The following is a 144,179-nucleotide window of genomic DNA, read 5'->3' on the forward strand; positions in this document are numbered from 1 at the left end:
AAGAGATGGGAGTCAACCCAGAGATTAACATCATCAGGAAGTCACTACCATCCCTAGAACTCGAGAGACACAGAGAGGAAGTAGTGTTCCCATCTGAGAAGAACCATCTGGATGGATCTAGGTCCACGGAGGGGACAGGGTGCCGCTTCAAGTGGGGGGGCAGGAACAGCAATTACTGCTGAAGATGCTGCTTGAAGCAGAGAGAAAAGGCAGGAATACCCTGGCTTCTACTTTCTTCCTGCCCTCCATTTTTGTTAGTGTCTCCTACAGCCAAGCCTACCTGGAAATCAGAAAAAAAATAGGGGGGGTGGCTGGAAAATGTAGAATGTTGGGAAATGGATATGAGAGCAAACAGATAAACATCCAGTACATTCTAGCATAAATATGTATTTAATTATTTCACTGTATCTTTTACTACTGCAGTGAGGACTAGAGATACCAGAAGAGACTTTTCAATATTAACTAAGAGAATTTACTTGGCTATAGGAGGGGAATGGAAACGTTTCCATTCCCAAAGCCCTTTGAAGAAGAGAGAGACAGAAAAAATAGGGAGAGAATATTGGTCTTGGAGTAACCTATCTTTGAATATTTTAGCTTCTAGAATGGTGGCTGAATTAGAAGATCTGGGCCAAATAAGGTGGAGAGTACAATACTAGGTATCATTTCTGCCTCTATTACTGCTGTCTCCTTCTCTCTCTAGGGGAGCACTTTCTCCATCTCTGTCTGTCTATCTGTCTGTCTCTCCATCACATCTTTTAGACATTTGGGGTTGGGAAAGAGAGTTCCCTGTTTGTGGGGTGGACTGATGGATTCAACCACAGCACTTATATAGAGAAGTTGCCGTGAATAGAGACTATGAACCCCCCAGATTTCCGTTTGGAGAGACTCCCACTGTTCCCCCTGGAGTAGGTTGGAGGCTAAGGTGGAGCCACTGATTTCAATAAACAAAGTATAGTTAGGAAGTTATGGGACAGTTACTTAATCTTTAACTTTCCTGGTAGTAACCATTAAAATGAGAAACCTCCCTTCTAGGCCACATTTCCAACCTTGCTTGAAATCCAAGGTCAAATTTTACTTTTGATGTACTGATGGTATTGTCTCAAATCCAATTTACATCTGTTTCTGATTTTAGTGATTGCTTTATTCTTTTCAAAATCATCTCATCCCATCACAGGGTGAAGGAAAGAACATTTAGAAACCAGATGTTGTATTAACCATAACCATTATCCTTTATTGGATCCCAAAGAGGTTTAATCTCTATCCATAAACAGGTGAGGAAGATACAAGCTTTCGGCCCAGCTTTACACTTTAAATGCCTCACTGGGAAGAGGGCAAAGGCTCTGCCATCCATCTGGCATTATTACTCAGGCAGGATCATAATTGTTGTGTTCATCCCTATCAGACCCAAAGCTCCCCTTTTCATAGCAAACATGTTATGATATACCCTTTAATATCCCAAAGTGAAATTCATAGATAATACACAATTTCAACAAAAATCAAAATGATGCCTGAACTGTAATATAAAGTATAATGAAAACAGTTCATAGTAAAATAACATGCATTACAAGATAGAAATGCTAAGGCCCAACTCTATTGGAAAGCATAGGGAAGTGGTCAGCTAATTTACCCCTATGTGGAGAATTATGAATGTGACAGCTACTGATACAGGTGGCAAGTAGAGAGATTCAAATAGTACAATTAGCATTGCTATAAGTGATGTTTTTTCTAGAACAGTGGACAATGCTTGGTAAAGTTCCAAACGAAATAAAGTACCACCTTTATACTGTGGTATATATACCGACTACAGTGGTAGTCAGTACTACCACTGACTGACAGTGGTAGCATTCCTGGAAAATTCAGCTTATATAAAAATCATGCAAAAATACTTTGAGTTTATAAACAAAATTGGAGTTATATTCTAGGCTTAGGTAATTATAAGTAGGTTTATCATCTACATGAAGTGTCTGGAGCTCTAACCTCTGCCCAATAAATACCTTATAACACCCCCCCCCCTCAGTCATTGTGATTGACAACTGCAAATGTCCCTGCATGTTTCCGAAATGCCATCTAGGGTTAGAACTGTACCCATTGGGAATCCCTAGAGTGGGATAACTAAGGGCTTTTTGAGGGACAGGGATATAGGAACATGGACTCTGTGAGTCCACATTTTTGTCCGTGGAAGCCTTGCTTCAACCACATTCCTTGAGACCACAGTGACTTTGACAAACTGTCAGGAGAACAATAGGTGTAGTGTTGCCAGAGCTCTTGGCAAGATTCTTTATGATCAACTTCTAGTTTTACTTATGCATAAATGGTTTATTTCTGGACTGTATAAGGGCTTAAGACATACCCTTTCTCACTGAGATTGACTTACCATTGGGTATTACATATGTGATACGAAGGACTATCACGAAATGACATTGCGATGTGAACAGTAGAGGAATGGCAGTAGGTAAGGTTAAAAGCCCAGTTAGATATATTGATTATTGAGCAGAAATTCTAATTTATCTTAATAATACCATATTCAAAAATATTTTATCACTCAAAGTTAGCTATATTTCTGCTTCTAGCATGTATAACCAAATTTGAACAAGAAGGTGACTGTCGGTACCTGGAATTGTCCTTGTGTCTGGATTGAGGCATGAATGGTGAAGTAGTGAAAACACAGGTTTGATGTCTTCAAACCCAGATTGAAGCCTACCCTGCCTGGCTGTGACCTTCAGTACGTTAAATAATGTCTTTGAGCCTCCATTTCTTCATCTGTAAAATAGGGTTCATAGCAGTGCCTGACACATAGGGTTTTCATAAGGACTAATGAGATAACATAGGTGAACCATTTGATATAGTGACTGACCCATGGTAAGTTCTCAGCAAATATTAACCATTGTTGGGTTGGTGGTAATTACCACTCACACAGATCTTACAGGAAGGTAAAATAGCATTTTCAAAAAGAGGCTGTAATGTGGCCTAGATGATCTTAAAGGAAGACAGAATTCCTTAGGGACAGAATTGCTCTTCTGTTTAGGGAAAAACAACTTTTGGCCATATACAATGATAAAAGGTGAGCGGGCCTGCCCCCATCCCCACTACGGGCAAAGCTGTGATGGAGGAAGTAGCAGAATTTTCTTGCCAGTTCTTTCTAAGAGAGAGGATGAAGGGTTGGATAGGAAGTAATTCCTGGGAAAGTATGCAGAAGAGAGGAAGGGAATCTTACTAAGATGAAAGTGATGATTGAGATCTTTCTGCCCTCTTACTTCAACGTCCACAAAACCTTTAGTGAAAAGGCTGTCCCCAGGCTAGCCATGGGCATGCGCAGGCGTGCACGCCCTGCTGTTAGAAGCTTTTGGCCCCGGGAGGTCCGATGCAGAGCACAAACAGAACGAGGAGATTAGTCCTCTTGTTGGGCCTAGGGAGAACCATGGATACTTTGAGTGAGTGAAGTTGGGCGTGATGGTGAGCCCCACGTGGGAAAATGATGCAGGAAACTTTAGTAATATTATTAGTTCCTTAAAATCAAGTACAAAATCTCATGAGCCTTTTTTACATTTAGGTAGCTTTCCAAATAACTCATGGACGGTTTAAGAAAAGGGAAATAGAATGAGATGCTTTCAAATAACAAGAGGGAAATCACTAATCTTTCCACTTTGTGCTTCCACAAATGCTACTGTGAGTTTGATATTCACAGTATCTATTCAGTAAAGGATTAGAAAGATTTATTGAAACAGAAATTCAGTGTTGAGAGATCACATTCTTATAACATTTCTCGATATTGGGAGTGTATTAAATGCTACTTGTATATTATGTACCCTACGTGATAGAAAACCTTTTCCCAAATGCTTTGTCATGGATTATAACTCACTGTTGGGTTATGGTAAGTGGGGATGGGTTACTTAAACCTGCTTTATTGTTAATGCATCTACTGTACAATTCATACATCTCTTACAGAGTTTGTCCAAGTTCTTTGAAACATTTATTTTTAAATATAATCTGTAAATTCTATAAGATATCTCCATTCTGGTGTATGATTAGTTTTATTTTCTGGGTAAGTTTTCATGTTTATTTGTTGCAATGACCTTAATTAATAAAAATGCTACATGACAATAGAATTCTTAAGGAATGACACATTACACCAACATTGTCCAAAAGAACTAATTAATCAAACATGATTAATTTTAATGTAATTACTAAAGAAAGATATATCATTTTATTATGACGCTCTAGCCATACATTTTCAAAATATGCTTATTAAACAGTAAATGTCAGATAATGATTCAGTTAGTTACATTTTTAGAAGTCGTTAGGATTGATATTCCTCTGCCATAAATGAATTGAATAATAATTTCAAATACAATCAGAGTTAATTTAATAAAAAATATGCTTTTGAACTAAGACAGATAAAATCAATGACCAATGATTATTTTCTGGTTTCAAAGTAGCAGGGAAGATTAATTCAGTGTCTGTAAGTTTATTTATCACACTTGGCCTAAATGTGATAAAAACAAATGAAGCAAAACACATGATGTAATCCCAGTTTTCACACTTCATTAGCTCTCTCAGCAAAAAAGAGATCTGACATAGTATTTGGGGCCTTTGTATAAACTGAATACAAGCTACATGATGTTTGAAAGTTTTTGATATTTGAATAGACATTTTAATAATACACAGACACAGATAAGAGATGTGAGTAGGTGGCTTGAGGTTTCAGAGTCCCTCCTGCAGTGTGTTTAGCAGCAGGTACAAGATAAATATCCAAACAAAATCAGATTAAGGGATTAACAGTAGTGACCTTGCTATGGGTAGGTGAGTGGGGCCAATGGGTGGTTTGGAAGGGATTTTCGAGTTCTTTTTTCATTTTTCCTACTTTTACATCAGTGCATTTTGGGCAAAAGAAAATGAGTAATGTTTAATTTTTAGATACAGTAGGGCTGGACAATTAAAAAAAGGAATATTCTAAGGATTGTGAAGGTCATTTGGAAGGTGACAGGTGATTCAGCAGGGGTTAAATGGGAGAAACTATCTCTATCTTAACTTACATTTCAATTGGGCAGTAACATTTGAACTTTTGTGTTCTCTTTTTAAGTTGTTTTTTCTTGAAAGGCCTTATCAATGACAGCTGAAGAATGGGGAGAAACGGTGACCGTCTTTAAGATCAATGTGGCATCATAAATTAAGAAGGAACATGTGAAATGTATGCTTTAAAAGAGCCCCCTTTAATTCTAGGGTTTCAGCTTGGTCAGCCCTCTACAAAATTTTGAGGCAGATACTAAATGAACAAGGACTAAGAGGAAAAAAGACAGTTTCAAAAACTCCCTGGGCCTCTGTCTCATCTGTGAGAGGTTTCCTACAAAAAGTATTGTTCCAGATAGGATTTGGTTATTTAAATTTGTATCTTTATCCTGTACCATACGCACTTAAAGCTCAGACAGTCTTCTCATCTCCTTTTTTTTTTTAAATAGAAATCACACAAAAAAGATATCTATGTATCAGTTTCTAATACCTAACAGGAAAGTCTTTTAGAATATTAACATAGCAATAAGCAAATATGTACTATAGGATTAAACACTAGCATTGAAAACAAACAAACAAACCAAAAACAAAGAATCAACAAAATTTTCCTCTTGTTTTAGCCCCTTCAGATTCTGGACTTTATGAGCATTGCAGGAGAGGGGCATAAAGAATCGCGCTTAGTTTATTTTAAAATTTCAAAATAAATGATGCCATAATGATGCATAAATCAGATTTATCTTTTGAAAACATTGATGGGAAAGCCCAGGTGATTTGAGTGGGAATGCTCTTTCTTATGAAGAGAACCACATAGGATCTGTCTCTAATAAATTAGTACAATCTTTTAAGATTAAAAATAGCAAAAACGTTTTAAATAGTCTGATTATAGCTTCAACAAGTCAAACATACATTTCTATCTAGCCTATAGTTTTAAAGAGTCTATGTGGGTTTAACTTATCATCCCTCATTCCAATATAAAAAAAGAAGAAAAAGAACAAGTCATTTTTGAACATTAAGATATTCATAAAGACTGTATAAAGTAAAAAACAAAACAAAACAAAAACAAAAAAATCTTCACAGATTGTTAGCCATCTCTTTCAACGGTTTCTCATAAATTCTTCTCTTTCCTTATCAGTAGATAACCCCCATCTCAGAAGGAAATACTTGCCAACACTTCCCAATGAGATCAGTGATTGCTTTTTATGAGAGCTACTGCTCTTTGAGATGTTTAGGTGAAGGGAGAATATCTTCTATAAACCAGTAAACTCCAAAGAATTACTCAAGGGGGATGTGGCAGAAGCTATTTTTAGAAGATGAATCTATGCATTTTTCTTTTTGTTTTTATTTTCTCCACTTGCTGAATACCTGTTTTAGAGCAGAGAGCGCGCGCACACACATGCACACACACGCGCACACATGCGCACACACACAATCAATGAGTAACTTAATCATCTTTTCAGTTCTGCCATTTGCCTATAAGGTCTTTTTTTTTTTCTTTCCCATTTATACTCCATGCTCTTGAATCAAGGTGTTCATATTGGATAATATATTGCTAATTTTATTGAGTTTGAGAGCCAACAAAATAATGGAGCCTTCTAACTTAAAAAAATTTCCTTCTTCTGCCCTTGCACCCCCAAACTCACAATTTGGTGAACAGTACACTACTTGTGAGTGATATAAAGTTGAAAGGTGGTGGTGACTAGACCTAATGCTATTTTCTTAAGCCATCTATCTAAAGAATTGTTTTTTTCATACTTTAAAAAAATATGTCTATGCTTTCTTTTTTTTTCTTTTTTCTTTTTTTTTTTTTTAGTCAAGTACTTTCTTAAAGAAACAATAGCACCACATTGGCATAGCTGGCCAAACAATAAATGGGAAAGCAAAATGTGCTACATCTTCCATTTTAAGCATTCTCCCAAGTGCATAAACTAATAACAGAAACCCTGAAGTCATAGTGCATGAGATGGTTTCATCTACACAAACACTGACATTCCAAGGAGGGGAAGGATTCTCAAGGGAGGCCAGGCTTTTTTTTTTTTTTTTTTTTTTTTAAGATTTTTCAAGGAAGTGATTTCTTCTCAGTATTCCATTGGACTCTTAGGATGAGTGTGTGTGTGCACGTGTCTGTGTGTGTGTGTGTGTGTGTGTGTGTGTGTGTGTGTAGGGTGGGTATTGGGAGAGTTTTTCTTTATCTCTAGAAGAGTGGATTCTGATGGAAAGATGCTTTAACTTTTTCAGTGGAGCTTCCTCATCTTAAAATGTTCGAATAATACAATTATACTATTTGGGGAAGTGGGAATGGAAATTTGACCTAGGTATTCAGTGTTGTCAATTAAACTGGAAATCAACCCATAAATTAAAAGCTCATTCTTACCAGTATTTATAGCTCTTTCATAAACGTCTTGATATTGCCTCATCTCAAAATTCTAAAGCAAAGCTTATAGAGTTTTGAGTTGTAAGATTTTATGTGCTTCCTTCTGTCAGTACCAGGTCGTTCTGCTGTAGAATATAGTGATCAGCTGACTTCTGGAGTTGACAGCAATTTGTCTTCTAGTTTTAAATCATTTGAAAATAAGATAGTGGGTTAGTATAATTAGTTAATTTTTAATTAGCTAATTTATGATACAGTTAGAAAGGACTATGTACTAGAAAAAGTTAAGAAGGGTAATATGACTTCACATATGTAAGCTTTCCTATGTAAGGTATTTTTTGCTGTGAACGGAATTATTAAGTGAATGAAATAAGTCATAGACACTCTTAGAATTACCGTATTCAACTATGTCTGGAAACTTACAGGTCTGCAGAAGGTTGCATGTAAAGCGTTGTTTATAGTAATTTTAAAAGGTACACACTAGGAATAAGAAATAAAAATCAGAGTGCCATTTTGGGAAAATGGGTCTAGCATCTCATTCCATAGAACCCATATGTCTAGAAGACAGATGAAGGGCAAAATTACCTATGGTTTCTTTTACATCTGTCCACAGTGATCAGAACATAGCTCTGCATGCCAGGGGTGCTAAATTCAAATAACACTGTGGACTAAGGTTAAAATACTAGTTGGCTGACCAGAGGTGTCCATTAAATAGGCTTTCTTTTTGCATATGTTCGGAGATCCAGGAAATCTTGTTTTTTTCTGGCCTCTGAACCTTGAGGTGAACCAGTGGGATGAAGACTAAAGATGTTATTTTTGTTTTGCATGTACACTCTCCAAGAATAAAAGGGATATAGTTTGCATGGAATAATCAAGCCTGGTTGCTTTTCACCAAAAAGTTCTAAGGCAGATAAAAAGATCTGAATGATGGATGATTCATTGTTTTAATAAGAAAATCTTGATATGTAGACAGGAAATATTTTCTAGGTCAGCATGGACCTGTCCTCATCATTGGATTTTCTTGATACCAGTTTTCAGTTGAATGGATAAGACACATCCACAGAGGACTAGAGGCCACTCTTCTAAGCAGACATGAGGGAAAATTTCTAGCTGTGAAGGAGATGTTTGTCTTTCAACTAGCAATTCTAGTCAAGCATACTTTAACCAAAAATATATGTATATATCAGTATCTCCAAGGATAAGAACAAAATTCATTAAAGAAAGTAAATTTGTGACATTTTATTAGTTATTATTTCAATATTTGAAATCTTGGGACTTTTTTTAGATTACTTGAAAAGCGGAAAGAACTGTTTTTCAAAATGAATAGAGTATCATTTATAATATTAAAAGAAGTATTATTAGGTTATTAGTAACTTCCCGGCAGAGTCAGTAAGTGCTAGCAAATGGAATAATCATCCTTTCGCTGATAGAAATCTTTGTTTTTCTCCTTTTTTCTTTTCCTCTCTTTTCACTTTGTATTCATAAATCCAAATGCAGAATTCAAAATCAAATTGCAGATCAAATGTTTCTAGGTTATTTTGAAAAGTGTTTTAAAAGAGATTGAGCTGTTAGCTTTTAACAACTAGTTAGTTGGATAGTTAGTTGGATAGCTTCACTGACAAGAACTGGCATGTCAGGAGCATTCAGCTTATCAATTTTCTAGCTATGCTGTGAATGAGTTGTTCATAGAATTCCTTGCATCCCAGCAACTCAAGGGCTCTGATCTTGACGCCCTCATAGCAACTCAGGATAAAAATCTGGAGCTTTATCTTTTTAATCCTCATACCACCCCTGTGAGGTAGGTAGATGACATATTGCCCCCATTTTGCAGATGAGGAAACTGAGGCACAGAGAGGTGAAGTGACTTGCCCAAGGTCACAGAGTGGTGAGTCCGTGACAGAGTCGGCAGATGTTTGTTTCTTCAGCGAGAATAAGAAGCCAGGACTGTTAAAATTCCTAGCCTTCTGCTTCTTCTACTCCTCTCTGGACTCGCCAATCAAATTTGCATCAGTGGACTTTGTGTCTTATTTCTTCTGGAAGGCGTAATTGGGGAACTTTTCTTTCCCAAATGGTTAAATTTTGAGTACCCTTCCCCTCTGTGTCACCTTTGGCTCCAGGCTTCCTCTTTGAATTTGCTTTCACCTTTTACCGTTTTGGCCAGACTCTTTCATATAACAAACTACAAAATAGCACCATTGTACTAAAAAAACAGAGTTTTACATACTGTTTGATACATCCTGTATTATTGACATGCTAAATTTACATAGTGCTTTATATGGAAAAAATAAAAAGAGAGAAGTACTGATTAGGTCGCACACTCACTCATCATTTGAAGGAACCATTCAGAGTTTGAGACTTTCTATGCTTAAAACATATGCCTAAAATGATTGGCCTCAAAGTTGCAACTACTTGCAATTTTTTTTAGCAAGATGTGGAAATAATAAAGCTTTGTGTCTAAAATAAATGCATCCAACTTATGTTTGGTACAAATGCCACAGATGGAATCTTGTGGGTTAAAAATTGGTGTTCTATCTGACTGCTTGCTGCTGCTATTGAGGAGGCCAAATTTGGCAAATTAAAAGGTGATGAAGGGGGGAGGGGGACAGACGAACAAGATTACCAGACACTGTAAAACAAACAGCCTGTGTTGCGTAGAAAGAAGTGCAAATAAAAAAATTAATAAACCACTTAGATAAGGCTGCTGAATGAATGTCTCTAGCAGCCAAGATTCAGAGACAAATGTAGTGCAACTGGATCTATATAACACCCATGCATTTGTGGCTCTTGAGAGGCAGGGACTAAGATCTCTATATATATTTTCTCTATAGAACATTATTGATAAAGGATCAACAGCAATCTACCAACTCCAGGACCATTTTGCAAGGTGCAAAGCTTTTAACAATCACTCCTAAAGACATTGTTGGAATGTTTACTTGCGTATTTCATTGGGGGGAATGCCCATCTTTTGAAATGTTATCAAACTTATTTTTTTGGTAGGTCTTCTGGTGTTTAACAGGTAACTCGTGCAGAGCAAAGGATCCTGCCAGTGGCATGTCATTCTTCACTCTTCAGGAAGGTCTTCCTACATTCTGTAGTTCTTGCTTCCTGCACTCCCTCTACTTGTGTTCTTCAAATGTACTTCCTAAAAATAAGGGAGAAAAAGTGATTACTTTGATGAAGTTTTTTGTATGCTACCTATCTATTTCTAACATTGGCTCTCAACCTTTCATATCTATGCCTCACCACTCAATTTAACAGACAGCTTGGGCCAAGTTTTCCTGAGAAAGACATATAGGTAGATGGGCCTGTAGTTTTTAGTTTAGCCAAACCTCACTCAGGCTTCTCTTTATCCTTGATGGCATGGGAACCACAGATTGCTTTATAATTACACAAAAATGTGTTTTTATTCATCAGCTACTATCACAGATTCCTTGACAGGAAGGAGATCCTTTAAAATTCTGTCTTCTGGACTGGAACATCTTTTCCTAGTGAGGAAAAAAAATCACATTTTGGGACCATCCTCTGTTGTTTTATTGCATTTTGTTCTGTTTTAGTTTTTGTAAAAAGGAGCTATTTCTTTTTCATTTTTTCTTTATCTCCTTTGGAGAGAGGCAGAGCTTTAGAAGATTGGGAATTTTTGTAGTTGATTTAGAATCTATAAAGTCACAGACATTCTAAGCTGTGCTCAAATCTAGCTCTTCCATTTTCTAGCTATGTGAACTTGTGCAAGTGACAATCTCTTGTGTCTCAATTTCATCCATAAACTAGGATAATAATAGTTTCTACATTGTAGGATTAAGGATTAAAGAATTAGAACATAAAAGCACTTATAATAGGCCTGGCACATGGTAAGCACTATGTAAGTATTACCAATTGTTATTTACTCTTCTTATTATTATTTCATCTTTATTGGAAAGTAACCATTCTTGGATTAAAAATTCTGGATTCCTTGCTTTGGTGCTACCATTCACCTATCAACAAGCAATTCTGTTATCCAAGGAATATTGAGTTTTGCTTAGAAGCCCTATGATAGTAGGGAGTTGTCTCTGTTCACTGTTACAGCCCCATGTCTAGAGCAGTGCCCAGAACATTTCAGGTGCTCCATAAATAGCTGCAGAATGAATTGAATGAATGAATGAATATAATGGGCCTCTGATAATGTGAAGAATCAAGTCATTATACTTTTTCTGTAATTATTATTTTATCCTTGAATATACTTAAATAGCAACATTAATTTAGACAAATAAGATGTAACATAAAATCTGGGAGGAAATAACATTTGCATGCATAAACATCAGGTGCTGCTTGTCTTGGTTTCACTTCTAGTCAGGAGGCCCTTAGAGAAGGATGTAGTAGATAATTATTGGTACAGAGTGAGGTTCAAGGATTCAGTGTCCTTTTTCCTGGGAACATTTTCCATCCAGACCAAAACCAAGAATTCTCACCATGGTGACTGGAATCGCCAAATTCTTCCTTCTGGCTAAGGAAATGATCAATCACCCAATCGTTGTTAGAAGTTTAGAGATCAGTGTAAGGGACCTTGGAGATCACTTAAGCCCTGAGAACTGGAGAGGGTGAGAAGGTGGGGCAGTATCAACTACCAGTCCCTGGAAGTTGTACCTGTTGACGAAGACCCATAGGGATTTGATAATTTTTCTTACACATGTTTTTCGGCTCTACCTGGAACATTAGAGTTATCACCAAGACCTTTATAAAAGCAAGTTAGCACTTTGTGAGTTGACGGTCAAAATATCTTGTACCTACTGAATAGAAGGAAGATCATTGTGTAAAGATGTTTAGTAAAATATCTAGCTCAGTGGCCACTGAAAAAAACTTTGTGGGGAGAAATTGGGCACTTGTATAGGATAGCTTGAAATGCTGTCATTTAACATCCTGCCACTTTCCCCCCAAATATCGTACAACTTCTACGCATTTGTTGCTCCGCTGTTAAGCTAACAGTAAAGTATCTGCTGTTAAGCTAACAGTAAAGTTTGTATTCCTTCCTAATCTTACCTTTTTATCTGCTTCCTTAAAGGAGTTCTCCAGAAAATGGAAGAAAGACATATGGGGCTACAGAGTAGAGACACTGTTGTCCCAAACTCCTTGAAACATTCCTGTTCAGTTCTCAGTAGACCCTGCTGATTTTATATGGCTCATCAAAACCCCACAATCGCTATTATTAAGGACACTATCAGTCTATCAAACTAGTAACCAAATTTACCAACAAGTCTAAAAATACCCTAATTTGGGTTTTACCTCTTTTTCTGTTTAAGAGGCATGCCAGCTTAGAAAAAGAAGATTTTTAAGAATCTGGATAAAGCCCCAACTAGGAAAATGCTCCAGAATGAGATGGTAACAAGTAAAAAGAAAGCACATGAGGTATTTAATCTCCAGTCTTCCTCTCAAGCCAAAGTAATCTCAGATTTCCAGAAGAAAAAATTCAGGTATCTTCTGTGCTTCCCTCTTCAAATTCGTGAGGGCTGTAGCAAAAAGGATTGGGGTTAGCTTGGCCAACCATATAGATCTTATTCTTCTCCCCAACAGAGAGATTCTTTTTCCCTGAAAGCAGAAGTGTAAAGTGCAAAGTCTGAGTGGAGGGATCTTCTGGCCTATCTCTTCTGGATCTGTTTCGGCATCGCGGCAAAGTCATGGGCAGAAACTCACTCACTTGTTAAAGCTGACACTGCTCCAGGCAGCATGGTTCCCATGCACACAGGCGTACGGTGGAGGCCATTCAAAACCAGCTGGGATGTCGTCTGGTTTGCATTGGCTCTCTTCCCGGGCTCTCACATGTGACTTCTTTGTTGCAGACAATGACAGTGACAAAACAAAGGCACTCAGGGATTTAGTCTAAGTTGCATCTGTTGCTTTGCTCATTGTCTTAATTTAATGACGCGGGCCACCTGACAATGGGTGGCAAGTGGAGGCATGTCAGAAGCAGCCGTCGGGGCTGGCGCCCACCTTCAACGCACTTCTTGAAGGGGTTAGGAAACTGTCCCACATTCAGCCAAGCAAAAACGTTTCACTTCAACAGCTTGTCCAAGACAAACAAACCAGCTGAAACTGTTTCTAGTATGTAACTAGACAGATTTTTGAAAGGAAAACAGTAGTGAGTAAATACTGTTTCCTATTGACACCAGGGAAGGTAAGATTATTTACAAAAAAAATGCTGGTCCTTTAGCTCACTGGGGTTGGTTGAGGAAATATACCCTCTGAAGGAAGGGTTAACCAACTCACGAGGAAATAGGTTTGATAGGGGTTAATTTGTGATATACTTTATTACACAGTGTGTACCGTACACAGGTATTTAGGAAGCTGGAAAATGCCCTGAAGGGGTCATTCATATTCCTCCTTATCTCTTAGCACATCCTAGCTCTTGGTTTTTTCCAAAGGAAAGCTATCCACAAACTTTTGGATTAAGATTGCTGAGAGCTAATGACAATGGCAATACTAGTAATCTTGACTAAAATTTGCACACGCTTTACAGTTTACACAGTAGTCAGTGAACCCTCCCAACAACCTTGTGAGATGATGTTGTTTGCATCTGTCTCATTCACAATCTGAGGTTCCCTAAGATTTAATGACTTGCTTGAGGTCCCATAGGAACAAATCAATAGACCTAGATCTAATAGTAAAATAATTTATTATTTTAATAAAAGGATAACAATTCTATCACTTGAACATTTGTATGTTCTGGACACTGTGTTATAAGGTGCTAATTGTATACATTCTCTTATTTAATTCTCATAGTTCTCTTGGAGATGGGTACTAGTGCCTTGCCCATTTTACCTTTATGGAATATGAAGCTTATAAAAGCTAAACAACTTTCCTAGTTTCTTACAGTGAAGATGTGACCACGGTTGGAATTTGTATCAGTCCCTTCTGATTCTGGAGCTCACCAGTTAGCCACTCTGCCATACTGCCTCTCTAAGAGGTAAGACAATATCTAGTGCCTCAAAATCCAATTCTCTTTCCAGTAACGATAACTGATAATGTCATGAGCTGCCCATGATCCCAAATGGTAGTAGATGCTGGTTTGGAGGGTAAGGCAAGACTCTAGGGAAGTGGATGCCCTCCCTTATCACATGTGAGCTGACTCCTGTTTTTATGGTTAGTGATAGAGGTCTAGTAGCACAGCATTCATTTAACAAAAGCTAACCCTGCAGATGTTATAAGCCCTTATTTTCTCCCTGCCTATCTTTATGAGATTTTGCCCAAGAGACAGAATCTAAAAGAAGGATGATAATAGGCCCTTTACATTTTAGGGAGGGAGCAGTGATGTTTTCAGTAGACTCTGTTTCCATCTCCACCCACTGCAAACAAGTTAGGTATTGTATGACATAAAGTCTAAGAAAAGACTGGCACCGTATAAAAAAGGCTAGGCAAATACCATCCATCATGGAATGTTAGCAGCCTACTGCACAGCATAAAGTTCTAACTGAGCATTGACCTTCTCCTTAACAGGGCAAAATGGAAAAAAGAAAGAGCAGTGTATGATTGAAGAGATGGCCCAGATGTCAGCTCTTTACCTGTTGAAAAGGATGTGCTCTAGCTTTTTCTGGCTTGGTCTGGAGACACGTGAAATTGTAGAGGATGATTTAGATGTCTCAACATCAACTTTGATGTCTTGTTATTTTGGGGGATTACAAGTTCAAATTCCAGGAGAGTGAGGTCAGTCTTTCATCTCTGGGAGCCAAGCAGAGTGAGTGTCATGCAATCAACTCAGTGCTTTGGGATGTGACTTTTAAAACCAAAGGACAAAGTGCACTTTTCAAGAGATGTATGCTCCTGGTGGAGTAACTGCCTCTTTAACAAAGTGAGAGATGTATAGTCTGGGCACAGTGTTGGTCTGCTCAGCCTCTTATTTACTTATTTTTTCTGGAAAGACCTCATCCTATCTTTTATGCGGTTATAGTGGGAATGCACATTTTTTCCAATATGATTGTCTCCTCTGGCCATAGTGGATGGGCCTGGCATGCCCCTCCCATAGCTCAAGAAGAGTATGGTGGGGAAACCAAGGCAGACCCAATTTCTGGGAAACACAAGATTCTTTTATTGGCCAGCTTTGGCTCCAGGGCTCCTCAGTGGCTTTGCTGAATTTTGCTTAGACTGTTCAGCAGTCTAGGATGCTTCCACCCAACTGTCTCTCTTCCTCTGCTTCATTGGGGTCAGACTTGCATTGCATTCTGATGGCTTGTTCAGGCTTCCCTGATCCTCTCCTATTGCTTTTCACACGGGCATTTCCCCTAATGAAATCCTTGCTCCTTTAACCTAGTCTCATTTATGTTTCTCGGAGGTCCTGGACTTACATACCTAAGCTCCCAGCTCCCAGCACAGAATTGTGTGACCTTTGACAATCACTACATTCTTCTCTCCTTCTGTTTCCTGTTTTGTAAAATGAAAGGGTGGGGTAAGAGCACCCACCTCATAATGTTATGATTGCATGTGATCACCCTTACACATTTACCTGGCAGAGTTGTATGCAAGAGAGCCTACTGTTTCAAGGGCCCTTGGTTTAGATCTATTTTGTGAACTTGATGGCAACACCAGTCTGTTCTGGCTTCTGTGCTGTCAGAATACACTCTGGGTCTACCTTTGTTAGAGCATTGATGTGCTGTGGCATAAATTATGTAAGTGTTCACTTCCCCACTAACAAGTAAGCTCCTTGAGGGCAGGTAGCATTGTTCCTGCACCTCTGTCTCCTCCCTGGATGCATGTTGCTTTGAGCAAAGTGACAAACCAGGAAATGCTTGTTAAATTGATTTAAATCTCCTGCAGGAGTGGTGGGATAGAGTTCAGGTCATAGCAAGCCTTGCATGGCTTCCTACTTCCTGCTGTGCACAGAGCCCACTCCGGTCTCAGAACTTACAACTGGCGGGTTGCAGTACAGTAATATATCAGTGAAGAAATGCAGAAGAGAGAGCACAATGCATGATTAAAACGCTAGAGTCTGTCTTGAGTTTGGATTCTGGTCTGACCACTTGTTAGGGCAAGATCTTGGCAAGACATTTAGCTGCCCTTAGCCCAAGTTTTCTAATCTGTGCCATGCGGGTAATTATAGCATTTACCTCACAGGCTAACACTGAAGATTGAATGAGGTGATTCGTGATAGTGCTTACCACAGAGCATATGCCTAATAAATAACAGCTATTATTATTGCCTTTTAAAAAATAGTTACTGTTGTCAAAGCACGCCCCATGCTTGGGTGCTGCCCTTTCTCTGGCTGGTGAAAGAGTAGTTATTTACTGGGTGCCCAGGGCTCCCTTGAGTGCTGGGATAGCAGATGTATAGCTTTTTTCTAGTGACTGGTACATCCCTAGGAATCCCCAGGTTTAGGGAGTGTATTTATCCCATAATTATTCACAGATTATCCTGTCTTGGCAACTTTCTTATTTTTCAAGGGACACCACCTGACTCTGTTTCAAGTATTTCTATCTGTGATGTAAGAAATCACTACCAGCAGAAACTAACACACCATTGTAAAGCAATTATACTCCAATAAAGATGTTTAAAAAATAATAATAATAAATGCAATTCCAAGCGTATAACTTACTCAAAAAAAAAAAAAAGAAAGAAATAGCTACCAAAATGGTTTAAAAGCCTGAAAAAGAAAAAAAAAAAAAAGAAGAAACGAAAGGGAGGGACTTCCCTGGTGGCGCAGTGGTTAAGAATCTGCCTGCCAATGCAGGGGACGTGGGTTTGAGCCCTGGTCCGGGAAGATCCCACATGCCACAGAGAAACTAAGCCCGTGTGCCACAACTACTGAGCCTGCACTCTAGAGCCCACGAACCACAACTACTGAGCCCGTGTGCCACAACTACGGAAGCCCACACACCTAGTGCCCATGCTCCGCAACAAGAGAAGCCACCGCAGTGAGACGCCCACGCACTGCAACCAAGAGTAGCTCCTGCTCATCAGAACTAGAGAAAGCCCGCCCGCAGCAACAAAGACCCAATGCAGCCAAAAAAAAAAGGAAAGGGAAAAAAAAGCTGAAGGGTATTTTCCCTTGCTGGCAATAGTTATTTATGTTGCCTTTAATAGTCTTGAAGGATGTTGTAAAATACTTCAGGGCTGCTTAGACTGTTGATTATATGGGCAGCCTGTTTAGTTAGCTGTTTGTGTTTGTTTTACATTTTTAAATTAAGAAAAAAAACTTTAAGCACAGTATCTTTCCCAGGGGGAGTTGATTTTGGAATTGCTGAAAGGTTCAAATGTTGTGGTATTTAAAAAAGTGGAACACCAGATTCTAGCAATTTCACTGATATGTACTAAAGATTCAGCACATTTTTACCTAAAAACTGGATTTGATTATTCTTTTTCTCTTAAGCCTCCAAAATGGCATTGTTTCATCTGACATACAACATATGCTGGAGTACTTAAACTCATGTATGTGGTAATTTATATTATAATATTCTGGGGAGATGCAAGGCTCAGGGTTGTTACCTTTTAGTGTCATTTCAACGCAATAGTGATGAGTTCAGAGGATTAGTAGGAAAGGGTGTTGCCCTCTTCCACTCATTCTTTGTGTGTGTGACAAATCTGGGCAGAACATTCAAATACTGTGTTCTGAATTTTCCTCCTCACTGAATTGAGAGAAATTTTGCAAGTTTGGAAGGCTCTTCTGAACTTTTAGGATGAACAAAATAACACAATGACAAGTTAAAGTGATTTGCATCTGTTTGAGGTTGATGGGAGCCTTCAGCATATAAGAGTAAACATGCATGGTGCCAGCCAGTGCTTTTCCAAGACAGAAAATGGTGCAAGAATAATTCATGCGTGTATACAGTTTTAAAAAAATCAGAATCATTGCATTGTGCCAAAAGTACTTTTACTTCCATACAAGCGTTTTTTGAAGAAGGAAACAAATATCATTATTGACAGAGACAAACCGGAGCCATCCAATCGTGGCCTTGGTCAACCAATACTGACAAAATAATGCTATATATTTATTGATTCCTTTATACTTTTCATTTTTTCTAGTCCTCCAATGCCTCATGAATGATTCAAGCTTGCCACACTCATACCATGACATAAATATCACATGTTCCCAAGTCTACAATCGTCAACTGATTAGGAATCTTTACCGAACCCTCAACCTGCCATGGTCTTACTTGTAATCATTTAGAATTTTTGTCTTTCCATAATTGTTACCTACAGCTGTGAAAATAGTGCATCATATTTTCATGGATGGCGGAGCTGGTTGGTCTTTGATTACATGACCTCTTGGAGCTGTCCAGACAGAAAGCTCCACGTGAATGTTTATATATTTTACACAGAATTTTGTAAGAATTTTGGCATGTGAATCCCAGCGTGCACGCACGCACACACACACACACACACACACACACACGCACAGAGAAAAAGCAAAAAAGAGAAAATAATCTCCTTCCCTTCAAAAGTATTTGCTGTAGTTAACTACAGATTGTAAATTACCACAAGGGTATTTAGAATTAAAATTAGTTGGATGGACTTTTAGCATTCTTATTTCTATCAAACCTCTACTTTTTCAAAAGAGTTAGTTTTCTGACCAATGGGTCTTAAAACTGTAACCACATTAGTGAATAAAATATAGATGGAAATTTTGGAAAATGTTTTCTAGCTCTTGTTACTTATCTAGCAATGGCCCATTGAGCTATGATTGAGTTCCTAGTGCGGTGAGAAGTTTCTTCTCTCTAGAAGTACCAGACATGGACTCATAGACCCGTTGTCCCACATCTCTCATAATTTCCATGCTGTTCTCAATTTCCATTTCTCTCTACTTGAGTTTAAATGTGAGTATATATTTCTAAACCATCTCTTTTGGTTGCTAGATAAAAATGAGGTAGCACTAAGGCTGTTAAAGGAGTCCCATTAAAGAAGGAGTCCCAAATAGATGGGTATCAGGGAAAGGTACTCAGATTTCAGTTAGGCCTCTGAGGATGGAGAAGCTGATTTTGACCTTGCAGGTCTGGAAGTTTAGTGGCCACTGAAGAACCTTTGCTAACCTTGCCTGTTCCTTCTTTAAAAGTGAACTTATCTTGCCTAGGTCAATACATATTGTCACTGATTTTCCAAGGATTCAGTAGCTGGGCTTTTAATCACTGAGGAATTCTATAGTGGATATTTCAAACCTCATAAACGGCATTCTGCTTCCTCTAAAATGATTTACCTTTTCCTTGCTACCAAAGGCTTCCACTTTAACTCCAGACTATCAACTTTGCCCTTGGATTAAAAGTCAGCTCGTTGTTTTCTAGTAAATATTGCCAAAAGCCCTATTCCCTTCACATAGGCAAGCAAAGACAATAGACCTCATCCTCCCCCATGGATGCAAGTGGACTTGAGAAATTGCAAAGTTTACTTAAGAAAACATTGTTTCCTGTTGGTGATCTTGGGAGGGAGACAGGAGATGGAGGAGAGAGTAGGGGAGGGGCTCTTCGGGAGCTCATTTCTTTTCCACCCTTACATCCTAAGAGCACGCACATTACAAGCTATATGAGGTTTTGTTTGTTTTCAAGAGATGTTTGAAAGAAGATCAAATGTTTGTGAGAGGCACCGGATCGGCAGCCCTAGAAACTGAAATGTCCCGGAAGCTGTGTGAGCCCGGAAATATCCCACATTTTTATTTATTTTGGCAATTTTACTTTAAACTAGTAAGAGCTGGAGTTCATGCTACAATTAAATTTTCCTCAGGCACCATGAAATGAAAACACATATTACATTTGATTTTAGCTGGTTGAGAAAAATAGTGGTTTTCTGAAAGTTCATTCTATGACCTCAAAATAAAAGTTAACGGTTCTTCACGTGGGACAGCCGAGCTTCCACCGAAGCTGGAATAATTCACAGAACTGGGGTTCTCTGGGTTGGAAGGATTCTTAGGTCATCGAGTTCTCTTTTCCTATCATATGCTCGAAACACACTACCATGTCACTAGAAAGGGTTGGTAAGCTTGAGCTTGAAGTTTTTGTTAATAGGAGCCTCGCTCCTACTTGAGGAGACCTATTTCTTTTTCAGATGGCTCTAATTTTAAGAACTAAGTAACATAATATCAACTAAAAATTTAATAGTGCTTACTATGTGCCAGGCACCATTTTAAACACTATAATATATATTTGTATGCACACACACACAATCTCAATAAATCCTCACAACTCTATGAGGTAGATTCAATGATTACTCCCATCTGGCAGATGAGGAAAGTGAGGCACAGGTAAATTACATGATTCTCCCAAGGCCATCCAGCTATTAAGTGAAATAGCCAGAATTTGAACCCAGGCAGTCTGGTTCTGTACTCTTGACCACTATGTTTTATTGTCTCTGTACCACTAGATTCTGTACTCTTGACCACTATGTTTTATTGTCTCTCCAATCTTTATAATTCTCCTTCCTGCCTTGTACAGAGGTTTGCACATCATAGGTACTAAATAAAAATATTTTCAATAATTTAAGGATCATGATTCCTTACATATTCCTGATAGTTTTACACACAATCATCAATTTGCCCTAAAAGAAACATTTGAAACAGTGGGCTTTTAAATGGTGATTAATACTCTGCTCACTTCAAGAAAGCATTGAGGGGATGAATAGGAACGTAACATTCACTATAAAGTACTCAACCAGTTGCCACCTTTAGCAGTAGGTTCTTGAATGATTTCAATTTTGGCTAGAGTAGGAAATTCCAAATATGCAAGACTTGTGCAAGCACAATTCCTCTGCCTTCCCTTTTTTACGCTGCACTTGCCTCACTGTCTTATGCAAGGACAAAAAGAATTATTTCATCTCAGCAGTGCTACTTACTTTTATGGTCTATGTCTCTAAGACTATTCCCCTCCCTATATCACTCACATGTCCATCCATCCTTTCATCCATCTTTATATGCCATGTATCACTAGGTGCTTAGTACTGATTCTAGAAGGGGTAAGATGGAAAGACAACAATAGATTCTTCCTGTTTACTTAATTCATATTATTGAGAAATCACATGTAGGCATTCAATATGACTGCCTTAGAGTTGATAAAACCCATTGCAAAAAGAAGTGGGTTTTAACTAATAGTCTGGTAGTTAAGCATTCTTTAACTAGAAAGTTCTATTCCTTTTTTTTCTTTTAAAGTCTTTGCCTTACATTTTCTTGAATGAAGTTCATCATTGGGTATAACTATAGTTTATCCAAAGCCCTGTGTTATAACTGACATTGATTCAGTCGTCAAGGAAAAAGGGAAGGGATAATCTTCTAAGAAATCTTTCCATAGGACATGAACTGTTAATTCTTCTACCAAACTGTGGTCCCTTGAAAAGCCATCGCTGTTTGTGGGGTTGCTCTCAGGTGGTAGAAACAGTAGGTATTGGCTTATGCCTGAGGCTGGTTCCAAAGCATGTATGTATCAGAAGGAGAACTGGGCATCTCCTGAATAAGGTGGCTGGCCAGATGGGCTCAGGCAGCAGCCTGGCTTTTGTCTGTTCTAATAAGCCAGGACCTACTTTGCAACCATAACAGCAGTGTCTTGGCTCCCATGTGGCGCTTTGACATGCTTGTGATCAGACCTTTTCCTCCTTCCTGGCTTGAGCCTTGGGCATCTCCATATATTATATATCCTGGGTTTTCAGTGACCCATGGAGGAAGGATGATCCTGAAGTAGAAAGCATGGCTGGGGCATGAAGGACAGGTAGAATGAATGTTCCTTTATACCATGACATCTTCAAAGTAGGCTACTTCGATGAAATGCTTCACTTCTTGGTTGTCATCCTCTTACTCCAAGTGTCATCGTTTGCTTGGCTGAGCACTTCTCTCTTGTACCCTCTCTCACCTCTTATAATTCACAATTTGCATGATCTTGAGGCTTTTTGCTTTATTATCTATGAAGACCCTAACCCTACTGTTTAAATCAAGGAAGCTGAAGGAGAAAATCTCTAAGACTCAAATTCTGTGATTCTACTTGACTTTTCTTTACCCTCAGGAAAATCTACTGCTCTTACTCTCTTTCATCCCCTTCCTTCTGATGGAAAATATTAAATTAGTAGCGGACTTCATGTGGCCATTTCCACCCTATCTTTTCCTTTTGGAATTCTTTCTTAGTCCCTGTTGATTGTATGCTGTTCTCTGTTGGCCAGAGGAGGGTGGCTTAGAACCCAAGCCTGTCTTTACCCATTTCTGGATCTCAGTATCCTTATCTTCAAAATGAAGGGATTGAAGCAAATGATTTTTGCAGCTCTAACATAACATGGCCCTAGTATTTCCATGGAGCAGAAACTCATAGGACTTCAAGTCTAAAAATCTAGATTTGTGTGTGTGTGTGTGTGTGTGTGTGTGTGTGTGCATGCATGAGAGAGAGGGTGGGGGGAGGGAGAGAATTTTATAGGTGATGGAATCACAAGGCAGTAGTCAAACATCAGAAGTCTTTGGTTTGGGGCTGAATTGTGTCCCCCACCAAATTCATATGTTGAAGTCCTAACCCCCAGTACCTCAGAATGTGATTGTATTTGGAGATAGGGTCTTTACACAGATATTTAAGTGAAAATAAGGTCATTATGATGGGTCCTACTCCAATATAACTGGTGTCCTTATGAGAAGAGGAAATCTGGGTACAGAGATTTGTATAGAGGGAAGATGATGTGCAAACACAGAGAAAAGAAGGCCAATTCCAAACCAAGGAAAGACACTTGAAACAGATCCTTCCCTCCCAGGTCCCTGGAGGAACTGACCCTGACAACACCTTGATCTTGGACTTCCAGCCTCCAGAAATGTGTGAAAAGGTCTGTGGCACTTTATTATGGCAGCCCTATCATACTAATACATCTTTTATGTCTGATTCCAAAGTGCACACAGAAAAGTTCAGTGACCTCCTCTCATAGGTAAGCTCTCAGGCCTCATGGGCCTTTAGGCAAATACTGGGTGCCCTTTGGCCCGAGCTTGACTAAGAAATGCAGCCTCCAATGACACTGTAGGAAAGGAAATCTGGGAACTTTTATGACACAATTCACTCTTGCTGAGAATTTGGGGCTAATATTTAACTCTGGATATATATTGACATGGAAATTCTTGTAAAATTCACACAAAATTTTAAAATGCATATAAAAGCCTTGATTTTTATTTTAATTATTTTACTTGTTTTTTTGGTGGGGAGGGGAATTGTTTTATTTGCCTCTTTCATAATTTTTGTTTTTTCATTCTTGCCACTGTCTTTCTTTGCACTTTCTTGGGCATGACATTTTCCTTTTCCATTTCTCCACGTTTATTAGTTTCTCCACATTTCTCCGTTTCTCCTCCTTCTGTCACATGAGCTCTCTAGCTCCAGCGGGCCTACTTTTCTTCATTTCCTCTATAGCATCTCCCACTTGCTTCTCGCTGTCTGCTTTTCTCTCATCCTCCTTGCCTCTGTCTTAGTCCTTCTCTCCTCCGTTTTCCTTTCTTGCCTGTGTTCAGTTTCTAGCTCCAGTCTCCCTCCTCTGCTCTTTCTTCTTTCCTTTCATCTGCTTGCTGACTTGCTTCCGTCCCCTCCTTCTGTTCCCCTCCTGGATGTTTCTTTGGCCCACCTTTCCTTCTCCTCTGAGACTTCTTTTTCTTGTTGGTGGATGGGGGCTGATACTGTAAACATCACAAAAATAATTGCATTGAGAACAGGTGGTCCCCTTGGTGTCCCGGGAGACAGAGCCTTTGAGTCAGCCCAGAATGCCTGGGCTCCATAGATGCAGAAGACATCATTGGTGCTGGAGAGGTGTCTGGACCTCAGTCACTAGACCTGATATTCCAGAACTTTGAGACTCATCTCTGACACCACCCACCCCCTCCCCAACTAGAAACTGAGAGGCACTGTGTCACCTGGAAAGAGAAAGAATTAACCTGCCTTCATCCCCTCAAGCACACCTTCCAGCCACATTCACCTAAACGTTATTTCTGTGGCACTTGTTCCTGACTCATCCTCTGGCTACTGTGTTCTCTGTGAACCAGGTTGTGCCTAGTCCCTTTACATCACTCAAGGTGGCTCCCTGGGACCGCATCTCTGCTAAGCCCCCTGTTCCAGCCTCAGCTGCAAATTAGGACCAGGAAGCAGCAAAGGTGTTATTATGTACTTCCAGGTCTCTCATCTTGTGCCTTCTGTCTGATACCAAAGTTTTGACTCCAAAGATTAAAACCTCAAGTTGTTTTCTTTTTTTGTCAACAGAGTCCCCAAGGAGACCTGAGAGCTTTTTACTTTCCTTATTCATCCTTCCTCATTTTCTTCACCTTCTCTTTAGTTCTCATTCTTTCTACTTAAATCACTAAAATGTAGTCACGTATATTCATTTGTTCACTTGTTCATTCACTCATTCAACAAAAATGTATTAAGTTATCAATGTGCATCAGATGATTTATGTACTTTTGATGGCATAGATAGTACCTCTAAGGCTTGTTTAAAGTCTAGCTCTTAGTAAGAGACACCTGCAGATTTTGATCATTAGAAATTTTTTGGTGTTCTTAGAGCCAAACAGAAGTTTCTATTTGTTTTTATGTTCTTTCTATTTTGTTTTTATTTTCTTTTATGTTTGCCACTGGATGTGAATTTCTATTAGTTCCCATTTTAGAGTGTTTTTTTTTTTTCTTTGCACCTTTGCAGAATACCAGGACTTGAAAGGTCACATACTTTATTCATGCAGTTATGACAGAAGTTAACACTTGTCCAACAGTTACTTTGTGCAGGCATGTGAAAAGCATTGCATGCACATTAACGACCTGATGAGGTAGATAGTACCGTTATCCCAACTTTACTGATGAAACTAGGGCTTGAGAGGTTTCATTATTTCGCCAAGGGCTCTCCACTGGTGATTGGCGAACCTAGGATGTCAGTTTTGTCTGATACCAAAGCCCAAGTTTAATCACTCTTCTCCACCGTCTTCTGATGATCAGATGGTCCAGAGCAGTGGAAGGGAGAGTTTACAATGTGGAATAATGTAAGGGATGGACCTCTCAGTTGAGAATGGAGCTTTTTTGACCTGTGAGCCAGGAGACTACGGGACCTAGTTACTGTTTGGCTCACCCACATGGATAGGATACAGATCTTGCAGGGGTGGCCATCCCCCCCCAGGTTGGCTTACCTTCTGAGCCTTGGGCATGTCGGTGTGGCGCTGGGCACGGACAGAGCGGGCTGACTTGGCAGGCTTGAGAGGCGCGCAGTACATCTCCAGCCTCCTCAGATCACAGCTCCGGAAGCAGCATTCATCCACGATTCCTGTCTGAGGCGCCCTCCGACTGCTCGAGCCATACCCCGTGGGCTTGTCTGTTCCAATCAAACGCAGAGAGGCCTGGCTTTAGAGTGGGATAATATGCTATCTCCACAGTTCCACCCAGCCCCTGAAGACTCTCCTCTCCCCACACCTCATCAACCCACACTTTTGTGAGTCAACCTCTTCTTGAAGCTCCTCCAACAATTCCTGACCCCCTAGATCTTTCTGGACTCCAGTATGTCTCCTGGAGTTGGTGCCACACTCGTTGGCAATACCTCACTCATCGTGCATTTATTTGTGTTAATTCTCCTCAAGTTCTTAGCCACCTGTAGTCAAGGATCTTGTCTATACCCAATCCTCACCTTTCCTTATATGTTGACTTAATTGGGAGACTGCTAGGAATATTAATTAAAAGAGCATGTTTTATGTTTTCTTAATCTTGTTAGCAAATCTGCATGGTTTTTGTTTGCAGGATGGCTCAGATGTTTGCTCTTTGGCTTAACTGCTTCTGTTATAACATCAGACTGAGAATTAAAGGGGTTTTAAGTCTGGAAAGTTCTCCTCACTTAACTGATGCAGAAACCGAGACTTGGAAACCGAAACTCAGAGTTGGGAATGACTCACTCAGGGTCATTCATGCAGTGGTGGAGCCAGGATTCAAACTCGGGTCTACTCCTGGCAAAGCCCAAGTGCCTCATAGAGCCTGGGAGACCTGTTGTGTGACTCTGGACAAGTCATTTAAGTCATTCCTGGGCCTCAGTTTACCCATTTGTAAAGTGGGGTTAATAAGATTTTCCTTGTACTGATTGCTTGAGGATTATATGACATACTGTATGAAAAGTACTTAGCATATCACCTGACACCTAGCAGGTCCTAAATAAATGTTGGTTTGTTTCCTCAGAACATCGCTTTCCAGGATCATATAGGGTCTGTGAAGAGACAGGCTCTCTATTGACTGCATCCAGAAGCTTTGGAACTTGGAACTGATGACAATACCAATGTGATAGGGCCCTTCTCCTATCACCCTAGAGAGGCCAGAACCATCATTTCTGTTTTCTTATAGAATAACCACTAGACTGAGACAGAATGAACTAAATGTCCATTTTTCATTCTGATTGCCCAGAGGGAACACAAGGAATCAAATTTCTTTTGATATTTGCAAATCAATTAGGCCTCTTTACTTGGCAAGTAGGTTTTAGTTTGATTCTATTTTGTTTTGTTTTGATTTGGACACACTTTTCTTGGCTCTAGAAGTAAAAAGGAGGCAAAACAAGTTTACATGGAACTTAAAACGTACTTGAATTCTTTGTAAACTTTTTGTCATAGTAGAACTTTCGTTACACCAAATCTTGCTTATATACCCATATATAAAACAGACAAAAGTGAAACTGCTTGTGGCTTGGGCAAGGGCAGGGGACTGGATCTTGGCTTTCTCTGTCTCCCTTACCTCCCTTGGGAGGTGGAGGGCCTGAGTCTTCTCCACTGATGTCCAAGCTTCATGGAAGAAAATTTGTGAACTATTGAGCCAGAAGGATCCAATTAATCAATGTGACATATGTTCAATTTAAATTCCTGACACAGAAGACAGCATTATATGTTAAATAAAAAGTCTTACGTTCACATAATAATGATACTGTACTTTAGGATGGAGTTTTGAAAGTCAAAATCTCCATGTATATTTTGAACTCTCTAGTTGGGGGAGATCAGACCCATGGTCATGGCCTGCTACCAAACTAGTTTGGCTGCCTTGCGGCTCGAGGGGCCAGCTGTTCATGGCATCCTCTAAGAATCCAAATGTTTTCCTGATGCTTGGCACAGGAACCTAGGGATGCTTCCTCCCTGTAAGGCAGGTTTATTGTCCTTCTTCGGGCAGCTAGGGGTAGAAACTTAGCAAGGGTTCAATTGTGGTCTCTTTGGGTGGGGTGTGCTGCTTTCGTTCAGGGCGAACCCTGTGGGTTCCTCATGGTTGAGGGATTTGGAAGGGACCGGGCAGCTGGTCTCAGTTGGAGCCTCAACGGTGCTTTCACTTGCCATTGGAGGATCAACCAGTGCAGAAGACTCTCTGCTTCTGCTCGCCAGCTGGGCCCTGGCAAGCCAGGACTTATCTGGTCCCTTGGGCAATGTAAACAATATTTTTTGTTTTTTTTTGTTTTTATAATCTTTTCCTGGAACTATAAATTAGAATAAAGACACAAATAGGCTTACATGGCTCTTTGTAATCCACAAAGGACTTCTGCATACTTTTTGCTAAGTGGCTATTTCAAGAGGCTGAAGGGGTCAGCCAGTGGAGAGTGGCTGATACACTTTGGTTTTCTCTTGGGGTGGGGAGAGAGAGGAAGGTGACTCAGCCTACTTTGAGGTAAGTGTCCCTGTCATCCACCGCAGGTAATGATTGCTCTTTGCCAAAACGATGCATTTCTTGATGGGACATGATTGCGATTCATTTGTTGAATTTGGAATAGTAATTTGATGTTTGGAGGTAATGTGGCAGGAGTAGTTCCAGAAACCTTCACACTCGGCTAACTTAGAAACAACTAATTTCATCCTTATGGGTTGAAGATGGAGAGGGATAGGCTCTGTGATTCCGGGACCTATTTAGCACCTCTGTTTCAAGCATCTCTAAAGTTATCTTCCTTCTGAGACTCCATAGGTTCTGGAGCTTCTTGCTTGCCACTGGAGAAGGACACTAACCTTCATCTCAGAACAGCATCAAACATTGTATGTATACATATTCCCTTCTTGGTGACTGTCAACAGCCATGAAACTCACCACAGGACTATTTCCTCTTGAGAGATAGAAAGTAATCATCAGCACAGCAAACAATAATAGCACACACCAGGCATCTGCTTTGTCACCTCTTAGATGAGCTCAGAGTTTGCCATGGTTCAGTCTATAAAATAGCTGTGCTTTTTTTAGTCCATAGATCAATGACTTTAGGAACAGAGAAATTTAGGACTCTTCCATAATGCTCTAAAAAGAAAGTTTACCTTATGTCTATATCTGTTTTTTTTAATGTTGTCAAAATATTACAGACTTGGATTTTGTCAAAAATGTAACTACCGGTTATTTCTAACCACCACAATCCTAGAAAGATGTTCTTTGTCTATTCATGATGTCTACAATGGACTAATTGTACTTCATTGAAAATATATGAATATAACAAGTATTTACCTTGCCTTTTAAAGTTTAATTGACCCTTTGAAGTGTATTATAGACTTGACTTCTGGTTCTACATAAAGATATTTAACAACAAAAAAATCATTTCTCAACAATTGAGAGGCCAGAGTTGAAGGTCAAAGTTTTTCCCTTTATCTTCAAATGCCTCATATTTCTTATTTTTCAAGAACCAAAATAAAGATATTTCTTGCTATGGGCTAAAACTAGGAGCATGATGCAATGTGGTTTACCAGGAAAACAGTAAAATAATTTGCTACAGTATCAATTTTGAGAAAAATAGGAATTTTTAATGACCTCAGAATTGCAGCTATTGTCATTATGAGTAATTTTTAAATGAGATGGAGTGAACTGTTCCATCCTTGCCTTTAAAAACTCCTCATTAAGCACTAGGTAATTATGCTCCAGTGGGCAGAATCGGAGTTGGTAGGTGAAAAAGAAACAAATGTTGGACTAATATAAGCAAAAATTTCTAACAATTTGAACTTAAGAGTGTTAAAGATGGGACTGACTTCTTTTAAATGTAATGAACTTCCCATTGCTAGAAGCAGTTAAGTAAAGGCTATATGAACACCTGTCAGAGATCCTAAGAGCATATTCCTGTATTGAACACAGTGTCTGACTGCTATGGTCCTTTCTATTCCAAATAATCTGCAATAAGTAAAGAAATGAAGAAGAAAACTCACCTAGGCCAACCAAATATTCACTATGGTTGGAAACCACTTTTACACTGTCTTCAAGAAAGAAAACCAAATATTTTCTAACTTAGAAGGTTAAAATTTGTTTTCTGTTTATCACTTGAGTTCCCCAAGACGCTCAAAATATTTTTCTGTACTCAATTCTATGACAAAAGACAGGTGACTGGGATAGTCCTTTCTACAACTAGGTATAGTCCCAGAGTTCTGTCATACCAATTATGAAGTATCCATATACTCACTCAACTGTTAGGGTGAACTGTTAGGCATGGGTATAATTTCACAGAATTTTCCTTGCTGACAAAGTCTTGACATTGGAAATTTATATATTTGTGTATTTATTTTTCAGTAGGTTTGCTCCAGAGCATGCAAACCAAAGATTGCTTAGCAGACAAGTTGGCTACCACCTAACCTAGGCCTTGAGTCCTCTATGAGCAGACATAAAGTGTCATCACGGTATCTTGAAAGTTGTACGGCTGTATCTTGAAAGTTGGCCAACAGACAGAATTCCAATGATTAAACAGCTGGCTTCTATAATAATAGCACTTCCCTTTAAATAATGCATGGTCAGTGGAGTAATTCAATAATCTTCAGGGCAAACTTGCTAGTTATAAGGGTTTGGGGCAGACTTTTGGCATCATTAAAACCATGCCAATTAGCTGAGTCTCACATTTTGTCATGGATGCAAGCAACTTGCTTCCCTCCATCTCTGAAGGAAAAGGCATAATAATGAGATTTAACTGGGGTCATCACTTCTAGAGCAAAGAGCTCTGGTCATTCATCATTGGTAAATATGTACTACCTTTATTGGTGCCACATAAGCTTGTGTTTCTTTATAGATTTCTGGGGATACAGTGGGGACATTGTACTCAACTTTAATCTCCTTTGAAACTTCCCCTCTTGCTTATTGAGAAAGCTTCCCTTTAATTATTTTAACTCTATTGTTGGAAACAGGAGACATTGATTTGAAGAATCAGTATTTAAATAATAAAAAATGCAAAACATTTTCCAAATAGGGAAATATCCAGTTCTGAAGATATACACTTGTTACTCTTTGTGTTCCAAGGGCTAAAAGTTCTCTAGAAATTGCTAACGGGGGAGGTTCTAAAGTTGATCGTGTTTTGAAAGCAGGGAAAAAGAAGTAAGACAGTTCTAGTTGTATTTCCAGGGCTATTTCTAGAAAATACACAATTATGTGTCTGGTAGAAAACGCAAATGGATTATTAACTAATAAAAAACGAAGTTGCATTTAACTTTGATTAACTTAAGATTGATCACACAATCAAATACCATAGTTAATATCTGTAGAAGCCAGTTAGGTTTCCTACACCAGCTATCTGTCCATAACTTCCAGACCTGTTGACAATTTAGAATAACTCAGAATGGTTAGTTTCTTAGGCAGCAGTGCTCCATGGACCACCTTATCTAATAAAAATGCATTCAGTTGACATAATTTTGCATGGGATACTAGTAGGAAAGTTGAGTAGAATGTGAGTAATCTTAAATTTGTGTCCATTTTAGTGAGAATCACTTCTCACTTTCCCTATTTATGGCTTTATGTGGAAAACTGGACTCCTATCATGAATTCCTAATATAAGGAAAATTGTGATAGGACCATTACCTAGACCCCAAATGTAATACATTGAATGGTTGATATTTCCTGAATTCATAGGATTTGCATTAACTTAAAGCCTTTTGATGAATCGATATTTTACCTTTAAAAATTTCTATGGAAATCAACTTGCATTAAAACAAATATTGAGATATATGTGTTCATGTGCTTAGTAAAGATATGGAAAGATGCCTTCACTACTGTAAGACCATCCACATCACTATGCATTTAGAATAACGAGAGTATGTACACACACATACTCGAACACATATCGGGGAATGAAGTGCTTGACTGTCAGTATCAAAACTATTGTCAAAACATTTTAAAAATAGGATTGTTTGTGAAGAACTTTTTCGAAAATATATACCTATTGCCTGCCTTATATGTTGCTAGTGGACTCTGCACATTTCTGCTTTTCTGCAGAAGATCTTTCCAAGTAGGACTGGCCTTTGGCATTTATAAAAGTGAACACAGAAAATGTCCTCTCTTCTATGAACGGCATGTCATAAACTTTTCTTGAAAACCTATCAAATTCAGTCATCAGTTTCACTTCAGCCTGTGTTAATTTTTAATTTCCAGTGTCTGCTGGTCCCACTACTTCTCAGTTGAACGAGGTCATCTTTTCTAGGAATCGCGGCTCTGTTTGACCTGCCGCCACCCCCATCACTCGGCAACTCTTTCTCAGCTTCTAAATCCCCATCACCCAAAGACCAAAGTCTTCCTGTTACCCAATCAAGTCAATGTTTGTGTATCTCTGGGCCTAAAAGGAATGAAGCAGTGCTCTGTGGGGCTGCCCCTTTCTTCAAATATGCCATTTTTTTTTTGGAAGCCCCAACTCAAGGGCAGGTGTGAAACTAGTGCTATTCGGTCTGCCTCTGTCCCAAAGGCCAGGGAGCTAAAGCGCAAGGCTTATGAGCAAGAAAACTAGAGATTCAGAGGAGAAACATTACCGTTTTAGGGCTCTTTGGAGAAATGGGCCGACAGAGTGGGAAGCAACGTGATGTATTACTTTAGCCTGATACAATGCCCTGGAGGGCGAGCGTCTTGCCAGGTCAGCACAATTTACTAGTTTAGGTTTGATTCCAGGCCTTGGAGGAGATAGATGTAGCCAACAAAATTATACTTTGGCAAGAGAAATGCTTTGCTGGACAGAAATGTTGTCCTGAGGGAATGGTTTGGTTTATCAACGTCTAAGGTAAAAGATAATCAAATGCCAGGAGGTCATTTTTATGTTTGAATTATTTCAGTTGAGCCTGCTATATAAGTTAGCTACCATTTTCCAGTTATATAGTTTCGATTAGTTAGAACATACTGCAGGGTTTGAGTATGATCTGCCTGTGACATCTGTCATACCAGTGAAGGAGGCAATGTGTGGAGTGGCTAAAAGCACATGTTTTGGAGTGCTTAAATTTGTGTCCATTTTAGTGAGAATCACTTCTCACTTTCCCTATTTATGGGAAATAAATCCCAGAATCCAGGTCTGGATTCTGCCACTTATTCACTATTCACCTTGGGCAAGGCACCAACTCTTCTAAGACTCAGATCCTGTTATGTAAAATGGACATAAGAGTATCTCCCAAGACTGTTGTGAAGGTTAAGTGAGAATGCATATAAAGTGTTTTGCACAATGTCTGGTATGCAATAAACTCTAAATAAATGTTAGCTCTTATAATTGTTATGGAGTTAGCTGGCCAGCAAGGCTAGCTGGGCAGGTCTCCTCCTTTTCTTCTCTTCCTCTTAAAAATGCATCCTTTCCAAAGTTTGGTTGAAAAGATGGCCTTTCTAGATAAAGGAGGACTGTTCTCTATGAAAATAATGAATATGTGTTCCTTTGAAAGAATATCCAAACTTTATGTTGTATAGACTGTCCTAAATATTTTTAATCTGGAATAGGAACTCTATGAGAACAGATCCTCCAATTAAGTCACACAAGTGATATGGGCTTATCTTGAACTCTTGTTACCTTTGATTTCTCCCAAATAATCCACTGGCTAAAATAATTGGCTTTTCAGCATTAGTATCTATTCACTTATTTCAAAACAATGCTGCAAGGCATGGGAGGGATGTGGGCAAAATACATGGTCAGGGTGGTTCCCCAATCACTTTCCACCAGCATACGTATTTCTCTCCTCTTTCTTTTCTCTTCTTCCTCTATATCTGCTTGTCTCCTGTTATTGACAGCCATTGACATTCTTTTTGTTCACTGATGCACTTTAGGGCACAAGCTCATATTATGCAGAGTTCATGGTAGGCTAAGAATTAGAGTTTAGTTCCTTCTCTGGAATGACTGAAATCTAAGGCTCCCTTTCCTGCCAACCATGCTTTGGAAATAAACAGCCACCAAGTATACAATGTCACCAGGCCCACTAATCACTACTCCATCTTGGACCCACGCCTGAATGAGATGAAGACAGACAAAACAAGAGAGAATAAGAAGGGATGTTGAGGAATCGCACATATGGACCTGAGTTATCTCATTTTTTTGAGAAAGGCTGTGACGGAAATTGTAAGATGAGTCCGGCTCCAATGTGGAGATTGTAGCCATGCCACCAGCATTATCTCCTATACTTACACTGTTACTGTCAGTTTACTCTTTCAGATGTGGGAAGAGAGGTCTTGTAGGCAAAACATAAGGCATTCATGAATAGGGGGTAACGCCCCTCTTTCTGGTGCCACAGAAAGATGAATCAGCCAAAGGGGTATTAAAACACATTCTCTTTATTTTTAGTTTCACTCTAAAGTCTATCATTTCTCTTTTCTTTGCAACTTGGCACCTGCCCTGTGTTCTCAGGGGCCCTGCTCCCCGTCAGTCTCCTCACTCAGGCCTCTGTGTTTTGCTCAGGGTGCATCTGGAGATTTTCCCAGGGGTGGGTGTGACACGGTCAGGATCCAGGTGAAGGGGTGACAGCTGCCAGGGCCGTCTGGCGTGTCTGAAGGGAGAGTGTCGGGAGGTGTAGGCCCCATAAGGAGAGGCATCCGGGCCTGCATCAGGGAGTGAGGCGTTGGAGGGCAGCCTCCACAGCAGCAGAGACAGCCCTTGGCATTAGTGCAGAGAAGCAACAGCCAGAGTCAGCCACAGGTTGAACACAGGAGAGGAGGGAGGGAGGGAGAAGGGGGTTAGAGCGCTACATGGTATAAATAACTGCAGAGTGTGCACGTCAGTGCCAGTTGGGTTGTGTGTGAGGTACCTTTCATGCTGGTGTGTCAACAGCGTTGTTCCTGAATTGAAAGGTCCTGGGGAGTGTTTCTATAGCACCTAGCACAGTGCCATATGCAGAGAGGAAGTAAAAAAGAAGGCAATATGGTATACTGAAAACAACATTGGATTCCAGCCCAGATCCTTTGTGCAAACTCACAAGTCACCCAAACTCTCTGAGATTCAGTTTTCTCACATAGACAAAGTACTGGATAACATCAAGCACTCCTTCTAACAACGCGACTCTAAGCATTATCTAAATGGCTAGGGGACCCACTTTCTAATCAACAATGCATATAGGGCACATCAGTGTTTTTCCCCAATAATAGGGAAAAATACAGTGAAGAGAAGTTTGATGAGAGAGCCAGGTCTTTCCTCTTTGTCAGATTTAATTTTATATGAAAACAAGATTGATACATCAGATTGAATTTAAGAAAAGCAGGGATCAGCATTGGGTTTGATGGAGGAAAATAGGGAAAATGACCAGTATGGAGGTGGGTTTGAGTACAGGCAGGGGACAAGACCATTCGTTAGGACTGCAGAAGCCAGATCAAGGCAGGATACAGGTGTGAATTAGGAGGATAAGAAAGATAAGAGAGTCATTTGCTGGAGCTGTTGAAATACTAGAAAGAATCCAACTTCATTTTGCAAACGGATCCTAAAGGCTTTGAGGAATGAGGAAGTGGCCTCATTTGTGTGGGCACCCGGAAGTGAGAATGAGGATGAGAAGGGTCTTTCTAGAAACTCCTGGGCATGGTCTTTTTTTTTTTTTTTTTTAACGTTTTTATTGGATGCCCCATACATCTCTGAAGCTCTGTTCATTTCTTCTCCATCCTTCTTTGTGTTATTTGGATTGCATAATCACTATCAATTTATCTTTAAGTTTGCCGATTCCCTCTTCTTCCAGTTCAAATTTACTATTGAGCCCCTCTGGTGACTTTTTTTTTTTTAACATCTTTATTGGAGTATAATTACTTTACAATGATGTGTTAGTTTCTGCTTTAAAACAAAGTGAATCGGCTATACATATACATATATTCCCATATCTCCTCCTTCTTGCATCTCCCTCCCACCTTCCCTATCCCACCCCTCTAGGTGGTCACAAAGCACCGAGCTGGTCTCCCTGTGCTATGCAGCTGCTTCCCACTAGCTATCTGTTTTACATTTGGTAGTATATATAAGTCCATGCCACTCTCTCACTTCATCCCAGCTTACCCTTCGCCCTCCCCATGTCCTCAAGTCCATTCTCTACGTCTGCGTCTTTATTCCTGTCCTGCCCCTAGATTCATCAGAACCTTTTTTTTTTCTTAGATTCCATATATATGTGTTAGCATATGGTATTTGTTTTTCTATTTCCGACTTACTTCACTCTGTATGACAGACTCTAGGTCCATCCACCTCGCTAAAAATAACTCAGTTTCGTTTCTTTTTATGGCTGAGTAATACTCCATTGTATATATGTGCCACATCTTTATCCATTCATCTTTCGATGGACACTTAGGTTGCTTCCATGTCCTGGCTATTGTAAATAGAGCTGCAATGAACATTGTGGTACATGACTCTTTTTGAATTATGGTTTTCTCAGGGTGTATGCCCAGTAGTGGGATTGCTGGGTCATGTGGTAGTTCTATTTTTAGTTTTGTAAGGAACCTCCATACTGTTCTCCATAGTGGCTGTATCAATTTACATGCCCACCAACAGTGTATGAGGGTTCCCTTTTCTCCACACCCTCTCCAGCATTTATTGTTTGTAAATTTTTTGATGATGGCCATTCTGGGGGCATGGTCTTTTAACATTACTCTTTGCAAAGCCACATCTTCAAAAGATAAGTGACCAGTCCCAGGAGGGTTGTTAACATTGTTGACCAGAATGCTGAATTTCCTAGTATTCAATGTGGGCAACATTTTATTTCACTAGCTTCCTAAGTGTCGGTCAATGGTATCTGAATCCTCTGTGTGATAGTCAGCTTCTTCCTGGGGGACTGGTACATAGTTTCCCCAGAAAATTCCATCTACAATTACATGTTACCCATCTCTGATAATGTGAATGGGCTTCCAGACAGGTCATCATCTCTACCATTGGGAACCAACATCTGCCCAGAGGACAAAATTAGAAGACCATTATATACATGTTTTTTTCAAATGCTACACCTTTTTTTGGTAAGATAAACTAATGTTAAGGTTATGAAAATTTTTAAATCTGTACAAGGAGTTCTCAAGCAAGTGGTAGTATGGTTCCTCAAAATATTAAGCCGACTGAGGCTAAATGGTTCATTTAGACAGAGATTATATTGTCTCAGGAACTTTCAGCTAAAATCTGGACTTGTCTAACCATCCTTTATCTCTTTTTTCTCTATAGAATTTTGCTACATAATTTTCTCCCTTTCCCCTTAATATTTAATTGCTTAAACATGACCAAGAGACTTTAGGGCTTTCCTCAAATTATTAAATTTTAGAATTTCATAAAGCTTTGGACCTGAGAGCAAATTCAAGGTCAGCTAAGAAGTCTCTTAGTAATCTGGAAAAATCACCGAGCCTGTTAGTTTTAGCCACCCCCAAATATTATTTTTCTGAATTGAGCAAGTGAAGTATGAATAAGGAGAGAGAGGTGTGGCTGGGTTGCAGCTTGTCTCCAAGCTAAATCCTGTTCTCATCTTTATTTCATCTGGGACTGATATCATGTCTACATCTCCAAACCTCATTAAATGCTTTTAGCAAATATTATTATCAATCAAGAAAAATCTCTGATTCCTTTATTTATTTTACTAAAGGAAAATATTTTCAGCTTGTGATGTTGGCTGGAGAAATCAAACTCTTCTTTATTTTTATTTTTTGTCACATACTCAAACACACTGTGAATGACCACATTGCTCTGCTCTGGGACCCCACTCTGAGGCAATGGTTTCTTGGCCTTTTAGCCAATCACTCACTTCTATGAATTTTCTTTCTGAGAACTGGAGACAGTTGCCCCAGAAGTCGTTTTCCAATTTATCACGAAACCTGTCCGTGGTTGCAGAATTAGTTGACCTCATTAGAAGCAAGCAACGTGAGGCCTGATGTGTCCTATAGCTGCGGAGGCTCCTTCGTGCAGGGACACTGGGCCAGGATAACTGCTTGTGGGATATTTTATTTCCCTCAACACTTACCTTCTGTTTGCTCTCTTTGGCTCAGATCTGGGTTTGGGAAGCCTGCATGACGGCACTGCTGATGTTAATACTTAGGCATAATTAGCTCTGTCCTAACTCTAGTAGGAAGTCAGGGCCCAGGTTCAGGGGCTAAATGCTCTCTTCTGATGCAGTTGTTGAACAGGGAAGCCTCCATTCTCTCTTTCCAGCCTTCCAGCAAGTACCTGCTTCCTTGTAACCCCACACCTAGCCTGTCACACCTGCGAGAAAGGAGAATATAAAATCCATTGATCTCTTAATGGGTATGGTCTCCATAATCCCCACTATGTCAATTAGATGCATATTTATATGAAAACTGCATGTATAAACCTTTAGGTTGATGAGAGGAAATGACTGTCAAGGTCTTGCAGCAGCTTCTGTATAATAGGGATAGGAGGAGAAGTGAAGCTTTTTAACCCGTAGTAAGGGTTCTGATAAGAGAATGTGGAGAGAGCTACAAACATTCTCATTTCTGAGCTGTCAGTTCAAGTCACTGACAATGACTTTTACAAAGAAGAGTGACAGGGAGAAGGGGGCTGTTGGTTTAGAAATATTTTTATCTACGTCTAACGACTTGCTAATTTATTTATTTTTCTCCTCAAGCAACTTCTTGTCCTCTTCCTCCTCCTTTGCTTCCGGTTCAGGACGGTACTCTGGTAAAGGTACTCGCGACATCGTAGTCTTTCCGTATCTTCTCATCGAACCAGTGCTCCCACGGTCCACCGAGATCTGCCCTCAGCAGGCATTTCCTGCAGTCAGACTATGACCCGTCATAAATTCCTTGCATTCTTCAGAACATCTGGGCCTTCTTTGGCCACATCTTTTTTCCTGGTACTCAACAGGCCACAAATCACCCTGGACTTCCCCTTCCAGGCTGTTGATGTCTTAACACTCTCCTTTCAAACCAGATTCTTCTCTCATCCTTGGCTGTGGCTCTTGGCTTTCCAACCTTCTCATCTCCCCCGTCCGGGTTAGTCATCTGTGGCATCACCAACTGGGGCTCTTTCTCCGAGCCTTCTATCTGGCCTGAAATGATGCATTTCTTCAAGTGTCAGAGTTACTATGCAGACTGTACTACCTGGTTTGATGCTTAGTTAAGCTCCCTTACGTTGCTTTAAACACAGTAGTGCAGACGACACCTTCATGCCTCAAGAACGTTTGAGAAGACTCAAACCTAGAGGATATTGATTAGCTAGTGAGAAAGAAGGAACTATAATAAGACCTAAAGGTGTAATCAAATGAGGTTTGAAGCTTTTCCATTAAACGCAAGTTTCTCTGGAGATTGAAAAGGGGCATTTCATTCTCCAGTTCATTTTATGTTTAAACTAATTTCTTTGACATTTAGAACAAATGCGTGCCTTTGCAGTAATATATTACCAATAGCTTCCCTTTGTTGAGTGCTTTCTATTAAGCTAGTATGGTAAATGTTACTTTTCATGTCATCTCATTTACAGCAACTGCATGGAGTAGGCATTATTACTATACCCATTTTACATATGAGGAAACTGAAGTTTAGCAAGGTTAAGTAACTTGACCCAAATCATATACCTAGTAGGTTGCCAAGAGAGTTCACTTCAACTGGGGACACCTTGAAAGTGGGAGAATTCTCAGGTGAGGAAAAATTCTGAAGTTGATACCACTACTGGGATTCTTAAAGTCACATAATGCTAAAATCCATGAAGGCTATGGGGGAGGTTATCTAAGTCAGCCAAACAACCCCAGGTTTTGAGCACGTGCAGTAGACACAGTTGTAGCCTAGAGACTGCCAGAAGGAATGTCATGCATGGCTTTTGCCCTCGAGAGAAAAGTCTGGGCAGTCCTGCAGCTTAAGGCATGGCTGGTGTTGGATGTTCACATCTCACCCAGTACACTGTGATTCTTTCCACTTTCAAAAGGGGCAGTCAGCTCTGTAGTGCAGCCAGACCATCTCGTTTCCAATCCCTTTGAATTGCACAAAATTATGACAACTTCAGCAGAAATTGAAAAATGAAATTTTACCCATAATCTCGCTACCCCAACACATTATAATATCATCATTTTTCTATATTTTTTTCTAGTTCTCACCCAGATGCATCATCATTTTGACACAGGTACAGTCACAGCCTGAATTTCAGGTAGTATTTTTGTGTTTTTTCACTTAACATTATATTGGGAGCATTTTCCATATTGCTCCATAATCTTTATAATTATAATTTTAAAGCTGAAGAATCTTTTATTGAGTAGATTTGCCACCATTTATTTTTTAAACTATTTTCCTGTTATTAGACGCTTAGTCTAGTTCCAGCTTTATCATTATTTTAACTAATGCACCAATAAGTGTCTTTGTGCACATAACTTTCTACTTCTAGATCATTTGTAAGAATAAATTCCCAGGAATGGAATTACTGAGTCAAATAATATTATCAGACAATCCTATTTTGGTGAAAGTCTACAATTTTTCCTAAGGACCAAAGCAGAAAATTATATCTAGATTTTCTCCCAGGATTAGAAAAGCGAGAGCCAAGGTAGAGCACAAACAGGAATCTTACCTGCGTCCCATGAATTAGAGAAAAGAACCAATTTCTGTTTTCAATTACTAGTGCAGTTTCCTCTGAAGGAAACATGGGATGTAACCAAGAATTGGGCTTGGTGTCCAAAAGTTTACTAAGTAGAAGAAAAACCAGGAAAAATGAAATTGATGACAAGAGACCCTAGTTCTCAATTTTCAAAATCACCAAGTACCTACAAGTTTTCTTCTCCAGGGTGGGGAGAGGGGATCCCCAGGAGCATAGCTGCCAACAGCATCACACCTCCTGTAGGGAGATGGGGAGTTTGTGTTCTAAATAGCAAAGGCTCTGCTTTTGTGCTCCTTCTGGACTCAGGACCTCCCTGGAATACCTGACTCTTGCCCAGCCTGGGGTCTCTCAGCCTTCTTTCGGGGAGTAATATCCCTGACAACCTACCTCCCCATCTAACCCCAAATTTGGCCACATCTGCCCCTCTTTGACCACGTTATTCCTTCCCTGCTTATAATCATTCAATCACAAATGTTCATTGAGCACCTACTATATTCTAGATACTGCTCTCAGTACTGAGGACGAGGTGTGAACAAAACAGACAAAAATGGGATAACAGGTCACCATGCCCTCCATGCCCCTGGTTCCTATGACAACCTTATAGGAAACCGTAGTGTGGCGATGCTGAAATCAACGTTTCAATGACTATTGCCCAGAGCGATTGGAGTCTGAGTCCAGCAAGGGAGTTTCTTCCTTCAGGCTCCTGTGAGAATTCTTGTCTGAGGATTTCATTCCCACTAACCTCTCTGAAGGTGCAAAATGATTATTTTGTGCATCACAAACTAACACTTAATCTATATATTAGGCTTTTGTTTTCTGTTTTATGAGGACCAATCCATTTCCCCAACTTGATTTGAAGCATTTTAAGGGTGGAAATGGTGTCTCATATTTCTGTGTCTAGAAGCACAGCACTGGGCACTTATCAGGCAGTTTATAAATGATCACTGATTAGTGGATTGATGTCAAGTGCACCAACAGTACACAGAGAGGCACAGTATGAAGAAAGTTTTACATTGGAAAGAAGAAACCCCAAATCAGGGTCCATGTCTGTGTCTCTGTTTCCTTTCTTGTTAAAGCTGAACGATGCTAGCAGTGGTTACCTAACAGTTCCCTCTGTGGGGTTGTGGTGAGTTAAGGCACATAGAGAGATTGGGACAGTGAGTGACATAGAACAAGCATTCATGAAATGTCACCTCATATCACCGTCCTCAGCATCACCATTAATGAATTAATTGTGAGGCTGTACAGCGAACTAGTGAAAACAAAGGCTCCGGAGCCAATTTGCCTGAGTTCAGACGCTGGCTCCATTTCTAATTTTGTGCCTGTGGGTAAGTTGCTTAACCTCTCGGGTCTCATCCAAAAGTGGGGGTGTGAATAGTATCCACCTCACAGGGTACTTGTGACAACAGCACGAGTGAATACTTAGTTCCAAGATTTCAGCAAAGAGTCAGTGAATGGCCACTATGTACTTGGACTCGGGGTTCAGAATACAGATGAGGACAGAAGACATGCAGTCCCTTCCCCAGCCAGGAGACTGCAGTTCACAATGCATGTTGGTGTTATTGATCCATAGAGCTAACTCCAGAGCTCACTGCAGACAGCACCTGGCCATTTCCACATCACTTTCACACACATTCTGTCCTTCAGCCATTTCGACAACCCTGCGAGACAGATGGAATTACCCTAATTTTATAGGTGAGAAAACTGAGAGCTTAAGTGACTCACAAATCTGGAAGTTCCTTTGATTTCAAATGGTAAAACTTCTCCACCCACATACCTGCCTCCTAACCCCCATGGAAAGACAAACTTCAGGTTCACAAACCTGTGGGAGCTCCTGAGGCAGCCGGGGCCCAAGGTGACTCACACGTCATGCAGTGGGTGGTTACACAATGATAAGCATCAGTGCTTCTCAAACCTGAGCCTGTATCAGTGCCACCCAGAGGGCTGGTTAAAACATCATTGGGTCCCGCCCTCAGTTTCTGTATTAGTAAGTCTGAGATGGTGCCTGATAATTTGCAATTCCAAGTTCTCAGATGATGCCCATGTCTCTGGCCTCTGTGTGATATAGACATCCAACATTTGGATATAATATATGGCTAAGTGGTGGAGTACTGGCCAGGAGGAAAGGGCCAGTGAGGACAGGCATCCTGGGAAGGACCCCTTACACTTGAAAAACTCCAGAAAGACTTCCTATCTCTTTTGATAATTGCCTAATAAAGGTAACTGTATTTCAGTCTAGTAGCAGAACCAGTTTTATTGCAAAAAGGAAAAAAAAATCATAACCCTCCAAAGTAAGAAACTACACTGAAACGAAAAACACATGTTGACCTTTTTTCCTTCCCTGCCTTTTTTATTTGCACAGTCTGTGTCGTTCTGACTTGCAGCTAGCACCTGAATACAAGAAGCCAGGTCACAGGGAGGGAAATTAGAGCCTTAATAAATTCCCCGGCCAAATGGAAAACTAGAAACACAGGGATGTCCTCTGATATTGAAAGCTGCCTTTTCTAAGTACCAGGTTCAATTTATTTTTAGGCTTTCAAAATTGTCAGGTGGGTATTCAAGCCAATCTGCTCAGTTGTAAAACTTAGTTCTAGAAGACCGACTTCCCAAGGACCCAAATCTATCTTTTCTATGCCCTCACCCTTTATAACCTCCCAGGCTAATGCAGAGAAGCCAAACAGGTGGGGTGGGTTTTGGGCACACCCTCAGGACCACATCATCAAAACACCTTTTCACAGAGCATTCAAAACTCATGGCAAAGGAGAGTGAAAGGGAAATATGCCACTGAGGATCGCTTATAGAACCAGGTGGTTATATAAACTAGAGGACATTCAATTTTGCAAACAGGAAAATCATAATTTGTTATTTGTCAGTCAGGCTACACATAAGCATCAAAGTTTCTTGAGCAAGTGTCGGGATCAATCCTGCTGAGGAAACAGGGTTAATTAATCCAACTGCTCCCATGCAGAAGTGGCAGGAAGAGGGCAAACGCTGTTCTATTTCTTTGCCGAGCCCTTCTCATGAGAATGTCTGTGAGGCTCCCATAGCTTTAAATCAAATGGTGCCCCGCAGGCAGGAAATCCATATTGGGAGCAGGGGGAGGAAAGCAGGGGCCACTGCTGGCTTGGCAATTATAACCGTCCTCCAGGTCCCCGTTTCCATTTCCCTTTAAAGAAGAAGTTGGATTTTTAATGATTCCCTTTCTAGTCACTTCCTTCCCGTTGCCTCACTAGGTCATTTCAGTGCACGCCTTCTTCACAGATCTATTTCTGGAAAACATCAGAGGGAAAATGACCTCATTCACTAATTGGGAAGCCAATTGGGTATCCCCAGGGTTGGCTGGTACTTCTGTGTTGAGGGGTCTCCCCACCCTCCCTGGCTGTTACTTATTAGCATCCTTTGTGTACTGAGCACTTCACCGAGGCTGAAGGAGCTTGAGAAGATGTAAAACACTTGGTCTGGTCCCAAGAAACCCATAAGTTAATAAAAAACACGGACCAAGAGATCAACATAACCTGAGGGCAGAAACTTAGTAGAACTTTAGCACTGAACAGGTCCTTAGAAATCCTGTAGCCCATAGATGAGTTTTGATAAGAAGCCTGTGAATCCTCTGTGTGGTGTGTAATTATGTGTGTTTGTGGATCAGACACTCAAAAGATTCCCAAAATGTTCCACGATCTGAGGAAAGCAGAGAAGTCCAGGCCCAGGCTTGCAGAGAAGCCAGTTTTGTTCCTATCTTACATTTCACAAACATCCAGCTGGCCTGTACATCATATCCCAAATGCCACATCCAATGTCAAAAGACACCAAAGGATCCAAGATACCTCCTCAGCCCAGTGTTCACCAAAGAGTGTTTCTCAAGAGGTTCCATGCAAAAAACTTAGGAAACAGCTGTACATGTTATCCCATTTTAGAGAGTCTGAAATTTCACCAGCCTATTCAAGTTTGTAAGAAGTTCTGTAGTGAAGAAATCTATCTGATGGTACTGAAGTCCAGTCTCCCCAGATTTAATGGGCCACTGGACTCCTGTTACCCAGGAATGTCTATTAACTTCCTAAGGAACTAAGGCAACCGTATCCCGAAATTCCTTCCGTTTATCACTTCTTTTGATTAAAGTACATGAAAGAGTCCTTTGGAAATGTCCATAATTTACTAAGGAACAGTGCATTGTCAGCCATCAACATCCCAGTAAAAGTGAAGTCTAGGTCTGGGAGAATAGACTATAAAGAAGGTTGGTTTGCTAAAGGGCATTTGTTCAGAATAGCAATAGACCCCTGCTAAGAATAGAATAGACCCCTGCTAAGCTGTAAGGTCTTCAGAGACCCCTCGTTGGGGAAGCTTTCTCCACATCTAAGATAGCCACTGCCCTGATATCTATCATTCCATTGTTTCTTTGAAAACATTTATCAAGATAGACTCGGTTCCGCTTATTTATTGGTTGACTTGTACCTTGTCTCCCTCCTCCCCACCCCATTGGAACGTGAGATCCATGAGATCCTGTTCACTGCTCTAGCCCCAACACCAACCGCAGGTCTGCAAAGAGTAAGAGCTTAATGAATACCTCTTGTGGTCTACATCGTATGGACATGCTACTTAATGGATAGAGAAATTGTGATTTGTTCACTGTTGTATCCCCAGTGCCTGTCATTAGTGCTCAGAAAGATGCTTGTTGAGTAAATGAATGGAGAGGGGTGGTCTGCATTGTTTTTCATGCTCAAACCATGCTTGTGGGTATTGGGAGAAATGAGTGGTATTCAGACTCTTATAGGATTGATATAAATTGAGATTCCTTTCTCAGGGACTGAGGTAATAGACTAGAATGTTTTTCAGATTGCACTAAGGCAGGAAAAGATCTTCAAGCATTAGGAGGTAGGATTAGAATTGAAAGTGACCTTTAACAGTTTAGAAGGGGGTGGTCATTAAAAACAGGAAGATGTTTAAAATGGACAGAAATGGGCTCCAACTGGCAGAGACAAGTATTATAGCAAGATAGCTGTGGGCCCTAAGTGAGTGAGAAAGGGCTACAACAAAATTGTAATATGATGCGGCCGTATGTCGAGAATTATGAAATGAAAGCCTGGAGAGTAATCTTTCCACAAAACTTGGCATTGCTGAGGTTTTAATTAGACTGGGAACTCAGATTTCATCCTCCTATTTTAAGACTCATTTGGAGAAGCTGGAATGGATCCAGATAGGACTAAAAAAATGATGAACTGGGTGGAAAATAGAGTGAAGATTTAGCCCAGAAAAGAAAAGACGAAGAGGCGACTTAATCTTCGCCGCCAGGTATAATAAGTGTTATCATTACACAGAGTATTCATTCTCATCTCCACTGAGGACTACACGAGGGTAAACAGACTTGTGCTACATTGAAAGTGTTTCCACTTAAGCATCAGGAAGAATTTCTTGATTGTAAGGGGGAAACATGCTGACCCAGGGCACTGTGGGAAGCTGCCCTGGAGATCTTTAAATGTAGGATGACAACCATGTGCCTTGGAAGGCTTAGATAGAGGCAGGGGACTGGACCTAAGGACCTCTTGGCTTTCCTTCCATCTTTGATGCTGTGTTCAGAATCCCGGCTGCTAAGCACCCCATTCTCCACTAATCCTCCGTTCCCGTCACAAGACAGACCCCACACTGTCAAAATCCGAAAGGCTTCCCCTGGGAGGAGCTCGATTGTTCTCTCCTGAATAGGAAGGAAGCTGATAGTGTTGCTTCAGCTGCTTCCCTTCTCCAGCCCCCACAGAGAGAGGCCAGCTCTTGTCCTGATGGACCTCCCCAAATACTGGGATGGGCCTGCTCTCCATCTTGTGTGGGATTGGAAGACGTGCATCCAGTTGGAGACAGTCGATACCTCCAAGAATCAAGGAACCTCAGAGCTGCAAGGCATTTCAGAGCTAATCCAGATCAATCCCTTGCTGCTTAAATGAGGAAACTGAGACCCTGAGAGATTCAATGACTGTCTTCAGGGCGTGCAGCCAGTTCTTTCTGCTTGGGACTAAAATCTACGCCTTCTGGCTCCTCATTCCGCAGTGTCTCCTCGCTACCTGTGTCTGTACTTTAGTTAGAAGGAACGTCTCAAATGCAGATAGAATGTCCAAGACCATAGCTTCAGGAGCTAAACTGTAGGTGAAAAGATGTGCAAGGAAGAGCAGAAATTCCTCTGGCAGGTTCTGGGTACCTGGGAGCATCATGCAACTTAAGTATGTACAGGTCACCTGTACTCTCTAGTAGGTCAGTTTCCCCTGTGTCAGTGAGGCATTTGGACCAGGAACATTTTAAGGCTTATTACAACCGCAGTGTGTTATGATTCTGTGATTTTAAATTTTTGTTACAAAAATAATAGTGAATAGAAACTCAGTTGCTGGGCTAAAGGAATGAGATTATTTGGGGTGTAATTGGTTGCTATGCAGTTTATTTGAGACTCCAAAATGGCAATTTTCTTTCCTTTCTTTTTGTTTTAAAATATAACTTAAAGTTTTAATGTCAGAGCTTGGGAGGGTGTTGTACTTCAGCGGTCATCTGTACGAAGAGACTTCCAAACCTATTGCTCTGGACTGCCCTCTCCCAGAGCTTTGGACCACCACCATTCATGAGCCATGGGGGTTATCTTCTGAATCCTCCATTATTATTCAGTATCTCTAAAACCACAGTCAGTTAACTAAAGTCATTAGTTAATTAACCAATGCTATTAACTAAAGTCAACTAAAGTCAAATACTCTTCTGGTCTTGCCCATGTCTGCGCCATCATCTTCTTGCTTATCTAGACTCGAAATCTTACAATCGTCTTTGACTCCTTTCTCCTTCTCTTTCCCTTTATCCAGGCAGGCAGCGTTTTGTATCAAGTCTTCCTTTATCATAGCTGCCAGGTCTCCCTATTCCTGCCTGTTCCTGCTGCTCCTGCAAAATTCCAGGCACTCATGACTATTCTGCTTCCAGCATTTTCCTACCCTTATTTATCTCTCAGGTGAGCTAGAGCCAAGGAGGCAGGTGACAGAGGAGAGCAGTTTCAGGAGTCAAGAGTGACAAGTGGGTGTGGGAAATAGTTGGAAAACAGACTATGGAGTGAACTAACTTGGGAGAAGCATGGCACCCCAAATCTTCAGAGCTTTTGGAAAGTACATGGATTTCCCATGGAATGTGGAAAGGGGGTCACAAGACATTTTATATAGATATTGGATAAAACTGTGACCCAAGTGGATTGGAAGACTTGGGGACATCTGGTTTACATATACACTTTATCATTTAATTCTTAAGACAATTCAATGAGATGGACACTATTATCCCCGTCTTACCATTAAAATATTGAGCATTAGAAAGCTTAATTAATTTGTCTCAAGATCACTCACCTATTAAGTGGGCAAGCCAGGATTCAGACTCAGGTCTTCCCAAGCACTAAATCATTCTACCACAGTAATTCTCAACTTGAGTAGAAACTCCCTGCCTAGACAGAAGCCAATGGGAAGAGCTGAGTGCATCTTAGAGCATCTTCAAAGAGGAAGTGAGTATGAAACAATAGAAAATAAAGCCCAGTATACCTCTTAATCGATTTACTTGATAGGGCATGGTAGACAGTGCCAAAAGAGATCTAGTTTTCTTTACCCTTTTCCAGAGTGACTTCTCACACTACTTTGCTTGGCCTGATAAATAAAGCGATGTGAAAATGAATGATCTTTGCATTCTGAAAAATTTACTCGCCCCTCCATTATTTTGGGCTTCCTTTTTTTTTGCGGTACGCAGGCCTCTCACTGTTGTGGCCTCTCCCGTTGCGGAGCACAGGCTCCGGATGCGCAGGCTCAGTGGCCATGGCTCACGGGCCCAGCCGCTCCGAGGCATGTGGGATCCTCCCGGACCGGGGCACGAACCCGTGTCCCCTGCATCGGCAGGTGGACTCTCAACCACTGCACCACCAGGGAAGCCCTGGGCTTCCTTTTCAAGTTCTGCTGATTCTAATTGTCATCTCTTAAGCTGCTGAGAAGTTTGTTAATTGCTTTTGTCTTTGTTTGACATCATCCAACAAAGACAGAAAGGAAAGGGCAACTGAGGATAAAGACATTCTTTTGGGCAGCCATTCATTTGCTCTAATGCAACTGGTTAGTGGAATAGCATATGAAATTGCTCAAGAAACATGGCTACTGGGAATTTCGTTAATGTTTTTATGCCCAAGTTTGTCTACAATCAGGAGCAGAGCCAGCCTCATATGTAGGCAGAATGATAAAAATAATAATAAATGTTAGCTGAGCATCTACTATGTGCCAGGCACTATGTTAGGCACTGCTGGTCATCTCACATCATCTTATAGGAACCAAAGAGGGAGGCACTATACCTGTTTTTGATAGCATCACACAGCTCATCAAGTAATGCTGCCAGGATTGGCATCTGGATGTGGCTGACACTAGACCAACCTTTGATTTTATAGTGCATAGGTGAGCACCTAAGTGATATGACTTACATTCTGGGATGGTCCTTCTGGCAGGGATTCCTACTCATTGTTCAATATCCATTTTCCCTCTTTCCGTAATAACAGAAACACTGATTTTCAGCTGACCATATTTCTCAGCCTCCCTTACGACTACGTGTGACCCTTTGCTGAAATTCTAGACAATGGAATACAAGCGCAAGCGTAACATGACAGCTTCTAGGATCCTTCCTTAAAAGACAACCCGCATACTTCCTTTACTTTTTAAAAATCTTCTTGCTGACTGGAATGTTGTTCCTCGATGCTCCAGCAGCTATCTTGGGCCATACAGATGAGGGCCAAAATATAAGGATGATGAGGTAGAAAGCTAGAAGAAGCCTGGATCCCTGAGGACTCTGTGGAACAGAACTGATGTTCAGCAGCCCTGATCTATGTATCTTGGGATGTCTACATGAGAGAGAAATAAACTTCTATGTTGTTTAAGCCAATGTAAACCTAGAACTCTGTTACTTGGAGACTCTCTTAATGACAACCACTTCTTGAATGAACAAAGTTCACTGAAGTTCAGTGAATGGTTACTGGGGCCTTGAATGTCCCCATTATAGCTTTGTTCCATTGGATTAGGGTATACTTATACAGAGCTTCTGGGAAGGAAGTAACATAACACCCAGGGTGCATGAATGGAGCAGGACGAGGCATAAAGCAGGGAAGCTTAAGGGGCCTATTATTTTGTGCAAGGCCTTGGTAGGTGCTACTGTGGGAGTTGAGGGGCTGCGATGGAAGGGGCAGAGCAGAGTTAGCGCCTTCCTCGCTCTTGACAATATGGAAGAGGCCCAATTTGTGTTTTGTCTACTTAACAGTTTAGTTCAGGGGCTGTTCTCTTCTAGGAAATTCACCCAGAGCCATGATTACACAGAGCAAAAGTTCAGGTTACATCAATATTGGATAAGCAGTGATGATGACACCATTGTATCAGCAATACTAGACTGAAACAGGAGAGTTATGTTCAGACAGTAAAACATTCTCCCAATACGGCCTCAACCTCACAGGGAAAAAGGGAGAGCACCCTCTGCAAGCAGTTGTTCATTGATGGATTCACTCATAAATTCATGCAACGAACATATTTACTGGCTACTGTGTGGCAGGCATACTTTCTATAGATCAAATATAAGGAAATTTAAATCTGTGGTGACAAAATAATTTCTAATCTGAGTAGTCTTCTGCAGAGCAAAGCTGAAATTCAGTTTAAAAACAAATCACGTTAAAAAGCAAACAAAACTATTGATTACCTGCCATATTTAAGGCACTGTCCTAAGTGTTGTGGAGTATGTGAAAATGGTTGGGTAAGGCAAAGCTCTGGCCTTCAAGGAGTTTATGACCCAGCAGGGAGATGAGATAACCCATAAATAACCATAATATAAAGCAGAGTGAGGTCAAGTGCCTTAGCAGGTACAGATACAATGAAAGTTCAGGGAAGGAACCCTGCTGAGTTACCAAGGGGTGACCTCCACTCATGAAAGAGATGACTATCTCATGGGCTCGTATAATACCCCATTGCTATGGTCTTCTGCTTGCAGAATAGGGGAGGCAGTGGAGTTGTTCTACCACTGATGTCCTTATCGTTTAGGGGGATTTCAGCAGAGGCCTTCTGTCAGGACATTGAAGAAGGGATTGCCTTCTCAGCAGAGAGATTTTAGGAGTTTGAAGGTCTTTTCCAACCCTGTAAGTCCATGGTTCTTCTGCCTCCATTCTTAACAGAAACTCTCCCCTCTGGACTACCTAGGGTTTCTAAGACTTGTCATATTATATGTACTTGGCAGAGCAAAGCACAAACATGGGTAGGCACAGAGACCTCCAAGGGAACCTACCTCATGGATTCTCCTTTTCATCTCTTCCAGCTGAGTAGCTAGAGAGGTGTCCAAAAGAAAATGTTCAACCACGTTGAATGTGAGGTCATGAGATGAAGACTTAAAAAGCATTTTGGTAAAATGATGGACTCTTCAGAACTGAGAAGATCCATCCAGAGTATAACTGTTTTACAGGCATGGATTTTCACATAGTAGATTCTTTAAAGAGGAAGCATTATTTTCCAGGAAGCACTATTCTCCTATCACTCTTTCTTTCCCTCACTAAATTTCATGCTTTCCTTGCCCAGTTCTCTCATTTGCTGCTCAAAGCTAAAGATCTCCTTGTTTTTACACAACTCTCATAGAAATTGCTCCATTACAAAGAGTAAGAGAGGAGTACAAAGAGCTAAGTGAACCATTTTGGCTGTGACAGGAACCTTATTTGCCTTTTGGCCCTGCTTTCTGACTTTCTTTGTGAAGTTTCCCTTGCTCTGATGGCCCCAGCAGCTTTCTGCCATGAACGGAAACACAGCCACCAGGCAATGCTCCATTTGGAGACAAATGGACTCCTGATAGCTCTAGGACTAAATTAGACCTGATAAAATACTGAGGTTTTTGGACTTCTCAATTTATTTTCACCCTTCATTTGAAGGCCAAGGGTATGCACCATCTAATTTGGAGACTATGGCTATTACTCTGTGTTGGCAAATACAGATAAAGGACACATTTGCTTTCTTTTAAACTCATTTGGTGCCCTTAAATTCTCTTGCTATTTTAAATTTCATTTTCTCAAGATCTACATGCTGTTTGTCAATACTACATTCTTCTATCTGTGGATCTAATTTTGATTCATTCTTTCCAATGCGAATAAGACTCCAATAATAAATTGGGTAGATTTTCAGGAGAAGGGTCTTGGGTCATTTCTCCTAAACCCCTGTTAATTGCAGGATTTGGGATCTAGGGATACAAAATCACAGCGGTTTAGCCATAAGAGAGGCTTCAGATGATCTCGTTATAGAAAGTTAATCTGCTAACGTCAGAGGAAAGCAAGGAAAAGGATTTTGGAAAATCAGAGATGTTACTGACAAGAAAATAAGCTAATGTCAAAATATATATTCTAATGCCATATCAAGTCACAGTTTCATATCTGGAGTTTGATCAATGGTTCCCCACACATAGTCTAGCTTGTATATTCCCAGAACACTTCCAGGTAGACCAGTTGGCTCCTAGATAGTGTATTGAGTTCATCAACGAAGTTGTGACTTCCTTATGGATTTGATCTTCAAGGATCAGAGGAACCATTGCTTTCCCTTCTACAGAGCACTTGTGTATTTCTCAAGCAAGTAATTGGAGAACTGCCTTTTTTTTTTTTTTTTTTTACCATTTTCTATTTTGTTTGTTTACAGAGTGAGTAATAAATTTCTAGGAAGCACCAGCTTCCTAGGCCCATAGATATTTTATGGTGTCTTTTTTTTTAACACCTCAGGAATTGTGGGCCTTCCCAGGACAAGAGACTCCAGTGTACCTGGAATTTCTCAGTATGTGTAGGAAAACAGAGAGTACCAATGAGTCTGACTCCAGATGGAGACCAACAAGTCACACAGTTCAAGTTGCCTCCCTTGGTTGGCTGGGTTAAGAGGAAAGATTAAGAGCTCACACTGAACCTAATAGTGAGACTTCCTCACCAGAAGGAATCTAAAACCAGTGACTATAACAGTGGCTATGCAACAATGCATGCTGTAGAGAGAAATAAGAAGAAGAAAAGGGGGAAGGAAGATGGGAGATTGCTTAGAAAGATATTCCCACAGTTGGGAAGGAAAGAAAACTTGGAGAATGTACTGTATAGTCTCTTCCCAGACAAGTCCAGGGCACAAGGGTCTCACCAAGCCTCGTTCTCTCTTAGCACTAGCTGTCTGTAGCTTTCTGGCAAAACGTAAGCACGTAAGGCAGAAGCCCTGTCACTTTGGTTCAACACTGTATTCCCAGAACCTGCTACAGAGCCTGGTGTGTAATAGGTACTCAGGAAATATATACGCACAGACTGATCACATTTTATTTTAGCACTCGAATTTGCAGAAATATAACGCTCAATCTGTGTAACGGTCTTGCCAATTAGAAAATTGTAGACCATTCCACATGCTTGTTTGACATCTTTCCAGAAGGCAGAGTGCTGTGCTTACTGTTGTTATTGACTATCTGAGTTTCAAGGTAACTAAAGACAAACATTAAAAATATACTTAAAAAAAAAAAAGAGGTAAGAATTCTCTTCCTATTGGCTAATCTTGCCTATGGGAGAAAGAAATCTTGCAGGCCAGAAAAGAGCTGGGTGAAGGAGGAAGAGCTTGGGCTGGAATCTACCAGAGCAATTTGGCCCTCAGAGATATCTAAGCAGCAAAACAGTTTAAGGACATGGGCCCTAGAAAGAAAACAGCACCTGCCTTGCTGAACAGTCTAGTCTGGGAATTGCTGGGTTAGCAACACGTTGCACCCTGTGAAAACTTGACTTCAATGTGAAAAGAAAAAGAGGTTTTAATTAAATTGGGTGTTTTTGAGTCTCCTGCAGGGAGTTGGGATTGGGAGGTCGAGAAGCTCAGAACTTTATTAGGATAGAAGGAGCCTTCTCAGAAATCCTGGAACCCCCAGCCCTTGGTGAGAGACTTCATCCACATGTGGCTGCGTTTTTGCCTTTAGAAGCCCTGTTACCATTAGCCTTTTCTTTTGCAGCCAAGCAGGACTGAACCTGGAATGGTGTTCTTGGCCTGTGGCCTGAGATTGTCCATGTTGTGCTTTTCCAAATGGTTTTTTAATGGGTTGTAGGTTTTCAGGAGTGGGAGAGTTCCCTGTGTGTTCTAAGATTTCTTTGGTTTTTTGTTGTTGTTGTTGTTTTGTTTTCGTTTGTTTTGAATTTGGAAAGATGGTCTTAAAGAGGTGTGGTGGGATGATTAGGGGACATTCTGTGCCTCAACCAGTGGACTCTGGTATTTAGTTCAATTCAGGCAATGTGAATTGAGCACTTGATACATGCAAAGCACTGTCCCAGGTTCTGAGGATATAAAAGGGAATACGATGTTAATTCTGGCCTGAAGAAGTTTGCAAATGAACACATACTGAACTCTAACATAGGTAAGTTTGGAAAAGTTACTGTAGGTAAAATAGAGGAGCCAGGAATAGGGAAAGATAAATTCTTGCTGACAAAGCTAGAAGAGGTCTCACTAAGGAAGGAACATATGAACTTGTCCTCAGAGGTTAGACAGTACTTCCACAGCTAGGGAAGAGGGAATGAGAAAAAAAAAAGCAAAGAATAAAGGCATGCTGTGGGCAGGAGGCTGTCAGGACAGCCAGGGACCATGGGCACTGGAAATGGCTGCCTGGGTGAGAACCTTGGTTTTGTCCTACTCAAAAGCTATGTGCCCTTAGGCACGTTATGTACTTCTCTGTGCCTCAGTGGCCTCACTTGTAAAGTGAGGATAATGACAGAACTCACTTCACAGGTTTGTTGTGAGGATTAAAATAGTTAAAACATATTGGCGCTCGGAACAGGACCGTGCATGTAATTAGAACTCAGAAAGTGCTAGCTCTTATCACTCTTCAATATAAATGTTGCTCTAACCTATCTTTTTGGGCTTATCTTGCATGACTCTCCACTAGCCTGTGACACCCAACAACTGGCTGGATGGTGTCTGCTCCTGCAAACATACTCTACATTCTGCTCTCTATGTACTTTTCCACTGAGTTGGTTTCTCTTCCTAGAATTTCTCCATCTATCAAAATCCCATCTATTCAAGGTCTATGTTAAACACTAGATATGACTTCCAGACAAATGAGAGTAGCCTCATTACACTTTACAGGCATTGTGGCCAATTTTTGGAAGCTCCCTTTCTGAAACTTGCCATTAACCAAGGCTACTACTGACCTTCTGGAGTGATTCATGGGGTCTAGGGAATGTCAGGGTTTTCCCTCCCTTCTGCCTAGAGAAAATGCACGCACCAGGGGGAAGGACGGTTCATTCTTCTACTATTCCTAGGTTTCCCTGAAAGGTGACAGCCTCACAGAAGGAACAAGATAAAGCTGGCCACCTGCATGTGCAAGGGTTTCACTTAACCCAATCTGAAGGCCATTGCCACCTTTGTGAATAAGCCAGGACTCAGAGCTCTTCATGAGGCGCCCAAGAACATTCTGGGCCAGCCTATTTTAGAATAGAAAAGAGTCTCACCTCCTCAACTTTGAAAATTGTTCCATAGGTTGAATCCAAGAAATAATCCAACTGGTGAAAAGAGTCCCCAGCAAGGGGTCAACGGAGTCAGAGGTCAACATTAGCTATAGAATTGGGCTGTTGGACAGAACCCCAAATATTTGATTGGGAATGCAAGGATACATGGGAAGAAGCCCCTTCTGTTTTCTGTTTACCTATCAGTCTGGGAACAAATTGATGTTCAGGCTCATGTTTCCACATCCCACTGTGTCAGAGTCCAGTACGATGCAGTGCTCAGCAGAGAGGTTCAGGACTGAGAGCTTCTCTCCTATTTAGTTCTCTCGAGCCTGAAGAATCTTGGCTGAGGGGGTGGGGGAAGAGAACGAGAGGAAGGGAGAACATGGCCCCAGCCACCCACCGTGCCATTCCTGAGTTTTGATTAAAGAAGAAATGATTGGCTCTGACATTCTTGATTCGCAGATCCAAATGTATTTTGACTTTTTAGAAGAACCGAGGGCTCAGGTTTCACGGGAATGATCTTACTCAGAACTTCTGACTTAAAACCTAAAGCCGCTTGGCTTCTCAGTAGTGAACGCACAGCAAGCGCCGTGAGCAAAGTCACATTGCGATGGCTGGGAGTTGCACAACAGCATGATGTCAGCCTTCTGATGGGAGCTGGGCTGTTGAGCAACGCCACTTGGAAGAGGGCGGTCACACGCAGAAACCTGTCCAACGGTTCTAAGAATTGTATATCTTTAAAAATATTCAATATATTTCTTTACGTGTTGGGAACCAAACTTTCAAAATCCCTGATTAGTGTTTTTCCAGAAATCTCTGCCTGAATCTCGGGTCAGGCAGTGAATTTCCAGTTGACAAGCTAAGTTCATTTTAAAATATCCCACAATGAAACCAGAATTGGGCATTTAACGTAGGGGAGGAATTTCTCAGACCGGTCCCTACTGATTGCATCTGCCCTTTCCTCCCAATTACCTCTACCTACAGCCTCTTCCTTAATGCTGAGTCTGGGGTGGCTGGAATCAAGACCTTGCATGAAGCAAGGTGGGTGGACTCAGGTGAGATTTTCCATCACCTCATCCTAGCAGGCGTGAGACACGCATTCTATTGCATTCCATCGCGCCTGGTACAGAACTGAGGCACCCTGCTGCTCCATCCACAAACCCTCGTCCCAGGATGAACCTAGCAGACAGCTTGGATGGGAAGCTGCCATTTCTCTCCCTGGCCCTGGGAAGAGATGAGTCATGAACACGAGTAGAGGACAAGGAGTTGGCTAACCAGGCCTACAGAGCTGGGATCCCCCGGATAATGTTCCCTCCAGAATGAAAGGGAAAAGGCTGCATATCTTACCACGTGCTCAGTAACCGCAGCCTGTGGGATGTGGCCCTTCATTTACTGACCTTTTACTTTATCCCTTTGGTCATTACGTTCACTGCTAATATGTTAATTGCTAAGGATCTACATGTACATAGTAATTTGGTAAAGAATCACCTTCATGAAAAGGAGAACTTTTGTAATAGGTCATGGTGACCATCTTGGGAGCATCTGAGGGGAAAGTTTTCCCCTTTTTGAATTCCTAACACCGATATTCAATTTTTCCATTTTAAAAAGGTGTGTGTGTGTGTGTGTGTTCTAATCTGGAGGGTAAGGAGAGATCTTGAGGAGCTGGTAAGTATGAGCAAATGTACTTCAAAGACTAACAACTAAATGCTAAACTCAAATGAGAAGAGAGTCTTCATTTAGGGAAAATCAGAGAAAATACCACAGGGAGGAAGAGATATCAGATTTAACTGTTAGCATGTCATAATATTTTGTCAGGAGTTTTTCCCTCGTTTCTGTTCAACTACTGGCTTTCAGGTAGCATTAATCTTCTAATCAAAAGGGAACAAATCTATTTATAATTGACATAAATGATAGTCCTATTTATAGTTCTCTTTCGTGTTCCATGTTTCTCTGTGGGAGATTTTCCCTGAAACAAAAGCCTACTTTTTGAAGCAACTGTGTTCCAGGGACAGCCTTGATCATTTCTGTTGCCCAAGAGATGTATTTAATTAACCTCTTATCCTTACTCACGGGACGGTGGATTATGGGAAGCACTGACCAATAATACAGCTACTTCTGCCTTCGCCCTTGTAATTCCAGTCCACAGAAAGCATACACGACCCAGAAAGGAATGGCTGTGGAGGAAGATCTCAAGGAAGACGCAGGAATTGAGTACCATCTTGGCTAACCCCCTTGCAAGTTCAGAATGTACCCCGCCCTAGCACTCCCTCAATTCAAACAATGCCTCATTCAAATTATCTCTAGAAGTCTGTAGCTGGCCTTGATTCCCTGAGAATTTTGTGATGACTCCCTGGGTATTATCTCACCTGATACTTACAAAAAATCCTTTTGGGAAGCAGGGCAGGGCTGATTGTACCCATTTTACAAGCGAGAGAACTGCCCAAAGGTACCCAGCTTATAATCAACAAAGCCAAGTCTCCTCAGGGTGTTAAGTCTCCTCACCTCATATTCAGAGCTCCTTCAGATACCTAACAACTCTTTGGTAACAAAATAAATATTTTTCAAATATACCCAGGCACTCATAGTTGGATTTCCATTTAATTCAGAAAAATCTCTGTTTTGAGGATTTCTTGTGCTGAAAGAAAAGAAAACAATGATGCCCATGTTCTTTGCATCAGATCCTGTCTGGACTGGGAGATACAGAGGATCAGGTGGGAGGGGAACCATGTAACTCCAGGTAGGATTTACATTGAACTTGAACTGGAATTGTCATTGGATTGTCAATGAACTTCAGTTGGAAAGATTGGCCTGGCAACTTCACAAAAGGAAGGATTCTTTCATGAGCTTTCCATCAACTCAAAGTCAAAGTACCTTGTTTATACAGTATTTCTGGCCTCTCTCTGGCAACAGAACCCATCCATACCTCTACCTAGTCAAGGACCCAGGCAGACAGAAGGTACATGAAGGTGACAAATTCCACCTTACTTCTAAACATCAGTGGAAAACCTCACAAGATAATAGATAGGGAGAGGAAAATGAAAATCCCTGGTCTTCATTTGTAGACATGTATTGAGATCTGCCATGTCCCAGAGGAATAGAAAAAAAGAATGCCATATTTATATATTATTATCTATTTGATTGCTGTCAGATTGCTTTGATGACAATTCCTACACATGGGTAAGGGTTGCATTCTTAACCAGGTTGAAGGCAACCTTAAGACAGGTTTGATGTCACACTTTGAGAATGTGGTAGGTGCCCATTAATATTAGCTGTCTCCACTGGCTTTCTTATTTCAGTTTTCTCTTGATTTCTAGCACTATTTCTAGCTCTTGATTTCTAGCACTATCCGGGTGCACAGTTGTCCATAAGACATTGCTGAATTAAAGTACATTTAAGAAGAGTGGCTTTCTCCTTTTTAGTCCATAGTTTACAACTGGTTATTTCGATCAAAATCTAATAAGTTGGATCCATTTCTGAAGTCACTGAGTCTTGGTTCCATAACCTTGTAACTTGTTGACAGCTCTTCCGCCAGGGCAAGCAGGAATGAGAACTCCTTTCTGGGCATGCGGTAACTTTAGAAATAGACATTTCTGAAAGCAGTGTGCAGAGCTCCTTCTGTTTCATTTTTTTCTGGGGTACTTGTGCTCTACCTGGTGCTGGCTCAATTCAATATTTCAGCTGGGCCCCCCAGGAATGGATTGACTCCTGTAATTCTGACTAAAGGGTTTGCTGATGCTTCTTGTGAGATGTGCGATAATGATTTAATCTGAAGATCACAGCCAGCTTCCAACCAAAAGGATCGTGTTCTGTTTACCTAAATTCCCTCAGTAGTTTCCTTTAGATCCAGCATTTCTCACTCCCTACTTGAAAATGCCTGAAAGTCCACGGGAGCCTTCTGACTCAGCCATGTCTGCATTTCAGATGAGTTACTGCCTTCTTATGGGTACACACAACTAATCTAGGCCTGAAGGCCAAAGGAAAATGGATAACTTAATTAATTTCATACAAACAGACTGTACCGTCTGTGTGCAAGGGAGTGTGTGGGACCTTACAGCCCTCACCTTTAAGGAGCTTCTAGTCAGCCAGATGGTATAAAGCAAGAACGCTGAATAAAAGAACACAATATAGGTTAGATGGTAAGTGTGGTTAGAGGAATATTATTGCTACTCAGAGGAGAGACAGTTAACATCTGGTAGAAGATTTTACAGAGGAGGTGACATTTGAGAGAAGAACAGAAGGAAAGGCCCTGGAAAATAAAGCATGTAGTAGTAAGACATCTAGGTCAGATATTAGAATATGTAGGGGGCATATGAAAACTCGGATGCCTATCGGAGCCAAGCAAGTCATATAAAGGAGTAAAGTGGGCCAGAGTAAGGTAATAGGGAGTGGTGAGGATTTCGGGAAAGCATGTGCCAATCTAGTGAGCACTGCTGTAGGGAAACGTTAGTTAGACGTTAGAAACAAAACATTACAAACAAAAATACAATTGGAAAGTTAGATAGAGGCCTTGTATAAAATGCTTTACTGTCAAATTGGGGAGTTTGGATTCAATTTACTTAGCCACGGATGGTCACTGGAAATTGTTTAGAAGAGGGATAAAGTGATTAGGACTGTGCTTTAGGAAGATTAATCTCATGGGTGGGATGGCTGGTGTCAAGCAATATTGGACACAGGGCCATCATTGAGGAAGCTGTTGCAATAGTTTTGGTGAGTGATGAGGACCTAAATAATGATGGGAATGGAAGGAGGGACACATGTGTAATCTTCCAGCGAATTGGTAACAGCTGTTCTGGATCTTGGTGCAAAACAAACTACAATGCTACAACTCGCTTTGTCTGAAGAGTTGGGTTTGATGGTCTCCACTGTCCTAAACACTCAGAGTGATTGCATAACTTGTCCATTGCTCTGGCTGGGAACCTGGCCTTTCCTGCTTTACAAGGTCACTGACCAAAAACTTCACTTGCTCTTGAAGAAATATCTCTTTGATAATCTCTAAATTATTGAATTCAGTTCAGTTTTTTAGATTTGGGCTTTTCCTTTACCAGGAGGACTTGGTTGCCTTTTAAATTCTACCTGAACTGTACTCTTGCTATGTTTGAGGAGAGCCGTGGAGTTCCTTAAAGATAAGATTTGTGTCTTTCTCGTGTGCATTGGCAGTGGCTGGCCTAGTGCCTGGGTGATATAGTACAAAGGCAATAAATGAGTGTTGAACTGAATAAGAGAGGAGGGTGTATGATTAATATCCAAAGAGATCTTGCATATCTGGGACATGAGTGGCATAGATAAATGTATGCTGAGGCCATATGGGTACATAAATGAATAAAGAAAGCCTGTAAGTCACTGTGGTGAGCTGGAGGGGCACATAAAAGGCTTTAGCCAATAGCTGCTATTCAGGAATGCCAGCCAGCAATGTTAGATCACCCAATTTTTCAAGAGAAGCTGTTAATCTTTGTCTTGATTTAAAAACCTCTTGATTTTTAAAACTTCAAAATTAAAAAAACTCTTTGAGTGGGTCAAACAAAACATGTTTGCTGGCTAGCTTCAGGTGGGGTGGGGGTAGGGCCTGGCACCATTTTGTGACATCTGCTCTAGAGTATTAACTCCATGAGGGTAGGGGCTGTGCTTTACTCATTCCTTTCATCATTAGTGCCCTGCTCACCAGAAGGCACTCAATGCATGGTGTGGACTGGAATAAAATGGAGGAGAATTATTCCTGTCTGAGTCAAGCTTGGGGTTGTCTGATTGATATTTAATGGGTCCTTAATTGCTATTATGAAACCTCTTCAAAGGCGTGGCTACATCCTCCCTTGGGTATTGCTTAGCACAGAGCACATGACTAGCCGATGATGTTACAATTAAATTGGTTAGTTGGTGCTATAATTTTACTTCCGTATATTTTACTAAAGCACTGAACAAAAGTAATGAAAGAAAAATGCTAATAAAGAAAAGAAACATACATTAAGCTCCACATCCAGTTAGATTTCTTAAAGGATTTTAGAGATTTCCATGGAACAACAATAAATGTTAGTTCTGGAAAGGTCTTAGAAATTATCTTGTCAACATTCTGTCAATGGGTAGAGTGCCAAAGAGTGAGGGGTATTGTATTAAAATGCAGTGGATTAAGTCTAAACAAATTCAATATATATTGTGAGCTAAGTCCAATACTACCTTATCTTTGAGTTGAATACAATTAAGAGGCGGCAAGTACTTAAAGTTTAAGAAAAATGTATGTGAAAAAAATATGAAAACTCTATCTATGGCTTATTCCCCTCCCCCGCCCCTGGAAAATTGTGAAAACAGACCCCAATAATCCCATTTTGGAAGTGGAACATCTTAGTTCATCTTAATGTCATTGTTCCAATGGAAACAGGTTTGGAGACCCATGAGACTAATCACCCAGTTTACCAAGTTATTTAGTAGAAGAGCTCTGAGTAAATCTGAGATTCCCTAACTCCCCAGTTCAAATCCCCCCTTTTTTTCTAGTGTCATTCAAAGAAGAGAAGTTACAAACTGGCCTTCTCTCACTTCTACCTACCCTGCTATAGGATAATGTCTTTCTGAGGAAGCCATGTCTTTCAAATGACCAGACCTTCTTTAATGGGTTCAGCCTGGGGAAATCACCCAGTTCTAGAATGGGCTCTAGTGAAGGCTATCAACTGGGGAACCAGATGTCTCTGAAAAGCAGATTTAAAGTTTACCCTTTACGTTCCAGTAGGTGACAGAAACCCACTTTTTCTTAGTTTAAAACCATTTCTCTTAAATCCCAATAGGAGTCCTAATGGAACTAATCAACTCAGAGTTATAAGAAATAATACTAGAACCTGGCTGAGGATGACAAAGGAAGCAATTTGATATGAGTAAAATGCGCATTTCTCCACTCAATGCAATTAGAAATAATTTTTTTAAGGACTCTTGCTTGACTCTTGAAAAATGTAACTATTGAAAAAGAAACTGGCAAGATCTTAAGGCCTGGATCTCAGTTCCTGGCCCCAGTGATGGGTTTGGAAACTGCAGCCACAGCAATTAGGAGTTCCAATTTCCAGTTCACAGAAGGTCAGGCCATGGGGTTATGCTTGGAGCAGTTCTATACTTCCTCTGAGGAAAAACTCCACCAACTTGAGAGAATCAGGATTTGATACTGTCGAATCAGCATATATATTGTTAATGAACACAAGCAGGTTTGGCCCCAACACCATTTTTCAAATCTTTAGTGAAAGTTCAGCTCTGACTGTTTTGCGTTCTCTCTGTTAACAGATGAGAGACACCGATCAGCAGGTACCTGCTATCTCCTGCGATTCCCTAGACCAGGGCTCCTCAAACCCTCATGTGCATGCAAATCTCCTGGGTATCTGTTAAAATGCAGGTTTTGTTTTAATTAGTTGAGAGTAGGGCCCCTGATTCTGCATTTCTAACAAGCTCTCAGCTGGCTTTGAGTAGCAGGGCTCTAGATCCATCTACACTAACCTGGATTTTTACTATGTGACATTGATGGGTGTCCCTTGTAACGTTTGTTAATCAAATCCAATTTTCCCATTATTAATAAGAGATTATTTCTTGCCACAAAACACTTTCCTGGCCTTCAGTAAAATCTGGCTTCTTCTAAGAGATAGACTTCTCTGTTCTTTTTTTTTTTTTTGTGGTACGCGGGCCTCTCACTGTTGTGGCCTCTCCCGTTGTGGAGCACAGGCTCCAGACGCGCAGGCTCAGCGGCCATGGCTCACAGGCCCAGCCGCTCCGCGGCATGTGGGATCTTCCCGGACCGGGGCACAAACCCGCATCCCCTGCATCGGCAGGTGGACTCTCAACCACTGCGCCACCAGGGAAGCCCCTCTCTGTTCTTTATTATTGCTAATTTTTTTATGGGGGAGCATTGAAATCATTTTTATTGATTGAAACCAATTACCCACTGAATGACCTTGAAGCTAAATGATCAGTGTCTACTTCAGAACCAGCCAGAAGTAAGTCCTTCAGTGTCTATAACTTACATATGATGGTGTTTTTGTGCAATGTTACTGAATCTTCGTCTGATTTCTCTGGTAAGGGAGCTCTCCATAATTGCATGCAAAGCACTTAGTAATCTCCAGAAATGCCAGCCAGATTTGTGGCATTAATACCTTTTACAAGTCTTACGATTCTTATGTCTCAGGGCCCACAGGCTGTCTATCTTAAAGTAAACCTGAAACAGTGCCTACCGTAGGTGTATGTCATTGATCTTCTCAGAATCTATCCCCGAATATCTGTTCCATAGTGAGAGGCAAGGATCAGAGAAGAGGGAATCTTTGGAGAGCCAAAAACATCTCCTCTATACCAAATTGAGTGGAATTATAAGGTGAATGCAATTAGCTGGCAGTGGCGTCTATGCCGAAAACATAATCATCCCTTTAATAAGGAACATTTGCTGTGCTTGACAAACTCAGAGTGAAATGGTTGGATCCATAGGAAGGAACATGCTGAAAATGGTTTCAATATGATCCTGCTTTTTCACTCAATAGCCATTGATTGAGGGTGTCCAGCCAAAAACAATGAGAAAATGAGCCAACAATAGTCTTACCCTTTGACCAAATTTGATATAGTTGCAGCTGAAATTTGTTACATGTTTCAGGAATAACAAAGCATCCATATGGAACAAATATTTGGCAGTATGGCAGCTGATGAAACCAGGAAAAATTAGACAAATTATCAATCGCTCGCTCCCAAATTACCCCAAAAAGAAATTAGATCCATTTTCAGTAGCTTTGCTTTCAAATTTCCTCATTCCATGAGTCACCACTACCTTCTGCCAAACTAAATATGTCTATGAACGGCTGGAAACTTTAATGGAAAGAAACATAAAACTCAAAATACGTAGGAAAATTTAAGCTTCTTCATGGAAGGCCTTCATGGAAGACTAGTCAGTCAGGAATGTTTAGAGACAGAAATAATGCATCGACAATATCTTTTGTTTTGGGTAGCTTCTTGAGTTAACAAGCAATACAAAACGCATCAAGCGGTCAACCAGCTGACATGACTTTAAATTAAAATGGCCTCTAAAAGGAATTAGTCCTTTCCTTCTTTGTTTTAAATCTCCAAACCATCAAACTACTAGAGTCTATGAAGATCTACAGTCCTGCCGTCAGGTTGGTCAGATTTGGGATAAAGAGACTTGATGAAATTATCGAATGGGTGATAAAAATTGGAATGGAAAAAAAGTTCTTATGAACGGTTAAGGGCTTAAATTTTCAAAGACTGTTCCGATGCATGACACCAGAAGAATATGACATAGCTGTTCACTTTGAGTTTATGGACTGTGGTTGCTATGCTACCTTCCTATGAGTTTATCAAGGTTAAGTTTAAAATGTCCTGCTATGCAAAGAGCCCTAGACAGAGGGTGAGGTGACTGAATTACGGTCCTGGCTTTCCCACCAGCATGCTTTGTGACCTCATGCACATCATGTTTTTCTCTGGACTACGCTTCCCTCATCTGGGAAGGGAGAACACTGGACCATATTGCTCTATATGGTTCTTTCTAGCTCTCCAATTCTTCAATTTTACTTTGGCAAATAGAAACTACCTGTGTTCTCTGAGGGCTGGTGCTCTGGTTGTTATACCTACCTTGGGGCTTATTTACCAGGGATGTACCATTTGTTATGTACCTTCCTTTGCCTACCACTTTTCCTTTTAGTGTGAGTGCCTCAGATGAAATAAGAGAGGAATTGAGTGGAGGTTCTGTTCTCAAAACCATTTTCATAGGTGGAATCTATTGTGTGGGCTCGTGTAATAGCTCTTGAAGACTCCCTGTTGACTAGAATTAGCTTATTGTTGATCTAGGATAAGTTTTCACTGGGGCCACAGTGAAGGAGTCCCAAGGGATGACACCTCAAATAGACATTTTTCTTCTATACCTTCAATCTCAGATCCACAACGGTGGCAGTAGCAAATGGATAGTCATGGGGTATATCCTGGGGACCAGTAGAAGGAAATAGCTTTTGGAATGCCTTTTTTAACATCAAGTCAAGAAGTTTTATTAAGTGCCCAACACTGGATGCTGTGGAGGACAGAAAACAACTTTTAAAACTTAGTCTCTGTTTTTCTGAAAGAGCTCAAAAGAGAGAGGATGAAAATTCATGGTGGCAGTAACTGGTATTTGATTGTGGTTTCTATGTCAAATGTATCTCTGGGAGCCGTTGGATGTGAAGCCTGTGGGATAGAAGAACCACATGGTCATGGGTGCATATGGTGATGAAACTCACAATTTTGATTTCATTAAGGCCATGCTCAAACAAAAAAATTCAATTCCCCTAAGTCAGGCTGTGATTAAGGAAGCAGTTTAGATGGGCAACCTGAGAGTACAAAGAGACTTTTCTGATTAGTGAGTACATTCCCTCTGCTGAACACTGCTTTTTTGAGGGTAAGCAAAAATCACCAATAGCTGACTTGGGAGAATGGAAATCTTTTGCTTATGTGTGATAACCTCAGTGACTATCTCACCACTGTGTGGAAACTAACTCTTTAAGCAAGCTCATTGTGGTAAAGTGATAGGTCCCATCTATTTTCTGCTTCCTCCAATGAGGACATAAACAGTAATACTGAGTAAGCATTCTGAAGATCCATTAATAGACTCTTGGGTGGTCTAAATGCAAAGTGATAGGTGAATAGAAGATACCAGCATTCTTTTATTTTTAGTTAATAAGGTTCAGAAGATACACTGCCAAAGTAGCTTTTCTAGATTAAAATTATTGCAGAACCATTGAACTAATGGTTCAATGTCACTAAAAGTTGAAGTCAAACCACTGAACTAACTTGTGGATGGTGATTAGAGGGGCAAGGCAGGGTGAGTATTCAATTCAGTCCACTAATAGCCACATTTGGTTGCCCTTTCAGTTTCCAAGCCCCTCTATAGTTGAGCCTTAACAAACCCTTGAGGTATAATACTTGTATTCCTATTTTACGGATGAGGAATGTAAGACCCAAGGAAATTAAGTGGCTTCTCCAAGGTCATAGAGCTGTTGAGGGAGCTGGGCGAGGCCCAAATGTGGAACCTCCGATTTCCAAGCTAATAACTTCATTGATCTTCTCTTTCTACTTTCTGGTGGGACTGTTTATAGACAATAAAATGACTGTGATGATACTCAGATAGGAAAGACACAAGAAGGGAAAAGAAAAACTGTGGCCCTTTCCTCTGAACCAGGCTTTTTCACTCTGAATTGAGAGCTTATTTATTATATGACCAAGAAGGGAACAGCCGCAAATACTGAGGTCAGAGAGAACCAGCTTTTTTTTGTTTTTGTTGTTCATTTGTTCCAGGTGGTCACAATCAAACTTCTAAGCACACAGCTTTGCTCTACATCATGTCTGCCTTCCCTTACTGCTGTTACTAAAATAAATGAGTTCCACAGCTATCAGATGAAAGGGAGGGCCCACAAACACCTTTTTTGATGGCCTAGAGGAAGAGCTTTTTATTTTCATAGAGAAGGCTTCAAAACCCTAGTAACTCTTCTCATTGCTTTACTCTGGGCAATGGACCATAGACCCCATTAACCAGTGACTGATAATTAGTTTGTGTGTCACCTTCACTCATGGCTTTCCCATCTCTCTAGCTGCTTTTCCTCTGGAGTCCAGTAGTTCTCAATGAAGCGTGATTTTGCACCCCACTCCCCAGGGGAATTTGGCAATGTCTGGAGATGTTTTTGATTGTCACACTGGGAGGAGGGGACTACTGGCCTCTAGAAGGTAGAAGCCAAATATTTTACAATACACAGGACAGTCCTTCTCCCCCACCAAAAAATTATCTGGCCTAAAATGTCAATAGTGCTGAGGTTGAGAAGTCCCAATGCCAATGGCACTGCTGGGGGACATGAGGGGTGAATAGAAGAATAAAGTAGAATTTTAAAACATGCCACTTGGTCTCACAAAAGGACTGGTGCTGGGGGCAGGGAGGAAGGAGGAATGAGGAGGCTGAAATGTACAGTGTCCCCAAATCAGCTGAACCCAGAATTCTCACCCTTGGTGTTCCTTTCCCCAGTTTCACAGATAATCAGGAGCTGATTGCATGTGAGTTGGCTCAGTACAGACTTCCTTCATCACTCGCCTCTGACGAAAGACCCATTTCATCAAGGTAAATGGCACAGAGGTAGGACCATCTTCCCAGAAATACTCACAGAATTGACTCCATGACTAACAGATTCTCAAAGTTTAAAAGCGCCTTCCAACAGCCTCTCTACTACCTCAAAAAGACCACAGGTGAAAGAGGAAAATCTGAGGAGATTCACAGAGTATTTGCTTGGACATCTGCAAAAAAATCAGGTGTAAATTTCTTTTGGCTTAGGGCTGTCAGAGAAATCTCCAGTAAAAAAGCTGATCCAACGACTCGTCAGGCTGTTTCAGATTTTCCAGGAGCACAGCTTTGCTAAGTCATTCCAAAGCAGTTCTACCCAAGTTGACATTGGAGAGAATGACCAAAGAGTCAGAATAATATAACATACAATAATAGTCTAAATCATGACCTGAAGTGGACTTGCAATGCCCAAAGCATATGGAAAGGCCTAGCGCATTGTATGGGAAGCGGGCAGGGAATCCCCTTAGTTTGTACAAATTTCTACAGCAGGGGAACAACGGTGTCAGCTTCAGTCTCAGGTGAATTTATCGGAATGAGAGCACCACCAAGATCTACGTTCATTTGGATGAGCATGACTGGAGGCCTCTCCTGATCATTTAAATTTACCAGGTAACTTAGACATAGGCATGGTCCATTGAAGCTCAAGGTGGAGCACCACATGGAATCAGGAAACAGAATCAAGAGTATCTCCTACTTCTGCCACTAATTAGAAGCATGGCCTTGGACATGTCCCTTCTCTCTCAGTTTCGCTCTTGATGTTTGACTAGGTTATTTTTCTAGGGCTTCCAAGCTTACAACAATCTTCAATTTTACTTCCTTTAAACAATTAGGTAGTTTTATTAGAGAGATGTATACTTAATCAAGAATCAGCTTCTTGGGTGTCTTCCCAGGGGCTTCAGCTTGCCCATTTTTGTTGTTGTTGTTGTTATTGTTGCTGTTTGTGAGGGGGGGCATGGAAACCCTTATCCCCACAGAACGCCTGAGCATTTAATGCAAAAGGTTTTCATTTAAAAGACCGTGTGGTCTCTGCTGGTTGCACAACTTCTCTTTGTGTCCATGCTGTTGCTGATCAAATATTGCAAAGCCATTAATTACCTTAGGACAAATGCAGAGGGCCACGTGCAAAAGTTCTGGCCAATTGCATAGAGCAACATGCCAGATGTAAAGTAAGCGAACGGTTTTTCTTGGTATTTAAGGTTCAGTGAAAAAGTAAGAGGGGCAGCTATGCCAAGAATGAAGAGCCAGAGCTTGCCAAGTGCTTCTTTAAGTGGCTTTAGCCAATGTGAGACTAAACAATGCATTAAATAGGCATACGACTTGCTGCAGTTAAGGAATCGCATGTCAAATAACAGCTCTTTGCTATGTTTTAAACATGATCTCGCATATAGATAAAGACAAGTGAAATGCTCTGTTGTCATCTCCTTAGTCTAACAGCTAATAAGGCCTGGGGATTTGAACTTTCCAGGCAACCAAAAGTAATTCTTTGTGATGTAAGAGCTTTTGCTGATGTTTCATGGAGAGGTGTAGGATGGAGCTCTGCCAGGGCAACAGCTCAGTGCAGAAACAATTTTTTTGCTACTCTGGTTGTCAAAGACTCTGGCTGCATAAAAGAGGAAAGGCTTTGTAGCCCATTATTGAGAACAATGAGAAATCTCCTTGGGAGAGATCTCGTGCCTATTTGCAGTGTGTCTAATTCTTTGGTATGGGCTGTGAAATCAGAAGAAAGTCTGCTAGAGGGATGAGGTCGGCTCTTTACAGAGGTCCTGAGGAATGCTGGCATGGTGCGTGATGTCTGGACTAGGTATATGGAGGCCCAGAGGGTTTGGAGAACACCAACACTATCTTTTGGATCCAAAATGGAGATATGCCCCTGCCAACCACTGAAGATCTGAGAACTTCTGATACCATTGGTCTTCAAGCAACTGGTTGAGGGGCACCTGCACAGATGGGAGCCTCCCATCCAAACCCCTGGCTGCTCCCACAGCTCCTTTCATGGCCAAGTTGGGGAAGACTCTTCCTGCCTGGCTCACTCTCAGGCCTCTGGTGCCTTGTGACCACCTCTCCTTTACCACCTCTCTTATAGCACCCAGAGAACGATCCTTGGTCCAATAAACAGCCTTTCTTCAGTAGGTCTTTGAGAAAAAACAGCAGAACTCATAGATGCTAGAATTAAAGCACTTGAGGTTTACTGGCAGAGAAAGAAGAAAACTTGAAGTTGGCCAGAGGAGAGGGTCCCACAGACCACAGGCATAACCTCCTCCTCACAGGTGAGCTGCAGTGTTCTGTCTGAGGGCAGCCCAGTCTGTGAAGGGTCTTGAACAGCAGCAGCCTCTACTCCAAGAAGCTTTTCTTGTGCACCCTGAGGAAATTCTATTAGTATTTTCTAAGTTTTTCTAGAAGGTAAAATGTAGCGTCATTACATGGATGTCTCCCTCAAGCCTCCTTTCAAAGAAGTGTTCAGAATTCACCCTGAACTGAGGGGTTCTTGCTCTTGATCTCTTAGAGAAGCCTGGGATTTGGGGAAGCATCTCCCTGTGCTATAACACTTTGGACCTTTAAACAATGTGAATGGCCAGATGAACATGCATCTTGGAGACAAGAGACCTTGACTTTGGTTCTGGATCCATCCAGTGAGGTGAGTCACAAAATCTCAGTGTCTCACATTTCTCATTTGTCCGATTAAGCAATAATTCTTGCCGTCTAAGACTGGAGTAAAGACAAAGGGAGAGAGCTGATACAGCTGGATTTTGAAAAAGTGAATATACTAGTCAAACATAAGGCATCCTTTGTGTTACTGAAACTACTATGTAACTGCTACTACTAGCAACAGGTTTTATCAGCTGCCCCTGTAGAGGGAAATGAGTGTATAATGAATTGGGCTGCCCAGATACCTCTACCTTTGCAATAGACTCTGCGAATGATCCCAGAAGAGAGTAAATAAATATAATTGCTAATGTGTTTATGATGGTTACTATGTGCCAGGCAGAATTCTAATTTAATATGTTCTAATATATTAACCAGTTTTATGAGGTAGGCCCCGTTTTATAGATGAGCAAATTGAGGAAAAAAGAGGTTAAGTTACTTGCTCAGTGCCACCCACCAAGTAAGTTTCAGAGCTGGGATTCAAACCCTGGATTCTCTGCAACAGAGACCATGCTTGGTCTTGAATCCTTCCCTCTCCTGCTTCTTGTAATTATCCATCAGAGAGAACATGGTCTCAAAGAGCATTACAATGTCAGGAAAATGCAAATTATTTTCTGAATTTGCACAGAAATCATCACTTTCGTAGCAGTCCCTTGGTTGCCCAGACTGGTCCCCTTGGGCATTTTTAAATAGTAGCAAAGCACTTAGGGTCAATAAAAAAACTCATTGTTTTTCTTTAAGAATATCTGTGGCCTATTAGCTTAGTGGTGCTAATGAGGCCAGGGCCAAGGTCAAATCCCACATGTTCCAGTTAGTTTCAAAGCGAAAAGCTTGACCAGCTGTCATACAAGTGCACGGCTGGCTGTCTAAGGGGTGCCAAGCCAAGGAATGCACATGGTGCAGCTCAAATCCAGCCCCACTGACAGCAATGCTAATGGTGGGTGAGTGTGTCTTTGGGTGTCCCCAGTGGTGCACTCTCCTTTAATGGAAAGGCAGTCTCAATAGGCTTGGAAAAGGCTTCTCCTCAAGGTTTAGAAGCCTATAGATTCTAATCTGCCCCCTCTAATTTAATAAAGGGCAGCTAAAAAATGACCTACTTACCATCCTCACGTCCAGGAGAGTGAGAAAATGTAAAGATGAAAACTGTCAGCTCGTCTTTCCTAGTAAGGAAAAATGGCAATCTGTTTTCATGAGGTGTGTGCTCCTTTGGCCAGATGACTTGCGTGTATTTGGTCATGTCTGAGCTTCTATTTCATCCCCGAGGGGTTGGAACCCAGCTTCCAACAAAATAAAACAAAGAAGCTGGCTCCTCTTTCTTTAAGTAGGTGGGATCTCCTATCTTTGGGGAGGAAAAGAAACTATGTGGAGAAGATAAAGGAGTCTAAATGTTCTTCGGTCACTGTTTAAATCCAAGGTTCTCCTTTCTTGAATAGCACCAAATCCTTGTTAATTACAACCTAGACTATGAGTCTGTTAAAGTTAGAAGAGGTCATTTACTTTAACAAAATCCCCTTGTTTTATAGACAAGGACATTTTGGCTCAGGAAGTTTAAATGCCTGCCAAAGTCATACAGCTAATGAATGACAGGTCTGGGAGTAGTTTTCTGAGCACTATATTTCAAATGAAAGAAGCTTGAGTTAATAATAATAACTTCGATCTAGGAAGGTTGTTGCAATCAATAACAATGAAATTCATTGCAAAGTTTTACTTAAACTCTTCATAAAACAGTATGTTCTAACACATGAAGAATGCCATTCATTTACTCAGACCTGTTCTTAATAACTATGCATTAGAGGTATGTTTTACAAAAGCTATAAATCTGGAATAGCCAAAAGGGCATCCAACTTTCCTTTCTAATTGATTTACTTCTCCTTTTTCCCAGACCGCCGAGGTAAAGCATATACAGTTTATTTAAGGGACTGTTTATAGACTCTTAAAACTAAAAAGGACCCCAGAAACTCACTTTCTTTTGGTTGCTCTTAATTGAAACCATCCAAGGTGGTTGGTTGTCCGTCATTTTTTAAAGTATCTTCAAGGAGAGAAATTCCACAAGCCTCTAAAGCGCATGTTAAAATGGTTAATCACCGTGACTGTCAAAAATTATATCTATGGCAAGCTTAGCTTCTCCTATTTCACTTGAAGCTCTTTTCCTCTTGCTTTGTTCCATGCACAGCGAGGTTATAACAAGCTGCTCTCTATGACGGTTCCATCAATCTGGTAAGATAATAGCTAGCTCTTTCCCAGTGTGCCAGCTCCATTATGCCACCATTTTTCTCCCAAGACTATGAAAGTATGAAACTGGTTGATATGCTCTCTTGCTATGATACATAGGGAAGAATCAGTAGTTAGCTCTTCTTTGCAAATTTCATTGCATAAAATGTCTGGGGAAGCTGCATTTATTATAGAGGAACTATTTCACTTATGCTGGGAAGATGTTCACAAAACAAATAATCCGGAAGGTGGCTTCCACTGTGCTCTAGTGGAACTTGGGCTTGTAGAGAAATAGGAACTCATTTACAACACTGGGTCAATCTATGCAAATTAAGCATTACAAAAAAAATATTATTCAGAACAGTTCTGTCTCTAATAGGGTTAAAAACTCTCCTTGTTAAATGTTCCAGCCCAATAAAAAAGATAGATATGGAGGCAATTTTCTTTTAGATGTTTGTGTTTCAAACTAAGATCAGAAACCCCCTTCCACTATGAAAAAAATCCATACATTCAAAATGGATTTGAAGTGTCTTAAAACGAAACACACAGCTGCAATAAAACTTTGAAAACAAGGGTAAAAAATATAATAAGAGTCGATTGGCAGAGGACAGAGGTAGGGAAGACTGCTTTCCTCTAAAAAGTATTTCAAAGGCTGTAAATGCTTAGAGCTGACTTCTCCACACACAGTAAATCTCAGGGGACAAAAAGGAAACTCAATAAAATTTGTTGACAACAGTTAATGCCTGTAAGAATAATTGGCTCAGACACAAAACAGACCATCAGCGTAGCTTGGGGAGGACCAAAATGCCGCCTCTAAGTCATTGTTAGTATACACTGTATTCAGTTGAGAAAAGATAAAGTTTTATCAGATAGGTGGGTAAATATGAGGTGAGAATTGTCCAAAGTGCCTGACGAACCTCATTCTTGATGATTCTGAAGACTAAGGTCCCAAACAAGTCATGCCATCCCATTCAGCTGGATTCCGTTCAGTTCAGTCCTGCCAGTCCAGCAATCAAATTAGAGCTGCAGCTATATCAGCCAGGCATTGAGCTCGATACTGGGATTCAATGGTGAATAAATATGGCCTTTGGTATCAAGGAGCCCATTGAGAGGGCAGATCCGGGTTAGGTGATTTCAAAAACTGGGAAAAAGTATTCAGGAAAAGCAGAAAGGACTATAATCTATTCTTCCATGATGAGTTTTCTCTATGACGCTTGCTAATATTGATACTTATTTTTTTTAATCTCCCAACTAGACTGTGAGTTCCTTGAAGGCAAAGTTAATCTCTCATTCATTTCTAGGTATCTCATTCATGCTTGTACTGTGTCTTACACATAGCAGATGCTCCAGCAATGTTTTGAATTAAAGAATTTAAAGGGGTTAACTTCTCTTGGGCAAAAAGGCTAGTCCGGTTGACTAGAAAGTTAATAAGAATACTTTGGTGCATGAGGGTTTATGTCAGACAAATAATTTACATTAAGTCATGGAGTTCTATAAGGCAGAACTTATGAAACCTAGACTCTCAATAATAATAAAACACAATTTATAAAACCACTTTCTATCCAAAGTCATACTCTAAACATTAAGAGTTGCCGTGTAGAACCTTCCCCTTTCAAGTTACTAAAATGGAATTAAAACACATTTGCTAAACTTTGATCCTTGGAGTAACAGAACGCCTTTCAGTGCATTGAAATCAGTTTCCATCACAGTTGTCCAATACTCTTAACTATCTGTGTGAACATACATAAGTATCATATGGTTACTTGGGACCAAGTTATTTCTTTCCATTCTCATTTTCAATCATTTAATGCAAGCATCACAGTCATAAAAGATCCAGTTTCCATGCACTGTGCATGGAAATCCTGGAGCATGTCACACTGAACATCACAATTCAACCTGGCACATAACACAAGACACTTGGGGGCTTGGCAATCACTTAGTGAACTGGGTAAAAGGAAATGGCACAAATGGATTATCAAGACAAAAAAATCCTCTTGGGCATAATAAGTGAGAAACACTTATCCATCTTTTAAAATGGGGATCAGTAGTAGAAAAGTAAAGAATAATGACAGCCCATCGTTGGGTGACGTTGATGTGACACATTTGCTTTCCTCAAGATATTCTGAAGGTAAAACAAGCCTGCTATTTGAAAAGCACTCACCCAATGAAGGCTTTCATCTGCATAGCAACAGAGAATGGGATAGAATCACTTTATTGCCAGAAAAATAAATGAATTCACTCAAAGCATTGGCTGGAAACAGAGAGTGGGAATTTGCCCATTCAAAGAGTAGAAAGCACTTCTCACTTTCTGTCACTAGTTGTTGAAAAGCTATTTGTCACCAAATCTACAATGAGTACAGACCATCAACACGCCTATCAGCCTCTTCCTTCCCATGCTCCGTACTCATCCCGGACTGCTACACACAGACCCCTCCTTCCAGTCTCACACACACACACACACACACACACACACACACACACACACACACACACACACACCCCTTCCTGGGAAGGAGATGAGAGAGACTTGAAGTTTGTGAGTCATCACAGGAGCTATTCAAAGCCTAGTGGGTAACTGAGGTGAGCTGTCTACACTTAAGCGATATGAACCTCTAAGAATGATTCATGGTCCTGAGGACCTGAGAGTCAGTTTCCTGAAACTCTCTAAACTTCCAAAGAATTACACAGAAGGAGCGTCTGGCTTCCCATCAGTGTCCTGTAGTATACAATGAGACAGATGCCTCTGAGGTAGGTTCTTTAAATGATCTGTTCCCTCAGGTAGCACAGACTCTTGTTGGTGTTTATTATTTATTTGCAAGCGTGGACTTGGCTGTCTACTTTTTATTGACTGTTTAATCACCTGAGACCTACTTATGGGATAAGTGACCTTGCACTTGTCAGAAACCCTTTTCCAGATGGAGACATCACTGGAGAGCCCCAGAGAAGAGCGATGTCAAAGGAAGGCAATAACAGAGACTCAAGGTCAGTTTGAATGGAGGGCGAATTAATTCAACATTTCAGTTTGCATTGAGTGAGAGCCTGTGTATTTGCAAACGTGCCTTTCAGCAAGGTTCACCTTCTGTGTGTTCCTGGTGATTTCATATGGCATGGAGACATCTGGGAAGGGCCCCTCCATTCTTTGCCCAAGTCCACCTTCCTAGTTTCCTCCAAATAACCTAGCGCTTAAAACAGCCCTACACGTTCACATATGTGGCTACGTGCACTCACAGATCTCAAAAACTGAAACCTTAATCCTCCAGGGCCATTTTGTCACACCTTTCCACTGGAAGGAATGGAAGAGTGAGGGTAGAGCAGCATAGTTGCAGGAAAGCTCAGTGGGAAGTCGTTAAAAGACAAACTGCTAAGGAGGAAAATTCCATCTGAAATCTGCAAAACGTGCCACAGCCCCACTGAAACACTAGGCTCGCTTTAAGGTGAGGAATCTCGGAGGCTGAGGACGGCTGCCAGCCGTGGGCAGTCATTCAGTTCTTCACATACTCCCTGCGGTTGCAAATCCACAGAGCAGTGAGAAGGAGGCTACTTACTGAAATAAAAGCCCCTGTCTCCGCACACGAACTGAAGGGCGTCCACCAGCTCAGCCCCACAGAGGGTCTCGGGTCCAGCCGTGGCAGAGCTGGTGAAGGTAAGCAAGAACACGGCCACGTAGAAGAGATGCGAGGAGGACGTGATGTGCATCTTCACCTGCCGAAGAAGCAGAAGGAGGGTCATGCTTCCTCCTGGGTCCTTGCCAGGAGATGGGGGTGAGGCAGGGGCGCCTTTACCCTCAGCTCTCCATTCCTGTCATTCATCAAAACTACCCGCTCCGAAGGGCAACAAGGTGTGTGAGTGACCGCAGGGCAGCGAGGGCTGAGCGGGTCTTGGCATCAAGCAACCTGAGTTTAATCCTCTTGCTACTGTGGAACCTTGGGGAAGTCCTTCCTGAACCCCTTCTCTATGGGTTCCTATTACAATTCAGTGAGATAAAATATCTAGAAACATTTACTATGTGAACGTGAAAGATGCTATTATTGCAGTGGGATCCCACACCGCTCAGAGATCCTGGTAAACCTTTGGAATCATCAAAGGTTAAATTGTGCTCAGTCCAGATCTGGGGCCAAATATGTTTTATTCATTTAAGTTCTCTCAAGATTGGCCATCCACAGATAGCATGTGCATTCATTATCGACCAGAATATTAAATTAACCAGAACATCATTCCCCAGCTACTGATTAAAGAGAATTTACTGCAGCTGAAAAAGAACTTGTGAAACTACTATATATCATCACAGTTTTTTTTTTTTTTTTTCACTTGAGAGAGAGACAGAGACAGAGAGAAACACAGGCAGAGAAAGAGAGACTGAGATTTCTTACCTGGGGAAGATCAGCAGTTAATAACTACAAGTAGAAGTATAAAATCAGGAACGGGAAAAATGTGAGGAAATTTAGGAAGGAAATTGGCTTATGCTAAGTAGACCCCACGCCTTCTTTATTCTAAAGCCCCTCGTGTAAGCTTAATATCAGATCAACACACATGTGGACTGTGCCCTCCATGAACAGGGCACTGGGCTCAAAACCTGCAAAAGCCTTTTTTTTTTTTTTAAGTCACAGGAATTCATCTCTTGGAGGGACTTATGTGTCACTGTAACCATCTTATAGCAGGAACTCCTGGTTGGCTTGACTTAGCAAATGATAGACATCCAAATGGCAGCCCCGCCAGAAGCAGGATTCCTGTGGCTCAGGTCTCCATCCTCACTCTCAGCAGTAGAAACAATGCGAAGGTGAGCATTAAGTTTTTCCATATTGCTACTTGTGGCACCAAGATATGGTTTCTTCTAGGAAGCCTCCCAAGGTGAGTAGCTTCACCCCCTCAGATGCATTCGCTCTCAGCAGCATCAGCGGAGTCAGTGACAGGATGTTAAGCGAGGGACCCTATCAAAAGGTCATGTAGTTAAGCTGGAAGCTATCATTATGAAAAGAGGCTTTTCTGAACCTCCCAGTCATGGCAGGTCCATTTAACTCCATCACTTTTGGAGAAACAGACTCAGTCATTTATTTTCCAACCACCTTCCTTGCCCTCCATGGACTCTCAACTTAATGGCTGTCTACATCAGTGGCAAAGTTTGCTCCATCATTGTAATTAAGATTTCCATTTTTGTGGCCAGACTTTCAGCTCAGCAATTGAGAAAAAAAAAACCCTAAACCCCTGACTCTTGTTAACACAATGTAAATATTTAGTTAATGCTTGTAAAACTGTGGAAGATGAAAAGCCTCCTCTATTTGCAAATCCTCATAAATAATGGACATAAAATAGAAGAGGAGGTGAAAGCTTGATGGAACATTTCTTCCATTTTCTCCATAGGACCTGTTCATGGAAACCCTCCACCCCCATGTAGCCAAAGCCACGGAGACGGCTAGAAACAAGTCATCCTATCCTTATCTTTCTTATGTATAAAATAATAATTGGTGGGAGTTTTCCCTTTCAATATTTCCAGTGGAAATCTCAGCCAGTCTAACCCCACTGGACTTCCTTGCCCTTTGCAAAAGAGAAAATTCATAACTGATCTTACTGAACATACCCCACACTCTGGCAATGGGTCAGTTCTAGAATGTATGTTATTTTGCCAATCCTATTTCTCCATCCCTCCTTCTCTGTTGATTTAATAGTGATGCTTAAGGCCAAGCACCTGCAGCTGTAGATGCCTTCAAGTTCTTCAGTTCTCGTGAAATCCAGGGGAAAAGGTACTCAGCTTATAGCCTTAGTGAATTGAGAACTTCATTAGAGGTCAAAATTATATTTTAGTAGTTATTTATTTCATATGACACATTTAAACCCAGCAATACATAAAAATCTCTAGCATTTAAGAATTTAAGATTTATTTTTTACAGATTTTTCCTTTCTTTTTCTTTCTTTTTCTTTTTCTTTTTTTTTTTTTTTTTTTTGCTGAGTTATGTTCTAAGATAAATACCAGCACTTACAGTTCTAGGACAAGATAGAACCTCTAGTGCATTCGCCTTTAGTTCAGGGAACAGTCCAGTACAGCCACAGAGAACCAGAGAATTTATCACATTATGTTCCCCGGAAAGAAAACAATAAGGAACTGGCTTAGGAGTTAAAAGTTCGAAACAAGTGGCCCCATATGTTCATCATTTCCTGGGCCTTTTATTTTTCCAAACACAAAAGAAATGAAGAGAGAGAAAGGAAAGATCTGAGAGAGAGAAAGGAAGGAAGAAGGAGAAAGAGAAGAGAAAAGAGAAAAAACTTGCAGAGCACTCTTTCCCAAAAATCATTCACAAATCCAAAATTTAAAAGACCTTTCTTTTTATCTTAAATAAATGGAATATCAATTGATTCCAGATGTTTGGGCTACGATAAAAATGCCCAGCAAAATTTGAGGGCAATAGTCATAAGAAAATACTCACTGTAGGTGTAACCATTTTTGTTTGTTCCAGATCTTTTACAGCAGGTCAGGGTGGGTATTATGAGACTGATGTGAATAAACTGAGGACTTAAAAGCATGTGCTGCTTTGTGGGTGGGGTTTGTGAAAGCATCTAGTTACATTTGGACACCCAGGCAGGTATGCTATGAGCCTGGGTAAACTGCCTTTTGTCCATTCCGACAATGAACAAATTGCACGGCTGGGATTCAAGTCAATCTTTTCCTCCAAATCAAGCCACCAATTTCCACTGTGTGCCTATAGTAGCCGCCCTGGACAGTGACCCAAGCTTCAGTCCTCTCCTGTGCCCTCTTCCTTCTGATTCAAACACTTGGAAATATCTTGAGACTCAGAGTACAATCAGCTTGCTCGTTCTGCCTGGCAGACACCTTTACTCATTGAATTACGTTTGAAAGACCACGTAGCTCCCTCAAACCACTTCCTGCTCCAAGTACAGGAAAAAGCAACAACTTACGGCTAGCTCTACTTCTGAACAGTTCAGCATACACAACATGGAAAGTTCATTTGGAGTTTTCCAAACTTGTAGTTAATGCAGAGATAACACTCCACAGCCTCTTTTAAGATCATCTAAGCAGGGAGACAAAGCCCCCAGCTATCAGACCACATAGCATATGTGTATACTGACTTCATTTCTTTTAAAAGCAAGGTAGCCGGCATGCATCTTGGCATCTCAAGTGCAGCAGAATCAGGTGCCTGACAAGGATGTATCCTTAACTCCTAAGCCACTTACTTGACTAAGAAAAGTCCTAGTGGTGGAGTATTTGAAAGCAGCAAATGATTACCGTACTAAGTGGTAGGGACGTTTTATGAATTGAGCCCTCAGGCAATTGCATCGGGGAGCCAGTGACAGCGGCTTAAAAGTGCTTGCAAATTGGAAAAACACAAGTCTTGAGAGATATAATTTTGCTGAGAATGGAAACTTGAACTAGGGCCAGTGATTGGAAACGAGAAGTCAGTGCATTGACAACGCCAGCCAAATTTACCTAAAGAGACTTTACAACACCGAGTATAAAATCAGAGTTTTACAACACAAAACCCCAAGTCCAAACTTCGCCCCTGAGAATCCTCTTCAAAAGAAAAAACTTGGAATAGCAGTTGCTAGAAAGTTTCCGCTTTCCATATACAGTATGCATTTGTTTAAATTATACGAATGTGCAAGGTCAGCAAGAGTTCTTAAGGAGTTCTTTTTCAGAAGAGCAAAGTAAACTTCACTCTAACTTTGACTCTCTGGGCGTAAGTGCAGAGAGTTCCGGGACCTTCGCTCCAAAGATCACATTTAAAGCTTTAATATCATTTAAAATGTAACTCTTTATATGAGGCATGCCTTGTAATAAAAGTCCTGACAAGTTACACACACACAGATACATACACACACAGTCCTACATACACACGAACATGGTCTTAAAAATAAAACATCTGCACCTGCAAAAAAAAATCCAAAAGTTCATATCCATGCTCTATAGCCCTTAACCATAGACAGGATTTAAAGGAATCTTCTATAATGACACCACTCAAGCCCTGCAGAAGTGGAGGATTTAGCATAAGTACCTTGCAATAGTTTTTACTCATACAGATATCTGTGCAAAGGCATTTATCTCCCGGAGCTATTTTTTCAGATCCCACAGAATTGCATATTCAGCAATTTATAAATAACTCCCAGTGCCGAAACAATGAAAATTCTAAAGTGAAGAACATCTCTAAGCAGAAGCAAACAGTACACAGTTTAAAGAAAATTCCCCAATGACTTCAAAGAGTAAGAAATATTTACCTTCAAGAAATCACAAAAGCAGCACTTAAATAATTGGGTTGGAAGACTGCTGATTTTTCCCATTGCTTCTGAAGTGCAAAGTCTGGAAATGAATTGGTTAGCAGGAATAATGAGGCAGAAAGAAATCCAGGGAGATGGGAGATGTTGAGAGCAATGTCACATTTCAATTTTGAGGACTTTATTCCATTGCGCAGGCTCTATCTGCTCTGAATTTAGCAGTGACAGTGAGATTTAGCAAACAGAAGAGGGATTTAGAGAAAATCCTCACATTTATCTACAAAACACAGACACTGTAGACAGGAAACAGCTGGGGGAACGCTTGCCTTCTCTCTCTCTCCCTCTTCTGGCAAAGTTATCGAGTAAGGACTTTTTTGGGCATGGTGACAAATAACATCATACCTTTGCATTTTAAAACTAGAGCACAGAAGCATTTTTTCCCTTAAAAGAATGCGTGTTAGTGACAGGGTGAGCAGACATTAAAATACCAGTGCTGTCCTCTGATTAACTTTCTACTGGGCAGGAAGACACACACATCTGCTAATACACCTTACCAGTATGAAAGGAATACACTTGGAGGATGGGCAAGCAATTTTATATTCCAGAGCCAACGCAAAATTAAAAAAAAAAAAAAAAGAAATGAAAAAAAGACCATCTCAAACATACCCTACAATTTTAACCCTCAAATGACTGGGGTAAACTAGATTGGAAGACAGCGCTGGGATGACCCCTCGTCCTAGTTGCCAAGTGAGGGGAATGATCTCATTTCCTAGAACCTGGAAAGGGGCGGGCAGCTTTGCAGTTGGCTCCCTTTAGGACACTGTCTAATGCTTTCTGCCCACGACAGGGCAAAGATTTTGCTGAGCTGTAAAGCCAACTGAAATAATAAAACAAAATCTTTTTCTTCCTTCCTCTACTCTGCTGCTTATCACCCCCAGCCTCACCCCAGGGGAAGGGCACCTGAGGGGAAAATGATTTTCCTGTCGTTCATATTTTTCTGCATAACTTGAACCTGAGTGTGTGTGTGTGTGTGTGTGTGTGTGTGTGTGCGCGCGCGCGCGTGCGCACGTGAGTGCATTTTATTTCTCCAGTTTTTGTGTATTCTAAATAACACCAGCTGGCTAGCAATACCCTCTCAAGGGTTATGATGTCATTCAAATCTCTCAACTGGATGAGTGGCCGGCAACATGGTCCAAGCCAGCTGTTTTGCTATTTATAATGTATACTTGCCTTTGCCATTGAGAATCAAGTTCTGATCTTTTGTCGATATAGTTTGCACCAATTTCTCTTCGGTTTTGCGAAGTAGGAGATAAGAAAGTAGATTATGAAATAAGGTTGCAAAAGCCCAGGTCAGACATCCCACTTTCCCTAGAGGTCTGTCGGGGCATGGTTCCCCAGGGACGGTGGAAATAGTCTGGACCTTGCCTCTCTCTCTTGTGATTCTCAGGAGACCCAGTGATATTGACGCATCGACTCAAAACAGAGGTCTGCTGGAAACCCTTGTCTGGGTCTTTATGTTGTCCTGTGGCCAGGAAGTTGTTTGCAGAGGTGAGTGCCCTCGAAGGAAAACCCAATTGGTTTTGAAAGGGGGTTGAGTTTGCTCAAGGCTTCTCTGTGATTCATAACTTGTGGCAGTGTTTACCTTCGAGAAAGACAAGTTAGACGTTCGGAGTGATGCCATTTTAATGGTGCAGTATATTCAGCATCAGTTAGTGAGTGCCTACTGTGTGCCCAGCTACATGCATCACGGTCAAGGCCCCACAGGGGCTTTCAGCTAAGTGGCAGAGACACAGAGGAAAACTGCTGTCATATGGAGGGTATGTGCTCTTTTAAAAATACGAAAAGTGCACACTTTCTCTGGAAAGACAGGGAAGTGAAACCCTGTTGAGAATCCAGGATGGGGGAGGAGGGGTGTGTCATGAGAGGCTCTGGGGTGCAAAGTTGGGAAGTTTCAGTGGATGCGATTTGACCTGAAGAGTCTACAAATATGCATCATCAAGAGGTGGCCGGGGAGGCATCTGTAGGTGTGTGGGCAATTCCTGTACTTCTAAAATAATCCAAGACTTCCTTTAATTATCTCCCCTTCACACATTTAACTTAGGACCTGATTTACCGAAGATCTGTTTTTTTTCCCCCACAGCTTTGGCAGATCACATCCTTCGTGGAAAAAAAAAAAAAGTCCAACTTCCTCTCATGGACTTTGATAACGTAGATTGTCTCACATGTAGAAAGACCTGCCATTTCCACGTGTGCAGAGTCAGGTACCCGCTGAGTCTTGGTGCTGGGTGCCTGGGTCCACCGCTGGGCACCTTCACAGGTAAAGGCCGTGACTTTCCCATTGCAGTTTTCCCTTGTTTTAATCGTTCCAAGATGTCCTAGGAGCTCACTGCCCTCTCCAAGGCTGTACCCCAGTTTGATGGGCTCTTTTGGCATGCCGTGTGAACAGATCACCTTATCCCCAACCATTTCATGTAAAAGGCTGCTTCGGGAGACAGAATGCACCGTTCCGTCCGACAGTGGGCTCCTGCACTATCGACACACTGATTCACAGTCTCTTGGTTTTATAACCCCAATTACCCTTAAAGGATAATTGGGTTTTAATTTATGTCCCAGTTTTTATGTCACAATCAAAGAAAACTGAAATTTCAGTGAGTCGTAATTATCATCAGCTGTGCTGTGGAAACATTCCGATGTGAGCTCTCAGTTTCCAACAGGGAAAGCAATTTCCTGAAGTGATTACTGTATACTTCAATATGGAGAATGGTCTAGATTTCTGGGTAGGGTGAGCCAGCAACAGAGCAATAATTCCTAGGGAAATGGCCGTTTTCTTGGCTAATTCCAGGAGTCAACATGAAAGCCAAAGGGCAATAAATGTGCCACACGATGACTTTTTAATGACTGAATCCTGCACCTGTTTAGGAGAAAAAGAGTTGGATGCGCCTATTACTAGAGGGTCCAAGGTGGTAGTAAATCTAATCCCTAGGAAAAGTTCAGGTCAAGAAGCCCCATTGGAGAGAAACATACAGGGTCATTCTAAAATGACTGAATGATTATGTAGTCTCCTGCCTGGAACAACCTGACAGGTAGATATGGGAGTTGTGTGCCACCAAAGTAGCAAGGATGTGCTCATCATGAGAACATCCACTCCTGGAAATGCAGAGATTCACAGTTTCACCTTTTGCATGTGTAATGCCTGAGGGATATAAATAACTCTCCCCTAAAGCCTTCTTCTTGAGTAGCGTATTTGCATAAAGCTGCAGTCTCAGAAGACTTCTGACACCTTTCTTAAAAAAAAAAAAAAAAGTCGTTCATCTCCTTAAAGAGCAGGCTGATTGAGATTCACAGAAAGGGGTGGGCAAGACCCTGTCCCCCACTTTTTTCTTTTTTTTTTTGCAGTACGCGGGCCTCTCACTGTTGTGGCCTCTCCCGTTGCGGAGCACAGGCTCCGGACGCGCAGGCTCAGCGGCCATGGCTCACGGGCGCAGCCGCTCCGCGGCATGTGGGATCTTCCCGGACCGGGGCACGAACCCGTGTCGCCTGCATCGGCAGGCGGACTCTCAACCACTGCGCCACCAGGTAAGCCCCCCCCCCCCACTCTTTTTGCTCGAGCCACATTCCCAGTCCTCCCCATGTCAACTGCAGAGTTGCTCATTCAAAAGCTCATCTCATATCCATGTGCAGTGGGGCAGACTTACAATTTATTTCATTAATGTCAGTGCTGACTCCTACGAAAAGCTTAGGATGGATATCTGGGGGTAAGAGGACTTTGGAACCAAATAACGGGTGAGGTTTAAGGCTTTGGGGCCACCCACCAGGCAAAGAACTTGGGGTAAACTACTGGGCCTGTCTCCTGGCTCACGGTTTGTGAGGAGGGTTGGTCTGGGAGTGTATTCTCCAATGTCTGAGATCAAGGTCTGGTCAATTCAGAATGTAAAACTCAGAGGAAAAGGCTGGGCCTCAAAAATACAACAGGCTGCTTAACAAGGGGACCAATGTCAGCTCCAAAAGATCTGCTCAGAAGCAGCTCTGTTAGTCCTCAGAAAGATCTTTAGCTCAAAGGAGCTGCTTTAAATCCTTAGAGGCGCTTTTTCCCCACAGCTAGGGAAAACAGTAATAGGGAGAAGAAATCCTCCCACTAAAGAAATCAATGCTTTCTTTTCAACATCAAACTCGGATCTTATTTCTTCTAAAATGTCAAAAGGGCAAATGCTGAGAACAGTCAGAAGCAAAACTTCTGTGGTTTGGGTAGCAAAAGAATTCTTCGTAATGGCAGATGAGGAGTCACTGCATGGGGCGAGGATGGCGTGGTGGAGTGAGAGAGCCTAAGGGCTCACCACAATTGCCCCAAGTTGAAAAGAAAGTGAGGAAAGAGACACCAATTCCGAATGTCAGGGGCAAGTACCCAAAGAACGCTTGCTTTCGGAATCGAAAAATGTGCGCGCCCTCTAGTGGCCGTCGGGGAAACTGCCACCGCAATCTTCACCGTTGATGTGTGGAATTTGGGAGGTGTGGGGAGTTTTGCAAAGCTCGGGATTCAAATATACTTTAAATTGCACTTATCTTTTGAAACAAATAAGCTAGGTATTTAATTCACTCTAGTTTTAAAAAAGGGAAGAGTACTAAGGGGAGAAAGGAAGATGATAAACTTTACGAGAGCAGGGATGGCGTCTCCACGGCTCTACTCCCAGGGCTTACCTTGATATGGGCTCCAAACATTTTGTTGGTTGAATCAAAGTCTGGAAAATAAATGACGATAAAGGTAAACTATTTCACATAAAAAAGATAATAAACTCTCTGAGAGTGAAATGACCAACTTCTTCATTTTATAAATAAGAAAAATGAGGGGTGAGGGAGTGGTGGATAGAAAAGTGACTTGTTTTAATGTAACAAATTGAGGTGCTTGCAAACCAAGCTCAAATTCAGTCCCCCTGTCCGTTCTACACTGTTCCTTCCACATCAGTGTTCAAAATTTGGGCTTTAACACTGATGGTCAAAGACATGGCATTAAAGAATCATGTAGGAGTGGAAGGGATTCCATTTTTAATTCTCTTTAAAGCCAGTAAAGGCTAACCAGGCAGAGGGAACAGCATGGACAAAATTCTATGGGAATGAAGAGGTTCCCAGTGTTGTGATGTGGGAGATAATGCTGCAGCCATGCTCTCAGACTCCTGCACTGTGGAGGCCCTTTAGTCTCTCCTTTCCCCATCAGTAGCCTTCACAGAGCTGTAAGACCTGAGAACAGTCTAATTCCCTCACGATTCTCTTGTAAACAAAGATTTGTATGTAACTGAATCTGTGATTAATTCTGGGAATGGCATAGTGCCTCAAGGTAAATGTGCAACAGCAGACCTGGGTTACATTATAACCTAGGCCAATCTGAGCAGTGCTGGGTAAGAAGAACGGAGGTGGAGATTGATCACGCAATGATCTTGCCAGAGATTCCATTCTGAAAGATTTAATTGTAGTGTTTATACTTCGTTAAGTAAATTTTAATGGAAAAACGAAATGATTACGCTTGATAAAGATTTTCCACAATAATGGCTGAAGCAAAAAGATCTTATTTCTGGTGAGCCCTGAACTTTCTGGAAAAACTGGTTCATCAGAGCATCCCATGCTTCCTGTGGGTCAACTGAGGCAGTTTGATTGTGCTCTTTGAGAGCAGGGCACATAGCCTCCAGCCTCGATTCCTTACTTGAAGGTGGCTGCTAAGAAACATTTCAGACTGCTTCCTGTGAGGGTTCCCTGCATAAACAGAAGTTTGAGTAATCAACTGAGGAGGAGAAACAGAATCTAGGGGAACCCTTGGTAATGATCCGTTTGGGAAGCATATATCCTTGGAGACTGTACCTCATCCTATGCCCAACATAGTCCCTTGAGGGTGGAATGAAGGTCTGCCGTGGAAACACACACTCTGCTCCTTTTTACAACACCTTGGTAAAGGCCTCAGCTTCTTTCAGAGCTCAGAATAACTATTTAAACTCAGTTGTATTAGTCAGAGTTCTCCAGAACAATGGAACAAACAGGATCTATTGCCTATCTGTCTCCTCTCTCTCTTTTTTTTAAATTTAATTTTTATTTAAAAATTAAATAAATTTTTAAAATTTATATCGGAGCATAGTTGATTTACACTGTTGTGTTACTTTCAGGTGTACAGCAAAGGGATTCAGTTATACATATACATATATCCACTCTTTTTCAGATTCTTTTCCCATATAGGTTACTGCAGAATACTGAGTAGAGTTCCCTGTGCTATGCAGTAGGTCCTTGTTGATGATCTGTTTTATATATAGTAGTGGGTGTATGTTAATCCCTCTCTTGATCAATATGCTTTAAGGAGTTGGCTCATGTAATTGTGGAGGTTTAGCAAGTCCAAAATCTGAGGAGTAGGCCGGTAGGCTGGAGACTCAGGAAAGAACTGCAATTTGAGTCCAAAGACGCTATGCTGGCAGAATTCCCTCTTCTTCCAGGGAGACCAGTCTTTTCCTGTTAAGTGACTCGACTGACTGGATGAGGCCCACCTTCTTTATGGAGGGAGATCTGCTTTACTCAAAGTCTACTGATTTAAATGTTAATCTCACCTAAAAAATACCTTCTCAGAAACATCTAGAAAGTTTGACCACATATCTGGGTACTGTGGCGTAGCCAGGTTGACACATACAACCACACTAGTGGTTCTCAAAAGGTGCACTCACTGGTCCTCCCTCACGAAAGGAAACTCAAGTTAATGGATTACATTTCCCAATTCTGTTTTCCTCTCATACGTTAAACTTTGGCTCCTGAACTTATGTTCCTTGGTCGTTGCCAAAAGGAAGCCACAGCACACTTGCCTTGACAATATCATTAATATTTTATGAAAATTCTGTTCATTGGTGACAAGAAGGTAAACAGTGCTTCATTTTTTTTCCTTCCACTAAGGAGAACAAGTGTGCATATGACACACACACACAGCCACACTCATACCACTCAAATGTATGCACACAATCAGACATGTAAACATCTGTGCTTAATTTCTCCAGATAAAAAGTGTGTTCATTCCCTTATTTTAAAAATTGCAGTTTTGATCAATGGGAAGAAGTTTCAGGCATAAGGTAGTGTTTGGGGTAGGGTGATGTCCTGCCCTTTGGCAAAATGGAGAGAGAGATGTCCCATATGCTTCTGTCCCCAGAGACTGACTCTATGCCTGGATTAATGGGGGTCCTGTGACCCTCTGGGTAGCAGGATGACAAGTGATTTTAACTTTCTTCTCAATACTTTTCTGCACTTTCTAGATATTATTATTATTTACTTTCAGCAGGTATTACTTTTATAGTTAACAGTTGTTGAAAACATCATTGAATAGTGTTCTCTGTACTCAGTATTGACTGAAAATGTAGCTTATACCTATATGTCACTTTATTCTTCACAGCTTGAGGCTGTATGCTTCCTGTCTCAGTCTAGGCTTGTTCACGTGACATTTCTATGCACTCACTCATCACACCTCACCCTCATTATCCCCTCCTTCCTTTATCATGCCTTTGAAGTTCAGTCTCTTCCTCTCAATTTGCTCAGTGTTGTTCTAGATTGGATTGATGAATTCGTGGGTTATTGGATGGGCTTCTAACCAGTTTTCCCTCATGGCAATCTAGCCAACTCTGGTTGCTGGAATCCTCTTCTTCAAACGCCATGTTCATGTTACACCTCCCGAGAGTTCCTTGGTCACATCTAAGTCCTCTCCTGTCACTCAAAACCCTCCCTTCCTCAGCAGTCTTCTCTCTTGCTAATGCCTGTCATGGCTTCTTCATAGTCTGTTACTGTTCACCTGTCCATCCCTGGCCCCCGCCTAGTGATTGGTTTTTAATAGGTTCTCAATAAATATTTGTTAATTAATAATGATAATAACCACGAACATTATTGAGTATATATTATATTCAATTCTTTATTTCATATTATTTTAATTATCTCACTTAATTCTCACATACCTTAATGAAATAGATACTTTACTTCCACTTTTGTTTCAAAGTGCCTGGTGCTGTTTTGGGAACATACCAGATTCTCAAAAATATTTGTTAGATGAATGAAGAGAAAATCGAGCCAGGAAAAGTTAAATGACGTCCGATGGCTAGTAAATGACAGAGCCAGGATTCAAGTTCAGGTTGGTCTAACACACGCCACTACGTGGTTTACGCATCTTTGGTAGATGGATGATCTCTTACTACCCCTACATTCCCCCCAGTACAATGTTGGACTTTTACTGGTACTCAGTAAAGGAATAATTAATTCTAAACATGAGTTTAGAATAATTGTAATAGCCTTTTCCAAAATAACCAGTCTGAAAAGTTCAGAGATGAACACTTAGGCTGGAGTCTGGTTATAGCCATGTTTGGAGCATTTTAGGGGAAACTAACAATGAGAGATTATGTTTACTGGTCCTCATTCCCACCACTTCTAGCCTTAGCTACTGCCTCAGAATACACAGAGAGGAAACCAAGTCCCTGCAGATTTTTCTCTATATCATGTTGCTTCTAATAAAACAAAACAAGCAACCAAAGCGGCAGAGACAATTACTCTCCAGAAACAAGATGTACAAGCCAGGAGCTCAGGCAAGGCCTGCCTCATACTGAAAGCCACTTATACTCTTCTAATTACAGTAAGAACAGAGGATAGACTTTCTAGGGAGTAGTCTTCCTGGAGCTTTCCCTGTGGGCAACTGAAGTAAAGCAACTCACACTGGCAAACATTTGTCAACTGAATCCATTATGGAGAACGGTATGGAGGTTCCTTAAAAAACTAAAAATAGCACCACCATATGATCCTGCAATTCCACTCCTGGGCATGTATCCAGAGAAAACCATAATTCAAAAAGATACATGCACCCCAATGTTCATTGCAGCACTATTTACAATAGCCAAGACACGGAAGCAACCTAAGTGTCCACTGACAGATAAATGGATAAAGAAGATGTGGCACATATATATGATGGAATACTACTCAGTCATAAAAAAGAATGAAATAATGTCATTTGCAGCAACATGGATGGACCTAGAGATTGTCATACTGAGTGAAGCAAGTCAGACAGAGAAAGACCAATATCATATGATATCGCTTATATGTGGAATCGAAAAAAATGGTACAAATTAACTTATTTACAAAACAGAAATAGAGTCATAGGTGTAGAAAACAAACTTATGGTTACCGGGGGGAAGGGAAGGGTAAATTGGGAGATTGGGACTGACATATACACACTACTATATATAAAATAGTTAACTAATAATGACCTACTGTATAGCACAGAGACCTCTTCTCAGTACTCTGTAATGACCTATATGGGAAAAGGATTTTAAAAAGAGTGGATATATGTATATGTATAGCTGATTCACTTTGCTGTACAGCAGAAACTAACACAACATTTTAAGTCAACTATATTCCAATAAAAAATTTTAAAAATAAATAGATAAACTGTTCTGTTGAGACATAAAGGCCTTAACATTTCCCACTCAATGACAGTTTATGCTGTACTTCTTAGCGTCCTAGAGGCTAGTGCAAACTCAGTCTTTAGTGTCTATACTTCCTTAGATTAGGGAAGAATCTACAGATTGTTGTGGAATAGATGACATAGCAAATCCCTCTCAACCTGCCTTAGAATTGGTGCAACTTGGGGGTTCTCAGAAAGCTATTGCTTTTCCTGTCTGGCAAGTCCCAAATGGAGCTTATGATGGATTAGGGACAGTTCCTAAAGTCTTACTGACTTTCCTGCAATTCAAGATAGGATGGTTTGACCAGATTGTATTCTCACTGACTCGTATTTTAGCCTTTTGCTCCCAGTTATTCTTTGTGTGTATGTGTGTGTGTGTGTGTGTGTGTGTGTGTGTGTGTGTGTGTGTGTACCCCCTTCTTTCCCTGGTTATTGAATCTTAGCTGAACTATTTCCTTTTAATCAACTGCTCTCTGGCTTTACATCCCTGATTCTTCACAAGGAAAACAGTGATTTAAAATTTGGATCTTGCTGGGGCTAGAGCACTGTCAATCCAACTGGCAGGCTCCTCCCTAGCTTGAGTTCCCATCAAGGTAGAAATCCCACATCCTGGACTGGCTAGCTTCTCTGCTTTGGAGAGCAAGAGACACCCAGTAGCATTTGCGAAGTTTGGAGACAGTTTGGGACTGCTAAGTAAGGACATCTGTTTTTCCCAAGGGGCTATCTAGGTCAAGTCTTCCAATATCTGGACTCTTCTGACCCAGTAACTTTTGTGGATTTTGCAGATAAAGCAAAGGTTTTCAAACTACAGACAATTAGCCAGGTGTTGCCCCTATGGACAGCCTCAATGGGACAGGGGACTCTTGTGATCCAAACCCAGCCAACTCGCAGGACCCAGACACAAAACAGACAAAACGTAAACCCCGAAACCCTGGGGAATGAAAGGAATCTTTGCAGTGGGAGAGAAGAACCGAGAACAGACAATAAGTGCAGTCAGGAATAACCAGACAATAGCAATCATCAGCAGTTAGCATCAGTGGTGATAAATCTGCATTTTTACGGTTTATAAATAACAATTCCACAGGATCTTCATTGAGCCCTTTTGAAAAATTTCACAGCAACCATGTCCTGAGCATGCCAAGCCCAGGGCTGTGTTATCCTACACAAGAGGGACTTTCTTTGTGGAGGGAAACCATTTCCGAAACACATGACGAAAAGACGCAACTCATCAGTTGGGGCAGTCCAAGTACCCACACTAAAGCTGGGGTCACCCCGAACTAGAAAAAACATCATTCTCTTGGAACTACTAAACTCTGCTGACTGGAAAGTAAGTTTACACAGCTCAGTGTCAAGCAATTTGGTTAAGTCCAGAAAATGGGCAGGAAATGCCAGGGCTGGGCTGACACGGGTGCCCTGAGCTACAGCATCACTTTGAATGGGACTATTATTTACTTTCTTAAGTAAATATCATGTGGCAAAATCATGCCTTATACAAACCAGCTGAAGTGTGTGATGTAACCATGTTAACACGTTTTTATAGTCCTGGAAGAATGCGATGGGATTGGGTCTATCAGTAATCATGTAAAGAAGCCGAGTATACATTCCAGATGTTCATTATGTCCCAATCATTCGCTGGGAGCAGAGTGGAGGCTTTCTCCTTGCCCAGGAAGCCTGATTTTAGTAATTGAGACAGAGACACACTTGAAATCTGAAACACTTGGAATTATAATGCTAAATCCTACAGTTCCAGTTAGGTAAGTGTATGTGTGCAAAACAAAACAAACATGTGAAAACGAGTGGAAAGAAAGAAAGAGAAAAAGAAAAAGAGCAAGCCGAGGCAATACTATAGGACCTTTCCATCTGAGGTCTTTCTTTCCTTGTTTAAGCCTCACAGCGCTATGCTCATTTCTACTGTCAAACAACCTTTGCCGGAAAGGTCTAGGGGCACAGAACGTAAATGCAGCTGTATATCAGCTCGAATGGATCACTGAGTAACTGACCTTTGTAAAATCAGACCATTCAATGTCCTGCACAATCAGAAAAAGATGCTTTTATTCATCGAGTTGCTTACATTTCAGTATCTCCTCCAAAAGGAATTAGTTCCAAGCAACCTCTACTGACCCTCTTAAAAACTGTTCAGACTTTTAGACTGTAGCTTTCTGCTTCACAGTGTTCTTTATCCTGGAGGGTAGCGTACTGAATCACACCAACTTTTTGGTTGAAGTTATTGTGGAACCAGTACAATTCCCAAGCCCTTTATAATTCAGCTTGAACTGATCTTTTCAAACAAATGTACCTCGTCACATAACTTAATTGGCCCCTCTGGCCAAATTGGGACTACTTACCACACTGTTGACATGCTTTGCCCCGTCTGACCCTTTAGTTCCTGATGAAGTATCTTCGCCCCCCACCTCAACCCCAGCTCTTTGGGTTGAAAATTTCAGCACGTTTTCCACCTGCCCTTCCTCAGCCCTCCTGCTCTCTCTTCACCCCTCCATTCCTGCACCAGCTAGAAATGATGTGTCATCCTCGTCAACTCGCATATCACTTTGTTCATGCCTTCTCCTCTTGTAGGCACTTATGTACATATGTAGATTTTTATTCATATATTTATTCCTTCATTCATAAAATAGCTGCTGAGCATAATAGGCAACATGCTAAGAACTAGAAATACAACCTATGTTCTTCTACCTGTGTTCTTCTACCCAGTACCTGCATTAATTAATTGTGGCCTTGACCCACTTTGAAAAAAGGCCTCCTAGAAACACAAAGGGTAAGAGTGTTGTGGCTACTAACTGTGGGCTTTAACCAAATAACATGAGCCCTAAGTAACTTTTTTTAATGTAGGTTGACTTGAGAGATGGTAGTACATTTAATGTTGAAATAAGACTAGAAATATAAGAATCTAGAGGTCATTCTTTAAAAAAAAAATGAGCATGTAAAAATTACCTGATATAGCCATCATGGTTTAAAGAAGCAATAATAAAAACTAAAATCTCAGGTTGCTTCAAACCTCTTAGCTGGCAGAACAAGCTTAGCGTTATAAGCCGAATCAAATCTTCTCCACATTAAAATTGTAGTTTCCATAAATTGAAAGCACAGAGGTAGGAAACAAATATCCACATGTTCTTGAAAAATGAGGAAGCAAATGGATTAAGAATAAATCTCAGTTAACTCATCTAAATGCTACAGATAAAGATTTTACTATAGTTGCCTTGGGCTGGATAAGCTTTCACCATGCCTGCCTGGCAACATTATGATCAACACAAGCAAGTCTTCCAAAGTGACCTCTGTGGTCTTAAGTCTACACAGAGCAGACGACTCTCCAGTGTGGATATTTGTATCTCAGTCGGTGCCCTCCTAGCCTACGACCTGCGCCCCGCCCCGCCCGCCCTCCCCCCACGCCTCCCCCACCCCAAGCCCAAATCTCCAAGTTAAAAAGGTCAAGGAGCTCCAAATCAACAGTCCTGAAGCACATTCACTTTCTGTGCTGGCATCAGGCTTGTAAGCTCTGCTATACCACGGCAGTTTCTGATTCTAGACAGGTAGCAGATCCCGTTCTAACTGAATGCAGTGAGTATTCACGGAACCTCTGCTATGTGTCCAGCTCCCTTGGGAGTCGCTATAAGGACACAGAGAAATGCAAGACATGATCTATGACCTTGAGAAATTTGCTGTCTTGCTTTAGAGACTAAACACACACACACAAAGTCAAATATGATATAGTCATGAAGTGTTAAATTAAGCACATGATCAATTTCCAAATTATATGATTATTGTTACATGTGTATTGCTATGGTGGGCAGAGAGCGGAGAATGGGCCCTTGACCTTGCCTGACAATCATACTCCATTTCCCTTGTCTGTTCACTCACCTCCTTTTGTAGATAACTCTTTCAGATCTTCTCTTCTTGCCCCAATTCTCTACCACCTTTACCACCATCCTCACTCTTGGTTGAAGACCTTACTTCTTGTTTCATCAAAGAGATAGAAACAACCATAAGAGACTTTCTGCAAGCTCTTCCCATAATACTCAACTACTCACTCATTTTTTTGTCACATACTGTCTTCTTTCCTATTAGTAGACATAAAGGTCCATGCTCCTAGTTGAGGCCAACCGCCACTTGTGTCCCCTCTCTCCTATCAAGGACCTCACTCCAGAAATTCTTCCCCCCCTCCTGTATTCTCAGCTCTCTCTCTCCTGCATCGTTCTCATCAGCACATAAATATTCTGGCCCTTCTCCCATTTTGATTCTACTTCCCCATGTAGCTGCCACCTCGTTTCTCTCCCTCCTTTTACCACAAGCATTATTTTGTTGAACTTTTCCCCACTTAACTTATTTTTTTTAAATTATTGTTATGGGGTGGTGGGACGAAGGGGGAGATTGGGATTGACATATATACACTAATATGTATAAAATAGATAAGTAATAAGAACCTGCTGTATAAATAAATAAAAAGTATTGTTATGGAGAGCAGGGAAAATCACAGTTTATTAGTACTGAGGATTCCTAAGGGTCTGGTTCCAACTGGATACAAATAAAATGTTTTCTTTCGGAAAAAAAGAAGGCACCACTTAAAATTAGGTACAGTAAAAAGAGACTTGGGATAAAAGCAAGCACTTGTGTACTGTGAGACATCACAGCCAATAGTCTAGCAAGTGGATTAATGCCCCTGAGCCTCAATTCTTCATGCAGCTCTGATTTCTTGGAGTGGATGCATATTGAGAACACAAATCATTTGTGAATTAGGTATTACTATCTATAAAACTGAATTATAACTATGATAATTTTAGTCTATTGGCAGGGAATAATTTATCTTGTAGAACTGCACCAAAATTATGTTACATGTAGGTGGAGAGCTACTTGAGAAAAATCATGGAAAGTCAGAAACAGCAATAGACAAAGGTCAACTGGTAAATTGCCAAGACAGTTTCTAAAACAGTTGATCTGTAGACATCTAGATGAACATGAACTATCTGATAAATACATATCTATCCCCAGCATCAAAGATAAAGGCAATCAGGGTCACCTTTTCCTCTTACTACTGGGTACTGGAATTTTGGATGGCAAATACAGAAAACCATGACCATCTTCCCTCTTCACGATCAAACCTTGTTACTTGACATCATAGAAGAAGCTACAGAAATGCAAATCCAACATTTAAAATAATCACTGTGCATATTTTTGCTGGGGGGGATAGGGGAATGCCAACAAAAATACATATCTGCTACTAGTGCTTAATGGACCATGTTTCAAGACAAGAATCAGAAGTACAGTATTGACAGACTCATGGAACTTTAGAATTGGAGGGGACCCTAGAGGCCATCTCAGGTCCGACTGCCTATTCATTTGATATCTCATTGAAATGGAGAATGGGAGATCTGATGAGGGATAGTATACAGAATAATGGGTACAGTGATCCCAACTGGGCAAGAGAACAAGAAGGAAAAAATGTGTATTTTTGCTACATATGTTCTCTAATGTGGCACTTTGTAGAAAAGGCACGTGGTAAACAGAATGGCTTCTTGGACACATAGATGGGCACCTGCTGGGGAAAAGCATTTCTTCTAGATTTGTGTGCCTCAGAAAAGAGGGACGACACTAAAAGAAAGGAAGTTTAGAAACAGATTTTTGGATGGATAGGCCAAGCTTCAAGATGGTCCAGATGGGGAAATAGAAGCATCATGTGAGAAAGAGTAAATAACTGTCCCCCAAAGTAAGTGTCACAGAAATTGAGACAAGACCTGGGTTTAAATCCCAGGAGTATCACCAAATAGTTCTATGACCTTGGGCAAGTTACTCATTCTCCCTGAATGTCCCTATCTACAATCCTAGGATGTGACAGACTGGGATGGAAATCCCAACAGCATCACTGACTGTGTGTGACCTTGGACAAATTATTCATTCTCTAGGAAACTACTTACTTATAAAATTGGGATATTAATACCTACCTCACAGATTGAGCACACAAAAAGTGCTAATAGAGTAGACATTATTAGTACAAGGATGTTTGTATATATTTAGTATAAACGTCTGGCCTATAAAGTTCTTCAATTTGGAAACTGTCATGTGTTATCTGCATACAGAGCTGTCTGATGGCCTCTCCTTAGTAGAAAATTTGGGTCAAAATTAACGTGACCTCTTTCAAACTGATTTTAGGTAGTCCTAAATTTATTTAAGCCTTGAGAAATAATTCAGCTCACATGAATGATTGCAAAGCCCTTAGGAAGTTTCACCTACTATGAAATTTATCACCCCTGTCATCAGTCCATAGTGGAAACCAAATCTAAAGGTTCAACCCAGAAGAATTTCTGATTTTAACATTCTATTCAGACTACAAGTGGTCACATTGATCTTCCTGTCATATTTACCTGCTGTGATTTCGAGAGACATGACATCAAATATTAGTATTTATCTGATTTTAGTGATTAATGATGGGAAAGGTGCAGCTATAATCTTTGTTCTGCCATATGAACTCTCTAGACGATTAGCTGAGGTGAAGTGGGGAGCATACATAGAGGTGGGTCAGAGGAGGCAAGGCGTAGGGGCTCAAAATCCCTGTCCTCCATCTGCTAGACTGGACAACATCTTCCCTTAAAGATACAAACAGCCCCTGGAAAGGTTCCGGTTTACCCAGAGCTTAATAGGAATTGCTTTGGGGTTCCATATAAGACTAACGGAGGTTCTCATACTTTTTATCAAGGACATGTTGCTTTCCAACACTTCCTAAGTCATCCCTGAAAACTGCTTCAGAGACAAGTCTTAGAAAGGAGGCTACAGTCAGAGCTGGTTACTAACTTTCTTCTTTTAAAAAAAAAAATTTATCTCTTTATTTTTGGCTGCCTTGGGTCTTCCTTGCTGCGCATGGGCTTTTCTTTAGTTGCGGTGAGCGGAGGCTACTCTTTGTTGCGTTGCACGTGCTTCTCACTGCAGTGGCTTCTCTTGTTGCAGAGCATGGGCTCTAGGCGCGTGGGCTTCAGTAGTTGCGGCACACGGGCTCAGTAGTTGTGGCTCGAGGGCTCTAGATCGCAGGCTCAGTAGCTGTGGTGCACGGGCTTAGTTGCTCCGAGGCATGTGGGATCTTCCTGGACCAGAGCTCGAACCCGTGTCCCCTGCATTGGCAGGCGGATTCTTAATCAGTGCGCCACCAGGGAAGTCCCTAACTTTCTTCTAAAAGACCACATGGACTAACTTCTTTATGCTTTTGATCCCTCTTTACAGGTCACATGTCACCATGGGGACTCTCTATACTGCTCTGCCCATCCCTCAATGTGACTTACTCTCTGTACCCCTTCTGCAAACTTTTCTGCTGTGTCCTCTGGAACTCATGACATGTCATCAGCAAAATCTCCCATTTCTTCATCTTCTTTGCTTCCCCTTTTTGCTCTAACAGAAACTCATCTGCCTCTCCAGGACAGTGATTTTTCCCAGCCTTCTCTTGTGACTTTTTTCCTTTTTCTTCTTGTATTTCATGCACAACCGGGTCTGGAGTTGATGGATGGGTGTCCCTGTGACTACTTTATTATTTTTGCTCTCTCTTCCCTAAGCTACTGCACTTCCAGCTCCTTTGAAGTACAAGCTGTCAGAATATGCCACCTTCTTTCCCACCTCCTTGCTGTTACCCATTGTCTTCCTGATCATTCCCTTTCATTTGCTGAAGATTTATTGTCTATATTATTGACTTCCTTTCCACCATTGTTCTTGCACCATTCTTGAGGTCAGCATCCATACGGACAGGCTATTTGACAACGTGACCTCTGAACTCCTTGACTTCCTTACATCCAGTCATCTGTTCCTCCACTCCAGCTATCACTCCCCATGTTCATACCTTAGTCATTGTTAACTGAATGTCTTCTAGCCTGGATAGCTCAGTCCATAGAACAGTAGACTTTCAATCTGAGGATCCAGGGTTCAAGTCCTGGTTTGGCAGTCATTTGTGGGTTTTGCCCCTTACTTAGGTTATTAAATATTATCACACGAAAAGCCCAGTGCCTAAGTGTGCTTAAACCTTAAACCAAGTTCAGTTCATTTTCCACTGATTTCAGAATAGGCTAGATAAACATCTTCTCAGGGAAGAAAAAAAAGAATTATCTCCAAAATCTTCATTCCACATACCCCACTCCCTGCAAACCATCTTGTATCTTTCCAGCTCACTTATTTTGGTAGTTTTACTCTAACCATTCTTAGCCCCATTGGGATCTCCAGTCCTTTGATTCTACCATATTTTCCTGTCTATTGTCTCCTCATGCCTTTGCTTCCCTCTTTACTCAACTTAGATTCCATGACGCACCGCTATAATCCATCCTCTTGTGTTCCTATACCTCATCCATCTATCCTCCCATCGTACTTGTCAGACAAAGCCCCAACTCTGAACCTCTGTCAACTCCATGCCTGCACCTGGACAGCTGAATGTGGCTGAAGAAAACACAAAATCGGGTGAGAGGGCTCACTTAGATTTTTGACCACAAACATAAAGTCAACCTTCAGAACTGCTTGGAAATCCATGACACTTCCAGAAATAATGTGGAGAATATTGGGGGATGGGACAAGACTACAAGCAAGAAGACTGGGTAGAATTTGGATGAGAGATTCAGAAAAGAGATGATTGACTTGTGGGCTAAGGAAGTGGTCACAGGCATGTAGGTCAGAGGATGCTCTCCAGAAACATTTAGGAGGCAGTATTGGCATGATTTGGGGAGTGAAACTGAGCTTGGGCAATTGGATAACCAGCTTTGCTTATATCATGAACCGCTGGGTAGAAGCTAGAAACAATGGACAAATGAAGTCATTTTAAATTTAAGAATTTTACTCAGATGCTTCATTGGGGTATTGGAGGGGACTTCTTAAGAAGGTCACTCATATCTTTCTACCTTAACTGTGTTTCCACAAGCTTCCTACCTCAGACTTCTCAAAAATGGTCTTTGTAGCTTCTCTCTACTCCTATTTTTGTGGCTTCTAGCCTACTACCCTTTACTATTTATTATCTCCAATACAAGGGGGTGGAGAGAAGATATTGAACTCTATTAGTTTAAAAATTATTTATTTAAAAAGAAAAATCAATTAAAATAAAACTGAGTAGGAGGTTAAAAATAGGGAATAGGCTAATTTCAGTTTGGAACATTTCAATTTCCTTATTGAGTGACAGAGTCAATAGGTAATTGGATATAATGGTTAAAGATGTAGACCTAGGTATTGTATCTATTGTTTTTGTCTGCCTAGAATATGTTAATCCTTCTGTTAACAACATTCTGATATTCTCTGAGAAGTTACCCGTGTCCTGCCCCAGCAGCCTCATCACTCTTCATGTCTTTTATCTACCTATGCTTATCTTTGTTTATTGGTTTGTTTTATTTGCTTACTGCCTATATCCGCCTCTGGAATATAAACTCCATGAGCCTAGGCACTTTGACTCTGTTGTTCACTGTTTCATTCCCAGAACCAAGAACAGCACTTGGCAAGTAATAGGTGTTCAATGTATGTTAAACAAATCAGTGTCAATTTGGTTAAGGTTGGCCTGACTTCTCTCTTTAGGGGTGGTGATGTGCCTAAAGCTTAAGAAAACCATCATATTCTACTTTATTGGTGACAACGATTGGTTTAGAATGGGCACATAAACCACCATGGCCCTAGAACTGTGAGCATGTACTTTTGGAGCTTCAAGGGGCTTCACAGAAGAAGCTGGACTGGAAACAAAACCAGCTCAGAGGTTTTGTTTCCAGTCTCAATGCAGTGCTGAGAGACAAAAAGAATGAGACCAAATCCTGATGACATTATTTAAGATCCTGGATCAAGACAAGCATGTAACATTGAGCCAATAAATTCTATCTTTTGTTTAATTTTGTTCACCTTCACCTAAGTTGAATTGCATTTTCTGCCATTTATAACCAAAAGTCCTGATGAATACAGGTTGTAACTGAAGTGTTGTAAATAGATGACATCACATGGACAGAAGAGATAGTGTGAGAATAGAGCACTGAGAATACCGTATTTATGGATGACCAGGAGAAGGAGACTAAAAAGAAACAGCTTAAAATGCAAAAGCAGAACCAGCAATATCAAGTTCACAGAAACCAAATAAAGAAAGAATTTTGAAAAGGAAGAGGAGAGGTTAGCAGTATTGAGCTCAAACCTCAGCATGTACACGAGAGTCACCTGGAGGGCTTGCTAAAGCACAGATGGCTGAACCCCAACCCAGAGTTTCAATTCAGTAAGTTTGGGTGGGGCCCAAGAGTTTAAGTCTTTAACAAGTTCCCAGGTAATTTTTTTTTTTTTTGGCTGGTCTAGGGACCAGCTTTGAGAAACACTGCTATAGAGGTTTTGAATAAGGCAAGATTTGAAGAGGGGAAAGGAAAACAGTGTCTGTGTCTGTGTTATGGCGGGCACAAGAAGATGCAGGGAATTAGAAATGATTGGGAGAAGTGGAGGCAGTAAGGTAGATAATATTTTCAAGGCATTAAATTATCAAAGAAATGAGAGAAGGAGCCAGCTAGAGGGAGTGACAGGGGAAGCCTTTTTATTTAAAGATGGGAGAGATTTGGGCATGTTTATTTGCTGAAGACAAAAGGTTGTAATGAAGCCTGGAGAAGCTGAAGATACAGGTGGTAAGCCCTAGAGTAATGAGTTGGAGGGGACCAGAGAAAAGAGTTGAGGTCCTCGGGTGGAGAGGCCAGTAACTGAGAAAAGAGGATGGAAGCAGATGTGGAGAGGTTTGTGGAGGCAGGAGCCCATGTTTGGATTGCCTGCTTTTCCACTTAAATTAGAAAAGAGGTTAATGTGCTTAGAGCAAGGGGAAAAGTAGAAGAACAGGGGGTTTAAAGAGAAAGGAGAAAGTTTGAAAGAGCTGCTGAGAAGAATGTGAAAAAGTTGACCATGGATAAGTGCAAGTTTTATTCAGAGCATCAAGGGCCCACCTGTGGTTGGAGTCCATGATTATAGAATAGAGGGAATTCCCAGCAAAGCTTGGCAGCCCTGGTTTAGGAGCAGACAAGGCAGACTGTGGCATTCATCCAGGATAGGGGTGACTTTCCTTGTTCTTTTATAAACAATAATACCTCCATTAATTTGTGCTCTGGGAATAAAGCACTTTACTATGAAAACAGGCAGTCTGAAAAACAAAAACATGTCCATAAATCATGAAAGCAGAACATTTGTAGCCTTATGACAAATTGTTCTGTACATAGCTTCTTTTTGTCCTGGACCAGACCCTTGTCTAGATCAACACATGAAATCTCTGAAAAATATCTTCTGTCCTAGGTCCCCTTGACCTTATTCAAGGGGCTGACATCTCCTGTTCTCTTCAACCCCATCCCCTAGCAAGCCTGGAAAGAATTTGATCATCACTCTTCCTGTTGCCCGGTACAGTTTGTTGGAAGCTCTCATTTCATGTGTTGCTTTGTCAAGCTTATGCATTTTAAATGCTTTTGCTCCAATTGTGGAAGAATATTGGACCTACATTTTAAAAAAAAGATGTTTAGGTGTCAATTTAAAGGAGAAGGTGTGCAGGTGATGGAGATGGTATGTCTGCTCTCCAGGGCTCTATCTTGTATCTAGGGGCGGGCCTGACATAGAAAATGCTCAACAAGTATCTACTGAATGAATGAACAGATGAGTAAATGAATGAATAAACAATAAATCTGGTGGTGAGTTGGGGTGGAGATGGAATTGAGGTGGGGACAGAGAACAGAATTGTTGGTGGAAGTGCAAATTATCCCAACTTTTGTGGAGGGTACCTTTCAACTGAGTTTCCTCAGAAGTCACCCCGAGACAAAGATTTGAGGCAAGTAGTTTGAGATGTGCGTCCATGTAGTATATATAGTTACATGTGCATAGAGTATCACTGAGAGGATACAGAAGAAATTGGAACCAGTGATTCCTCTGGCATGGAAATTGGGAATGAGAGAAAAGGCAGACAAGGTGAAAGGGAAACATACAATTGTTTTCTACCATCATCTGTTGTACTGTCTAATTTTTAAATATGTTCATGTAGAATGTATTTTAAGAAATTAAAATTTAAGTGAATTGTAGTTGTGTTTGTATGTGAGTGTAGATATAGTTAATAAAACAAAATAGAAACTTCTTCTCCTACCTCCATTCCCACCTTCTAATCCCAAGGGTATTGAATCTAAAAGGATTCCAGCAGTTTGCTGGGGCTCTTAGATGCCCTAGTGTTGGGATGATTCCATTCCAAGACAATCAGGAAAGTGACCTACTCCAGGGTTCTTTTTCTGTTGCGTTTTCCACAGGTCTCTGCTTTCCTGTGAACCAAAGAAATGGTGGCTGATGAATGTTTTTTAAGAAAAACGCAAACAACAAATAAGTTCTGACACAAACCAGACTAGATGTTCTTGATAATACATTGCCAGCAGAAATGTTGTCATTCTTGGGGAAAGTCTTTCAAGTGGTCATGACACTCTTGGGCAGGGAAGCCACTCTGTAGGGGCACCCAGAATGTCTCAACATTTGGCTGGGTAGTGGCATGTCACAGAAATGTCTAATTAACATAGATCTTCATTTTGAGGAACTGGTGCTTTTTCTGGAGTGCTGGGGGATAGAGGAACTAATTTGCCCTTATGAAACTGGTGAACTGCTGATGTTTCTTCTGCTTTCTCAGCTTCTCGGGGAGAAGAGGATTAATCATCTAATTGCTCAATGTAATCAGTACAGACTGCCCAGATTAGATGGTTTAATCTTTGGCAGGCAGTTGGGGGAGAGGTACAGAATTCCCATTTCTCTTAGTTGGTGCCATTGAATAATAATAGAAAAGATCATAATTTCTCATCAGGATCATTGCAACAGCAAATCCTAAATGTCCTCCATGTCTCCAGTCTTGCTACTTTTAATACCATCTACCAAGATGTGGCCATAGTGATCTTTCTAGAATGTGGATATAACCTTGATGATGCATTTCTTGAAAGTCTTCCATGTTTCCTATAAGGTAAAATGCATTCCACTAACCAGGGTACTTAGTCTCTCGTGGTCCAGGTCTTGCCAGCTTTTCTAGCTATATCACCTACCGTTTCTCATCTGTTTGTATTTTTGGCAGTGCCTGTGGATATTTATATGCTGCTCTTGTTCTATATTTTCAAGCTCAAAGACACCTTTCCCAGCCCTTTGGGTTCCCATGGCCCTCTTAGAATTCTTCTCTACTATAGTAATTATTACACTGTATTGTAATTTCGTATTTCCTTATCTATATCCTTTATTAGATAGTAAACGTTTCTAGATAAAGACAGTCCCTTAAATTTATACTTCCATGCAGTAGGCATTCAGTAAAAGTTGTTTTCATAGACTAATTTCTTCTACCCTATTCCCTTCAAGTGCCTATACTTAAATGCTTCGAGCTTACCACCTCTGTAGACATCTCATTCTACTCTTACTATTTTAATGATAGTTAAGAATAGTGTTGTAGGTTGGGTTCCCCAAGAAGATTCTGAAATGGAGATTTGTGTGTAAGAAGTTTTGGGGGAGGTCTCTTGGGATCAGCGCCTGTGGAGGAAGTGAAAGAAGCGGATGGGGAAAAAAGAGAAGTTGGGCTGTGGTGCAGCAGCAACAGGGCCTTAGATGACCCTGTAGAGAGTTCTGAAGCTGGGGTGGGTTTTTGGAGTTGACCCAAGTTGGGGTGAGGAGGCTGAGGTTTTATATCCTTATACCAACCAGATGTTGGATGCAGGCTGCCCCTGGATGGAGTCATGACCTTGGGGAAGATGGCTATTTTCAGCCAAGGCCAATTACTGTAGAAGCCTGAGAGCTGAGAGCTGTTGGTGGGAAACACTCCCAGCATTAGAGTGAATATGCCTATTAGTCCTGAAGGGGGATCTGGGCAGTGCAGCACTCTGTACCAACTGCAAATCCATATTTGTGTTCAAATGTGAGCTCCACCATTTGCTAAGTGTTCCAGTTATCTATTGCTATGTGACAAACAACCCCAAATTTAATGGCTTCAAAAGCAACAGTCATTTTTTTATAGCACAAATCTGCAATGTGAATAAGGTTCAGTGGGGACAGCTCATTTCTGCTCTATATGGCGTTGGCTGGGATGGCTCATCTAAGGTTGGAAGATCCACTTCCAAGATGGCTCACTTACATGACTGGCAATTTCAGCAATGACCTCTCCGCCAGTGAGGTTGGACTTCCTTACAGCATGGTGCCTGAATTCCAAGGATAAGCATTTCAAGATAACTAGGCAGAATCTGTATCACCTTTATGACCTAGCCTCAGAAGTCACAGGTCATCACATTTTGATAGAGGATGTCAGTGCTACATTGTAAAAAAAAAAACCATGTGAGATTGGAGCTAGTCTTATGGCTATTTTTAGAAAATACAATCTTGCATAATCTACGCTTTGGGCACAATGATTCATATTCATCCTTTATGCAAAATATACTCTTACTCCTTTCCCAGAATCCTAGTTTTATCCCATTATGGCATTGGGGTATAGCCATTTGAGTACCATTCTGAAGATCTATGACCAAAGCAAGTTATTTGGTCTCCTCATACCCAATATATAATTTGAGACAGGCATTGAATAACCTCATAGACATTTCTATTCAAAGAGAGAGAAAAACAAGAAACACAAAACTGTTTGGGGCCACAATAATTCTGGAATCCGGCCAGACACATATTCTTAGTTCCTTGATTATGGTTCACACTCCCTGGAATGGTTCTCCACAGCACTTGGTTCTACCATCTGACTCTTGGTTCTATCTTCCAAATTATCCTTTATCTTCCATAAACTGTAGCCCATGTTTGTAGTTGAGTAATTTTCTTAGTCCATTTCCCAGTCCAAAGGTCTCTTTTAAGTTTGTATAGTTGCTGTCCCCTTTAGCCCAAATCAGCAGTGCTTCCGCCAGAAAAAATTATCATAAATATATTGTGGGTTTTCCATGAATCGTATTGATGTTTACCCATTAGACAAAAGTTATACCTACAAACCTATGTTAGACAGGCTCTTAATCTTTGGCCCCCTGTAAGTCTTCTGAAGTACATTGCCCTTAAGATTCTTGGAAGCTCTATCATTTAATGGGAGGATCTGTGAGATGCAGCTCATATCCTTGGTAGTTCTTTTATCTGAAAGTGTCTCTGAGGTACCACCTTAAATATTTCTGAAGACAAAGGGGTTTATAGTCACACCCTTTATTCAGCTATCTTTGCCTTGAAACCATTTATAGATTTAAAAATCTTAGAAAGGCCAGGAGTGAGAAATGGTTTTATTTTTCAAACTCTGCCAACCCTGGCTCACTTGTACGCAACAGTTTATTCTTTGGCTTGTCTCTCTCCTCTCACATTTTATCATAGGTAGTCAGAAGAAGCAAGGGGACTCTTCCAATAGTCTTTTTGGAAATCTCCTTAGCTGAATCATCAGATTCACTAGGTACATTTCCTATGGGCCATGCTAACCCAGGTGACTGACTTGTCAGATTTTCTGCCACTACTTAACATGGATGGAAACTCTTTCCTCCAGCTTCAGTACAACATTTTATTCACTTTTCTTTCTGATGCCTCCTGAGACTCTTTAGGCTTTCACTAACACTCCCTTCAAGACCCTCTAGGTTTCTGCCCACTGTCCAATCCTAAAGTCAGTGCCATGTACACATATGGCACTGACTTTATATATACGTATATATGTATGTACTTATATATGTGTGTGTATGTATATATGTGTGTACATATATACATACACATGCACACATTTTTTTTCCGTTCTCCGTACCAAACTTTCTTGATCTATTGATCCATAACATACCATCACAAACTTATGTCTTAAAGTAAAACCGATCATTTATTTGATTCATGAATCTTCAGCCTGGTCTGTGCTCAGCAGGAACGTTTCATCTCTACTCTTCCCAGTTGGGGTGGCTCATCTAGTATTGATGATTCACTTCCAGGATGGCTTATTCACACAGCTTGCAATTCAGTGCTGACTGCCAGTTTCTCTCCACGTGGGCCTCTCCACAGGGTGACTTGGGCTTCCTCACAGCATAGTGTCTAGGTTACAAAGACAAGTGTCCCAAGAGAAGCAGGTGGAAGCTGTATCATTTTATTACTTTTTTTTCTCAAAAATCACATAACGTCACTGTGCCATAGTCCAACTTTTGCCCAGAGTTAAAGTTAGGAGATGTGGGCCCCACCTCTTGATGAGAAGAGTGTCAAAGTCTCATTGTACAAAGGGCGAGTATAATGGGAGACACTGTTGTGGCCAGTTTGAAAAATCTAACCTACCTAAGGCATATTCTGTAACTGCTCTGAGCCTTAGTATTTTCTAAAAGTGTAGTAGCTGGAGAAGACACAATACTACAGTTCTGACTAGCACAGAGTGCAGGGAGCTTACCTGCTCCTTTTATCTCTTACATCAGGATGCTGCAAACTACAGCCCAAGGTTGATCTGGCCCACCGCCTGTTTTTGTTGATAAAGTTTTATTGGACCACAGCCACACTCATCCATTTAGGTAGTAACTATGGCTGCTTTCACATTATAAACGGAGAGTCTAATGCAACAGAGACCATATGGCCTGTAAAGACTAAAATATTCACTCTTTGTTCCGTTAGAGAAGAAGTTTGCCGGTGCCTGCTTTACTTCGTACTCAGTCATAGAGAGCTGGAACTGAGAGGCACCTTAGAGGTGATCTCGGGCGCACTCCATTCTATGGGTGCGGATGCCGAGGCTCACAGAGGATTAAGTGACTAATTAGAAGGAATGACCATCTTTTACCATTCACTGTATACCACGTTCCGTGCTTCTAAACATTTTACATTCTCTCCTCTCATCTGACAGGAAGGGTCTATTTTCGTTCCCAATTTATGCCCAAGGCAGTGAGAACTCAGGTTAAGGAATCTGTATGATTACATAGGGGCAGAGCTGGAATCCCAGCGCAGGTCTTCCTGGCTTTAGACCTGTGCTCTTAACCATAACAGCAACATTTTCCAAAGTGCAGGCTGCATTCCACTTGCCTCAGAACCACCCAGTCGGGGACTCGTTGCACCACACATATTCTATACTCAAGGTTCTTGACCCTGGCTATACATAGAATTACCTGAGGAAGTAGTTAAATATATAGGTACCTGCTAAAAATAAAACACTTGTCTTAGTCTGGTCAGGAAAAGAGAAAACTTGGGGGAGAACTTGGCAGCTTCCATGGGGCTAGGGACAGCTTCTAGCCCGAAACTATGGTGTCGAGCCTTTACCTTCACCTTTCTTCTGTCTTCAATATTAGCGCATTTGCAGAGGGTCCAAAAAATGGAAAAGAAGTGCTCATTTAAACTTCAGTACTTTGAAGTATTACAACAAACATATCTCCATTTTTGCATATGGAAGTTGGGTTTTATTTACAAGAGATGTGATTTCTACATATATCACAGAGGTTTGGTGAGTTGCACAATTGGCAGGGCAGGAATTTAATCCTTGGTCTTCAGGCAAGAGAGAAGCTTTCTAATGAAGGTTCTCACATTCATAAATAATTTAAAGCGCTGTTACAGCCTAGCAAGTGGCTTTTGAAAAATTATAGATTCTTTGGGTGTGGGAAGAGATGTTTTCTTTCCCATTTTGCTCATTTACCCTGTTACAAAACTTGACAATGTTTTACAAAATTCGACAGTCTCTTGGATTTGTAAAAATGTATTTTGTAACCTGAAGTCAGATGAGGTCTCCAACTCCCATAATTGCACATGTTGCCCTAAGGTGATTAACTACCCTGGTTTGCCCAAGACTGAGGGGTTCCTGGAACAATGGACCATCACTGCTAAAACTGAGAAAGTCTCAAGCAAACTAGGATGAGTTGGGACAAGTCAGCCTACTTGTTGCCCCAACTTGGATACAGAACTCAGCTGTGTCACGGACCTCACAGAAAACCATCTACTCACCATTTCATGACCAACATTTCTCGTCTCTTTCCTCTTTCCCCATCCTTCCCTTTCTAAGGAACAAATACAATTCTCTCTTCTTGTGCAGAGGGGTTCTGCCTCCCTTCCTGAAGCCTTGGCACCAACCATTTCATGGCCCCAAGGCCTCAGTTTCTAGTCCAAGTAAGCTTTTCATAACATTCCTTGAAACAAACACTGTGTGAGTGGAATGCTGGCGAGCACAGTTTTCATCTTGTCTTGTTACTGTCTTACATACCCCACCTTATTCCAAATGGATACTTTTGTGGAGAGTCTTTCTAATCTGTGATAATCTTCCCCCATTCATCATATGAACCCCAATCTGCTTGCTACACAGGGCCATATATAAGGACATGACTAGCTCTGCAGCCTAAACAAGTCACTGGGCTCCTCTGAGCTTGGATGCCTCATCTAGGAAATGAAGTAAAACAAATTGATTTCTAAGATTGCTTTCTGCCCTGATATTCCATTGTACTCTTCACTGAGTTGAATGCAACTGGTCAAGGCAAGTTTTTCCATGTAGCCTGGAAAACTCACTGCAACATCCTTTATGCATGTACTAATACAGAACATGGAAACCGCAACAAGGCTGGTTCTTAAATTTTTCATAACCACGATACAACAATGGCCATTTGTGTCTCCATCATTCTCAGAAGTCCCTGCCCTCTGCTCTGTACCCCTGTGGTAAAATGCTATTTAAAGAGGTTTTTTTTTTTGAATTAACTGCTTAGAAACAAAAAGATGCATCCCTCCCACAACTCTCTAATTTTGAAAGTATTGTAAGTACTTTACATAGATTGCAGGAAATTTGGAAAATATAGAAAAGCACAGAGAATGACAAAAATCACCAATAATCCTTCCATATAGACGTAACCACTGTTAAACTTCTGGTGTATTTGGTAAAAGATGATAAACCCTGTACTGAGTTGTTTTATAATCAGCTGTATTCACTTAGCAATGGATTACACTTTCTCACTTTATCATGAGATTTCTGATGTCCCAATTGCATTCTTAGTCATCCTTGATTTAATTAAACCTATGATTGGATATTGAGGGTCCCCCCTCAAGTTTTTATAAACAAACATCTAATGAGTTACTTTCTCACCAGATATTCTTAATGATGAATTTCTAATATACAAGTTATATACATTTCTGGGTTTTTAATGGGACTGTCAAATTGTCTTCCAAAAGGTTTTCTCAATTTACACTTCCCCAGGCAGGATATGAGAGGAACCCCTTGCAACTTTGCCAGCAATTAGTCACGATCAGTGATAACACTGGCCAAGGGCTTTGGGCAGTGGCAAAGTCCAGTGTGACAGCAGAACTCTGACATTGTTCTTTGATACTGGTGTGTTTACACAGCATCCGAAAATAGAACAAGAAAGCAAACAGAGACATTGATCATTTGGGGTCAGAGTCATCCACCGAGTATTGAAGCATCTAAACATACATCAGGAATTCTTAACCTGGTGTCTATGAACCTTACCCCAGACTTTTATCCCACTTAATATGTGTCTGCTCCAACCTGAACAAACCAATTTAAACCAGAGGCCATAGCTGCTCCGAGGAAACACTTGTCCTAGTCAAGTGTGACAACAAATAAAGCATCTATGAGAAAAGCAGGACTGAAGGGAACTTGCTCATAGTGAGTGCACTTGCCCTGTGGATCAAATTATTTCATCCCGAAAGTATGGTGTGTTTTGTTTTGTTTGTTTGTTTTTTTGCGGTACGCGGGCCTCTCACTGTTGTGGCCTCTCCTGTTGCGGAGCACAGGCTCCGGATGCACAGGCTCAGCGGCCATGGCTCACGGGCCCAGCCACTCCGAAGCATGTGGGATCTTCCCGGACTGGGGCACGAACCCGTGTCCCCTGCATCGGCAGGCGGACTCTCAACCACTGCGCCACCAGGGAAGCCCTGGTGTGGGTATATTTTTTAGACCCGTTTTATCAATGAGAAAGCTAAGTGTACAGTAGGACTAGAATGCATTTGTGCTGAGGGAGCGAGCAAATGACCATTATTTCCTTGTTATCCTTGGTTTCAAGTGTCCTAAGCAATAGCAAAGGGACAGGGAAGGCTTTCTCTTCCGTAGAGTTTGGTCTCAGACTTCACCCTTTCATTATGGCCCATATTTTCTTCACTCCAGATTAGTTCAGGACAGCTGACAATAGCTTTGTGTGCCATGTCTGGATGGGAGAAGCAAGCCAGGAGGTGTGGGCTGAGTGACATAAACCTTCTATGTTTGGTAGGTAGCAAACTGGCGATTTCATGTGGTTCAACTTAACAGCTCAGATCTAAAATGCTGACATTTCTTTCCATTTGAAGTGTTTATGTGAGCAACAGACCCACCTTCCCTTCTTTTTCAAGGTCTTGGGGATACCCTTCCCTGCTTCCTTTGGAGGAGGGGCAGACCCATTTTGCTTTTGCTCTTGTTGTAGCAACCTTTAACACAACCCGTCATCTGGGTGTTGGCTGCTTTGGACAAGGTTCGTGGGGAGAGGGATGGGAAAGGCTTTGATGGGAGACACGGCGATAGATCCAGAAGCAATCCTGCTCCGAGCTCAGCAGCAGCAGCACGGCCGCAGCATAGGGCCTGGGTTGAGGACCAGGACCCTAACTCCTAAGGTGGCAGGAGAGCGGGTAAGAATAAGGCAGACCGAGAAGCAGGGAGAACAAGGCAGAGTCTATGTATGACCTGAGAAATAATATGAATATTTAGGTCCAAGAATAAACCATAACCTTGGGGGTTAGACCTCAGGCCCAAGGCGGAGGCAGGCATAACATTACAGGAATTTGATGTGAGGTCTAAGCAAATCAGGGCTCTTTCAACCTTTCCTAGAGTCTGGGGCCAAGTTGAGCTGTAGCGTGTCAGAAGGCTTAGCTGGGACTTGGGGTGATGACCAGGGTAGCGGAGCAGGCAGGCAGATCGAGGATTCAGGCATTCTGCATTCAAAAGCTTTTAACGGTTTACCTTAATTCATTCACCCAAGAAATAGTTATTGAGCTCACTTTCTGTTCCAAGCACTGTGCTAGTTGTTGAATAAGATAAGTAAATTATTTGTCTTCATGGAGCTTCTACTCTAATGGAGAACAGGCATAATAACTGAGCGGAACACATAAACAAAAGAGATAATTATAGATGGTGACAGTGATATGAAGCAAATACCCAGGTTGCTGGAATGGAGTGTAACCAGAGGAGGCCCATTTTTAAATAGGGTTGTCCCAGGGCAGTTGATCAGAGAGCTGAAGGGTGAAGATATGCCACCCTTATGAAGAGCTGTGAAGGAGCAGGCCAGGCAGAAGAAGGAGCAGGTGCAAGGGCCTTGGGCGGGACTGGGCTGCAGGTTCTGGGGTCAGTGGGATGAAAGGAGGCCAGTGTGGAAGGAGGGAAGCTAAGAGATGAGGCTGGAGAGATGGCCATGAGGTGGGATGGGCAGGAACTTGAGGGTTCCTGCTAGGAGTTTGGGCTGTATTTTAAGCACAATGGAAGAACATTGGAGGGTTTTTCGTGGTGGAATGGCATGATCAGAATTTCACTTGAAAAATTTCACCCTGGCTGCTGTCTGGAAATTACAGAGGGGCAACAGAGCATCCAGGTAAGAGATTTCAAAGCTTTTTGGGGAAATCAAAGCCATTCCTCAGCTCCTTGTGAGATATCCCAGAAGAGGCACTTGGCAAAATATCACTGCTCTTTACAAATATCTAAGATCCATATTGGGATGGAATCCTGCACAGAATCTAAACAGAACTATTTGGGCATTCTTTTATGAAGAGGTATATATGGAAAGGAGATAGAGAAACATATGTTTGGAAAAGTGCCCAAAAAGTACATGCATCTTTCGATTACACTAATTAAGCATTCATTTCATTCACTCATTCTTTCTTTCATATAACAAATATTTATCAGCTGCCTGTTTTGTGCCAGGAACTGTGCTCTGTCCAGGGAGTTCAGTGGAGAATAAATAGAGAAGATCCCTGCCCTCCTGAGGCTTGTGGTCTGCTCTAGGCAACTTTCATAGCTACCCAGTTCTTGAAAAACTGAGTCATGTGGAAACATGGGGAGGAGGGATGAAATTTTACATGCAAAGAGACTTGGGTTGTCCCAGGAGTGGGAGCTTGATAAATAATGGTTGACAAACAAATGATGTTGAACAAATCATTAAATTCCTTGGTCCTGTTTCTTCCTTCGAACAAATGAGAAAAGCTGGATAGGGGTCATAAACTCAGAGTGGCTTCATTCAGTGTTGAAATCCTATCACGCAGCAGTTGGATGGAAGGATTGGGTGACATCAGCTGAGCGACCTTAACATCACCAAGAGAAGAACAGTCAGACATTACTGGCCTCACAAATGGCACAATGGGATGTGTGTTACACTCCCCATGAAGCCATCTTGCTAAAAAACTGGACACTGGTCTGGTTAAGCTTCTCCTTCTACTTACCTGCTTTCATAATGGAATACTCCCCAGGGAACAAGTATACAACCAGCCAAATTGAATGTGGGCAGTTCTACAGGACAAATGACCTGGTTTCTTTAGCTGACAAATGAATGGCACAAAAAAGTGCTAGGTCTTTTAGCTGCCCAGTAAAAACACAACGTTTCCCAGTCTCCCTTGCTAAGTTCAGGACGATGAAATGTAAAAGGCAAAAAAAGTGCTAGGTTTTGGGTGAGAGGGCACTGTTAGATTAAAGGAAACTTACCATATTAATATCATATTAATTTTGTTAAGGATGAAAATAGTATCGGATTTTGCTACAGGAGAAAGTACTCAGTCATTCCATGCTGCAATATGGATGAACTTTGAAGACATTCTGCTAAGTGAAAGAAGTCAGACACATAAAAGGACAAATATTGTGTGACTCTGCTTACTCTAGGTACCTAGTATAGTCAAATTCCTGGAGACAGAAGGTAGAATGGAGGTTGCCACAAGCTGGGGAAAGAGCAGTTGAGGAGTTATTGTTTAACGGGTGACAGAGTTTCAACTGAGGACGGTGAAAAGAGTTCTAGAATGGATGGTGGTGATGGTTGCAACAATGTGAATGTACTTAAAGCCACTGAACTATACACTTAAGAATGGTTAAAACAGTCAGTGTTAAGTTATTTTTATTTTACCACAACAAAATAAGTCCTCAGGTGTTAAGGACAAATGCTGGAGTAGTTACAGGTGAACAATATGATGACTGGGATTTGCTTTGAAGCAATCTAGTAAAACAAAACAAAGAGAAACCCTGGAAGACAGAGAGGAAACAGGACTGAGAAAATGCATGTAATTGTTGAAGTTGAGTGATGGGTAATATGGGGGTTCATTATACTGTTCCTTTCCTTTTATGAACATTAAATACTTAATACAAAGTTTAAAATATATCTATCATGTTTTGGTATGTTGAGTTTAGTTTTCTGAGATGCTCTGAGTATTATACATGTTTTAGAGAATGCAAGAAAACCCACAAAAAACCCAAATTCCCTGCAGCCGCCTGGTATCCTGAGCTGTCACGGTGTGCAACTGAGCATGAAACAGGCCCAAGCTTGAGGAGGCAGTGATGGAGGCTGCTTTCTGGTGAGCAATCCCCTCATGTTGTGCAGGATACTCCTGCTGCCCTGGTCAGACTGCTGGGAAGAATAAACACAATTGGATATAACAGTGTTGCTTACTGCAGCCTCAACCTTAGTGTCATTAGGGAGCTTTTAAAAATACTGGTGCCAATTGAGCTAGACTCTCCAAGGGTGGGCCCCAGGGAGCAGTATTTTTAAAAAGGCTCCCTAGGTGATTCTAGCTAGCAGTCAAGGTGAAGAACCACTGGTCTGTGAACCACCTGGTACCTAACTGGTGCTCCCAAAATGCTGATGGAAAATGAATCTGAAACTAGTTACCTAGTATGCTGTGTTTCCGTCATTTGAAATAGCCTTTTATGGAAAAGAATTTACATGCAACCTTTTCTCCCTCCCACCCAGGAGATCCAACTTCCAGAGGCTATAAACTTATTTCTTGAGCGTCTGCTAGAGTAGGCACACTTATACCCAAGAGAGTATTGTGGTGGCTGTTCGCAGGAGCCCGGAAAGATAAGAAGAGTTTCAAAAATGTTTTTGGGGCATCACAAAAACCCCATTGTAACACAATGCTCCTTGGAATAACATTAAAGAAAAGTGAATTCTGCCCATTTATCAAAGGGAAAATGAAAGCCCTTTGGACACAAATTTTATTTTGAAGCTGAAGCCTTTAATCAAATTGACATTAAAGATAGGGTCCTTCTATGAACCAAGGAATGATAAGCAGTCATTTGTGATCTCAGTACATGGCTGCTGGTATTTAACTCTGTGTTTCACCTCCGATGGGTTGAGAATGGACAGATTTTCACTAGAGAGTTATGGAGAGACAAATGGAGTCCTTCCACTGATTCGGTTAACTGCATGTGGAGTATAAACAACTCCTTTCTTCCCTCACCTCTGTGCCTTGGAATTTGGAGAGAATATTCACAGGGCAATCAGTTCAAACAGATGCCAAAAAATCTTGGCTGTAAACTTTCATTGCAGGTAATTCTTCCATGAAGTGATGGAATAAGTGATCCTAAGCCTTAAGTGTGTGTATGTGTTGGGGGTGGGGTCATTTTTTTCTTTTGTCAAAGCCCACCAGAGTAAGTAGTAGAGGAGAAGGGTTGCTAGATTCAGCAAATAAAAATGCACAATGCCCACTTAAATTTGAATTTGGATAAATATTTGAAAATATTGCTTGGAATATACTTACGCTTAAAATTTTTTTAAATTTGAAATGCAAATTAAACTAGGCATCCTGTATTTTATCCTATACCTTTTCAGAGACGAAAAGAGAGGTCTTCTGAGATATGGAGTCTAAATATCTTATTCAAGGATGCCCAGGAATTATAGGAGGTGCAGGTAGTCAGGGAATGCCCAAGAATATGGGCCAGGAAGGTGATATTGTCAGTCAGTATAAGGAAGTCAGTGTATCAGTTAGCAATTGCTGCATAACAAATCACTCCAAAATTATGTGGCTTAAAATAATCATTATAATTGCTAATGCTTTTGAAGGTTGGCTCTGATTTATGCTTCTAGGCTGGACTTGGGTGAGCAGCTCCGTCTCTAAATGAAGGTCTGTGGTTAGGTTGGGTTAGCTCAGCTTCGGGCTGTTGCAGATGGGAGACTGTCACAAGTCTCTCACCCTTCTCTGGGGACCAGTGGGATGACTTCTGATGATAACAAAGCCATGAGCGTGTAAAAGGCCTAAGCTTGGAACTAGCACACTGTTATATCTGCCCACATGCCATTGGCCAATGAAAGTCATAGGGCCAAACTGAAGGTCAAAAGATAGGGAAGTACATTACACCCATGAAGAAACCATGGCAAGGCTGTGAATGCAGGAGGAGTGAAGAATTGGGGCTAACAATTCTGTCTACTACATGCAGGCACAAAGAAACTGAGGTTTAGAAGAAAGAGGTGAAGTCCCCGGCAGCTTCAGAGCCCAAAAGGACTCAGACATAAGAGGGGGAGGCAGAGGTCAGTTATTGGGGATCTGGGCTACAAAAGTCAGAGGGACCCAGACTCAAGGTCTATTTGATTCTTAATTTGAGCCCTTGAATCCAACATTTCTATGTTTGCCCAAAAAAGTTCTCATGAACTGAGATGGGGATTTAATGGTCTCAGCTGTGAAAGTTAGAGGACAGGAGTATGGTTTGAAGTTCTATTAAATTTTATCTATGACTCACATTTATTTCTCGCCATCATGCCCACCATTAATTACTTCTTTGGTTGAAGAGGCAAGACATTAAGGCCACTATAAAATGATAATTTTAATTTGCTTCTATCAGTACTAATTTTTAGTCAGTACTTTTTCCATTCAAGTAAGAGAAATCCAACTTAAACCAGCTCAAGATGAAAAGGGTAATTACTAATGTAACTAAAAAGGCTGGGGAGACTAGCTTCAGACAGGGTTGGATCCAGGTGCTCAAACGATATCAATAGGAACCTGTGTTTCTCCATTCCTAGGCTCTGTGCTGGCATCATTCTGAGGCAAGCTGCTGCTTCATGATGCCACAATGGTTGTTGAAAGCTCCAAATTTACTCTATCAACTTGGCAACTCAGGCAGAAAAAGCATACCTCTTTTCCTTTAGTTCAATAAAAATCCTAGAATTGAATTTCAGGCTTAACGTGGGTCCAATGCTCACCTCTGAACCAATCACTGTGACCAGGGTACTGATTTGCCAGACATGGGTGTTCAAACCTGTATCATGAGGTTTGGTCAGCACCACCTAAGTCAAGAGAGTGGGGGAGGAGTGGGAAAACTGAAGTGTGATGAAAGATGGGAAATATATTGGACAGGCAACAATGCAACAGATGTCTCTATCCAATGGCTCCCCATTTTCCTTAGAGTAGAAGATCCTATAGCATCTTTCCTCCCCAATCTCATTACTTCATCACCTACCACTGGCCCCCATTTCATTCCACTTCAGCTATACTGGCCACCTTATGAGCATTCGAGGGTCACCTGTCTTAAGGATTCTCTGCCACCTGTTTGGTCTCTCACTGAGACCTACCCTAAACACTTTATTTTATTTTTATTTTTTAATTTTTATACTTTTTAACATCTTTATTGGAGTATAATTGCTTTACAATGGTGGGTTAGTTTCTGCTATATAACAAAGTGAATCAGCTATACATATACATATATCCCAATATCTCCTCCTTCTTGCATCCCCCTCCCACCCTCCATAACCCACGCCTCTAGGTGGTCACAAAGCACCGAGCTGATCTCCCTGTGCTACACAGCTGCTTCTCACTAGCTATCTATTTTACATTTGGTAGTGTATATAAGTCCATGCCACTCTCTCACTTCATCCCAACGTACCCTTCCCCCTCCCCGTGTCCTCAAGTCCATTCTCTATGTCTGCATTTTTATTCCTGTGCTGTCCCTAGGTTCTTCAGAAACATTATTTTAGATTCCATATATATGTTTTAGCATACGGTATTTGTTTTTCTCTTTCTGACTTACTTCACTCTGTATGACAGACTCTAGGTCCATCCACCTCACTACAAATAACTCAATTTCGTTTCTTTTATGGCTGAGTAGTATTCTGTTGTATATATGTGCCACATCTTCTTTATCCATTCTTCTGTCAATAGACACTTAGGTTGCTTCCATGTCCTGGCTATTGTAAATAGAGCTAAAATGAATGTTGTGGTATATGACACTTTTTGAATTATGGTTTTCTCAGGGTATATGCCCAGTAGTGAGATTGCTGGGTTGTATGGTAGTTCTATTTTTAGTTTTTTAAGGAACCTCCATACTGTTCTCCACAGTGGCTCTATCAATTTACACCAACAGTGTATGAGGGCTCCCTTTTCTCCACACCCTCTCCAGCATTTATTATTTGTGGATATTTTGATGATGGCCATTCTGACTGGTGTGAGGTTATACCTCACTGTAGTTTTGATTTGCATTTCTCTAATAATTAGTGATGTTGAGCAGCTTTTCATGGGCTTCTTGGCCATCTGTATGTCTTCTTTGGAGAAAAGTCTATTTAGGTCTTCTCCCCATTTTTGGATTGGGTTGTTTGTTTTTTTGATATTGAGCTGCATGAGCTGCTTGTAAATTTTGGAGATAAACCCTTTGTCAGTTGCTTCATTTGCAAATATTTTCTCCCATTCTGAGGGCTGTCTTTTTGTCTTGTTTATGGTTTCCTTTGCTGTGCAAAAGCTTTTAAGTTTCATTAGGTCCCATTTGTTTTTGTTTTTATTTCCATTTCTCTAGGAGGTGGGTCAAAAAGGATCTTGCTGTGATTTATGTCATAGAGTGTTCTGCCTATGTTTTCCTCTAAGAGTTTGATAGTGTCTGGCCTTACATTTGGGTCTCTAATCCATTTTGAGTTTATTTTTGTGTATGGTGTTAGGGAATGTTCTAATTTCATTCTTTTACATGTACCTGTCCAGTTTTCCCAGCACCACTTATTGAAGAGGCTGTCTTTTCTCCATTGTATATTCCTGCCTCCTTTATCAAAAATAAGGTGACCAGATGTGCGTGGGTTTACCTGTGGGCTTTCTATCCTGTTCCATTGATCTGTATTTCTGTTTTTGTGCCAGTACCAGACTGTCTTGATTACTGTAGCTTTGCAGTATAGTCTGAGGTCTGGGAGCCTGATTCCTCCAGCTCCATTTTTCTTTCTCAAGATTGCTTTGGCTATTGGGGGTCTTTTGTGTTTCCATGCAAGTTGTGAAATTTTTTGTTCTAGTTCTGTGAAAAACACCATTGGTAGTTTGATAGGGATTGCATTGAATCTGTAGATTGCTTGGGTAGTATAGTCATTTTCACAATGTTGATTCTTCCAATCCAAGAACATGGTATATCTCTCCACCTGTTGGTATCATCTTTCATTTCTTTCATCAGTATCTTATAGTTTTCTACATACAGCTCTTTTGTCTCCATAGGTAGGTTTATTCCTAGATATTTTATTATTTTTGTTGCAATGGTAAATGGGAGTGTTTCCTTAATTTCTCTTTCAGATTTTTCATCATTAGTGGATGGGAATGCAAGAGATTTCTGTGCATTAATTTTGTATCCTGCTACTTTACCAAATTCATTGATTAGCTCTAGTAGTTTTCTTGTAGCATCTTTAGGATTCTCTATGTATAGTATCATGTCATCTGAAAACAGTGACAGCTTTACTTCTTCTTTTCCAATTTGTATTCCTTTTATTGCTTTTCCTTCTCTGATTATTGTGGCTAAAACTTCCAAAACTGTGTTGAATAATAGTGGTGAAAGTGGACAACCTTGTCTTGTTCCTGATCTTAGAGGAAATGGCTTCAGTATCTCACTATTGAGAAAAATGTTGGCTGTGGGTTTGTCATACATGGCCTTTATTATGTTGAGGTAAGTTCCCTCTATGCCTACGTTCTGCAGGGTTTTTATCATAAATGGGTGTTGAGTTTTGTTGAAAACTTTTTCTCCAGCTATTGAGATGATCATATGGTTTTTCTCCTTCAATTTGTTAATATGGTGTATCACATTGACTGATATGCATATATTGAAGAATCCTTGCATTCCTGGGATAAACCCCACTTGCTCAGGGTGTGTGATCCGTTTAATGTGCTGTTGGATTCTGTTTGCTAGTATAGTGTTGAGGATTTTTGCATCTATGTTCATCAGTGATATTGGCCTGTATTTTTATTTCTTTGTGACATTTTTGTCTGGTTTTCGTATCAGTGTGATGGTGGCCTTGTAGAATAAGTTTGGGAGCATTCCTCCCTCTGCTATATTTTAGAAGAGTTTGAGAAAGATAGGTGTTAGCTCTTCTCTAAATGTTTGATAGAATTTGCCTGTGAAGCCATCTGGTTCTGGGCTTTTGATTGTTGGAAGTTTTTTTTTTTTTTTTTGTGGTACATGGGCCTCTCACCGCCGCGGCCCCTCCCGTTGCAGAGCACAGGCTCCGGACGCGCAGGCCCAGCGGCCATGGCCCACGGGCCCAGCCGCTCCGAGGCATGTGGAATCCTCCCGGACCAGGGCACGAACCCTTGTCCCCTACATCGGCAGGCGGACTCTCAACCACTGCACCACCAGGGAAGACCTGTTGGAAGATTTTTAATCACAGTCTCAGTTTCATTACTTGTGACTGGTCTGTTTATATTTTCTATTTCTTCCTGGTTCAGTCTCAGAAGGTTGTGCTTTTCTAAGAATTTGTCCGTTTCTTCCAGGTTGCCCATTCTATTGGCATATAGTTGCTTGTAGTAATCTCTCGTGATCCTTTGTATTTCTGCAGTGTCAGTTTTTACTTCTCCTTTTTCATTTCTAATTCTGTTGATTTGAGTCTTCTTTTTTTCTTGATGAGTCTGGCTAATGGTTTATCAATTTAGTTTATCTTCTCAAAGAACCACCTTTTAGTTTTATTGATCTTTGCTATTGTTTCCTTCATTTCTTTTTCATTTATTTCTGATCTGATCTTTATGATTTCTTTCCTTCTGCTAACTTTGGGGTTTTTTTGTTCTCCTTTCTCTAATTGCTTTAGGTGTAAGGTTAGGTTGTTTATTTGAGATGTTTCTTGTTTCTTGAGGTAGCATTGTATTGCTATAAACTTCCCTCTTACAACTGCTTTTGCTGCATCCCATAGGTTTGGTATCATCATGTTTTCATTGTCATTTGTTTCTAGATATTTTTTATTTCCCTTAGATTTCTTCAGTGATCTCTTGGTTATTAAGTAGTGTATTGTTCAGCCTTCATGTGTTTGTATTTTTTACAGACTTTTTCCTGTAATTGATACCTAGTCTCAAAGCACTGTGTCGGAAAAATACTTGATATGATTTTAATTTTCTTAAATTTACTAAGGCTTGATTTGTGACCCAAGATATGATCTATCCTGGAGAATGTTCCATGAGCACTTGAGAAGAAAGTGTAATGTGCTCTTTTTGGATAGAATGTCCTTTAAATATCAATTAAGTCCATCTTGCTTAATGTGTCATTTAAAGCTTGTGTTTCCTTATTTGTTTTCATTTTGGATGATCTGTCCATTGGTGAAAGTGGGGTGTTAAAGTCCCCCACTATGATTGTGTTACTGTCGATTTCCCCTTTTATGGCTGTTAGCATTTGCCTTATGTATTGAGGTGCTCCTATGTTGGGTGCATAAGTATTTACAATTGTTATATCTTCTTCTTGGGTTGATCCCTTGATCATTATGTAGTGTCCTTCTTTGTCTCTTGTAATAGTCTTTATTTTAAAGTCTATTTTGTCTGATATGAGAATTGCTACTGCAGCTTTCTTTTGATTTCCATTTGCATGGAATATCTTTTTCCATCCATTCACCTTCAGTCTGTATGTGTCCCTAGGTCTAAAGTGGGTCTCTTGCAGACAGCACATATACCAGTCTTGTTCCAGTCTTGTTTTTGTACCCATTCAGCCAGTCTATGTATTTTGGTTGGAGCATTTAATCCATTTACATTTAAGGTAATTATCAATATGTATGTTCCTATTACCAGTTTCTTAATTGTTTTGGGTTTGTTATTGTAGGTCTTTTCCTTCTCTTGTGTTTCTTGCCTACAGAAGTTCCTTTAGCATTTGTGGTAAAGCTGGTTTGTTGGTGCTGAATTCTCTTAGCTTTTGCTTGTCTGTAAAGGTTTTAATTTCTCTGTCAAATCTGAATGAGATCCTTGCTGGGTAGAATAATCTTGGTTGTAGGTTTTTCCCTTTCATGACTTTAAATATGTCCTGTTAATCCCTTCTGGCTAGCAGAGTTTCTGCTGAAAGATCAGCTGTTAACCTTATGGGGATTCCCTTGTGTGTTATTTGTTGCTTTTCCCTTGCTGCTTTTAATATTTTTTCTTTGTATTTAATTTTTGATAGTTTGAATAATGTGTGTCTTGGCATGTTTCTCCTTGGATTTATCCTGTATGGGACTCTGCGCTTCCTGGACTTGATTATTTCCTTTCCCATATTAGGGAAGTTTTCAACTATAATCTCTTCAAATATTTTCTCAGTCCTTTTCTTTTTCTCTTCTTCTCTTGGGACCCCTATATCTCGAATGTTGGAGCATTTAATGTTGTCCAAGAGATCTCTGAGACTGTCCTCAATTCTTTTCATTCTTTTTTCTTTATTCTGCTCTGCAGTAGTTATTTCCATTATTTTATCTTCTAGGTCACATATCCGTTCTTCTGCTTCAGTTATTCTGCTATTGATTCCTTCTAGAGTATTTGTAATTTCATTTATTGTGTTGCATATCATTGTTTGTTTGCTCTTTAGTTCTTCTAGGTCCTTATTAAGCGTTTCTTGTATTTTCTTCATTCTATATCCAAGATTTTGTATCATCTTTAGTATCATTACTCTGAATTCTTTTTCAGGTACACTGCCTATTTTCTCTTCATTTGTTTGGTCTGGTGGGGTTTTACCTTGCTTCTTCATCTGCTGTGTATTTCTCTGTCTTCTCATTTTGCTTAACTTACTGTGTTTGGGGTCTCCATTTCTCAGGCTGCAGGTTCGTAGTTCCCATTGTTTTTGGTGTCTGGCCCCAGTGGGTAAGGTTGGTTCAGTGGATTGTGTAAGCTTTCTGGTGGAGGGGACTGGTGCCTGTGTTCTGGTGGGTGAGGCTGGATCTTGTCTTTCTGGTGGGCAGGACTGTGTCCGGTGGTGTGTTTTGGTGTGTCTGTGACCTTATTTTGATTTTAGGCAGCCTCTCTGCTAATGGGTGGTGTTGTGTTCCTGTCTTGCTAGTTGTTTAGCATGGGGTGTCCAGCACTGTAGCTTGCTGGTTGTTGAGTGGAGCTGGATCTTAGCATTGAGATGGAGGTCTCTGGGAAAGCTTTACCATTTGATATTACGTGGCGCCGTGAGGTCTCTGGTGGACCAATGTCCTGAACTCAGCTCTCCTACCTCAGAGGCACAGACCTGACACCCTGCCAGAGCACCAAGACCCTGTCAGCCACATGGCTGTGTTGCAGCCTCAGCTCAGAGGTAAGCCTGCCAGCCTGGTCCTAGGTTAGTGATCTAAACACTTTATTTTAATAGCAATCTGACATCATGTCTGATTTCCTTTACTCTGATTTACTCTTTTTTTATTTTTTACAAAGAACTTCTCATACTATGTAATTTAACTTATTTATCATGTTTATTGTTTACTCTCTGTCTCCACCTTCAATCTTGCCCCCTCTTCCCTCCCCAGTAGAATGTCAGCTGCATAAGGGCAAAGGTCTTTGTATCATTCACTAAAGTATCTCAGATGCCAACAATAGTGTCAAGCACATAGTACGTGCTCAACAAATATGTGTGGAATGAAAGAATGAATGAATGAATCTAATACAGTTCCTGAGAGGTGCTAAATATCAGGTTAATTTGATAGGAGAAGAGGGATTTGCCAGTGGTGCAAGTCCACACAATCCAACTCTCCAACTCCCCAGTTATGTACCCATGACAGAGACATCAGTGTTTTCTCTTGAATCTGTACAAGACCAACCAGTCAGGCACTGTCAATCAATGGAAGGTGTCCAGAGATTAGAAACACACAAGATAGAACTTGGAATATCAGCCCAGGTGTGATATAAATGCAGAGTACCAGACGCCTTGCCTGGTGGTACTGGGGGTGGCTGGGGGTTGAGTATCACTAAGGAAGTAGATGGCACCAAGGTGGAGGTGATGGACACTGAAAGAGACATAGAGTTTCTGTGTCTAAAACAAGATTAGATCTTAATATTTTATACCTTGTCTTTGAAGTAGCTGCCTTAGTTACTGAATCCAAAATGAAAGGGTGGATTCTGGGCTCAGGGCATGTGTATAACCATGAGGCAGCTTAATCTGTGTTTCTTTTGCACCAGCTGGTCAAGTCTCTTCCTTATGGACTAGAGCACCTAGTCACTGTCTAGTCACCAAAGTCATGGAATGTTCCAGGTGTGGGCTCGGAGCTTCTCCTCTACTTATCTGAGCCATGGCTTCACATTTTTCGCAAATGTGAGCATCATTGATTGGGCCCTAGAGAGATCCACTGCCCAAGTTCCATTTGATTTTCTAAGGAGTAAATGTCTGTTACGTATGATCACTTAGGCTGATGCTACTGAGAAATGCTGTGGAGAGCTGGAGAGTGAGCTGGGATTAGCAGTGGGTGGGGTTATGTGCCATTTCCAGCCAGAGCAAGTGTTTGGAAGTGACTGCCTTTGGAGGGCCCTGTTGGAAAGGTTACTTCCTAGAACTTTTCTGAGACAGTTGCACTTGAATTTCAACAACAACAAAAATATAAACAGCTCAGGGTGAAAGCAGAAAGGGTAGTCCCCCAAATTGGGACTGCCTTCACCAGGGATCTTCAGGAGAGCTTAGATCCTTGGCAGTGTCTTTCTTTGCCAGTGACCTCATGTGTTTATTTAACTGTCCAGCTGAAGGTTCACCCTGACATTTCAGCAACGAGGCAGAGTGTGTGGATTTAGGGTGACCACTCAGACAGGAGAAAGAGAAAGATGCCCAACAGGGCTGCAGGGAGACTCTTCAGGAAACTTCTGCTTTTTAGGATTTTTCTTTTTTGATCGTTCTTTTTTTCTTCCTCTCATCACAAGGTGCTGCTCGCCGAGCTCTCATCCCCTCATTTGTGATTGTGCCTGAGATGACTTGACTGTGTTGAAGTTGGCAAGGGGCAGTCCTTGCCCTCAGGGAAGGGGCAGAGAAGCCTGGGGTGGGGGGGGGAGGTGGGAAAGACACAGAAAAAGGCAAAGGATGGTTTGTGTCAAGAGAGTGCTGCCCTGAAAGGGGGAAAGTAGGAAAAGATGATTTAAGGGAAGAACCGCTTCTTTGCATATGCAAAAGGATTTATTTTTTTTAAGTTTCTTTTCTCTTTTTTTAACATCTTTATTGGAGTATAATTGCTTTACAATGGTGGGTTAGTTTCTGCTGTATAACAAAGTGAATCAGCTCTACATAGACATATATCCCCATATCTCCTCCCTCTTGTATCTCCCTCCCACCCTCCCTATCCCACCCCTCTAGGTAGTCACAAAGCACCAAGCTGATTTCCCTGTGCTATGCAGCTGCTTCCCACTAGCTATCTATTTTACATTTGGTAGTGTATATATGTCCATGCCACTCTCTCACTTCGTCCCAGCTTACACTTCCCCCGCCCCCGTGTCCTCAAGTCCATTCTCTACGTCTGCATCTTTAGTCCTGTTGCAAAGGGAATTTCTGCAGAAAAATTTCCGGAAACTTTTAGCAGTTGTTAGCCTTGCAGAGCTGGACAGGACATCTAGAAAGGGACAACCAGGCGAGGGAGACGTCTGCCTTTCATTTTATCATTCTCCACACTGCCTGGTTATGTTATCTTATGTATCTACTTTTTTTTTTTAAACCAAAAATTTTAGAAAAGAATAATTTAATTAAAACAAACTAAACTATAGGGGTTTTGTCCACCCTACCTTGATTTTCTATGATCCAGGAAAAAGGGCTTCAATTACCATCTGTGTCGACTTGGGCAATTTATTGAGCCTTTCTGTGGCCCATTACCTCATCTGGAAAATAGGGTTAATAATAGTGCCTGCATTGCAGAGTGGGTTATAAGGGGTTTGGTGCTAGAAGGTGTGTAAAGTGCTAAGCCCTGGGTATCACAAGCACTCAGTCATCTCAGCTATCACTGGTATTGTTCAAATTCTATCAGCAATCCAGGCTAGTTCCTCCTAAAGAACGTACCTAATGGTCATGGCAAGTGACTGCAGCAGCTGGGGCTGTGATGGACAATGATAGTGATGATGATGATGATGATGATGATGATGATGATGATGATGATGATGATGATAGCGCTGATGGGGGACAGATGGTTCCTGAATGTCTAGCACATCAGAAGTGGGGGAAGAAGCAGCTGTTTGGAACTGGAGCCATAGGAACAGACAGAAGACAAGGTTGATGGGGTCACAAACACACCTATCATCATCTTAGTAAAATAAATTGTCTGCCTTTCATGATGTCCTGAATATATATGAGATAAGTCTGAGGGGAATAGAATTTGTGGAGAGGCCCAAGTGGAAAACAAGAAAAGAAGTATTCTTTAACGTGGTGAAAAGGTACTCTTCCTCACCATCTTCTACCAGCACTCCTTAGAATTATTTACCTTTCCTCTAAGTACGTCCAGGACTAGAAGGATCTTAGCCACATCTAGAATCATAAAGCCATTGAATCATAAAGGACCGAAAGGGACCAGACAGATGAATTTGAAAGTATCAAGTAACAGAAAACACAATTCAAACTAACATAGAACTAGGGCATTTATTTATCTCATGTAATAAGTTTAGCTGTAAGATGTGTTTCAGGTTTGGTCGATCCAGCAGCTCAGTCATAAAGTTCAGGTTCATTCTCTCTCTCTCTGCTCTACCACCATTAGTGTATGAGTTGTGTTCTTGGACTGCTTTCTTCATGTGGTCATAAGGCATTGTCAGTGGCATGTGGGGCACCATGCTTTCTTGTTGCCAACCAACAGCGAGGGAGGGGGTAAGGGAGAAAGAGGCAGAGGGAGAAACACTGTCCTCCAGCCCTGGAAAGAAAAGTCCACCTCTGCAGTCAGATTGAGCCAATTGAGGATGTATGCCCTCACTCCTGAACCTATAATAGTGGCCAGGAGGACACCGTGTGCTGCGGGAATTTTAAACCAATCATTAGGAAGGCGGCTGAAATGACGAGCTTACACCGGGTTTTTCAACATTGGCTCCATTGACATCAGGGGCTAACTCTTCATTGTGGGTGCTGTCCTGTGTGTTGTAGGATGTTTATTCCTCATCTCTACCACACAGTGTCAAGAGCAAGAGGCAGTGTGGGAGGTGAGGCTGGCAGGAGGGCAGGGACTAGTTGAGGTAGGATCTTGTAGGACACGTTAAGGATCTCAATGTTTACCCTAAAAGTGCCAGGAAGCTACAATAGGGTTTTCAGTAGAGGTTAATTCCAGCTGGGATCTGCCAAAAGAAAAGGAGAAGCCTAGGAGGAAAAATAGTGAGACCACTTATTTCAGTAGAGCAGGTGATAAATGATGGCCGTTTCAGCTAGGGTGGTGTGGGTAGAAGCAGAAAGAAATGGATGTATGTGAGCTTTATTTGGGAGCTACACCAAGATAGAGCCTGGTGCTGGAGTAGATATGGGGGTGAGGAAAGGATGATACTGGGATGACTCATAGGTTTCTGGTTTGTTCACTTCTATGGACGACATTACCTCTCGGGAGGTGGGGACCACTGGAGATGGATCAGACCGTAGAGGGAAGATCAAGTTCCAATGTGTTGAGTTTGAGGCCTGTGTGAGTTTTCCAAGTTGAAATGTCAAGTTGGCAGAAAGAGGTACAAGTATAGTGTTCAGAGGAGAATAGTGGGGTGGAGATAATTGGAGTCGTGGGTGTGATGAGAAGTCACCTTGAGGGACTCTGACACTTACAGGTAGGATAGAAATCCGTGAGTCAGGGTAGGAGGGATTCCAGGTGAAGGCCCTGTTCCTTAGCCCACAGGAGGACATTCCGAGTGGGAGGGCTTGATCAGGAGTGACGTGTGCTGTTGAGAGAACACAGAAGACGAGGCCCCAAATATTGTCATTTGGATTTAGTCATATGAAGGCCATTGGTGATCCCAGCAAGAACCATTTTGGAAGTGGTTTGTACTGGGGTCAGAAGTCAAGTTGGAGAGGCCTGAAGAGCATATGGGAGAAGACATGGGACAGAGTAGCTCCTCCTGGGCAAATTTGGCTACAGAGGGAGGAGAGGATAGCTGGAGAGGGAAATGAGGACCAGGGAGAGTTTTTCTTTGTGATGAAAGACACTTAACTGTGTTTAAATGGTTTATGGGGGGCAGGGAGCAGAGGTTTGGAAATATAGGAGAGATCGAGGTAGAGGTAGAGAGAGAAAGAAATTAGAAATGGATAGTGTAAGGTTACTGAAAAGGCAGGAGGGGATGGAACCCAGACCCATGAGCCTCAGAAAGGAGAAGGGGCACCTCAGCTATTGTAACCAGAAAGGAGTAGGAGGGCGGCCATAGGTGTAGGTGACTTGAGGCGTGTGGAGGAAGTTGATAGCCTTCCTGTTTGAACTCTTTTATGGTTACCGTAAAGCAGGAAGTTCAGGGTCTGTACAAAGGATGGGGGAGAATTTCTGTAGTCAAATGTATTGGGGAAATGCTCTGTGAAGTTTAAGCAATTATCTTCACCAGTGGACTTTTCAGAGCCATTTTCATTGTGAGTGTCCAAGAGGAGAATAAACAGCATTTCCAGTTGGACCACAGAACTGTTTATGTGCACGGCACCTCATGTAATGTTCTGGGAAATACTGACCAGAATCAGCACCTTCATTTTACGGTAGAAGAACCTAAAACCCAAAGATGGGTAGGATTGTTTGGATTAGCAGGCAAGGAGGACGCTTTTGTAAGAGGCACAGGGAATTCCCTAGGCCTTCACTTTGGTGAGCACAACCCTCTCATTCGTGATGGCACTGTGTGACCTGGACCTCCTGCCATACTGGGACAATCTGGTTCTACCCGGAAATATGAACTGAGACAGAGAGCTAGCCATTAAACCTTGATATGTGACATGAAAGAATACGAGGCAGGACATGAATATATTGGCTCTGAGTTCAGCCTGCTGGAGTCCATAACTGAACTGGCTGTGTGTCCTTGAGAAAGTTACTTGACTTTTCTGTGTCTCAATTGCTTCATCTGTATAAAGGGAGTAATCATGGCATCCTTACTATAAAGAATCGTGGTAATGATTAAATAAAATAATACTTATAAAGAGCTTAGAATAGTGTCTGATCCAAGTAAGTGAACATTAACTGTTGGCTATTGCTGGGAGCGGAGGGGCAGCTATGTTCCTTCCTGTAAAAGGGCAGCAGAAACAGCTACTCTGGCAAAGCAAAGAAAGATGAACAGATGTGTCTAGCAAGGTAGAGAAGAATGATAGAGAAAGAATAGTCTTTCCAGAGGCCTGAATCTGCATTTGGGAGCCATGAGACACCAATGTCTCTAGGCTAAGTTCCCCTATTAACTTAAGTTAGCTCTGTGACTTGCAAACTAAGAAGGAGAATGAGTACTGTGGCTGAGACAGGATTTGAACCCGAGTCTCCTGGCTTCCAGTCCTGTACTCTGATTATTCCCATATATAGTTAGTTTAGGACCTGGGTATAACTCAGCGAGAAAAATCTTCTCCCAGAGGAAGAAAGCAGATCTTTGCAACCAGCAGCAGATTGTGTCTGGGGTTAAATTAAATGTTCCTGGTTTCAAAAGAGGCAGACTTTCGACCTTCCAGCTGCTGTAGCCTGCGTCTGATTGAAGAAGCTGAAGTTGTCACAGAGACTCAGGGCATCAAGGGCTTAGAAGTCATTTCAGCCCCTCCCTTTAAGATTTTCAACTCAGTGGCTAGTCTATGACGTCATCTAGAAATTGATGAAATGGATAATTTTGGTCTGTTGTGGATTCTGAGTTTTCTATGAATGTCCATAACTCCACACCTTGGCTTGCACACTTCTCCCTGCCAGGAATGTTCTACCTTTCCTTTTTTTGTCTGTGAAGGGTCTACTCTGGTGGATCTCAAACTGCCGGGGGCTGGAGACTCACCTGGGGGAGTTTGTTAAGCTGCCACTTCTCTGGCCCCTCCTGGGGTTCTGACTCAGTCAGTCTGAGATGGGACCCAGGAGTCTCCCTGTAGACAAGCGCCCTAGATGATTCTGATTTTGGAAATTCAGGCACCACTCTGAAAACGCTCCATACTCTTTTATTCAGACTTTCTGGAAAGAATTCCAGAACTGAGGAAAGTATGGAGTGGGACTTCTAAAAAAATTTTTGAAGTGGGGGCTAGTTTTTTCTTTTTACCACGGGCTCAGTTTCCTGATCTGTAAATAGGGTTTAATCATAGAGACACTTCTCTCTTGAGGATGCCTTGCAGCTCAAATGAGCTCAGTGCAAAAAAGGCAGCTTGTTAGCTTGTTATGTCAGTGGCAATAATTATTTGTATTAACATACAAATCTCTCTTGTAATCTAACATTTCAGCTTTCAGTGGGAGAGTGCTGGGGCAGGAACATATCTTATTTTCCACCATATCCACTGACCTAGCTCAGAGCCCAGTGTGTAACAGCAGGCTTCATTTTTGTTGATAAGGACCCAATAGTTTTAAGCTTTTGAATGCAAATGAGTCATCACCCAAGATGCTGATTGGCTGTCACCAGTTCTCTTTGGTCAGATACTGAATAGTGAAGAGGAAAAAACTGGTTATTAATGCAGAGAAGCTAGGAAAAGGCAGTGAATAGCAGCACAAAAATAGCCTCAATAATTATGCCTCACAAAGCCTGTTGCGACATACTTTGTGAGTCAGAAATGAAGTTTGTGTGACATGAAGTGAATCATGAAATGAATGGTGAATAAGAGAAGGAATCTTACTTATTCAATGTGTTTTGTCAGAAGTAATAGCTTTGTTTGTATCTAACATAAAATATGTATCTAACACATACATATCTAGCATATACCATATATGTAAGATAAGGCACGTGTCTAACATAAAAAAGATACAATTCTTCTTGTAAAAATATCATGGTAATTCAGTATTAAGTTGGCTCGAGCCTCACTTTAATAATAAAAAAGCTACAAGACACTTAAGTAAGCTTGCACGTTATCAGTTCCTGCTGTTTGGGAATGTGTGGCCAGCATCTTTCTTTGACTTTAGAATTGGATGGATAGGAATAAGAAGACCATATTTTTCTACCTATCTTCTTCCAAAGCAGTCTCTCAGTATTGCTATATGCTATTCTCATAAGCTGCTTGTCTTACATAGCAAAACGTTCATATTTTCATAGTCACATTATCTGTAATTATTTCCAGTGTTTTTATTGGGCGGGGGATGGAAGATGAAGGATAAAGGAAGGAAACTCTTTCTTTATCCCCTTTGTTCTTCCTGCTGACTGAAAGGTGGAGGTGATGGATGGAACTCAAGAAGCCATACTGCACCATTAGTTTCTCACTACATGTTGACGATGATGAAACAAAGAGAGAAAAATAAAAGTTTGCTATTTTGATGGCAAATTTTATGTGTCAATTTTACTAGGCCATGGAGTGCCCACACATTTGGCTAAACATTATTTCTGGATGTGTCTGTGAGGGTGTTTCCAGATGAGTTTAGCATTTGAATTGATGGACTTAGTGAAGCAGCTTGCCCTCCCAAATATGGGTGGGCATTCTGCAATCTACTGAGAGCCTGAATAGAATAAAAAGGCAGAAGAAAGGAGAATCTGATATCTCTGCCTGACTGATAGAGCTGGAACATCTGTCTTCAGACTCCACCTGGGACTTCTACCATTGGTTCCCCCGGTTCTCAGGCCTTAGGACTCAATCTGGGACTACGTCACTGGCTTTCCTATATCTCCAGCTTGCAGGTGGCAGATCACGAGACTTCTCAGCCAATTTTCTCTCTCTCCCTGGCTCTTTTTTCTCTGGAGCCTGACTCATACAGGTTTTGGTACCGAGAATGTTCTACAAGGCAAGACTACTGCCCCAGTGGGTCTGGAAGGCAGAGCATCAAGACGAAGATGATTATTCTTGAGCCTTTAAGATCTCATGGATTGTGCCCTACTAAGTTTTAGACTTGCTTGAGACCCATCGTCCCTTCCTTCTTTCCCATCTCTCTTGGAATAGGAATGTGTATCCTCCACCTGTCCCACCACTGAATTTTGGAAGTACATAACTTGTCTTGTTTCACAGGTTCACAGTTGGAGAGGGATTTTGCCCCAGGATGAAATGCGCCTCAGTTCTCACCCATATCTAATTTGAATGATATTTAGATGAGGCTTCAGACATTACACTTTGGAGTTGATGCTGGAATAAATTAAGATTATGGGGGCTCTTAGGATGGAATGAATGTATTTTGCATGTGAGAAAGGCATGAATTTCAGGGGGTCAAGGACTGAATGTTTGAGTCTTCCCAAAATTCACATGTCAAAGCCCTAATCTCCCACTGCTATGATATTTGGAGATGGGGCCTTTGGGAGGTAATTAGGTGGTGAGGGTGGAGGCCCTCATGAATGAGATTAGTACCCTTGTAAGAGGAGACATGATCTCTCTCCACCATGGAAGAACTTAGCTGGAAGGCAGGCATCTGTAAACCAGGAACAGATCCTCTGCAGACAGATCCCAAAAGAGAACCACTTCAAGGGGGCTGAGTCATCAATATCCTGTTCCTTCTTCCAAACACCAACCATGTTAGTCATCTAGCCCAGGGGAGAAATGACCGGGGGCACCAAGAGAGACTGGGAATGTTAACTAAGGCGGCTCCTCCAAATGGAAATATGAGACTTGGAGAAGAGAGGTTCTCCTGTGCCTGGGAAATACGAATGCATTAAAGGTTGCAGATTCTGCAGGTCGAGGGGAGAAGTCCAGGAAGAGGGTGGAGGTGGGAGAGGCATTTACACTAGATAACATGAGACAGCATCTAATATGTGCAAAATAAGGAGAAAAGGAGTTGTGAGGTGGGAACAGTAACTTTGGCTGAATGGGATTTAAAATCCTAAACATTAAAAGCACCTCTGAGAGAGCACCTGGTCCAATAATCTTCATTTTCCTGATGAGGACCAGAGTGGTTAAGAGAATTTTTTTAAAATTGGTAACAGGGTGCCATTAAATGAACCAGGACCAGAGCTCCAATCCCTCAAAGGTCTGCAACCTTCCGCTGGGACTTTGATACATTGGGAGGAGAAGATCAACACAGGTGAGAGAGAAAGATGTGAACAAAGGCTCAAATATAGGATTACCAAAACCTGTGCCGCAGACAGTAAAGCAGACTGTTGTGGTTAGAGTGGGCGATTCATGTTGCTAAGGAGTGGGATAAGTAGGGCCATGTATATGGGTTTTAAAATGCTAGATTGAAGTGTTGTGAGTTTATCTTTTGGCAAAGATGGAGCCAGGTAGGATTTTGGAGCTGGTTACTGTTATGTGACCCTTGCTCTGGCACCACACAAAGAATGTGTCACAGGATTGTGGGCCCTTCAAGGGCAGGAGGACGTGGCGGAAGCATCTTCCCAACAATTTGCGGGACAGAGCTTCAGCACCTGAGCACACTAGGGCTCTGATCTGACTCCCACCCACCTACCAGACACATCCCTTGACATTCTCTTCCTTGATTTCAGGCTCCAAAAACACCAAGATGCTTTCAGGCTGATGCAACTAACAATTCCATGTTTTAGTGGATTAAAGCAAAATTCACTTCTCATGAGCGTTACATGTCAGCTGCAAGCCAGCAAAAGGACTCTGATCATCACAGAGGTTCAGTCCTCCGGACTGATCAAGGCTCCATCTCTAAACATGCCCTGTGGTGGCTGAGGCAGGAAAAAGAGGGTACAGCAAATCATGCACTGACTCTTAAAGCTGCTGCCCAGAGGTACCATGTCACTCATTCGCTTTTTTGTGTGTGTGTGTGGTACGCGGGCCTCTCACTGTTGTGGTCTCTCCCGTTGTGGAGCACAGGCTCCGGACGCACAGGCTCAGCGGCCATGGTTCATGGGCCCAGCCGCTCCGTGGCATGTGGGATCTTCCCGGACCGGGGCACAAACCCGCGTCCCCTGCATTGGCAGGCGGACTCTGAACCACTGCGCCACCAGGGAAGCCCACTCATTTGCATTTTATTGGCCAAAAGAGTCACATATCCAAGACTGCCTCCATGGAGCAGGCAAGTATAACCTTCCCCAGGGAAAAGTGGGCAACACAGTTTACTAGAGTCCCCCACATCTCACCCCTGCAAAAGCCGTGTTCTGTGCTCTGTTAGTGCTCCGAGCACACTTGTATTCTCCCACTCGTCCTCCTCCCGGTCATTGTTCTATCTGCCAGGAGCTGAGCTGAGTGTTTCCCATCCTCTCATTCAATCCTCAAAGTGACTTTATGGACTCAGTGTGGTTATTAACCCCACTTTACAGAGAAAGACCCTGAGGTAGAGAGATTAGCAGTGAGCTCTTCGGTTCTTCCCTCTGTCCTCTTCTTCCGGCCCTGCTGTGACCTATTCTGGTTTCCACCTCCACAGGCTTTCCTGGCATGTTCCCTCTGCAGCTTCTGGTGAGAGATGAGACGGCCACAGCTTTGGGAACCTGCAGCCTCCAGCCAGGGAGGGTGAATTGCAGACAAAGGCAAGGTATTCTGGGAGCACAGAAAACTAAGGCTAACAGGCTAAGTCTGTTGATGTAGAGAAAAGTGAGGGACAGTGGTTTGGGATACACGTCAGGTACAAGTTTGGTGGGAAAAGCAAAGAACTACCTGTATGCAGGCCAGTGAAGGGACAGGTGTTCCTTAAGCGCTCTTATATGACAGATGCTTTTTGTCTGCTCTTTCTTCTCTGTAACTCAGAATCTGGGCTACGCATATGATGATCATGATGATGATGATAGCAAACATCTACATGATTTATGGCGCTTAATATGGGTCAGATGTTATTTTAGGTTCTATATACATCAACATATTTAATTCTCACAACACTCTTGGGAAGAGAGATTATGATTATCCCTATTTTACAGGTAATGAAACTGAATCATAGAGGTTAAGTGACTTGCTCAAGGTCACACAGCTCGTTCGTAGCAGAGCCTGGGTTTGATCCCAGGCAGTCTGTCTCTGGAGTTTGTGTTCTTTAACATCCATAACAACTATGAGTGCTTGTTATGGGCCAAGTTCTGTTCTAAGTATTTTACGTGTATTAACTCATTTGTCCTATGCACAAAGAGACTTTAAAAAATTTTTTTATTTTATATTGGAGTATAGTTGATTAACAATGTTGTGTTAGTTTCAGGTGTACAGCAAAGTGATTCAGTTACACATTACATGTATCTATTCTTTTTCAAATTATTTTCCAATTTAGGTTATTACAGAGTGTCGAGCAGAGTTCCCTGTTCTATACAGTAGGTCCTTATTGGTTATCTATTTTAAATATAGCAGTGAGTACATGTCAATCCCAAACTCCCAATCTATCCCTCTCCTCGACCCTTCCACCCCCGTAACCATAAATTTGTCCTCTAAGTCTGTGAGTCTGTTTCTGTTTTGTAAATAAGGTCATTTTTATCCTTTTTTTTTTTCAAGATTCTGTATATGAGACTTTTTAAAAAAATAGATCTTTATTGGAGTATAATTGCTTCACAATACCGTGCTAGTTTCTGTTGTACAGCAAAGTGAATCAGCCATATGCATACACATGTCCCCATATCCCACCCCGCCTTAAACCTCCCTCCCACCCTCCCTATCCCACCCCTCTAGGTCATCGCAAAGCACCGAGCTGATCTCCCTGTGCTATGCGGCTGCTTCCCACTAGCTATCTATTTTACATTCGGTAATGTATATATGTCGATGCTACTCTCACTTCGCCCCAGCTTCCCCCTCCCACCCCGTGTCCTCAAGTCCATTCTCTATGTTTACATCTTTATTCCTGCCCTGCAAGTAGGTTCATCAGTAGCATTTTTTTTTAATTCCATATATATGTGTTAGCATACGGTATGACTTTTGATCTAGGTATTCTTCTTATTTGCATTGGACATATAGGAAGCTGAGGCACAGAGAGGTTAAGCAATTTGTCCAAGCTCACACAGAGGTAACTGGCAGAGCTGGGGTTTAAACCCAGGGAGTCAGACTCCAGGGCCAGGGCTTTCAGCTACTGTGCAGTATTATCGCAGTGTTTCTTCATTTATAACCTACTGGATACAGAGCTCTCTGTGATGGAACCAGATGGGTTAGTCTGGATTTAACAAGGACAACACTGGCTGATCTATTGCATGGAATAAGCTCTTTATAGTTCAGTGAGTATCTAAGTGTGTGTGTATCTGTGATTAAGTCTCAAACACAGTGCAATTCTGGTGTTATGTCCAGTTCCTCTTTGCTAAGACTTTGGTGAAACTTTAATTTGATAGGGCCACAAAAATTGTTCTGGTTCTAATTCAATGCTATTCTGTGTCCAGTGATGGTCCACATCCCACATTAACCTATGTAGTTTTATTTGTTCATTTATTCATGCCTTCATTAAACCAGTTAATAAATATTTATTGAACCCTACTAAGTGCCAGGCACTGTTGTAGATACTGAGGATATAGAATTGAGCAAAACAGATTCCTGCCCTGTACAGTCTACATTCTAGTGGGAAGAGTCAGATAATAAACAAATAAACAAGTGATAAGTGCTAGGGAGAAAAATTAAGCAGGAAAGGGAGATATAGAATGCCAAGGGAAAGAGGTGTTGCTTATTTACACTGGGAAGCTAGAGATAAATTCTTGAGAGAGTGCTAGAGAAGGTAAGGAGGTGAGCTGTGCAGACATCTGTGACAGAGAATAGCATGTGCAAAGGCCCAGTGGTGGGAACAAGGGTTTGAGGAGCATCAAGGAAGCCAGTGTGGCTGGAGCAGAGACAGTGAGGCAGAGAATACTGGGACAGGGAGGATGGCAGGGAAGTGAGAGTGGAGGGATCACGTAGGGCCTCGAAGGCCACTATGAGGCCTTTGGAATTCACTTTGAGTGAGAGGGCGCCTCTGGAGGGCGTTCAGCAGCCGAGTCACAATCTGTGAGTGGCATTTAGGCTGCCATGTGGTGCACAGGAAAACCAAATGCTCACCAAGAGGGGGTGGTTGAATAAATTATAGCACAGTCAAACCACGGATTAAGCCATTACAAAGATCAACTTAGGCTTGCCGCTTGGTTCGGAGGGAATTCCATGAGGAAACTCTGAGTGAAAAGCCAAAATGCAGGAAAGCATGCACAACATCCTATTTTTATAAGGGCTTTCACCACTTTCCATATGCAATATAAACATGTATTTATTGAAACAATTATGGACGCATGGAGGAAACGATGGGAAGACACATACTACTACAGATCGTTCACAGGGGCTGCATAGTTAAGAGGGGGTAATATTTGCAAAGGTTGGGGAGAGAGTAAGAAGGGAGATGCCAAGTTAAAAAGATGGTTGCTTTAAAAAAAAACCAGTATATACGATATATAAAATAGATAAATAACAAGGACCTACTGTATAGCACAGGGAACTATAGTTAATATCTTGTAAAAACCTATAATGGAAAAGAATCTGAAAAAGAATATATATATATATATAACTAAATCACTTTTCTGTACACCTGAAACTATTACAACACTGTAAATCAACTTTACTTCAATTAAAAAATATCACAGTGTGTCTGAATTGATCACATTTAAGCATTTATGGAAAAACAATGAGTGTATGCAAATGAATTTGTAGATATATATTATATAAATGTATATATATAAGAATTTTATTGAAGTATAATTAATTTACAATATTGTCTCAGTTTTAGGTATACAGCAAAGATATTCAGTTATATATATATATATTTTTTTTTTTCAGATTATTTTCCATTATAGGTTATTACAATATCTTGAATGTAATTTCCTGTGCTATACTGTAAATCCTTCTTGCTTATTTATTTATTTAAATAGATGTTTATTGGAGTATAATTGCTTCATAATACTGTGTTAGTTTCTGTTGCACAACAAAGCGCATCAGCCATATGCATACACATGACCCCATATCCCCTCCCTCTGGAGCCTCCCTCCCATCCTCCCTATCCCACCCCTCTAGGTCATCACAAACCACAGATCCAATCTCCCTGTGTTATGCGGCTCCTTCCCACCAGCTATCTATTTTACATTTGGTAGTATATATATGTCAATGCTACTCTCTCACTTCGTCCCAGCTTACACTTCCCCCTCCCTGTGTCCTCAAGTCCATCCTCTATGTCTGCGTCTTTATTCCTGTCCTGCCCCTAGGTTCATCAGAACTTTTTTTGTTTGTTTTAGATTCCATATATATGTGATAGCATATGGTATTTGTTTTTCTTTTTGTGACTTACTTCACTCTGTATGACAGACTCTAGGTCTATCAACCTCACTACAAATAGCTCAATTTCGTTCCTTTTTATGGCTGAGTAATATTCCATTGTATATATGTGCCACATCTTCTTTATCCATTCATCTGTCAATGGATATTTAGGTTGGTTCCCTGTCCTGGCTATCGTAAATAGTGCTGCGATGAACATTGTGGTACATGACTCTTTTTGAATTGTGGTTTCCTCAGGGTATATGCCCAGTAGTGGGATTGCTGGGTCATATGGTAGTTCTATTTTTAGTTTTTTAAGGAACCTCCATACTGTTTTCCATAGTGGTTGTATCAATTTAGGTGCCCACCAACAGTGCAGGAGGGTTCCCTTTTCACCACACCCTTTCCAGCATTTATTGTTTCTAGATATTTTGATAATGGCCATTCTGACTGGCATGAGGTGATACTTCATTGTAGTTTTGATTCATATTTTCTAATAATTAGTGATGTTGAGCATCTTTTCATGTGACTCTTGGCCATCTGTATGTCTTCCTTGGTGAAATGTCTATTTAGGGCTTCCACCCATTTTTTAGCTGGATTGTTTGTTTTTTTGATATTAAGCTCCATGAGCTGTTTGTTTATTCTGGAGATTAATCCTTTGTCTGTTGTTTCATTTTCAAATATTTTCTCCCATTCTGAGGGTCGTCTCTTTGTCTTGTTTATGGTTTCCTTTGCCGTGCAAAAGCTTTTAAGTTTAACTAAGTCCCATTTGTTATTTTTATTTCCATTACTCTAGGAGATGGGTCAAAAAAGATCTTGCTGTGGTTTATGTCAAAGAGTGTTTTTCCTATGTTTTCCTCTCAGAGTTTTATAGTGTCTGGCGTTACATTTAAGTCTTTAATACTTTTGGAGTTTAATTTTGTGTATGGTGTTAGGGAGTGTTCTAATTTCATTCTTTTACATGTAGCTGTCCAGTTTTCCCAGCACCACTTATTGAAGAGGCTGTCTTTTCTCCATTGTATGTTCTTGCCTCCTTTGTCATAAATTAGGTGCCCATATGTGTGTGGGTTTATCTCTGGGAATTCTATCCTATACCATTGATCTATATTTCCGTTTTTGTACCAATACCATACTGTCTTGATTACTGTAGCTTTGTGGTATAGTTTAAAGTTGGGGAGCTTATTCCTCCAACTCCATTTATCTTTCTCAAGATTGCTTTGGCTATTGGGGGTCTTTTGTGTTTCCATACAAATTGGGAAATTTTTTGTTCTAGTTCTGTGAAAAATGCCATTGGTAGTTTGATAGGGATTACATTGAATCTGTAGCTTGCTTTGGGTAATATAGTCATTTTCACAATATTGATTCTTCCACTCCAAGAACATGTTATATTTCTCCATCTGTTTATGTCATCTTGGATTTCTTTCATCAGTGTTTTATAGTTCTCTGTGTACACGTCTTTTGCCTCCTGAGGCAGGTTTATTCCTAGGTATTTTATTCTTTTTTGTTGCAGTGGTAAATGGGAGTGTTTCCTTAATTTCTCTTTCTGATTTTTCATTGGTGGTGTATAGGAATGCCAGAGATTTCTGTATATTACTTTTGTATCCTGAAACCTTACCAAATTCATTGATTATTTCTAGTAATTCTCTGGTGGCATCTTTAGGATTTTCTATGTATAGTATCCTGTCATTGGCAAACAGTGACAGTTTTACTTCTTCTTTTCCAATTTGTATTTCTTTTATTTCTTTTTCTTCTCTGATTGCTGTGGCTAGGACTTCCGAAAATAAATTGAATAAGAGTGGTGAGAGTGGACATCCTTGTCTTGTTCCTGATCTCAGTGGAAATGCTTTCAGTTTTTCACCATTGAGTATGATGCTTGCTCTGGGTTTGTCATATATGGCCTTTATTATGTTGAGGTAGTTTCCCTCTATGCCCATTTTCTGGAGAGCTTTTGTCATAAATGGGTGTTGAATTTTGTCAAAAGCTTTTTCTGCATCTATTGAGATGATCATACGGTTTTTTCCCTTAATTTGTTAATGTGGTGTATCACATTGATTGATTTGTGTATATTGAAGAATCCTTGCATTCCTGGGATTACTACCACTTGATCATGGTGTATGATCTTTTTAATGTCCTCTTGGAATCTGTTTGCTAGTATTTTGTTCAGGATTTTTCATCTATTTTCATCAGTGATATTGGCCTGTAGTTTTCTTTTTTTGTTATATCTTTTTCTGGTTTTGGTATCAACGTGATGGTGGCTTTGTAGAATGAATTTGGGAGTGTTTCTCCCTCTGCAATTTTTTGGAAGAGTTTGAGAAGGGTCGATGTTAGCTCTTCTCTAAGTGATTGATACAATTCGCCTGTGAAGCCATCTGCTCCTGGACTTTTGTTTGTTGGAAGATTTTGTAATTACGGTTTCAATTTCATTACTTGTGATAGGTCTGTTTATATTTTCTAATTCTTCCTGGTTCAGTCTTGGAAAATTGTACCTTTCCAAGAATTTGTCCATTTCTTCGTGGTTGTCCATTTTATTGGCATATAGTTGTTTGTAGTGTTCTCTTATAATCCTTTGTATTTCTGCAGTGTCAGTTGTGATTTCTCCTCTTTCATTTCTAATTTTATTGATGTGCGTCCTCTCCCTCTTTTTCTTGATGAGTCTGGATAAGGGTTTATCAATTTTGTTTATCTTCTCAAAGAACCAGCTTTTAGTTTTATTGATCTTTGCTACTGTTTTCTTTGTTTCCATTTCACCTATTTCTGCTCTGATCTTTATGATTTCTTCCTTCTACTGACTTTGGGTTTTTTTTGGTCTTCTTTCTTTAGTTGTTTTAAGTTTAGGATTGGATTGTTTATTTGAGATTTTTCTTGTTTCTTGAGGTGAGATTGAATTGCTCTAAACTTCCCTCTTAGAACTGCTTTTGCTGTGTCCCATAGGTTTGGGTTGTCATGTTTTTGTCCTCATTTGTTTCTATGTATTTTTTAATTTCTTCTTTGATTTCTTCAGTGATCTCTTGGTTATTTAGTAGCACACTGTTTAGCCTCCATGTATTTGTGTTTTTTTCAGTTTGTTTCCTGTAATTGATTTCCAATCTCATACATTGTGGTTAGGAAAGATGCTTGGTATGATTTCAATTTTCTTCCATTTTCCGAGGCTTGATTTGTGACCCAAGATGTGATCTATCCTGGAGAATGTTCCATGTGCACTTGAGAAGAAAGTGTATTCTGCCACTTTTGGGTGGAAAGTTCTATAAATATCAATTAAATCTATCTGGTCTATTGTGTCATTTAAAGCTTGCGTTTCCTTATTTATTTTCTGTTTGGATGATCTGTCCATTAGTGTAGGCAGGGTGTTAAAGTCCCCTACTATTATTGTGTTACTGTCAATTTCTCCTTTCATTGTTGTTAACATTTGCCCTACGTATTGATGTGCTCCTATGTTGGGTGCATAAGCATTTATTATTATTGTATCTTCTTCTTGGATTGATCCTTTGGTCATTATGTAGTGTCCCTCCTTATCTCTTGTAACATTCTTTATTTTAAAGTCTTTTATCTGATACGAGTATTGCTACTCCAGCTTTCTTTTGATTTCCATTTGCATGGAATATCTTTTTCCAGCCATTCACTTTCAGTCTGTATGTGTCCCTAGGTTTGAAGTGGGTCTCTTGTAGACAGCATATATACAGGTCTTGGTTTTTTTATCCATTCAGCCAGTCTGTGTCTTTTCGTTGGGGCATTTAATCCATTTACATTCAAGGTTATTATCGATATGTATGTTCCTATTACCATTTTCTTAATTGTTTTGGGTTTGTTTTGGTGGATCTTTTTCTTCTCTTGTGTTTCCTGCCTAGAGAAATTTCTTTAGCATTTGTTGTAAAGCTGGTTTGGTGGTGCTGAATTCTCTTAGCTTTTGCTTCTCTGAAAAGCTTTTGACTTCTCCATCGAATCTGAATGAGATCCTTTCTGGGTAGAGTAATCTTGGTTGTAGATTTTTCTTTTTCATCACTTTAAGTATATCCTGCCCCTCCCTTCTGGCCTGTAGAGTTTCCGCTAAAAAATCAGCTGTTCACCTTATGGGGATTCCTTTGTATGTTATTTTTTGTTTTTCCCTTGCTGCTTTTAATATTTTTTCTTTGAATTTAATTTTTTTTAGTTTGATTAATATGTGTCTTGGTGTGTTTTTTCTAGGGTTTATCCTGTATGAGACTCTCTGTGCTTTCTGGACTTGGCTGACTATTTCTGTTCCCATGTTAGGGAAGTTTTCGACTATAATCTTTTCTAATATTTTCTCAGACATTTTCTTTTTCTCTTCTTCTTCCGGGACCCCTATAATTTGAATCTTGGTGCATTTAGTGTTGTCCCAGAGGTCTCTGAGATTATCTTCAATTCTTTTCATTCTTTTTTCTTTATTCTGCTCCTTAGCAGTTATTTCCACCATTTTGTCTTCCAGTTCACTTATTCGTTCTTCTGCCTCAGTTATTCTGTTAATGATTCCTTCTAGGGTATTTTTCATTTCAGTTATTGTGTTGTTCATCTCTGTTTGTTTGTTCTTCTAGATGTTTGTTAATCAATTCTTGTATTTTCTCAATCCGTGCCTCCATTCTATTTCTAAGATTCTGGAACATCTTTACTATCATTACTCTGAATTCTTTTTGGGTAGATTGCCTATTTCCTCTTCATTTATTTGGTCTTGTAGGTTTTTACGTTGCTCCTTCATCTGTGACGTATTTTTGTGCCATCTTATTATTATTATTTTTTTTAATGAGTGAGATTGTGTTCCTGTCTTACTGCTTATTTTGTCTGAGGCTTCCAAAACTGGAGTTTGTAGGCTGCCGGGTAGAGCTGGGTCTTGGTGCTGCAATGAGGAGCTCTGTGAGACCTCACTCCGATGAATATTCCCTGGGGTCTGAGGTTTTCTTTTAGCCCAGTGGTTCGGACTTGGAGCTCCCACCACAGGAGCTTTGGCCCGACCCCCAGCTCATGAACTAAGATCCTGCAAGCTGTGTGGGGAGGAAAAAAAAAAAAAAAAAGAGAGAACAATAACAAAGTAAAAAGTAGAATTAGACTAAGAAACCAACAGATATATTAGAAAGAATATAATAGTAAAAATATAGATGAATCAACAACTGGAAGGTACATCAGTATCACAACAGTAAAAAAGAGGAGGAGGAAAAAGAAATTTAAAAAATGAGGGAAATGGACTTGGCTGTGGAGCGTGGGGCCTAAGCAAGGGTGAGGTTTGGGCAGTAGGTGGGCCTATGCTTAGGACCCACAGGGCTGGAAAAGACCCTGGGGGCTGTTCAGGGTGGGGCTTAGGCTCAAGGAACAGAAGGGTCCCAGACTGCCCCCCACCCTTGGTCTCAGAGGACAGGGGACCTCACCTGGGAGCCCAGCAGGCTTCCTGGCCTCGGGTGGGTGGGGCAATCACCCTCCACTCCTGTCCCGCCCCTCCCGCCTGCCTCTCCTGTTCTCCCCTCGGCCTCCTTCTTATGCTCCCAAGGGCCCACGTGACCTGGAGGGGATTTGGAGGGCAGGGGATTTTCCTGAGAGTTCAGTAGGCTCCCCGGGCCCAAGTGGGCTGGGAAGTCACCCTCCGCTTCTCTCCCACTCCTCTCGGAGGGCCCCACGCCTGCCTTTCCTGATCTCCCCAGCCTCAGGGGCACCGATCTTGTCTGGCCTCCACTTCTCCTTTGCCCTCAGTCCCCTTACTTCTTACTCCTTCACTATGGGGTTCCTCCCATCTCCTTGGGCATCACAGTCCCCCGCCAGTGGCCAGAAGGTGCCCTAGTTGTGGGGAAACTCTAATTCTGCATTTTCCCACTCCGCCATCTTGGCTGTACCTCCTTGCTTATTTATTTTACATATAATAGCTTGGATCCATTAAGCCCATACTCCTAATTTATTCCTTCCCTCCTCCCTTTTCCCTTTGGTAATCATAAGTTTGTTTTCTAAGCCCATGAGTCTGTTTTTGTATATATATTCATTTGTATTATTTTTTAGGTTCCACATATAAGCGATATCATATGATATTTTTCTTTGTCTGACTTACTTCACTTAGTATGACATTCTCTAGGTCCATCCATGTTGCTGCAAATGGTAATATTTTGTTCTTTTTTATGGCCAAGCAATATTCCATCATATATCTATATCTATCTATATCTATACCTATATCTATACCACACCTTCTTAAACCAATTGTCTGTCAATGGACACTTGGGTTGTTTCCATTTCTAGGCTATTGTAAATAGTGCTGCTATGAATATTGGGGTGAATTTATCTTTCTGAATTAGAGTTTTCATCTTTTCCACATATACACCCAGGAGTGGCATTGCTGGATCATAAGTTAGCTCTATTTTTAGTTTTTTAAGGAACCTCCATACTGTTCTCCATAGTGGCTGCACCAATTTGCATTCCTACCAACAGTGTAGGAGGGCGAGAAGAAATTTTAATGTAAATGTGGCATCAATCCTACAGCACAAGCATGACTATTCACTTTCACACAGGGAAACTGAGGCTCGGTGAGTTTGGTGGCTGCCCAGGGCCACACAGCCATGTATCAAGTGCACAGGAGAAATTCTCAGAGGTCTAACTCTACAGCCTGCATGTTTTCTTCTTCTCCACGTTATTCATTCCTGTGATTTATTTCCCTTCTCCTAAAAGAGAGTAACTTTCCTTAGCAAAAATGGAAAGAGCAACCACTTGCAGGATTTTAGAGCTAATGCATTTCCTGAAAGTTCTGAACTCTGGAAAAGCACTTCCGTCCAAAATTCAGAGCTGCAGGGACTGTGGCATTCACAAAAGGGGTTTCCACACCATTTAGAAAAATGTTGTTGGTGAGATAACTGCCTTGCCTTGGGGAATAAAAGGAGATGAACTGGAAATTCTTCACCCTGGAAAAAATGAATTGCCCATTTGGAAGGAAAACCAAAAGAAAGAAAGCCCTATTATGAAAAACAAAATAAAGGAAAACAAAACAGAAAATGACAAGTGTTGGTGAGGATGTGCAGAAATAGGAACACTTGTGCCCTGCTGGTGGGAATGTAAAATGGTGCAGCCACAATGCAAAACAATATGGCGGTTACTCAAGAAACTTAACATAGAATTACCATATGATCCAGCAACTCTGCTGCTGGGTATGTAACCAAAAGAATCTAAAACAGGGTGTCAAAGAGATATTTTCTGCTCTCAGCAGCATTATTCACAATAGCCAAAAGGTGGAAGCAACCCAAGTGTCTATTATCAAATGAGTGGATAAACAAAATGTGGTATATACATCTATTGGAATATTACCCAGTGCTAAAAAAGGAAGAAAATTCTGACACAGGATATACCATGGATGAACTTTGAAGACATTATGCTCAGTGAAATAAGCTGGACACACAAGGGACAAATACTGTGTGATTCCACTTGTATGAGGTCCTTAGAGGAGTCAAATTCATAGAGACAGAGGTAGAATGGTGTTTGCCAGGGGCCGGGCCAAAGGAGTATGGACAATTAGTCTTTAACGGGCATGGAATTTCAGTTTAGGATGATGAAAAAGTCTAAAGATGGATGGTTGTGAGGAATGCACAACAATGTGAATGTACATAATATCATTAAGCTGTATACACTTAGACATGGTTAAAATGGTGAATTTCATGTTGCGTAAATTTTACCACAATTAAAAGAAAGAAAAGCAAGAAAGGAAGCCCTGTGTGACTGAAAATCCACTATTCACAGTGGTTGGGGTCCCGTGAAGACTGTATCTGGGAGAACTTGCCCGAGCTTATGGCTGCCTCCTCTTGGAACCATTTATACAGTGTGGTCCAACGTCTCACAGCATCAGTTACCCTGGTGTTCCTTCCCCCATTCCAGTCTCACAACCTAATTAAGTGCGCCCAGATCTGGAAGCTCCTAGGGAAGGATGGATGATGGTGGCCATCGGTCACAGAGACCAGGACGTGAAGATGGCCTCACTGTGAAGCATCATCTTCAGAGGGAACTTGATAGAGCCAGGAAAATGCCAGAAG

General features: G+C 41.1%; 1 protein-coding gene across 5 annotated transcripts; it reads right to left on the minus strand.

Annotated features, from left to right (window-relative positions):
• Positions 1-6,780: 6,780 nt before the first annotated feature.
• Positions 6,781-79,936, minus strand: IGF1 (insulin like growth factor 1). 5 transcript variants are annotated; one of them, XM_060025484.1, is made up of 5 exons: positions 79,592-79,935; positions 74,914-75,070; positions 25,421-25,602; positions 23,882-23,933; positions 6,781-10,517 (listed from the first exon to the last, which is right to left on the minus strand). In XM_060025484.1, exons 1-5 carry the CDS (start codon positions 79,652-79,654, stop codon positions 10,492-10,494), a joined length of 480 nt encoding a protein of 159 aa, XP_059881467.1. In that variant the 5' UTR covers positions 79,655-79,935; the 3' UTR covers positions 6,781-10,491. The 5 variants fall into 5 exon arrangements, with proteins under 5 accessions (XP_059881467.1, XP_059881468.1, XP_059881469.1 ...); XM_060025485.1 differs by lacking the exon at positions 23,882-23,933 and having other exon boundaries at positions 79,592-79,931; XM_060025486.1 differs by lacking the exons at positions 23,882-23,933; positions 79,592-79,935 and adding an exon at positions 77,788-77,861.
• Between the last annotated feature and the right edge of the window lie 64,243 nt (positions 79,937-144,179).

This window comes from Delphinus delphis, chromosome 11 (assembly GCF_949987515.2).
Source record: "Delphinus delphis chromosome 11, mDelDel1.2, whole genome shotgun sequence".
Taxonomy (NCBI): domain Eukaryota; kingdom Metazoa; phylum Chordata; class Mammalia; order Artiodactyla; family Delphinidae; genus Delphinus; species Delphinus delphis.

Coding starts and splice junctions, on each gene's coding strand:
- IGF1 (XM_060025482.1), bottom strand. CDS start 79,654: ATGGGAAAAATCAGCAGTCTTCCAACCCAATTATTTAAGTGCTGCTTT. Junction 25,603..74,913: donor AGACAGGGGCTTTTATTTCA/GTAAGTAGCCTC, acceptor TGATTGGAACAG/ACAAGCCCACGGGGTATGGC. Junction 23,934..25,420: donor ACATGCCCAAGGCTCAGAAG/GTAAGCCAACCT, acceptor TGATGTTTACAG/TATCAGCCCCCATCCACCAA.